Below are 144,179 nucleotides of genomic sequence, written 5' to 3'. Positions count from 1 at the left end.
TCTCCCTAATGTAAACGTCCCACAGGCACCCAGCCTGCTCACCTCTGTGCCTCCCTGCAAAGTGGTTTCTCTGTTTGAAAGTCTGGCCTTGACACTGTGGGCTGGCCCTTCCTGACCGCACCCTCACTTCCCGCCCCGTCCCATCCCCTCCACTCGGCTGGAGGCGCTGGGAGTGCACAAGCTGCTTTACTTGTGGGAAATCTCCAGGCTCAAGTGACACACGGGCAGGCAATGTACAGTTACTCACACGTTCAGATGCCTCAGGACCCCGTCCTCACTCCTGCCGGTTCCCCGACCCCTTTACGTGCCTGCTTCCCTCCCTAGGCCCAGAGGGCTCTCTCACTCACAGCTCCGGGCCCAGGGGAAGCCAAGTGCCGTTTTCTGGTTCCAAATATAACCCCTGAGTTCAGGTCATAGCTTCTTTTCCCGTAGCCTCTTGGAAAATTAATCCATTTCTCATTCCTCTGACCTGGGTCAAGTTCCCTAGGTTTCTAACACTGTTAACCCTCCGACCCTACTCCACTTGCCCCACACCACTTTCCTCTGAAAGCACTTCCAGCTACGTCACCAGGGGCATCTAAAGTCACAATTCCGGGACTTCTTGGAAGCATGGGATGCTGCTGGCCATCCCTGCTCTTTCCTTTGTTTTCCATGACACCACCTCCCCCCCCGCCCCTGTTTCCTCCCTCTCAGTCACCCCGAAGGCTCCTCCTCTCACCCCTTAAGTGTTGAGTCTCAGATTTGATCACTGGCCCTCTTCTTTCCCATGCCGCCCCCTCCCTGGGCAATCTCGACCAACCCTTAGCTGATGGTCCCAAATCTGCACTTCCAGCATCTTTTCTATCTCCCAAATCCTTGGATTTGTGTAATTATTGCTCACTATCATCTCTCCCTTGGAAATAACCTCAAACCCTGCCTCCCTTCTTCCACTCCCCAAGCTGCATCCCAAGTCCACCTGCACCCAACACTCCATCTTCTCCACACCTGCACCCCAGCAACTGAACAGTCCTGGAGGAAACCACAGAGCCAGGGTGACTACTGGCACTTAAATTTTATAGCCACAAGGTTCAAACAGGCACTCAGCATCACCCTGTATTCGCCCTACAGATCCTGGTAAGGTCATCCCCCTGTGCGCTCAGACTGCGGTTTGATGCCTTTCTTTCCTCTTATCTCAACTCCCCTCAAGACCCTCATCTCGTTGCCTCACCCTGTGGTCCGTTGAGAAAACAAGTAAACAGGAACCCCCTTAATTTCCCGCCACCAAATCTACAGCCTTCCCTCCTCCTGATCTCATATTCTCAGTCATCCCCCCATTTATTCTCCCAGGAGAGGCCAGACTAGCAGTTTTCCAACCCCTCGCCTTCTCGAGCTCTTCATTCTAGAAGGGATCCCCCTCTTTCCTGGATTATCAATTTATGCCCCCCTCACTAGGTCGTTCCCATCACTGTACGCGTGCTCCGCCACCTCCTGTCTTTCAAAGTAAGATGCCCTCCCTGGAACCCACGTCCCCCTCCAGCCGCAGCTCCGCTGATCTGCTCCTCTCACAGCGCACCTTGAAGCACCTCCTGGGCCCGCTCCCCCACTCCCCTCCTCCCGTTCACTCTGTTCACTGCAGCCTGGCTTCCTGTCAAGGTCACCCATGACCGCCATGTTGCCAGATCCTGTGCACACTTCTGTGTTCTTCTTCTGTGTGACCCCTCAGCACCACTGGACACAGCTGGCCTCTCCCGCCTGGGTGCTGTGGCCCCACCCTGCCCTGGCTGGCCTCCTCTCTCTCTGGCCACCCTCTCTCCATGTCCACTGCTGGCCTCTCCACCTCTACCTGACTCTAAGATTGGCAAATGCCAGGGCTCAGTCCTCAGCCCTCCATATCTCTATTTTCTCCCTACATTACTTTTATTTTCTCCTTCGTCACTGGTGACATCCAAATTAACCCTGACCTTCTGCCTGGGCAAGAGACTGATACCCGACTGCCGACCTGTCATCTCCGCTGAGTTGTCTAATTGGCATCTCCAGCGTAATCTGCTCCAAAGAGAAGTCCCAGCCTGTCCCCCCGACCAGCCCAGCACTCCTCAAACCCTGCTCCTAGTCAGCACTGCCAAGGGCCCCACCGTCCTCCCAACCACTCCCAGCCTCCCGGTCCACCCACGCCAGTCTTGTTGATTCTACAGCAGTGACACCACGACTCCGCTGGCATCTGCCCACTCTGCTATGACCCCCCCCAAATTTAAGCCACTTCTCCCGCCTGCACGGCTGCGACGGCCTCTTGGGGGGTCTCCTGGTTCTACTCCAGCCCCTCTGCAGCCCACTCTCTCTCGGCAGCCAGAGAGATCTTTTAAACACATAAATTAGATCCTGCCACTCCTCAGCTCAAAATCCCTTAATAGCTTTTCATTGCACTTGGAACCACATCCAACGCGGGTGACAGAAAACCCAACTCAAACTGGCTTAGATGATAAAAACTAATTCATTGACAGCAAAATGTCTGAAGCTGTTGCAGACCGCCTGTCTTCACCCCTCAGTATCCAGGGGAGCCCTTTCTGCGTGCCATGGCGGGCCACGGCGGGCCACGGAGGCCAGCAGCAGCCGGGCTCTCAGCCGGGGTCCTCAGCGCCCAGGCGCTCCGTCCGCTCACAGGTTGCCCTGCTCTCCCCCCGTTTTGCGGCCTCCTCTCCCGGCTCCTCCTCCGCGCCCACAGCCTCCCTCCTCAGCCTCTGCCCGTGCTGGTCCCAGGCTTCTGCTCTGAGCCCAGCAGCGTTCTGTGGCTCGAAACCTTTCCAGGCTTCGGGTGGGGGTGTTCGCCATGCCTCTCCCATCCCCACTCCAGCCCCACGTCCTTTTAAAAGAACGCAACCTTTAGACACGAAGCTGCAGCTCCCATGAAGGGAACCCTCTTCCTTTGTCACACTTTATGTCTGTCCACAACCACCACGTAACAATACCCCCTGGGGGACATGTTTCTTCTGAAAAGAAAGAGCCAAGAAACAGAGTGTCCCCTGCCCCCGCCCCGCCCCGGTCCCTGGGATGACAGCCGGTGCCGGGCCTGCCTGGGCTGTGCACCCACCCCTGCGTGTCCGACAGGCATTGCACGGTACCAGGTTCCCCCGGGGAGCAGGTGCCCCCGAGCTGAGGTGCTTCCCCGTGCAAAGCACCCTTTCTCCCCTGCAAATCCGCCACTCCTGCTGAGTGACTTGAGGACTCAGCGAGGCTCTCGGGGCTTGGATGTCCTGTCTATAAAATGCAGGGGCCGGGAGAGTGATCTTCGGGCTACTCTGGCTCAAAAATGCAATGCTTCTCTGGTCTAGAATGTTGGTGTGGAGTTATGTTTCCACACAAAAGGCCTGGCCCCGAAGCAAAAAGCTTGCTGGTGCAACACAAAGGGTCTTGGGGCTGGGGGCAGGTGCCCAGGGACACACCTCTGCTCCAGGGTGTCTGTGCCAGAGCCTTGCACAGGTGGCAAGACTCCCCAGCACACACACCTGTCCCACCTGTCCATCCTCCAGTCCTGCCACGGCCAGCACTTACAACACGGCACGATGCGGATTTTCACGCATCAGGGCGCTCCTGGGTGCCAGGCAGGGTACGGGAGGGAGCGTGGGCCTGGAGCCTGGCAGCCTGGGCTACTAGCATCACGCTTAGGTGCCTTCCAGCACCAGGTAACAGGTGATGACTCACGCAAAGGCTTTACTGAGGACGCCTGCGTGGGCATCTCCCCAGTGTCCGTCCCGGACATGGCCCCCCACCGGGGACCCTCGGGACTCACCCTGACATGAGACCAAGCAGCTCTGCCCGCTCTGGCAGGCGCCCGGCAGCGGTAGTTGCAGATCCCCTCGCATCCAGCACACCTGGCCCCCTAATGAGAAGTTTCTCACACTCTCACCAGGCTCCCTCCGTCGGGCAGGTTCAGTAAAAGATTCTCATAAAAAATAAATTCAGCACATTTAACCCAGATTTCAGCACATTAGTGGACCCGTGGGTAGGAGCCTGAAGTTTCCAAATTATCAGGCAGTTGCTGTCTTTTAATTAAAAAATAATGATGATGAACTCATGTAATTTCTGGTCTCTCCCTGAGAAAGGTTTTCTGATTTCGCATGTAAGATACTGCAGTGGAAAAACCGAGTGTTTACGTTGGGACAAAAACCGTGTCTGAGTGGCTGGAAACAGGTAAGTCCTCCCCGCTTGGTCGTGGCAGCTCCAACCTCCCCTCCATCCCCCCCACCCCACCCCACCCCCCACCCCACCCCAGCTCCTTCCGCCTCCACTTATCTGATTGCTGCCCTGAAAGCGTGTGAGGCTGCACGTCTGTGCGGGCGTCTGGCCACCTCTGATGCTTCTGCCTGAGCCCCGCTCAGCAGCTCCACAGTACTCCTCCCTCTGCGTCCCTCCAGCCGTCCAGCCACCTGTTGAGGACACTGCGTGCCAGGAGCCAGACATGCCTGAGGCAAGGTCTCTGACCTGTAGGGTTCACAGTCTAGCTGCAAAGAGAGATCTCAGAATAATTGAGCACAGATGTTCAGGGCCACGGTGGTCACACGCCCAGGGTGTTCCAGGGGCAAGAAGATGCAACTGTTTCTAGGAAAGGCTTCCAGGTGAGGCTTCACGGAGGAGATGACCACTGAGCTGACTCCTGAGGATGAGTGGAGGAGAGAGGGGCGGGCGCTTCAAGTAGATAAGACTGCCGTGCAAAGGGGCGGGGGCACGAGCATATACAGGGAGTGGTGCCAGAGCCCAAGGGCCAGGCTGCCAGGGGAGGCCCCCACAGCTCTGCGGGCAGGAGACTCAAGCTGGACAGTCAGGCAAAGCCACACCCACCCCTCGCTGTTCTGAAGCTGTGCTCGGCCCCAGAGCCTGGGATTAGAGAGAGAACAAAATGGTATTTGGTTCCTCTAGCAAGATTCTGAGTCGTCTCCTTGTATTTCTGATTCATACCCAGTTCACGAAGGCCTGAAGCCCCTGAAATTCCATCCTTATTCCTAATGGCCGCAGAGTGGGGAGGGGACTACGGGAGAGGGGTGGTATTCATGACTCAGAAAGGGGAGTGACACACAGGTACTCAAGCCGAGGCAGGAGGGGACAGGCTGTGCCCAGGCCCCCTCCAGGTGCTGGACTCCCGCCCAGACTGCAGTCCCCTTCCTCTGAGTGCATCTCTGGGGAGAAGGAGTCAGGCTGTTGGAATAGCAGGTGCATAAGCCACAAACGCCCAGCGTGGCAGGAAACAGGCAGGCACGGTCCCCCAGGAAGTTCTCCGCCAGTCCAGAAAGAATCCCTCCAAACTGCTTGGTCTGTTCTCACGTGGCCACCCTTGCCCCACCTCCTCACCCTCCTTGATCACTGCCCTGGACCAGACCTCGTCCTGAGGAATGCGCAAGCAAACCCACATCCACCGGGGTGAACCAAGCGAACAGGAACGGACGGCCATGCCGGGACTGTAAGCGGAGGCTTCCAGTGCGGGGCGCTGCCTGCCAGCACCTCTCTTCTCCTCTGCACGCTGGTTCCCACGGGAGGAAGCTGCCCCAAGGACCCCGTTAGAAGCACAGGACAGCTGTGCCTCGGGGTCGACATCTGGACCCACCTAGGAGGACCAAGGACTCTGGCCGTTGGCCACAGCGGCACCAAGGGGAGAAAGCGAGGGCACCCAGGCCACAGTGTGGACACCAGATCACAAAGCGGAGGCCAGGGGAGCTCAGCCCTGAGCCACGCCCCTTGCCAGGGAGGGAGGAGGCTGCTGTCCTTGGCTCATCTCTGAGCACGCAGCCTCAGCTCAGCAGTTCTCAGCTCCTTCTCTGTCTTCACAAAGCCTGAGTTAAAGAACCACTAGGTGCCATTACCTGAAGATTCCTGAAACTGGTGGTCCCCACCGGGCCACTTTAATCACGATTTCTCGAGTCCCGAGTAGGCAAACCCCAGTAATAAACAGCTTCAACGCCTCCCTTCCCAAACGCATTGCTATTGCTATTTCACACAAGAAAAGAGGGCATTAAGAGCCTGAGCCCTGTGTATATTAAAATCTCATCATTTCCTGGCTGTGTGACCTTTGCCAAGTTACTTCACCTCTCTGAGTCTGTTTTCTTCACACATAACAAAGGGTTAATAATAATAGTGCTTTAAAGCCCTTAGAATAGTGCTCACAACACAGTATTCAGCACAAGTCAGCTATTAGCATTAACATTATTATATGTGGTAGGATTATGGGCGATTCCCCTCCTCTTACGTGTGCCTTACTGTATTTTTAAACTCTCTTCAATGAGCATACATCATTTTATAATAAGAAAAAAATTATCATAGGGGAAAAACCTTCAATTAAATTAATTCAATATAGTTTCAGCCAAAAGAACATTCTAAAGGCTAGCGACAAGGTGGTTTGGAGTGAGCAGAGCTGCATCTCTGGTGTGACTGTGTAACGCACACATGTGCTCTCGGTCCCTTTTTAGCAAACACACCCATGTCTCCTCACAACCGTGGCTGAGGTTTATGCCATTACACCCCGCAGCGTGAGCGGCCGAGGCAGCTGGTCTGGCCACCCCCAGGCCCGGCCCCGACCATCTCTGGTTCGTCGATGCCTCTCTGGCCCCGAGAGCACAGCCACGGGAGACGGCAAAGCCCTGCCTCGCGGCTGGACCCCTGCAGCTGAGTTCTGACCCTGCCACTGACCAGCTGCGTGGTTTCGGCCAGCTGTGCGACCTCCCTGCCTCAGTTTCCCCATCCACAAACGAGAGAAAACAGGAACCTCCAGCAGACGGTTGTTGTGAAGACCCAGTGAGGCGCCTCAGGCACCACGCCAGGCACCAGCCTGGGCGCCTGCGCTGCGCTCCACGCCCTCGGGCCCTCCGTCACCCAGATGCTGCCTGGCTTCCTCTTTCTGGTGCATTTGTGGAATAGGCCACATATGGTTTCCTTGACGACATCTCTAGTGGTTCTCCCCAGCTGTCTGAGTCCAGCCCTGACCCCTCTCCTACTGCAGGACCAGAGCTCTGATGCCCCCGGGAATGGTTCCCTTCCTTGTTTGCCCTGATAACTCAAACGCAGTCAGCTCCAAACCCAAGCGGATATCATCGGCGAGGGACACGGCTTCCTCGTAACAGTTGCAGTTCTTCCAATGTCCAAAGAGTATTTTTCTTGATACCTACCTGTCGTGGCCATTTTGGTTGAAAGGGCTTATTCAACTCAATTTAACAAATCTTATCAATGGTTTACTCAAAAGGTTTACTCAGAAAGGAAGAGGGTCACCCCTGCGCTCAAGAAATGCTTAGTGTTCTGGGTGAAATAAACACAGGAATAAATAGTTTTAATACACTGAGTGGTAGATTCTCTGATAAACCTGCTGAAGGTTTGATGATGGCTCAAAGGAGGGGTCTGTCGGCTCCGCCCAGAGGGGAGGGGTCAGCAAAGGCTTGAGCTGGGCCTTGCAGGATGAGTAGGAGTTTGGCAGGTAGGCAGGGAGGCAAAGATAGAGCAGTGCCGACAAAGGCCCTGGAACGCGAACGAGCAGAGCACGTTCAGGAGGCTGCGCCTAAAGGCCGCGCCTGCTCCCCGGACTGTGGGAGCAGGTGATGGAACACACTAGAGGGCCCCACGCAGGGACATGTGGTGCTTTTTGAGGCCACAGCCCTCTTCAAGAACCTGATGAATGCTACCGACCTTGTGCCTCAGAGGCACAGATTCACAATTTTGCATCCAACTCTGAAGACCTCCCACCAACCCCTGAACCCATTCAAGGACCCCCGTGTTGATGACACCCAGGTTCTGCACCCTGGGCGAGCATCCTCAGGAAGAAACCTGGTAACTAACGTGCTCCGACCCTGCATTCTGCAGCGTGGGTTATTCCTCCCTAAAAGCATCGCGACACACTTCCCCACATTAAAGCTGCCTCGCTTTTTCCCAGTCACCGACCCAGGCCTGCGAGATCTCTGGTGATCTCTCCCCAGAGGCCAGGAAGTGCCTCCGTCACCCTTGGGGTCACCATCACTTCCACAGGTGCCACCAGCCCAAGAGACATTCCATTCTTTGCCTGTCCACCTCACCCTTCACTTTCCATTGCCAGCTTCTCCACCGGTGACAAAGCCACAGCCCCAGCCCCACAGTAACTCAGTTATTTAAAAACTGCAACCTTGAGAAGGCCTTTGGAAGCCAAGCAGGTTAGAGCTGCTGGTGCCCCTTTACCTGGCTGCCTCCTTCCCCCTCAGGGACCCCACTGTCTCATCCCCACTCACATTCCCTGTGCAGAGACTCACCAATGGGATCCCCATGGAGGCATCTGGCTGATGTGTTTGGTGACCCTCCTCAGCTGGGAAAAGCTGACATGGCTTTAAATATTTAACCACTTAAAATACGTAGGTAATGATAGTAACTTTGCTGATGGCAGCTTGAATTAAGCTCCAGATCAAATAAGATTTGTTGAAGCTAAAATACTTCCAATTAAGTCCCCGGCCAGCTTCCCTCACAGCAAACAGCCACAAGAGCACTGGACTTGGAGTCCACCTGCAAAGAGGGGCAGACAATACTCTTTTGCACTGTGTAGTTGTGAAAATCAAATGAGATTGTGTCTGCAAAACCGCTTCCTTTGGGGACCTATTATTAAGTGGATACAAATGTAAGGGATAACTATCACTGATAGTTTAAGTTGCTCCCTACTCGTCTAAAGGGTCCATCCTATGATTTGCCAAACCTCTTAGCCAGAACCTTTTTAAGACAGCAGGGACACAGGCCCCGGGCTGTCCCACAGGCCCCCAGAAGCCACCCCAGCACTGGCACGAGGGCTGTACTCTCCTCCCACAGAAGAGGCTCCATTTCAAGACGTCATCCCCTAGACAGAGCGTTCCGTGCGCTTCCTCTGACCTTGGTTAGACCCTGGGCTGAGTGCCTCTGCCCTGCTCCGGAAGTGGCTCTGGCCTTTCCTTCCCTTGCACAGAGTTCCTCAGGAGAAAAGCAGCCTCTCACCCGACCCCTGGAGCAGTGAGGACCCTGACCTTCCCCCGGATACCTCCCCTGGGAGGACCCCCGCCATCCCGGGATACAGTCAGGGCGCTGAGCCCCAGTGGGCACCAGCGGAGTCGTCCTGCAGGCTTAACTGGATTGCCTTGACCTGACAATGGAGAAACTCAACGCCTTCCCCTCTCTGACTTCTTCCTTCTCTGGGGCGAGCTAAATCATTGAACAGGAGGGCTGCCAGTTTAAAGGTCTCAAGCAGCAAACTCCAGCACCTGGCCCACCTCAGCACTTCAGGAGGAGAAGGGACCCGAGGCAGCCTGCCCAGCCAGCCCGAAGAGGTAAGGAAGCCAAGGATGATGGCTAATGCAATACACACAATTTCATTACTAATGTGAAAACAGATTCTAACTCATGGAGAAAGAAAAGGGAAATCTGCTTGGAATACTAAGTCCCAAGGATTTGGAATGGCTGGATGGGCTTGTCCTGAGAGAGTGGGCCTTTTACAAAACAGACTTCATGGGGAGGGAATCAGATAGACACGTGTCTGGTAGACTGGGGTGGCACTGGAGGTGGGGGGCCGTCACCTGACATTTCCTACTTCCCAGAACAAGCACCCGCCTGTAACTACTGTGCCCCATTCTTTCTTCCCAAGAGGAGCAGCATCTCCAGAAGCACCTCTCCTCCCCACTGGCCTAGTACCAAACCCGTCCTGGAAAGCAGACCCAGAGACGGCTCATGTCTGGGGGGACGTGCGGAGCTTCTGAGACCATGAGCGGTATTGGATACCCAAGCTTCTCCCTATCTCTAAAGACTTCCGCCCTCATTAGAGCGATATGATATATGAACGTCCGTGGCTATGACACCTAAACACACTTTTGTTTATTACGGCTAAATAATTAAGACAAGGGTTTTATTTAAGCATTGGCCTTGGCAGTAAATCACAAGCTTGCTCTTTGGGTTTCCTGGCTATATGATCTATAGATACTGATCCCCGCGCTCCACCCTGGGTCCAACCCCTAACAGGGAAAACTCATTCAAAGGTCTGTTTTTACAAAGAACGAGGGAGTCTGTGTTCCAACCTGTACACAGAAAAGCGCGTGTTTGCTCTGCCGCAGATTCACTCATTCATTATTGAGCATCTACTTTGTGTGTGGCGCGGGGCCAGCACTGAGGTGAAAGCAGGGACGGGCAGCCCTGCGGTGCGGTGGGGAGGAGCTGCAGACGCCCCTTGGTCAGGCACCACGCCAGGCGTGCGGTGAGGCCGGCACGGGGTGCCTGGAGCCCAGAGAAGAAGCAGTGATTAATTCAGCGTCGGGGTCTGGGGACAACCCCCAGGAGGTACCTGCATTTGCCTCCCTCTGTGGGTTTCCGGGTAGGACTCCCATGGGCAGGACAGAGACTGCTCTGGTGAGACCCCACGGATCCCAGTTGTACCCACTCATCCTCGTTCTCCTCGTGCCCTACAAAGAGCAACGTGACAGCCCTGTTCAGGGCAGTGACTTTATTCTGAAGCTTGCTCTGCGGCTGGGACGCTGTGAAGCATTTGGACATAGGAGGTCCCCCACCCCCGACCACAGCCCAGACTTCCTCCTGCCTTCATCCTCTCATTTCCAAAGAAACTGTTGGCCAGGTAAGGAGGGGATGACAGAACTGCAGAAAGGAAGGGACGTGGGGGGAGGGGTCCTGTGTGTCCGCTGATGAGCAAAGAGCAGGGGACAGTGACACAGATAAGTAAAGCTCGCTCTCCTTTAACCGCACCGTAGACCTTCAAACGTTTGACGCAGTCACCCTGAGTCTTCTCTCCCACCTTCCTGCAGCCCCCTGGCCATGTCGCCAGCCCACTCCTGGATGCACTGTGGATTTATTCAATGTGTCTCAGGGTGAGGCACTAAGTCCTCGGTGCCGCGTGCCCCCCAACATGCTCTAATCAGGGTCCTTCCTTTAGCTCGCATCGGGGGCCTCATGGAGTTTGTGTCAGCCCCACCTCCAAGTCCTCTGCCCAAAATGAGGCCAAGGCAGGTCGCCCCATTCTGTGTTCACGTCACTGATATTTTTCAAAAATCTGGACGCGAGACTTCTCATTCACTCGTGGTTAATTCCATCGTGTTGGCTTTGGCCCGTTGTTCTGCCTGCCCATCATCCACAGACTGATTCAAGTCACCCGGTGGAGTAGCTCCTCTCCCTCCCAGCCCGGCAGCATGTGTGCATTTGATAATCTGCCTCCTCGCTCTTCATCCAAGACATCAATAGATATGTCACCCCGGATGGGCCCATGATGACACCGTTGGCACCAGACACCTACAGGAAGGGCTCAGTTAATATTTGTCATGCAAATAAGCAACCAAAGGAGAGCCTAGAAAAGGTGAGTTCTCTCTGGGTCCACCCTGCTCCTTAATCAACGCTCTGGGTCCGACTACAAACCAGCTGTAAATCCACCTGTCTGCACATAAGGGCTGTTTACAGCTTTTCATCTTACTCCTAAGGACACAGTCAAGGCTTAGCTTAAGGCTGCCTGAAGTTAAGACACCCGTGTCTAAGATACTTAAACATGGTAAGCTTTAAAAAAAAAAAAGAGCAGCTGAGGTTGACCTGCTTGCTCTTCGTGAGAGCTGCCGGCCCCGGGGAGCACCCACTTCCCAGAGCTGCAGAACCGTCTGCTCCACGCACTCTTTCCAAATGCTGGAGGAAAACGGCATGACACATAATGCTTTGTAATACTTTTAATCTACTTTTTTCTTCTCTGTGAAAACATCTGCCTGTCTTCAGTCTTCTGGCACCTCCCACCCTCCTCCCTGCGATTTCTCAGCACAGTGCTTCTTCCACTGCACCCCTAAGGATGTTTGTCGTCATCTCACACAGATCCGCAGCTTTGGCCCACCGAGGTATAAACACAGCCCTGTGGTCAGGAGGAGCCAGTCAAGCTGGCCAACACTGTACTCATGTGTATTCATGCCTACTACCGAGACATACAAACTACGCCCGCTGATTGGAGGCGGGTTACAGCATCGCTTCATGCCTCGAGGACCGCTCGTTACGTGCGGCACTGCAAATGTGCACGGACATGTGTGCCAAACAGCACTCAACATTCGGAGTTCCTGCTACAGTAACAATAGTGAGTGTTTATGTCACTTCTCTGCTCAGGTGCTAAGTGCTTCATGTATTTCACTCGCTTAATCGTCACTTAGTCCTGTGAGGTGGGTACTAGTGCTCTCTCCACTTCACAGCTAACAGAAGCACGCCGCGGGAAGCAGTACACCTGTGCCTGGAACCCAGACAAGTCCAAGCCCGAGTTTGGGCTCTCAGCTACTGCTGCCTTTTCTTAGGCATGTTTACATACATCAGCAAGACCCCGTCCCAAGATTCCCACTTCACTTCTTCCAACCCACCAGCACACAGCACATTCTCTACATCTGGCTACTCCCCATTGTTCCCTGAACATCCCATGTACTTTCACACCACACGTGCCTCTGTTCATGCTATTGGCTCTGCCTAGAATCCCCTTTCTCCTCTTTTCTACCTTGAAAACTCCTGTTCATCCTTCAAAGCCCAGTTCAATGTCATCTTTTCAGTGAAGCATGTCCTACTCCCATCCTGGACAGGATGGTTTGTTCCCTCCCTTCCGGTCCAAGAGCAATCTGCTTGCACTGCATAGTATGATAACTGGCTAGAGCAAGGTTTATAAATACTGCAGGGTTCTGGAACAGGGGTGTAGGAGCCAGGTGGCTAACAAAAAAAATAGTAAGAATAAAGCTTGCAGTTTGTTGGGCTTTCACTCACTCACTCATCCGATAAACACTTACTTAACGTCTACTGTGTGCGAGGCTCTGTTCCAGACACCAGGGATAGAGCAGTGAGCAAAACACAGCGATCCCTGCCCTCACGGAGCCTACGTGCTAGCGAGGGGAGACAGGCAATAAGCAAGACACGTAAGTAAACGTACGAGAAGGTAGTAAGTGCCGAGAGGAGGGAAAAATGAGGGGAGGGACAGGGATGTTTTGTCATGGGATCCTGATCTCGGAGACTCATGCTCAGTTGCCACAGAAAGGTTCCAACCAGAATGGCACAGAGAGTGTCCCTTTAACTACGCGCAGAACTTGGCCAGGGCTTCAGAGAACGCGCGGGTCCCTCCACAGTCTCACTTCTACCTCTCGCGGCGGCGATGGGGAGCCAAGGCTGTTCCATTACTTTGAGGAGGCAGATACAGACGAAAAAGACCACCTGACGGCACAGCTGGGACTGACACACCCGGAGCAACCACACCTGACAGTGGCGGAGGGGTGTCCGTACACACAAGTGCGCTGCCAAGCGCTTTACGTGGGTCATTTCCTCACATCCCACAGCTTTAGAAGGCGATGCTGATATCACCCACCTTGGGTAGGTGAAAAAACCGAGGCTTGGAGAGGTTAAGCATCCTGACCGAGGACCCACAGAGGTTAAATGATGGAACTGGGACTCAAACATGGGTCTGACTCCGAGGCCACTACACCACCTCCCCAAGCCCCCAAAGGCATTAGTCTAGAGCTAATCGGCCAGGAGTCTTATTCCTTGGGTCATCCCTAAAACGTGCCCACGAGCAGAGACAAGACACCAGGAGGGAGCAGAGGAGGACTCTCAAAGCCAAGCCTGTTCCAAAGAGGGAGCCTGCATGGTCCTAGGATGACAGCTGGGCTCCTGGAATAAGAATTCGGTTCTGCAGCCAGCGTGAGGGGCTTGGTTGAGGGGATAGGCTCCAAACCCAGGCCCGACCGAGCACATCCCTCCTGGGCTCCCCACACGCCTCTCCTGCCCCCCAGACCCAGCCCCGTGCTGCCGTCACCACACCCCAACCTGCCCTGCACAGGAGGCTGGAGAGGCTTCCCGGGAACCTGCGCCCCTGCCAGGGGCTTCTCCTGCTCTCTCCTCCCTTCTCCCACCAGGCCGCGGAGACCACCTGCCACAAGTCCTGTGTGACACTCCTCCACTGCTGCAGTTACCTGCTTCCCGTCCCCACCCAGGAAGGTCACCAAGGACCCCCGAGGTGCCAGACCCCTCAGCACGGTCTGCGCTCGGCCTGCTTCCCGTGCCTCCCTGCAGCGTTCTGCGCCATGGACTACTCCCCCACTTCTCCCTGGGTTTCTGCGACACCTTTCTCTCCTGGCTGGCCTTCCCCCTCTGGCTGCTTCCCTGGTCCCTCCCGTGGGCTCAGGCCCTCAGTGCAGGTGGCTCCAGGGCCCCGTCATCAGCTCTCCTCTCTTTTCACATTAAACGTTCTTTCAAGGGGCTCTCATCCAAACCCGTGCACCCTGTTTGCTCGGTTACAAAATGTGCATTCCCGGCCTCGGCCTCACTCCTGGGCTCTGGGTGTGGATGTTCAACTGCTGGCTGGACACCTCCACGTGGATGTCCCACAGTCACTTCAAATCAGCTAGTCTAAAACAGAGCTGAGGCCATCACCTGCTACTGCAATCTAGTGCCCCCCTGTACGCCCTGTCTCGGTGAATGGCTCCCAGCTGCCCCAGATGGAGACTCAGTGATCACAAATGCTGGTGACGGTGCGGAGAAGAGGGACCCCTCGTGCACTACTGGTGGGAATGTAAACTGGTGCATGGAGGTTCCTCGAAGCATTAAACATAGAGCCACCATATAATCGGGCAATCCCACTTCTGGGAATATATCCAAAGGAAACGAAAACACTATGTCAAAGAGATATTTGCACCCCCTCATGGTCATAGCAGCCTTATTTACAATAACAAGACGTGGAAACAACCTAAGTGTCCACTGACGGATGACTGGATAAAGAAAACATGGCATATATATACAATGGAGTATTATTCAGCCACTTAAATAAACCAGGGAAATCTTGCTATTTGGGACAACATGGATGGACCCTGAAGGCATTTTGCTAAGTGAAATAGGTCAGACAGAGAAAGACAACATCTGCATGATCTCACTTACAGGTGGAACCTAAAACCCAACAAACCTAATACACAGAAAAAGAGATCAGACTTGTGGTTACCAGAGGTGGGGGGAGGTGTGGTGTTGAAGGAAAACGGTCAAAAACTTCCAGTTACAAGACAGATAAGCATCAGGGATGCAACATACAGCATGGGATGGTTAACTCGCCGTGAGACACACAGGCAAGCTGTGACGAGAATGAATCCTAAGAGTCCTGATCACAAGGAGAAAATTTGTTTTTTGCTTTTTTGTTTTATTTTTGATTTCTCTTTTCATTGTATCTAGATGAGATTATGGATGCCAACTAAACGTACTGCAGTAATCATCTCACAATATATGTAAGACAAACCATTACGCTGTAGCCCTTAAACTCGTACAGTGACGTATGCCAATTCTATCTCAATAAAACTGAAATAACAAAAACCTCTGTCCTATTAGAGTAACTCGTATTAGGAATTCTGTAACTAATGGGCCTTACAGTTACATTAAAAGGGTATGAAGTATCGGAATGCTTTTTTTTTTAATTAAATCACGTTTAGTTAGTTTTAACATTGCATATATCTTCTGTCTTGTAAAACATGCTATTAACTAATTAATGCTAGTGAGTCAATAATACATCAACTTACAGTCTTGAAGTCAAGATTCGAGCCATATCTCAGACTTTGAATCAGCGCGGTGAAGCTGGAAGGGAGTCCATTTCTCACTTCAGGGACCATGAGCGTGTGGTTTTTATAGGGTAAAGATGTTTTTATTGATTTGGGAACTGTAGTATTGTGATTTATACTAAGATATGTATATATATAGTAAGATTTATAAATATATATATATATGTATTTAGTCTACGTCCCCATTTCTGGCACAGAGCTCCTAAAACCCTTGGAATTTCTTAAGCGGTGAGCATGATAAAGTGTCTCGTTATGTTAATGAGGTGACTTTTGGACCCCACCTGAAGACAGAGCTGGTTGCCAGATCTGACCACGTGATTAGAGGGTTCTGGGAGAGGAGAGGGACTGGAGGTCGAATCAATTGCCAATGGCCAAGGATTTAATGAATCACGGCTATGTAGTGAAACCTCCATAAAACTCCCAGAGGACAGAGTTCGGACAGCTACCTGGTTGGTGAACCCGGGGAGTTTTGGGGAGAGCAGTGCCCCCGGAGAAGGCATGGAGCCGCCATGCCCTTTCCCGTACCCTGTCCTCTGCATCTCTTCCATCTGGCTGTTCCCCGGTTACATCCTTTTACCAGTAATCTGGTAAGAAACGTGTTTCCTGAGTTCTGTGAGTCGCTCTAGCAAATTCATCGATCCCGAGGAGGAGGTCGTGGGAGCCTCTGATTTACGGTCCGTCAGTCATCCTGAGTTGGAGGGGGGCGTGGGAACCTCCAATCTGTAGCCAGTGGGTCAGAAGCACAGGGAGCAGCCTGGACTTGCCGCTGGCATCTGAAGTGGGGCGTGGTCTTGCGGGACCGAGCCCGTCACCAGGGGAACCTGATTCTGCCTCCAGGTAGATGGTGTCGGAACCGAGCTGAATTCTTGAACACCCTTTTGGTGTCTGAGGATCGCTCGGTGCTGTGAGGGAAAACCCGTCCCCCACCCATTGGAAATTGGTCTCAGAACACCAAAAGAGGGGCTGTAACAGGTAAGAATTTGCCTTTTGATGAGCCTTCATCCATGTATTTTATAAAAATTAATCTTTGTTAAAAAAAAAAAAAGACTTAAGAATCATCTAAAAACCTGCCTTCACCCACCCTCCCTCAGCCTCATCCAATCAGCCCGGAGATGCCCTGCAGATCCTACCTCCTCTGTGCCTCTGGAACCCCGTGGGCCCCTCTGCACCTCAACTCCCCAACCTTCGCCAGCCCGCAGCCCTCCTGGCAGGGCCACTGGCCGGCTCAGTAGCTCCCTCCGTGCCTCCAGGCTGGATGCTGCAGCTGGAGTGATTATTTCTACAAACAAGCGTGATTTCTCCTTGTAAAATTCCTCAGTGGCTCTCTGTAGCGTTCCAGATAAAGTTAACACTTTCTGATGTACACACATAAGACCCTCCATAATCTGGCTCAGCCAAGGACACCCCAAGGTCCCTGACCCAACCCTTGGTGCAACATCCCTAGGACAGACACAGCCATGAGGCAGCAGGTGCTGAAGGAGCCGGCACTCCTGAACAGACACCTGAGTTCACGGCTCTGGGCCTCCACCAGGACAGGCGGGACCCGGGCTCCGCCACCTTAGCCATCGAGGGAGGTGCCTACGTGTGGCGTTGGTATAAGGACTAAACCAGACGGTCTAAGGAGCGCTTCGACACTGTCCCATGCTCAGTGAGTGCTCAGTGTGGTGGCATTATTGTCATTGCTCTCAGCCCCTAGCCTGACTCCAGGTGCCCTCCCGGCCCAGCCATCATGGATGCTCCCTCTGCCAGGCTAACTCCTCCTTGTCCTTTGAAATGCAGCTCAAGCTGGACTGCAGGCACTGCTCCTCCTCCAGGAAGCCTTTCCTTCTGCCCACATCTGACTTCAGTGTCCCCTGGGTGTCCCCATACCCCGCCCCCCGACCACCACGCCGCACTGTATCACCTGTTCACATCTCCCACAGAGCGCTGGACTCAGGAATCTGTCCCCTGAGGGACACAGGCTGATCACAGGGCCTGGCTTTGACTCTTGCCTCACTGAATGAATGAATGATGCAGCGAAACCAGGGCTGGTCCCCTAAGTCTCCAGGCCACTGCCCTTTCCACTCCCTTCCAGAGAAGGTCTCAAAGCATTTAAATCCCAGAAGAAGTGCACCAGGAAGACTCTGTCCGTCCTGAGTCTCCAGATACTCCACAAAACACCAGCTGAGGAATGAGTTATGGGAATCCACTTGAGAGGGCCCAGGGACCACCGGGAGGCCAGCGCCAGAAAACAGAAGACGCTCATTACGAAGCCAGCGGAATGAAACCCAGGTTGAGGGCGCAGGGAAGGGACCACATTAGAGAAAGAAAAACGAGGGCCAGGCAAGCAAACTACTTAAGCGGTCAGCTGGGACTCAGAAGGGAAAGACAGACTAAATCAAACCCCTGACAGGCAATCGATGGACATTCAGTTAACAGTTACAATATTACTAACTTACACAAAATGCCTGAACAGCACCCATTCCCCTCATTGTGAAGGCCCTGTGTTCAGCGCCTCCCAGCTGTTCAGACATTCCTGCTAACACTGCAGGGCCACCAGGCCACTGTGCCCACGCCCAGGGCAGACCGCAGGGCACTGGGGCAGCCAGATCAAAAGAAGCTGGGGTGAAGGGAGGGCCTCGTGGATGCCCAGGGCTTGGCCTGAGGTTGGGGAAAGGACATCCAGCGCAGCGTGGCCAGGGCGCTTCTGGAGCTGCGGAGACACAACCGACCATTCAAAGGGGCAAAGTCAGAATCAGGCAGTCAGCTCTGCTCTGCGGCCCGGGAGTCCGCGTGCACACGGTCTTTGGATGTCTCTCTCTCCCTCGGTCCACGGCGCTCCGAAGGTCAAATGCCTGCTGAGTGCACTGAGGCCTTTCTTCCTGCTCAGAGCATCCAGAGATGAGGCAGGAGGAGGGTCTCCATTTGGGGGTAAAAGAGAGGAAGGGAGATGGCACCCACTTCCCAGGGACACCCCGAGTCACTGACCCAACCCTTGGCATGGCAGCCTTGGGCCAGAACCTTGAGGCGGCAGGATGCGGAAGGAGCCAGGCAGAGCTCAGTTCTAACAGGACCTCAGGCAGGCCCCTCACTGCTCTAGGCCTCAGCTTCCCGCTTCTGTAAAATCGGGTAATACCGGTGCCCACCTCAAGACTGGCTGAGGATTGGAGAGCATGGGTGCCGAGTGCTGGGTCCGCAGTGCTGGCGATTCTTGGTGACCGAGCACTCATTTGGGCAGCGCGGCAGGGCTGGTGCCCGTGATGGGGGTGGGAGGGCAAAGGGAGGAGGGGGCGGAGGGCAGTGCGGGCCCTCATGCCACCACTGCTGATGGAGGAAATCCGAACGGTGCTGCAGGTACCACCCGCACACAAATCCCAAATCCCTTCACACTTCCTAAGTCCTCCAAAAGCCCAGCTTTAAGCAAAGCCATTTCCCGAGGAAAGCACGAGGGCCGTCTCCAGATAGCTGAAGGGCTGTCATGTCCCTTCTGCTTACACGCCCGTTTTCCCTCTTGATCCTAAGAAGCGGGCCCAGCAGGTCTCATATCCCCATTCTGTGGATGGGGAAATTCACACACAGAGGGGTTAACTGATTCCCTCAGCGTCACACAGTAGCTGGTCTTCTCTTTCTTAAATTATATTTTTTCCAGCCCATGATTCTCTTGGGACGCAGTGGGCAGATGAATTATAGGGACAAAGATGTGTCTCCTGTAGGGGAGAGGGGTGGTGGCTGAGTCCCCTCAGCACCCAGGGCCCTCCCTCTCTCTCCCCCCACTTCCCAGACGTCATGGAGTCTGTGATGCGTCCCTTGGTTTTCTTAGACTCTTCTTAGGTCTCTGCCCTGCCCGGCAGGACCCGGCTTGCTCTGGAGCTCGGGTGTCAGAAACACAGGCACCCACTGCATGGCAGGCATGGGGCCTTGTAGGAATCGACGTTTCAAATTACGCATTTTAAGCACAGGTAATTGAAGCAGACGCTGGAGAGCTATTCCCCCAGCCAAACAGCCACCTCCTCAGCCTGGAGACGCTGCCACCCGCCACCGGCGGCAAATGTGCTTTCAGCAAATTGTAACATGCAGATTAATGACTTCCCAGACTGGACCAGGAACCAGACCAGGAGTGAAGAGCTGCACCCCTCCCCGCCCCAGCCAGATAAGCCCTCCCATCCCGCACCCCAGCAAGGACCCTGCAGTGGCTCAGTCCCCGCTGTCACTCGTCTCCACGAAGTACCCTTCCCCGCATCCCCTCCCCATAGGCCATCGACCAATTCATTTGCTCACCATTATTTTTAAAACTCAAATTTTACTAGCAGTGGAGCATGAGCAATAAAAACTAATGCACTGTTTGCACTTGAATTAGCCCTGCATGTCCTGGGACCACAGGGCTGTTTGTCAAAGCCAGACTTGCTCCTCACCGGCACTTTGCGGTCGGGACACAGGCCTTCCAAGGTCATGGACTCTCAGGTGCCAAGCAAGGACAGGGAGGTGCTCTGAGGACTCACACTTTGGGGCTCCCTGATTTCTAGGCAGGGAATGGAGCTTCCTGGAAGGAAGGGCAGCAATGGTGGGGCTGCAATGCTAAAAAAAAGAACTGGATCCCAGGTCTGCTGCTTATAAGCCAGGTGACGGGGGCACATCCACTTAGCTACTCTGAACTTTCATCTCCTCATCTGTAAAGTGGGCCAATAACACCGACCTCCCATGGTTACCGGGGGGGATTAAATGAGAAACTAGCTATGAAAGCGTCTGAAAGCAAACTTGCACACAGTGGCCACGGGGAGCACGAGGGAGGGAGGCTTCCCTCCACCAGGAGCCCAGGACCCCTGAAACCACTGCCACCCAGTTCCAGCTCCGTGGAAGAATAAAGGATGGGCAGCGCCTTTCCGGGTCACCCCCAGCTCAGTGCCCAGCGTGGCAGATGGAGCAGTGGACAGACAGCTATAGTGCCCGTGGGGAGCACTCAGAAGGGAAGGAGAGCAGGAAGGGGAGGGGCGGGAGCAGCGAGGGGCCCCATTCAGGCTGCAGGAGGCAGCAGGAAAGGGCTTCATGGAAGAGGAACAGATAAGCAAGAGTGATACAAGAGAAGGAAAGGAGATGAAGGAAGGGGTTCCAAGCAGGTGGACAGCGTGTGCAAAGGTCCTGAGGCAGAGTCAACGCTACACTGGGGAACTAGAGCCAGCACTAAAGACTGGCACCTGCTACATGGATGGAATCCCTAAGGGAGGCCCATAGTCCCTGCCCTCAGCCAGCCTCCAGTCAAATAAGGGTGGCAGGGCTGACATACTGGAGATAAACTTAACACAAAAACAATCATAAACAACCATCACTTGCTAATGCACTTCCTCTATTCACAGTGTGTCCATCCTTGCTGAGGGCTGGGAGGTAGCCATCAAGAGCTGAAGGGGTTAATCAGGGCAGGCCTCTCAGAGGAGGTGAGCAGCTCAGCTGGTAAAGAAGCTGGAAAGAAGCTGTCTGGCCTCCAGTACTCTGAATGACGCCACCAGGCCCTCTTTTCCCCAACTGATTGGAAACCTTCGACAACAATAAGGCTTTATCTGCTTTGCCAATTGCATATAAACGCAAACACAATGCCATCTCTCTCCCACTGGACAAGGCCACAGGGCAGAGTTGCTTAGTCTGAGTTCGGCTGACTTGCTTAGCCAAAGAATCAAGGCAACAAAAGTGCCTGGCTTCCCATCTTCCTCCCAGCCCCCAGCCCACCCCGGGAAGATGCAAGCGTGCACCGGGCTTCCCCTGCTGAGCAGTAAGGCCTCTGCGAAGATGCAAATCCCCCAGCACAGGCTCGGAAGCGGTGAGGGAATTCAAGTTATGCATAAAAGCTCCCCCCTCCCCTCGGGTGCTGGGAGGAGAAATACTGCCACATCTCCCTCTCACCAGGCAGAGCTCTGCCCTAGAGGGTTTTAATTGAACCCTGGAGCCTCCACACAGCCTCCTCCCTACCGAGACCCTTGGAGATGCCCTCCTACTCCACCAGCACGGAGCACAGCACGTCTCGCTGCTCTCCAGACAAATGCCTCCCTTCTGGTTCCTGCTTCCCACTTACTCCCATCTTGGAGGCATCTCCAGACTGGGACCCGCAGGGGAGCAGCTGTTCTGCACATTCCACCCCAAGCTGTGAGCCAGCAGGACCCTGGCACAGTCAGGGTTAAAAGACAAGCCAGACCCAGAAAACGCCCCCCAGTTAGCCCAGGAAGGGGTCCGGGCAACATTTAGGTCCTTCATGCTCCACGGAGAATGCAGCTCTGGAGTCAGACCTGCTCTGAACCTACCTCTGCCCCAGGCTAGCTGTGTGACTTTGGGCAACTAATACAACCTCTCTGAGCCTCCGTCTCCCCATTTGTAAAACAGGGGCTGTTGTAAAGATTAAATGAGAAAATGCATGTGAAGGAATTGGCACACTGCCTGAAATATTCCACAGAAAGAAGCTGTTTCTAGTAACGTCATTCCGAGTCTCCTCTTGGACATTCTGTCAAACGATGGCCATTATAACCTGACCATTCTAAGCATTATAAGCACTTTATTAAAAAAATTTTTAATTGAACTATAATGTACATACAGAAAAGTGCACATAGTGTAGAGTTCAGTGAACTGTCCATAGAACCAGCTCTTGGATCAAGAAACAGCATTATCAGTACTCTAGGGCACCCCACCACTCCCGGCCCCCCTTCCAAGGGTAATTCCTTTCCTAATTTCGATTACCGCAGATTACTTTGACTATTCTGGAATCTATATAAAGCCACCCAGTATGTACTGAAAGCACCTTATTTAAGAAGCCCTTCCATAGATGTTAATCGATTTGCTCTTCCCCAAGCCCTAGGAGATAAGCTGTTTTATTGCTGAGCAAAAAGAGGCTTCAGACAAGGTAACAGACTTTCCCAAGGCTGCATAGTAAGTAAAGTGGTGGGGACTCCAACCCCAGGCTGCCCAAGGCCCTCTCCTGTCACCTTTCTACCACTCCAGGCTCCTTTCCACACATCACACCAGACTCCCCTACCCCCACGCTGCAGGGAAACCCCTCCTCCAGGAAGCTTCCCGGGATTGCTCAGAGAGGAGCCGTCAGCCTGTCCTGCTCTGCCCATTTCAGCCTAGACACCGGGTCTCAATACGCTGCTAACCTGGGAACGTCCCTGATGGGCGTGTGTCCACTGCCTGCTGTGGGTCTGCACCATGTCTCTGCCTGTCTCTTCACCTCATGCCTCTTGGGGGTCACAACTCCCAGAGGGCAGGGCCTGCTCCATGGCTCATTCTCTGCTCTGCCCAAGATAGAGGGGCTGGCTGGTCGCCGGGGACAGTGGGGACACTACTGGTGGGCCAGGTAGGGAGCAGTAGAGCAGGGCGCTGGCTCCACTGGTTTGATAAGAGGCTCCTGGAGAGTCCACCTAGTGAGAGGCATGAGACAAGAAAGAACCAGGGGCCAGGGGACCCCATTTCTAATCCTGATGCTGCAAGTCACGTGACCTTGGACAAGTTCCTACCTGAGTCTTCCTTTCCTCACTTGTAAAATGAGATGATTGGACTAAATCTGACCTGACAAATTCATTGCACCCTGTGCCCGCAGCAGACATCCCAAGTCAACCCAGGCCCCGTCCTAGGGACATTCCGCCCCAGGCCCCTCTTAACCCAGCGCTGCAGGTACCCCCGCCAATCAGCAGAAGTGGGCACAGGAGAAAACCTAGCAAACACCACTGACCGTGGCCGGCACCGGGTGGCAGGAGTCACGGGGACTCCGCATCCACGTGCTGCTCCTGACCATAACCCGAGATCCAGGGATGAAAGGTCAAAAGTGTCTCAGCTCATGCCCTGAATCCTGGGGCCCTCCATCCCTACACAAACGCAGTCCTTCCCTAGGTCCTCTGCTCCCACAGTCCCTAAGCCCCGCCCTGCACGCTGCCCTCACATAACTAACTCTTCCCGGGAACAAATGAATTCTGTGGGCACAGGGCCCCTGCTCACACTGCGTGTCTAGAGGAACAACCCTGGGGCTCAGGCCTCTGCTCCCAGGCCTCCTCTGCACTCGTGGGAGCAGCAATGCCCCTCAACCCTGATCGGGAAGTCTGAGCTCTCAGCACACAAGCCACCTCCACTCTCATTGGACAGCCCTGTCTGGTACCCTGGGCCTATAACCCAGCAGGACCCTGGGGGCCTTCCAGGGTCAGGCCCCTCCCCCTTACCCCTGCTGCAGCTCCTCTCTGAAGTACCCAGGTAACAGTATCTCATGTGTATTTCCTGAGTTTTTCAGATGCTAAAACCACCACCAAAGGGAAGAAATTAACTACCTGATGACTGAGAGCACGTGGCCCCAGACCGTCCGGCCCCTAGGGGTTGACAGTGTTGACCGCCCTGTTACCTCGATGTCAACCAGTTAGAGAATTGCGCACGAGCTGATCACGCACCTCGCGACCCGCCTCCCTGACCTGGCCTTTGTGCTCTGCTGAAACCCTTCAGGGAGCTCAGGGTTTTCTGGGGCATGAGCCACCCCGTCCTCCTTGCTTGGCCCTGTAATAATCATCTCTCTGCATCAAACTTCAATGTTTCAGTTTGCCTGGCCTCATGGTGCGGCGGGCACGTGAACTTGCCTTCGGTAACAGGCCCCTGGTGCCGTGCTCAGCTGGGTTCGAGGAGGAGCTGAAGTGCTTGGGGCCAAGGTCCTGTCGGGCCAGGGCTGCCCTCTGTGCTGGGTCAGTTCCATTATGGGCTGCGTTAATCCCACGATCCACCAGGGAAATGTGCTCTGAGATCCACAACGGACCCTCTGATCCAGTAGGTCTGTGAGTTGAAGCAGCCTTTCCGAGCTTTCCGGAGCCGAGGCTCCACCATCCAGGGCCTCGGCGCACAAGGGGCTCCCCAGAGAAGCCACCCATTCAGCAAGTATGTATTGAGCACCTACTACATGCCGGTCCCGTCCTAGCTGTGGGGGCTGCAATGCTGAGAAACGGACACAGACCCCATGCCAGGGGAGCTCGGGTCCTGGGGAGACAGACGATGACCTCTGCTGACCTCCCTGAAGCATCCAAGTGTGGCCTGACCTGTCTGGTCACCAGCCCTTGGCCCTCTTCCAGGTGAGCTGCTTAAGCTTCTCCCGGGCAGGGGCTGGAGGCTGGAGACACCTACTGGCTCCCTGGGGAGGCACTGGCCACCAGGAGAAGCCATGTGTATAGAAAAAAGGAGGCGATGCTATGGTCCAGCCGTGTGACCTCAGGGTGCTCTGGGAGCATCCATTCCCTCCTGGGTCAAATGGAACCAATAGTGCCTACCGTGCAAGGCTGCGGTGAGGATTTGCCAAGACATATGAGGACGGACACTTGAGACGCGACAAGACAGACAGCACTGCTGGCCCAGGAACATGGGACAAAGGTCGGCTCCACTCCAGCTCCTGAGGCCCAAGGTCAAGTCCTGAGCATCCCCCTCTGCTAACCCCCCTCCCCAAAGAGGAGCTCGGGGGAGGGGGTTTGCCCAAGAGCAGCCAGTCTGGCCGGACTCGTGGATAGAAATGCACTTCCTCGGCTGGCTTTCCACTACTCACGTCACCCCACTGCCTTGCTTACTTCTGAGCTGCACCCTACCTGGCAGGTCCACGTTCCAGCCTGTTTACTCTGGCCTCTGCCAGGACCCCTGCTTGTCAAAGGAGAATGGTGGGGTGCTATTTTCAGCCAAATAAACTGGGTGAGCTTTCTCCACCTACTTGCCTACCCTTCGATTTGGGTCATCAGAACTTCCTGGCCCACTGGTGGGGTGTCTGCAGCATCACCCAGTCCCACAGGAGCACGTGGTCACCTCGGTGCTCAGCGCCCTGCCCCCAGGACCTGAGGCCCAATCCATCATCTGACAGACTCAGGAGATACCTGTGCACATATTTACTAAGGGCCCAGCCCTGGGGTGAGCGCACCCCATGCCCTCTGAGGCCACGCCTGGCACCCAAGAGGCACTCAAGAAATGTGTGCCGACCAAGGATCAGGCACCAACCTGCCCAAGAGGCCAGTCCCAGCCTTGCACATTTCCTGGAGTCCCCCCCACCCCTCCAGGCCATCATCTTCCTGCTAGGGCACTCTGGGGAAAAGCGTCCTGGACAGAAACCCAGGTAGGAGGACACCGAATCCTGGCTTTGCTTCTTGCTCACGAGGTATCTTTACATCCCAAGGACGGGAAGGGGAAGAAGGGGCTCCAAGGAGGGTGCGGAACAAGGACCCGTGGGCAGCAGACGTGGCTCATTATAAGGCCTTGACGGACCTGGGACAGCTGGATTTGAACCCCGTGCCACCTGGTCTAGGAGCGGCCACCACCGCCCCACACAGCCCCTGGAGGAGGAACGGAGGTGCCCTGCTCAGGCTGCCTGCCAGGCAGAGAGAAGCAGCGAGCTGTCCCTGGAAGGTGACAGCGACACTTCATCCCCAAACCCAGCCCCCTACTCAGGAGCCCTGCCAGGCCGAAGCGCAGAAACCACGTCAGCTGCCCCGCCCCTGGGATGTACCTCCACCACCCCCGTCGGCCTCTTAAACCTCTCTTTTTTATTAAGTGTGCCTCGTAGCCACATCTTGACCTCCTCTGGGCTGTTCCTTGGAAACGTCACTCAAGTGCACCCCTTCTGCCATCACCTCCAGGTCCTCACCCCTCTTTGGGTGCCTGAGGATGCTGAACGCCTTCTCTTTGGCTCTCAAGGTCCTGTGGACTCAAGTGAGCTCAGCCCCACCCCCGCCCACGCTTCTCCCCTTAGGCAGGACCCTTCCTCACCTGCCCCATCCCTCCTGCCCATCACCCAAGCTTCAGGACACCCCTTGTCCCTGCTCAGCCCGTGCAGCCCCTCCTTGCCGGGAAGCCCTTCCTCCCGGTCCCTGCTAAGTGTAAGGCATACCCTATTTTATGTAACCAAATATTATAATCAAGTCACAACTATTTCTTACATTCCTACTAGGAGCAGGGGCCGATTCATAGGATGCTGAAGGACAGTGCTTGCTCTGCTGGAGGCGACGATGTGAAAGGCACCAGGCAAAGGCGACGCTCGGGGCACTTGTCGGCTGAGTGCGGGAACAAACAGGGACAGGGATTATCCACAGCAGGCAGGAGCTGGGAGCTAAACCACAGAGGCAGCGTGGGAGGAGCCCCCTAGGGGAGGCTCCTCGGGCCCCTCCTGCGCTGCCCATCACAGGGGCAAACCACATTCCCGTCGCACACACATTCATGCCAACAACAACCCTTTGAGGCAGGTGAGATCATCCCCATTTTACAGGTGAGGCAAGTGAGGCTCAGAAAGGTTAAGTGATTTGTTTAAAGTCACTCAGGAAGTGACACCAGGATAGGAACCCAGGTCTGCCTGACACTGAGCAGCTGAAGCTGCCACCATTTCCTGCTGGGACTGAAGGTCGGGGTGTTGGGGGAGGGGGGCTTCCCAGGAAAAGGTGTAGAGGGCCTCGGGCGAGGGTGGGCAAAGAGGGGACAGAGGGTCACATCCAGAGGCATAAAGCTGGGGCCAGCCCATGGATGACATAAACTCCAAGCCACCATCTGGAAACTCCATCCAGGAGCCCCAGGGCCAATGAGCCTCTTGTGACCCGGTCGCATGTTACCTTTGCAGGAAGGCAGGTGTGGCATCAGGGTGCCCAGGGAGGAGGCTGTTACCTTACCCAGGGGTGCACCACTGGAGCCCCAAGTGGGACAGTGATGGGGGAAAAAAGGTCAGGCTGGGCCCCGGCAGTGCCCCAAAGCACCGAGGCTGAAGCGATACGGTGCAGGAGAGTGGGGTGGGGGCGCTGCGTGCCTGGGAGAACCTGGAAGGGGTCCAGAGGAAGTGCCGGTCTGGGGTGGGGGTGGCAGGGCGCCAGTCTAGGGGCAGGGAGAATGCAGAACCAAGGACTGGCCAGACCCCAGACCCAGGGTGGGGGCAGGGAGCCAGCCACCCCCCCACCCAGTGGGAGAAAGTGTTGAGCTGACAGACAGACAGAAGCATGGGATATGACAGAGGGAGGGCTGAACAGCTGAGACTTTAAAAAGCAACAAGTAGGGGCACAAGAGCCCGGGGCTGGGAGTCCGGGGTCCTCACGGGTGGCGGCAGAGCCTTGGACAAGTCACTTGACCTCTCTGAGCCTCAGTTTCCGGGGGATCGATAACCCCTCCCCGCAGGGTGCTGGGACAGACGAAGTGCTTGTCTGGTTCAGATCCAGTGAAGGAATTTTTCTAAAAAGCATTTGGAAAACTGCGGAGCTCGATCCACACATAAGGGATGCGTACTATGCAGAAGCAACAAAAGATGCTCTCTCCGCACGTGTCCCCGGCCACTGCCCGCCCGCACCGGCCACACGGCCACTGGCTCCTCCTCGCTGCTCCTCTGGTTTTCCGAGCGTTTTTCCCGCTCACCCAGGGCAGGTCTTCCTGCCCTTCTTCCTTCCTTTCGTCTCCACTGGGCTGAGACCCACACTGGGGGCGGCTGAGGCTCTCGGGCCTCCTGGACCCAGTGGGCTGAGACCCACACTGGGGGCTGCTGAGGCTCTCGGTCCAGGAGGCCCTGCATCCTGGCAGCTGGGACCTTCTCCCGCGATTCTCTGCCTCTCTCCCACCACGCAAAGTTCCCTCTCCATCCTCAAGCCAGACCAAGAAGCAGACCCGGTCTCTAGGAAGAACTTTTGGTGCTGGGGAGAATGCCAGCCAATGATCAAGACGCCTAGGGGACGGGGAAACATAGAAAACCAAAATCTCCTGTCACCCCCCTACCCCACTAACCCCCTCCAGGCACTCCTCCCCACCAGGCACTCCCAAGAGCTCCAGGGACCAGCCTCCTCTCTGGTCTCCACTGGCAGGCCCAGAGGAGGACAGGCACGGATGGAGCTGGAGAGGCAGGCGGGGGGCTGGCAGGCAAGCCCGGGCCACAGCTCCATGGAAGCCTTGCTCCACAAGAAATGAACAAAACACGGAAAATTAAACTAATCCAGACACTGCAATGTGTGCATATTAGATTGACTCTACAAAGGGTCGTGACCTTGAGGAACACATCCAGCCAGTGAGGAAAATAATAAACCTGATTAATGCCGAGGCATGAGCTGCAGCTTCAGCAAATACAACGAGCCTGACGATGCCCAGCGGAGTTCCCGGGGCTTCCTCCCCGGCGGGGCTGGAGCACAGCTGACCTCTCCAGGCCCTCACACGTGCACAGACGCTCAGCAAGCAAGCAGGACCAGATTTCCCTCTCAGGCACCCGCTGCCAACCCAGACAGCCTCTATCCCAGGGGATGCCATACCCACTGATGGCAGGTGCTCCTGGAAGCGTCACTGTCACCCAGGTGACCCACAGGGAGCTTAGGTGAAGGTAGTTCTCTTTGTTCCTGGCAGGGCTCAGGGCTCCCGGCCAATCCTGGGACCTCCCAGTCTCAGCTTGACAGACGCCTGCTGCCTGGCACAGGGGCCCAGCCAAGCCCGAAGCTGCCTCCTCTCTCCAGACAACCCAGGCCCTTGGGAGACATGCCCAGGAGAGCCACTGGAGGGAGGCAGGGAGGTGGCACCTCGTGGCATCACCAGACAACAGCACCAGGAGGAAGATGGCAGCACAAAGTAGAGATGCCAAGAGCTGAGCAGCCAAAGGTCCGGCGAGGGAGCAGCTCGGCCGCATCACCGGGCCACTGCCAGGCTGGCGGTCCAGAGGGCCCAAGGCCTCCCCCAACCGCCAGCTCCCCCACCCCAAAGGCCCTGCCCACTCTCCCTGGGCTCCAACTCCTCCCCTCTCACTTTCTCCAGCTCAAGGGAGCCAGGGAAAGAGACACAGGTGCTGTCGGTGCCTTGAAACCCCCGTCCCAGCTGTCGCAAGCTGGCCCTCCACCCTGGCCAGGTCTGAGCAGCTCACCGCTCTGGCAGCCCTCACTGGAGAGCTCAGTCAGCTCCCCTCCCCCTTCGCCCGCCCAGCCCCCTCCCCCATCACACGCCCAAATGCAGGTCTCTAGCGTTTCTCCCTCACTTCCCACTCAGGTGAACGAGGGTGGGATGGGTGGGAGCCCCATTAGTCCAGGGAAAGAGGGTCATTTCTGATAGGACGCTGCTCCCCACAAGCCAGACGGCGTGTAGGGGTGGGGGTGGCCGGAGTCCAGGGCAGGGGCCGGGGCAGTCGAGGCAGATGGCAATGAGGCAAGGGGGAGGGGGCTTCGTGGGCTCCAGGGCTGAGCTGGCACGGGGCACTGTAGCCGGGGACTGGGGCGACTGGACAAGCGGAGGGGGACGGAGTGCGGGGGAGAAGCGCCGGGGCGGGGAAGGGGCCGTCATCCCTGCAGGGGGCAGAGGCAGGGCTGGGAGTTGTACGGGGGCGGGGGGAGGACCAGAGCGGGAGGACGGCAAGCCCGAGGAAGGCATGCGGAGAGAGGGAGACCTGGATGGATACTGAAGGAACTATAGGCGCAGAGCGATGGGGGTTTGGAGCCCGATCCGGAGACGCAGGGGCCGAAGTGCAGGGGACAGGCTGGCTGACGGCGGGAGAGGGGAGGAAGGGGGCGGGAGAGGGGAGGAAGGGCGCAGGGGAGGGTGGGGGCGGGGGCCGGGGAAGGGCGCGGGGCGGCGGCTCGGGAGAGCAGGAGAGGCAGAGACGTCAGAAGGAGGGGTACGGGCGCAGGTGGGGGCGCGCGCGGGGGGCGCGGGGGCAGCGCAGGTGCGGGCCGGGGGCGCCGCGGCGGGCCCTGCCCTCACCCGGGCGGCTCCGCACTCCGAGGGCTGCGCTGGGGCCGGGCGCTGCTCCGCCGGCCGCCGGGCTGTTGTTTTCCTTTTTTTCTTCTTCCGCAGCAGCCGCGGCGGCTCCAGCGAGATCCGCCGGCAGCTAAAGGCAGAGTCTGCGTCCGGCGGCGACCGAGCGGGGAGCGGGCAGCGCGGGAGGAGCGCGGCCGAGGCGCGGGGCGCCGCCCGGCGGGCAGCGCGGGAACTGCGGCGGCCCGCGCACACCAGCCCGGGGTCGGGGCGGGGGGCGCCCCTTCGGGGCCCGCGCGCCCAGCGGCCCGCACGCCCTCGCCGCCCGCCCGCCGCCTCGCCCGGCGCGCCCCGTGGCGGAGGCTGGGAGGAGCGCGGCGGCGGCGGCGGCGGCGGCGGCGGCGGCGGCGGCGGCGGCGGCGGCGGCGGCGGCGGCGGCGGGGCCGAGCGGCCGGGGGCAAACTTGCCGCCGCCCCGGGGGGGCCGAGGCCGAGCAGCAGGCGCGGGGCTGGGGACGCGGCGCCGGCAGTGGCACGAGGGGCGCGCGCGGCCGAGTGGCCGCGGGACGAAGTGCCGGCACTGCGGTGGATCGACCTCCGGGGGACCCCGGCGCAGCCCGCACCCTGCACCGCCCTGCGCAAAGGGGCGTCCACCCCGGCCCCGAGGAGTTCGAGCCCGGCCCGCTTCGGCGGGCAAAGGGCGCCTCCTGGTGGGGCTTTGGGGAACAGCGCGAGGGACCAGCGTGCCGCTTACTGGGGACTGTGGCCTCAGTGGCGGCGAGGATGGAGAGCGCGAGGTTTAAGGGAGAGAAAAGAACAAACTGTTCCAGGGGGCTGAAGAGAGACAGCTTGCATTTAGTAGTTCCAGGGAGCTATTTTATGAATACAAACATCTTGGGAGGAGCTGTCATCCGCATGTCACGGATGAGGACCCCGAGGCTAGGAGGGTGAAGGGACCAGCCTAGGATCCCAAGGCTCCACGTGAACGAGGTGGCTAGTGGAGGACCAAGAGGGCAACCAAGCTTTCTAACATGTGGTCATGGCTCATTTTACTACGTCACAGCTGCCCTCAGGAGGATCTGGGGAATTGGGGATCCTGAGGAAGGCGGTCCAAGGACACATGACCTCCTCAGACTTGAGTTCCTCCTTTACCACCCGCATGGTCTCTGCCTTGGGCAAACAACGAACTGATGACAGAGCCCTCCCATCTTCCACGCCTGGGACCCCACACTCAACTATCAGCCCACCCACAACCTCGTCATATTCGCAGCGAAGGGTTGGTTACCAGACATCCTGGGTTGGGTCTTGGGCATGAAAGCATGATACTGGGACTAGAGAATATTATATGACACTGCATTCCCCAGGGAGGGCTAACCACCGGGCTCTCCCACTCCTCTGCCACCCAAGCTGCAGGGAGGAATGTGGGTCCCAAGAGTCCTGGCTTCCCATCCCCCACCTCCATGTGCTGGGCTTGGCGAATGCTCCTTAGGGAAAACATCCTGTGCACCTACTGTGTGCCAGGAGTGCACCTACTGTGTGCCAGCACTATGGCACTTACGCGAATGTGGTTTCCAATAACCTCACACCACCTTTGCAAGGCAGATGTGAAGGTGACACTATCCCCATTTCACAGATGAGGAAGCTTGCTACAGTTTAGGATCCCCCATAAGCCAGCCACACCCTGGGGTGAACAGGCTGCACAGAACTATTTCTAATTCTAGCTGTACTCTCTCATGTGGGACCTCGTTTGCAAAGAGGACAAAAGGCAGCATGGGCCAAGCAGAAAGCACCCTGGAGAGTGAGGGACATCCCTGGGACCCTGGGCAAGTGACTTCATATCCCTCCGTTTCATTGTCCACGTGTATAAAGGTGAGGGAAGCTGACTGAATAATCTCTAAGTTTATTTCAAACTCTGAAATTCTGAGCATGGATCCTGCGCCCTTTTACTGGAAGGATGCAAATTCAGTGGGACCACAGAGGTTTACGTGTTTGGGAAGAAACCCACAATCTATGTGAAGTGCATCATTTTATTCCTTTGCCTAGTGAGCTCCTCCTGTACACCAGGGCGGTGGGAAGTTGCTCTCGGCAAGATCCGAGGGACGGCTGATAGGTCTGGAGGTAGCCGCACTGTGGTCTAGTAAGGACCCCAGCTTCTCCTCTTCTTGCGAGGTGATTCTGACTTTCCCTTCCTTAAGGCCTGTGCCCCTGGAAGCCAGGGGCCCTCTAGCAGTCAGAAGGTGGGCAGCAAGGCCAGACTCACCCAAGTTGTCCCCCACCACCTTCCTGTCTCTTCCTTCTGCTACTAAGTGCAGAGTTCTGAGTACTCCCTGCTTGTGGTCCACTTTCTCTACTTCTGAAACTCAGTGCCATGTGTCAATCAAAATTTAATTCCAGGCAAACTAACTTCCTAAGCTTGACTGCGGGTAGGGCTGGGGCAGGGGAGGTCAGTCCAGACAATTTTGGATTCTTCAGCAAGGCTCTGTCAGAGGGGAATGAGGCCGGCCTGGCTGAGCTATATTTGAGGCTGACACCTTGAATGAAATAGCAGAAGGGTTGGAAATGGGACTCCCTCCCCTAGAACCTCTTGTCTGAAGCATCCCTGACAGCCAGCTGCAGGGCGGTGCTAGGCAGGTTACCATGTGCTTGGGTGTCATGGTTAAATCCAGTGGATTCGAGCTTTGATGGCCGGGTCCACAGGAAGGAGCTTGTTCTCCAGATTTGTCAGCTTCTTCCTTCTTTGTATTTGCTTGAGGTATATCCACGGAGAATCCTTGATCTTAAATTTACCAACCTGCCTTTTCCAAAAGCCCCTCTGAAGGTTCATCACAAGTTCATAATGGACCCATCGCATAAGTGGGGCTGACTCGAGCACACAGTGACTGGGCGCCTTGTCCTCACTTGCTTAGTGGCACATGCCATCCTCATGTCACCATCTCTTAGAAACTGTTCCGACAGTCTTCTAACTGACCTCCCTCCAACACGTCCACAAATGGCTGCCATTTAAGCTACTTCACACCCTGGCTTAAAACCCTTTCACAACCTTGTATGGCCTCTAAGGTAAAAGTGAGTCCCCAGCTCCTTAGCACAGTGCGTAAGTTCTCACTCACTTCTCCTGTCTCACCCACCTCCTGCTACTGCCCATCTCACAGTCCAGCAATATCTAGTGTTTCTTCCCTTGTCCTCCAGTCTCATGCTTCCGTGCCTTTAACACATTGAATTCTGCCTAGAATCCATCTCCCATTCTCACCTCCACCCCTGATACACGCGGATATACAGCTTCCTATTTACCTTTCCAAACCCAGTGTAGGAATCTCTTCCCACTGGAAGTTCCCCTAACCTGCTGTCTGGTCCCTTCCCAACAGAATCACTCACTCCCTTCTGTAGATCTCGCTTGCCCTCAGCAGAGCTTATGCTTCACCAGGTGACCATGAACTTGCTCTCCTGGGTTTATTTTTAGCTTCTTCCTTCTTCAGATTTGCCCCAGGTATAGCCACGAAGACTACGTGATTTTAAGTTTCCGTACCGCTCTTTTCTGAAGGTCCCTGTGAAGGCTGTCACAGGTTCGTGGGGATAGTGTGCTGCGGTATCCGCAGAGTGCCTAGTGCAGTAGACGCTAGTAAAGGCATTCAGTGAACGGAAGGACATGGAGTAGGAATTAGTGGGCCTGCAGTTCCAGCAAGTCAAACTGGCCTCTGTGGACAGTCCAAATGAGTCAGACAAAGTGACCTAACTGGCAATATGAAGTGTTCGTCCTCGCTAAGTTGAAGCCTTCGCAAACCTAAGCTGAAGTTGGGGTTCACATTTGAGAGAATGAGTCTGAAGGAAGCAAGAGCCTGATTGAATATCCTTCTTGCCACACAGTATTCAAATGCAGAAATCCCGCCACAGGACTACACTCAAACTCCAGATTAAATGATAATGTACCTCTGTGTTCTTCTTGCCACCTGGGATGGGCGGTTTGGGGATAAATGGTTCATTCCTAAAGAATGATGTCTAACAGAACCAGTTCAGAAGCGGAATTGAAATTGGAAAGAGAACTGTTTGTGGATTATACTTTGATTTTCGCTTGTGCCTTGAAGGATGCGATGGTTTTGCCTAATGACAAAAATTGCCTAATGATATTAGCAATGGTTTTGCCTAGTGACTTTATGGCCAAGTGTTGGCAAAGAGCAAATACACATGCATGTGGGTTCAGAGGTGCACAGCCTTCAGGCCTCCCAGCGGCACCTTGCTCAGCCTAGCTTGCTGCAGAGACTACGCCTAATGGTAAAAAGCCCCACCGCCACTCGACAACTGCATTATAGCGCAGCTCCCTTCCCTCTATCCCACTCATCTCCGTTTTATTAGTCTGGGCATACAGAATACCACTCCCACAGAAATTAAAACGGAAACTCGGGTCATCCTTAGAAAGACCACAGCCTGCCTCTCTTCCTGCAGCCCTGCCTCCATCCCTCCCGGGGGAGCCGAGTTCATGCCCACCCTGTGTCTCAGCTTCCACTTACCATCCAGCAGAGGAGATGAGCCGCACCAGCAACCAGTGCTTCTTCGAGAAATCGTTGGTGCCTATTATGTGCAGGCGCTGGAGAAAAAATAGGAAACAAGACAATCCAGGGCTTGGCCTTTTGGAGTTCACAGCCAAGTAAAAGCTCCAGTAGAACATTCTCCTCTAACAGTTGGGGTCCATTCTGACATCAGGTATTTTCTGTCTATTTCACACACAACGAACTCAGTTACGTGGTCGTCACCTAGGCTGGCAGACTTGGGGTGGGGGGCAGATCGCAGGGGTGTGTGACTTATGGCAATTTCAGAGTCGGGACTGAGGGCCTTCACACCCTGGCTTGGGTCGGCACCCGGAGCTCAGCCTGGATCCCCTCCAGACCTGCGCTGTGGCTGAAGGCCTGGGGGGACCGGCGTTCACCTGAGCGAGGAAAGGCTTGTAACCAGTACGGACATAGTAGGGGTGCTATGCTCACGTCTAAGAGTGGCATTTGGGTTGATACGGGTTTTCCATGTCCACCTGTCTTCATAGGATCTCACAATAGCCTAGGCAGCTTCCATGAAACCACAGGTTGGATATAAACCACTGTGCAAGGAAGCAGCAAGCCGGGCTAAAACTGGGGGCTTCTGGCCCCAGGAGGGAAGCCAGCTGCGTGAAGGATGCTTTTCAAAGGTCACTGAAGTCAAGGCAGGTGAGACCCTAAGCCAGGACTAAAGAAGCTGCCTTTGAGTTCACCCGCTCACTGTTTTCCTTCTTAGCCTCCAGTAACAAGAGTAGCTGAGGAAGCGTCACGATGGGGCAGGAGGAAGAGGCGGGAGGATGAGGAGTCGGGCCAGCGTCTCCTACCTGGGAGCAAAGCGTAATCACTTTAGCAATGGAAAATGCAGAGAAAAGGGGCTGCCTTCTCCATGCAGCCACCTCAGGGCATGAAAATAAGATGACACTTTTCGTATTACCTCAGGTGTTCGGGATTTACAATTTATCCAGAAAACAGTTTTGCCTGAATAGTGGCATTAAGTCTGCCTATGAATTATTACAAAATGACTTTGGGATATTATAAAAGTGCTTCAAGGTTAAAAAAAATAGTGTATATGTATGTGTATGTATGTATGTCTCTCTCTACATGTATGTATACATGAATACCTATATTGCATATATATCCCAAATACATATATTTCAACATAATGGTGACCAGTCCTTTTTTTCAGCTCAACAGAACAATAATTCATCCAGCAGCTTCCATCTGCCAGGTAGGATATTAAGCACTATAGGGGACAGAACGAAAAATTGAACAGGGTTTCTACTTTCAAAAAGTTTATATTTTGGTGCATTTAATTTTCCCATCTAAAGGAAAACCTTTAAATTTTTCTCTCACAGCAATTTTTAGAAGCGTGTGCCCTCTCAAGGAATTCTGAATAGCCACAGGGACAAGACAGCAGGATTTCTATTCGCCGAGGACAGGTTTCTGACCACTCCTCGCTAAGTGAGCCCTGGGTCATACTCAGGAAGAGGACTGCATGGTGGGCTCTGCCCACGTCTGAGACCCTAGTAGCTGCAACTGCAACAAACATTTTGTATTGGGTGTTGCATAGTATAACATTTACTTCCATTCTCGTTCTTCCAGATTCCAGGCAGAAGTCTTAATTTAGAAGAATCTAGTTTATCTTCCTTTGGGAAGATGTTGTAGCTGTCTTCAAATTCTTAAAAGCCTTCCTGTGTTGCTACATAACCAGGACCCATGGATAGAAGTTAAAGGCTGATTTTAGCTCAAATAAGAAAGAATTTATGTGTTGCTTCGGGCGATAATGAGCTCCCCAGCATTGGAAGTATACAAGCAGATGGATGCCCATCTGCCAGGAATGCCGTGGAAGGTATTTCAGTGTTGGATTAGGGGGCTGAACAAACTACCTTCCATCTCTAAATTCCTGGATTCTCAGTCTGTCTCCGTGGCCCAAGGCTAAAAGAAAATTTCAATCTTTGAAGACGTGCAACATTTATTGTTGAAAGCAAAAAATGTGCCCTATGTATCTGGACCTTTCTCGTTAGATGTGTGGGCGTTATTCTTTAAACACTGGGAAGATACTTTACACTGGAAAATGCAGTAATTACTTAAGTGCTCTCTTGACAAAAGTAATGTTATTGACATACTCAAGTGTTACTAGGAAAATGGCATTAATGGCCTTGTTAAAAAAAAGTAAATCTATTTACATGAAAAGAAGATGGTTCCAAAATAAGGCCAGTCTGAATAGATGAACATCATGCTTGTTTTTTCAAATGACTTCTTGTAACACACACACACACACACACACGCATACACACTCAGGAATGGAACTGGTGAATGGAAATGAAGGAGTATCTCAAATATATCTACTGCTTTCATGCCTCCCAGTCAGACTGTGGCTCCCACTAGAGGAAGGCTGGTTTTCTTCTTGCATTTTCAACTTTAAGCAGTTGGGTGAAGCCCAGCATCAACACACAATAATACCTTGTTCTCCAGAATACAAATGGACTCTGGAGTTACCCTCCCCCCAATAGGATGGAGAGCGCCGCTTTTCAAATGCTAATTAATTAAGCCCACTGTAGAGGTGATGTGGTGGACTTTAAAATTAGACGGGGAAAGAGGAATAGAGAAACTACATATTTATAGCTCAAAGTTTTCCAAAATGTATATGTGGCAGATGATAAACATTGCAAAGAATAAAATTGTGCCTAAATTTTCAAGATCAGAGAAAATACAAATTAGAACAGAAAACCAAGACCAGGAGAGAAACTGTAACATAGGTGTCCAGACCAATAAATACTAGACAAGTGCTAACATGCACTGAGCACAAAATTATCTCTGAGCTTCCTAGCAACCCAAAAGAAAATGGAAAAAGTTTGCTTACAAAATATTCCTTCATCCCCCTCGAGGGAAAAAAAATATCAAATGCTCATAACAAACATATATTTTTCAAGTCACATCACTTCAGTGGTCCAAGCTTTAGCCTCCTCATCTTCATAACTAACAACAACAACAAATACAAATATATATTATCTAACTTTCAGGGCAGACTTTGAAGACTAAGTAGAATGATAGATCTGAAAAAGTTCTTTAGAAATATGATATGCTATGTAAGTGTTACTTATTATTTTATACACTTTAATTTATCCAACAGAGAAGACTTCTCACACTGCTGGATCTTCACTTATTTCTGAACTAAATTGTATTTACCATAGGGACCCCTAGCCGGCCGGGACACTAGTCTCATAATTTACAGGTATGTCGTTACTCCTCCAAATAGTAGACACTACCATTATTCTCCCTCAGATGAAGAAATTAGGGCACAAAGAGCCTTCCTGGTGTTACCCAGCTCAGACTGAGACCCAGAAAGTCGGCCCCGCTTCCAGGCTCGTTCACCATCCCTGCCTGCACGTGCAACTAAGTACAGACTCCTGCTTAATGAGCTTATGTGACTATAAAAAATACCAGCCTGAAAAGAAAAAGGAAAAATATCAACCTATAAAGTGAGTGTGAACCAAGCAATAAAGCCAGAAGCTTTTAGATTCTGAGTCTAGTCTCCTGTGACCGATGGCCCTGCCTCCCTCGTCACCAGCTGCAGTGGGACTTGCTGTCGGGCGGCTGCCAGGCGCTGGGCGAAGGCAACTCCCCGGCGCTTTTCTCCCTGAAGGTTCTGCAAACCGTTTGGTTCCCCAGCCTCCTGTGATGTTACGTGGCCCTCGCTCGGCATAAATGTGTCATTCATATATGAAGTCTGCTTTTGTCCTTTCTCACGAGCTCCCTGGTTAAAACAGAATTGCTCGGTGTTCACTCAGTTCTAAACACAAACACAAGACTAAACATGCAGGAGAACCATTTAGATGATACAGAATACACTTCTATTGCTATTTAAATAAAAATACAAATTTTTTCTCACAGAGAGCTCACTGGCACCAGAATCTCTAGTTTGAGAAATCTCACCACAGAATGTTCTTTTTAAAAAGCAGGAGGAGATGGCTTCTCTGCACATCGATGGGCAACCCTGTCCGGTCTGCTGCCAGACAGGAAGCCCTGGGGGGGCGAGAGGTCTGCAAGTACTGTCCACGTCCCATCAAGGGTCCACTCCTTCCTACACGTGCCCTCATCTCTTTGGGGTGTCTCACGGCGGGCGTCCAGCTGGTGTGAGTCCTACTGGGGTACAGACCACTAGGGAGAGATGAGCAGCAGGAAGAGGTTCGGCTACAATAAATCTCTCCTGATGGTAGCTGTCGCCACAGGCTGGCCCCAGGGACTCAGAGTGACCGAGGGCTCTCTGGGGCTCTTTTGGCCACAGCAAATTCCCAGCATCCTGTCCCACTCAGGCTCCCAAGCCTGCAAGGTCACAGCTCTCTGGTATTGAGGAGCACCACTGAGTATTCCTAAGAAAGCAGATGGCCCGTGACCTCTCTGTAATTATTTCAGCCCCGTCCCAGGTAGTTCAGCCTCAGTCCCTCAACTTCCCAGGGTGAAAGCTGGTCCAGAAGCCCTGCTTCAGGATTGGTTCAAAATAGAAAAGAATTTAGTCTTGCTTCCTATTGTAACTACCCCTCAAATTACGGTTTACAAGCTGAGGTTCCACGCATTGTTTACCAAATACGTATAATGGACCTAGCGAATGGATTTGAAAATACTAACAGCTTAAGATACCTGTTAGTGGATGTTACCTTTCAACACTTCCGTGATGACAATATATTGCAACAGTCACTGCAGAGACGCCCAGCAGTCCATCATGCCAGCTTCTGGCTTAAAATTACCGCAAGACAAAGAGCCAGGAGCACAGATCTTCACCAGCAGTTCTGAGAATGAAGTCTGGACCCTAAAAGAGAGGGACTCTAACTCACTCTCCTGATGACCAAAACCTGATCTTGGCCACATCAGCCTTTTACACCGACTCCTGGACAAGCAATCTCTGTAAAGAATGCGCGGTGAGGATGCACAGACTCACCTGGCATTTCCTTTTGCTCATGAAAGTCAGTAATAGGTGAATGATGTGGAGGTCAAAAATTAAGGCTGGTAATATTGAACTTGTCATATATGTGGTGATAAGTGTCAGCAAACGGTTGCCACCAGGCCGTAGGGTTTTTTTTTTTTAACTTTATATAAAATGATCATATTTCCTAATTTGCCCTGTATGATCCAGCCTTTGTCCCAGTACAGTTATTAACCATCCCATGGTACTTCACGCTCCACCTCCCTCTTCTGACCCTCTTCTCCCTCATCCCTTAGGAATCCTGTATCTTCATTTTTGCCCATTGGCTTTCGTTCCTGGTTATCCAAGTGTTTATGCCCCAAAGATACCTCTCTAGGCAATATTCATTCCCATGTAACTCCATTAATTCAGCTCACACGGTCTTGGGGGGGAAGGGTACATAGCTCAGCGGTAGAGCACATGCTTAGCACAACCAAGGTCCTGGGTTCAACCCTAGTGCTTCCATTAAATAAATAAATAAATCTATTACCTTCCCCCTCCAAAAAATAAAAGAAATAAAATGCTATAGGCATTGGATCTGTAAGTCTACAGATTTGGGTACTGCGGCCATTTTGATAATGTTGATTCTTCCAATCCAAGAGCACAAGATATCTTTCCATTTCTTTGTATCATCTTCAATTTCCTTCATCAGTGTTTTACAGTTTTCCGAGTATAGGTAGCCTTCTTGGTTAAGTTTATTTCTAGGTATTTTGTTGTTTTTGATGCAGTGGAAATGTTTGTGCCAGTTACAAAATTCTGGTTTTTGAAGTGGAAAAAAAAAGTGAATGGAGGGCCGCAAATGTCAAAATATCCTTCTTTCTTATGAGTGAGTTGTATTCCATTGTGTGTATGTGCTGCATTGTCTTTATCCATTCACCTATTGATGTGCACTTAGGGTGCTTCCATATCTTGGCAGTTATAAATAATGTTGCTGTTAATAGTGGGGTGTATGTGTCTTTTTGAATTCTTATCTTGTGGTTGGCTTTATTGCTTTGATAACTATGTAAGTTTAAAAAGCTAAAGCTTTAAACATTCTTAGAAACAATGAACAGTATATATATGTAAATTTTAAAAAATGCACAGTATATTGTGTGTATGTATTTACATGCAATATACTGTGTATGTACAGTCAAATTGTAACAATTCTACCTAATAAAAATGAAAAATGAAAAAAATGCTATAAGTTATTCTAGAACAAATAAAAAAAGAAGATAGACCATTAAAAAAAAAGTGGATTCAGCTCAGCTGGTCTTAGTAAGTGATTAAGAAGCAAGAAAGCAATCTGATTATTTGATTAAGTAATTTATACTTATGATTTTACAAATGATTTAGAACTACAATGAAACAAAGCAGGACCCTGTGGGGTTCTCCCCAGTACATATCCTTCCCAAGGCCCCCATCTCTTGTCTGTAGGAGATAGGCTTCATTCAGCCTCCTTGAGCTCCCCTGATTTCATAGGACAGTTTTAGTCAGTTGCTCTTCAGGGAAGGGAGAAACAAAGGCGGCAGAGGCCCAGTTCTTCCGCAGGAATATACATAACAGTACCTCTGAGTTCTTCTGCTGGAACTGAGGTCCCCACTCTGAAGGACGGCAACTTCAGGCTGATCACAAGAAATTCCTCGGACGCTGCCCTGGTATCTCACCACCAGCCAATCAGAAGAAAATCACACATGCCAAATGGTGCCTATAAAAATTTCTCCCTGAAAACCATCGAGGAGTTCAGGTTCCTCTGAGCACGAGCCACCCATCCTCCTTGCTCGGCCCTGCAGTCAACCTTTCTCTACTCCAAACCCTGACGTTTCACCTTGTTTGGCCTCACTGTGCATCGGGCGTAGGAACTTTAGTTCAGTAACAGTTTAAGGGACAGTTTTCCAATGCCTCTTGCAAAATCTCGGCCCTTTATCAAAGGAGGGTGCAAACGTGTTAATTATGTAATCTTTTCTGTCTGAGTCACTTTTGTGGCTGCTACTCCACACACTTGTTCAGTTATATAATAGGGGTCTCTGACTTGGCACCCTTTATTCTGAAAGTTCGCCAACCCAAAAAGAAGTACAAGGAAAGGCTGTGGAAAGAAAGAGATGGAAAGAAGCAGGACTGCAGGCGGGTAGTGTGGGCTTCAGTACGTGTCTCCGTCCCTTCCAAGTGGCTGGGAACATGTTTACACTACGTTTACCACCTGGGAAAGAAAATAAAAGCAATAGAAGAGAATGCTGTGCAAGAAAAGAGTACAGGTCACTTAGACTAGTACTTATTTTTATCAACAAGAAAATGTGAAAGCCAGATTTGACACTGGATAGTAGTCTGTTGATTACAAAGATATATATTTTTATCTCACATCTGTGCCAAGTAATGCTTCTTTCAATGGTCAAAAGGTTGCAATGAATCATCACACCAGCAATCCAGCTTTGCAAGAACTGCTTGTCTTTTACGAGGCGCACTTATGAGCAAAATAAAGGCCCCCTGCTTCCCACTGGGAGGCCCCGTGAGGTGTTAACCCAGCCAGACAGGAATAAGCTTCGAAAAAGCACATTTTCTGTAAGAGGAGCTGCTTCTGCTCGCCACCTACTCTGAGCACCAGAAGTTCGATGGCAATTGTCAGTTGAGAGCTATTCAGTCCCCAAATGTAACTTATCTCAGTGCCTACAGTATTCTTTAAATGCAATACAATATAGGCAGTAGGATTCATTAAGAATAACTGACTAGATACTAAAATACAATAAACCACCTGTGGAGTTTCCGTCATTAACACCAACCCTCCCTCCTTCCGTGTGAAGGACAGAAGAATTCTTAGCTAGATACAGCTAGAGAAATAATTCACAGTCTGAGCCTATTAAACGCCTCCTCCTTTGTCATCCTGGGCCTGAATGGTTTGCTCTTTTTCTGTTCCAATCATGATTCATATTCCATAACAGTAAGTGGTCTCTCTTGTGCGGAAGCTTTAATGATCTCTTACTAAAAATTCTTGTTTCTCTTCTCTATGATTGTTCAGGCTCATACTTTAATCGAGAGTCTTTACCAATTGTGTGTGTTTCTTTTTAAAAATTTTGTTGGGGGTGGGGTATTTATACGGTTTGTTTATTTATCTTTTAATGGCGGTACTGGGGACTGAGCACAGGGCCTTGTGTGTGAGGAGCACGTGCTGTACCCCTGAGATACACCCGCTCTGTACCTGTGTTTCTATTGCTATTTCTATTCCAGTTCTTCTTTGGCCTCATGAAGCCATGCAGTTCTGACATTTTTAAAGTAAATAAGACTTTTCTTTAAAGTATAGTTGATTTACAATATTATATTCATTTCAGTTGTACAATATAGTGATTCAACATTTTTATAGATTATATTTGATTTAAAGTTATTATAAGATAACAGCTGTATTTCCCAGTGCTGTACAGTGTATCCTTGTTGCTTATTTATTTTATATGTGGTAGCTTGTGTGTCTTAGTCCCCTGTCCCTGCCCTGCCCCTCCCGCTCCCTCTCTGCACTGCTAACCACTGGATTGTTCTCGATATCTGTGTCTTTTTCTCTTCTGTTATATTCATTTATTTAAAACTTTTTTTTTACATTCCACATATACGTGACCTCACACACTATGTCTTTCTCTGTCTGACGATTTCACTAAGCCCGAAGCCCTGTAAGTCCACTACATTGTTGCAAATGGCAGAGTTTCATTCATCTTTATGGCTGAGTGGTATTCCATGTATGTACACACCACAACTTCTTCATTCATCTGTTGGTGGGCACTTAGGTTGCTTCCGTATCTGGCTGCTGTAAATAATGCTGCTATGAACATTGGGGTACAAGTATCTTTTCGAACTAGTGTTTTCATTTTCTTCAAATATATACCCAGGAGTGGAATTGCTGGATCACGTGGTGGTTCTATTTTTAGATTTTTGAAAAACTTCCATACTGTTTTCCATAGTGGCTGTACCAATTTACATTCCCACCAATGGAGTACTAGGGTTCCCTTTTTCCCACATCCTCACCAGTATTTGTTATTTGTAGAGTTTTTGATGATAGCCATTCTGACAGGTGTGAGGTGATATCTTGTTTTGATTTGCATTTCTTTGATGACAAGCAACACTGACATTTTAAGAAGTATGATCTCTGTTGATGTATGATTTTTTTTTCATCACTACCTTCCCATCCCAGGTAGGGTGCGAAGGAGTTCTACACAGTCCAGCCTTTTTTTAATAGCAAAAAGAGTAGCTTTCACATTGGATACTAGAAGAAAAATTGCTCTTGGTTGTGTTTTTACTATGATACTTCCAGTAACATACTACAAAAACACTCCAACCTGGAGTTCTGCTGTTAAGCCATTTCACATCCACTAGGTCCACAATAGGTCAGTTACCACAGAGCCTAGGATTCTGATAAGTCATTTAGGAATAAGAAACGTGAGTGACCCAAGATTTAGGGTTCATAAAATGAAGATGCTTGTTGCTGATGGAGGCATGCATACAGCTGTCAAATAAGAAAAAGAATATTCAGAGAGTGAGTGGTGATGTAATATGTGGTTCTAGAACACTGCACCAGCAGCATGATTACAGGGAAACATATGAATAGAAGAGCATAAGTAGAGGAAACATAAATGAATAGAACCATTTTTTAATGAGAGAAATGGGTAGTTGTCTTAGGCGCTTAGAACAAAGAGATTATTACGGGGGTGGGGTGTAGCTCAGTTTCAGAGTGTGTGCTTAGCACATGGGAGCTCCTGGCTTCGATCCCCAGTACCTCCATTAGGGAAAAAAAATTAAAAAAAAAAAGATTATTGAATATTTTTAAAAAGAATTCCATCTGCCCAGCTCTTTGACAATGTGTATATTCAAATTCTCAAACTCCATCACTGTCATATACTAAAATAGCTTTCCTGAATTGAGATAACATACAATAAAACATATTCAGTGTGCTAATCAAGATACGGCTCAATAATTTTTACATACATGATGTATGTGTACATATATGGCAATGCATTTACATACCTAAATGCATATCTCATATCTGTGTAATTACAATTCAGATTAAGACAGATTTCTTTTTTTTTTAACATTTTTTTATTGAGTTATAGTCATTTTTCAATGTTGTGTCAAATTCCAGTGTAGAGCACAATTTTTCAGTTATACATGAACAAGACAGATTTCTTGTATTCCATAAAGGCCCCCCTCCCCCAGTTCTCTTTCTCAGCCTAGTATTACACAGCAATTAAAAAGAAGCTGAATTTCACAGAGACAATACTTTGAAGATTACTCACACTAATTGTACGAGGAACTGCATTTAGCTGTGAGGAAGAGAGCCCATGAAACAGTGCTTTCAACCAATTATGCTTTCTCTCTTCTCTCGTTAAAAAAAAAAATCCACGTAGTAGGGAGGCTTCGCAGAGAACCTAGCTTTCTCCCTTCTGTTCAGTTACCCTGGACCATGAGCTGTCCCTTGTTGGCAAATTATAGCTCCTGACTCTGCCCAGGTGTGGCGGCCACACCCCCAGCGGGAAGAGGGCGTGGCTGAGGAGCAAAGGGCACCTCGGTTGAGTCAGCCCCTTTTGCAGGCTTTCTTGGAAGCTGTGCCCAATGATCTCTGCTCGAATCTCTCTGCTTAAAACTGTGGGGAGCCCAGGTGTGGGTGGCAAACTCAATATAAAATCCAATTTTATTAGTAAGAAAGGAAGGATAAACAACAAGGACCTCCTGTAGAGCACAGGGAACTATATTCACTTTCTTATAATAACATATAAGGGAAAAGAACCTGAAAAGAAAATATATACGAGTATGTATATGTGTAACTGAATCACTTTGCTGTACACCGGAAACTAACGCTGCAAGTCAACTACATTCTAATTAAAAAAAAAAAAAAAGAAGAAGGGAGGGAGGGAAGGTGGATACTGGTTGGTCAGTGAGCAGTCTTGCCCACACTAATGGTTACAAGCTGCTCCTGGGAATGACCCTTCTTGAAAATGCCACTTCATGCACCCACAACGGATGAAGGTGATCTAAAATCATCCCATGATGGATAAAGAGTTCTGAAGCAAACGCTCATCATCCCTGCTAAAGACATAGTATTAAAACATTTGAATAAGGTACTGCTTTAAAACACTTTGCCAAAAAAGCTGAACTTCCACTTCTCTTAAGAAGGAAAATATGGGGGAAATTGTATTTGCCCAAGACCTCACAAATAACTAAAGAAACTTGTTAATCCAGCAGACCCACAGATGGAAATCTGGCAGTTTCCAAATTGTCACTCTGTGCATAATTATTAGGATTCTAAGTTTTGATTTAAGTTTAAGAATAGTTTTTTAAAAGTAACAACCTGAAAGGGGTTGAAGTCCACAGTTGCACAGTCCTATATCCACAATGACGAATTCTCCCAATCTCTGAAAAGCGAAATCTTCCTCAAAAGTTACTGTATCTGTTTGGTGACAAAAGCTGACCTGAACTAGGTCATAAGTGTGACTGATTATATATTTCATTGCAAAATATGATTGTATTGATTATGGGATGATTGTGATAATACATCACATTAGTATTTTTAAATTATATCTTCCCTGCCCATACAGTTCTGAGCGGGGAAGATCTTAAGAAGCTGCATTATCTAATTGGCTCATAATTTTAATAGTGTAAAGATTCCTATTACTATCAAAGCTCATTCAAGGGATTAGACCTCACTGATTTGGCCTGCTCTTTAAATTTTTCTTAGAGTCTAAGACATTGAACAGATTGTTTCTGCCCATGGAGACATAGGATTTTGTTTGCTAACAACCGGTTAGCAAATTCAAAAAGAATAACTGTTTTTATTCCAGTTATATTAGTTAAATTCTAGCTTTAATCATGCTTTGCCTCATTTGTTTAAAAAAAACTGGTAATTGAGCATTGTTCAACGGGTATGAAATGTGAGTTTTTCTGAATAAAAATATACCAAAATCAACACTACTGAAAAGAAGTACAAAACTGAGGCAGTTGCCTGATTTCTTCCTTCTGATTTTACTGGTAATATGTGTGATCTTAGACATTTGTTTCTTGCTCATATTTATTTATGAACTGAGTCATAATCAATGGTTGTAACAGTGCAGATGAAATGTGGATTTTTAAAAATATAATACCAAAACACTGTGCTGCAGCTATGTAAATTCAAACTTAGCATGGACTTTTTCTCTACTTGCCCACAGCTTCTCTGGATACTGAAACCGCCAAGCTCTCAAATCCCAACGTTTTACTCACTTGTTTAGCTATGGAACTCCTTTCTGTAGCTTACCGATTTCGGCAGGATGTCACTGTTGTGGGTCATAATGCGGGGCCGGTCGGTGAGCCAGTGACATGTGGGTGGTAAAATAATTTACCAGAGACAAAGTATGAGCCCAGGAAAGAGTTTATTGAGGTGCGCTGTCATAGACATTGACGGGCCACACAGACGAGGGGTGCCCGCGTGAGCGCTGAGGGCCGGTTGTTGGGGTCTTTCATAAGGTCGGGCCAGAAGGTGCCTGATTGGCTTGTGCCCAAGTATCTAATTGGCTGTAGGTGAGGAGGTTTAGGGTCCGTGAAGGGCAGTGGGGTTTATGACTCTTAGAAGGTATGCATTATCTGGGGCTAGTAGTTTGTTAGGGGAAACATGCCCAGTAAGAATGTACTTTACCTGTTGAGGGACCACAGGGAGACCTCTGAGAGTCCAGAAATGGGGTTGTTGGGCTTTAAGGACGTCAGTTGGCCCACCAATCACCACATTTCTGATCTCCCCTGTTATCATTGTCCCTTTCTCTCCTGGTGCTGCACGGCCATGGGCCTCATTTTCCTTCTTGGAACACGCCAAGCTCCATTCTGCCTCAGGACCTTTGCACACATTGTAACCACTTCCTGGTAGGCTATTTCTCCTGTATTTTTAAAGTTTGGCTCTTTCTCCTCCTCCTAGCTTCAATGCCATGTGCTTAGAAACAATTTTCCTTACCACCTTCTCTGTGTGTTTCCTTCCTGTTTTTCTGGAAGACTACACTCTGTTTATTCCTTTAGAAGCAATTATAACTTGCAATTATGTATTTGTTTACTTGCTTATTTCTGTCTTCTTCCTAGACTATGAGCTTCACGAAGGAGGAGAAAAACTGCCGGCTTGTTCATTAATGTGTATGTAGCACCGAGCATCCCACCCAGCACTTTCTAAACCCTCAAGAACTATTTGAATAAACAACATGAGAATTATTTATCTTACATCTTTCAGTGATAATTTTTCCAAAACATCTCACACAACATTTTACTTTTACCAAAACCAAAGATGTTCAAATTATGTATATCATGAATATTGTCTAAAAAACTCTGACGAAAATTCTGCCATAGAGAAGTGTATAAACTAGAAATATGCATACTGTGGAAAATGCACAGAATATTCTACCATGTGGATAATAAAAATATATATACACATGTACATCCCTAGCTGTCTTTATGGATGTACACATATAATTATATATGTCTAACTGTATGTATGTAGACATATATGAATGTTCATGTATATATCAGGGTGGGCAAAGGGAGAAAAGAGGAGAGGACACGGCTGGGGTGGGGGAAAGACAAAATGGTACATAGTGAATATGGCACCTAGCAATTTTTTTCTATTAAAAGGAAAACTGCTTAAAAATTTCTCAAGAATTTTAGTCTACTCTCTTCATTACATGACTTCCTAAGCGTGTTGTCCTGATTATAATCACATAAATGTCGTTGAAATTTACTCTCATCAGATAACTACTGTTGAGACTACAAAGTAAAACGTTTACTCTCAGAAATATCCTAGTTTAGACAATAAATTATACAGTCACTGTAGTTAGAGCTCTTTAAGAAAGTCATCTATTAAATGCTAGGGGGGAGGTGGGAAGGGATAAATGTGTAGCTCTAGATTTGCAGATACTAACTAATATATGTAAAACAGATAAACAATAAATTTATACTGTATAACAGGGAACTATAACCTATGATGGAAAATAATATGAAAACAAATATATGTATGTTCCTATGTGATTGGAGCGTTGTGCTGTACACCAGAAATTGACAGAACATTGTACACTGACTGTACTTCAATAAAAATATACATAAGAAAAAACTACAAAAATAAATAAATAAATAAAAATAATAAAAATTAAAAAAAATTCTAAGTGGGGATAGAGCTACCAGACCGTGTGTGTATGGGGGTGTGGGGGAAGGGGTCTGTAGAATATAGGTACCTGCTCACTCCCATTTTTTCAGCCAATTCCCTTAAACTCTCTTCTATCCTTGGCGCCCTAGAAATTTAGCTGGCAAGGAATTTTATACTGAACCTGTTCAATTAACACATATATGCAGTATTTGACACATTTCGATATTTGCTGACTTTTGTGGCTTTGCATTTGCAATCCATCGTCCTGTAGCATTCATTTAACGTTGTTATTATTATTATTAATTTTTATTTGTTTATTTTTCTAAGTTTTCGACTTGGTTTTTATTCAAAAGCCCAGTTGCAACCACCAAAATGCCTGACTCAGCTCCCAACTAGACCCGGAGCATCAAATTTCCCAGCCCACTTAATTTGAAAGCATGACAAGATAGGCGAAAGCCCTTATAAATATGTAAAGCAGGAAGTTCAAATTCAGTCAAGTAAATCTCTCGTGATTGATGTTCTTTTCAAAGCAAAAATTAAAAAAAAAAACCTAATAAAAAGCAGCATATTTCTGAGGCCCCCTTACCGAAGGCTTCCCCAAGAGTCCAGCCTGGACAATGTACTTTTAGTGCTGTATTTATTTTGGATTTTTACCACTTCCTGGAGGCCAGGAGGAGCCACAGTGGGAGGATCCCAAAAAAACTCAGAACCACAGCCATTTTGTTTGTAAGGCAGAATGGTAGGGTTCTGTCAGCTGGTAAAGGCTTCTGGAACAGTTTTTAAGGAGGTGGGGTGGGTGGGGAGTAGAAAAGGATGCCTATTGTTTTTCATTGGCGCGCTAACATCATTATTTGATTTTTATTTTCTGCACAAACAGTAGTACTTACGGCTAACCAAGTCTAAATTTTTCCCCCCCTCTCCTCCCAAGGAGTTACAGCTCCCTAGGCTGAAAACGACGTGCATTCCGTGCACAGCTCTTTCAGGGGCCTTCGCGACGCGCAGGCAAACGTGCTCTGCTGGGAGCCGCTCTGCAGCGGCCGCGGCCGCATGCCGGGCGGGGACCGGGGCGCCGGGCTGGGCGGCGGGCAGGAAGCCCCCGAGTGGGCGCCAGGGGCGGGGTGCGGGCAGGAGGCTCCCCCGGCGCCTGCCCCGAGCCCCGGACCCTTCCCCGCGCGCGCGCGCGCGCGGCGGCCGGGGCGCTATTGTTCTGCAGCGTCACCGCGGGCCGAGCCCGGAGCCCGGCATCCGGCGGCCGCGCTCGGGAGCCCGTGTAAAATGGCCCTCACGCCGCCTTTTCCGGGCTGCGGGGGCGGGAGGGACCGCGGAGACGGGCCTGGCCTGGCAGCCAATCCGCGGCCGCCGCCGCCAGCGCAAAGTTGTTACCCCCGGCCGCCGCCGCCGCCGCCGCCGCCGCCGCCTCCCGGTCATCTCCGGCCGGATCGCTCCGATTTCCCCCAAACGCCCACGGATCCCGGGGAGCTCCCCCTCCAGACCGCGATCATGGAAGAAAGTCGGACTTCTCGTTTGCCACATATTCCGAAGATGTTCGGGGATCCATATGCTGCCTGCAGGCTGCTGCTGGTGGGGACTCAAGTATCCAGTCTATATTGTTACAATTATTTCTCCAGAACTGGCTTCTTTGCCTTCCACTCATGGTAAGTTTGTCATTTTAAACATTTTATGCCCTTAAATCTTTGAACGAGCTCCCGGCTAAAAAGGATTTGCATTGTGTTTCTTCTCGGAAAACCAATCTTTGTATTTTTTTCCTTAGCTTTGATCTCTGCACATTTCCACCTAATCTTGTCTGGTTAATTTTTACCAAAAGAAAAAAAATTAGGTTCCCCCCGCCTCCATGATCAAAGCTAAGTATTTATAATATAAATTATACTTTGATTACTGTGAACTAAGAGGAACTCAGCTATTTCAAGATGGACTTGTTTTGTGCCAGCAATGTTGGTAATGCCAAATATGTGCATATCTTCTTTATAAAAATTGTGTATTACCTAATATGTCCAGGATTAAATGATCAGCTGGCAAACTATGGATGTAGTTTGGTTTGGTTTGGTTTTAAATAGTCCTATTGTGGTTTTCCTGATGGATTACTTGGATACAAACTACAGAAAAGCTGCCCTTGGTATAATGAAGGCGGAGATTGACATAACCGGGTTTATATTAAGTTATGGCTGTTACTAAATAGTGGGTCTTTTATTTGCTGATCAGATCTAAACTTGTGTTCCATGGTAGTAATTCCCTCAAGCTCCTCATCGGATAGTCTTTGCAGAGCTATCTTGTTTTTCTCGGAGGTACATTGGGGAGACATTTTGTAATTTTTGGCATTTTTCTAATTTTTTTTTTCTTTTTGCACACGGTGGGAGATCTTTTTTGTTTTGCATTGATCTGTGTTGGTGGCGCTGTGGTTCTCTTCAACAATTTATGTCAGTTTCACTAAAAGAAAAAGGAGAAAAAAAGAGGTGGGGCAAGACTTGATCTATTATCTTATCTTTTTCTTTCCTTAAAGAAAGTTGATTTTGGTCAGAGGAGATTATTCAGTTGTATTATTTTGATGTTTGCTGTGAACTGTGAACTGTGGCTGAGAGCAGATGTGTCGTCACCCCAGCCCAGGGGGCATCAGGGAGGAGCATGCGTTTGCAGTTGTGTTTGATCTGATCTGATTATCTCTAGATCCGAATTTCTTCGATAATAGGCTGTCGGCTTACCCTCTCTTTCCTCAGTAACATTTTGCATTTTCCTTATATCGGAATATCATACGTGCCAGTGTCTTCGATTGAACAAAACGTTGGAGTTTTAGTTCACTGAACATTGTAAAAGTTAAATTTCGTTTTGAACCTAGGGATTCCTTAAATAACTATTCCAAGTTTCTCTGGGGAATTTTCTAGTAGTTGGACATATAGCAGTGTCTACATTATTGTTTGTTTTATTTTGAAGTGATATTTCGGTTGAATTTATGTGTATCCTTGTTCAAAAAAGAGCAAGTATCTTGGAATAAGATAATTTTTAAGAATATATATACAGCTGCTTTTAACTTAAAAAATATTGGTATTCGTATACCTAAATGCAGGATAAACCTCTTCCATCTTTGTTCTCACTGGAAGTTAGCTGACTGGAGAATACTGAATTTAGGCCCAAAGCCTCCGTATTATGCTGTGACATAGTTTTTACTAGTCTGTGAACATTTTAGTTGTTTGTGAAGATAGTAAGTGTGTCCTTAATTGAAAAAGAAAGTAGGAGAAATCAGTGATTGCACCTAAAAACATGTTATTTTGCCAAATAAAAACAACTGAAATAGTATCCTAGACCCCCTTTTCATATAATTGAATAGACTATTTCTTGAGAGAGTAAAAAATTTTGGAGTTATTATTGAGTGTTTTTATTCACTTTGAAATGTGTAAATGCCCATTTTACTAATTATTTAAAATTCTGAAGTAGAAAAAAGTGTGAAAATACCTAGGTATAGTATTTCTGATTTTTGTGTCCCTGTAATTTGTCTGTGTAAGACCCTTTCCTTCAACTTCAAAAATAATTATGTATTATGCCTATAATTTGTTTATATTCTGCTATAAAAATGTGAAAATGTTCACTGTAACATTTTATCTCTTCATAAAATTTAAATGCCCCCATCAAGACTAGATTTGACATTATAGATTATTTATGGAATGAAATACTGCAGGTGTAAATATATTATCTAATCCTCTGTGCTGTAGAGTTTAGTTCTCTGAAGTTAATCAGCTGAATAAAATATACTTTCCTATGGGTTTGTTGCTAAAACGTTCTGTTACTCAGCTGGTAATTTTTTTTGTTTTAATTTGTGGAAACTAAAAATGCTTATACAGTGTAGCCCCCCTTTTAAAAACAAACTGATGCTGTGAAGTCCATATGTAGCTATGCAACGTTCTTTGTTCTCCTACATCATCGACTATTACATCATTGATTATGAGTAACCATTATAGTTACATCTCGACTCTTAAAAATCATCATGGATATTTATGTTAAAGATATTCTATCTGTGGCTCTTACATCACTAAGTAAGGAGGTTTAAATCTACGAGGCAAAAACAATTCATTGTTTTACATTATTCTCCATTTTTAAATCCACCTTGTGCTTCCTTTTAGCTCTTGATTCTTTGGAGGTTCCTTTTTTCCTTAATTGACAACATTTCATAGGCATTTAGTTCGTGAGTTTGGTGAGATTAGGATTAGAATTATTAAAATAAGCTATGTTTTATCATGAAAAAGTCTTTATTGAATGGAGTATAGAGAGAACTCAGTTTTTCATAGTAACAGTTGCTAGCTCATGAACAATAAAGAATTTTTTTTAACTCTTGAAATGTCATTTTAATCAACAATTACACACTTATTTTTTCCTCGCACACTTTTTTTTATCGGAGATAGTAGCAAGTAGCAACGTTGACTATGTTAGAATATCATTATTATTTTTTTCATCCTGCCCATCCCTCTTGGAGGGGAGGGGTCAACAAGTAGTGACATGGCCAAAAAAACAGTTTGCAGAAAGAGGAAATAAATGATGCCAAAAACATGGAGGATCTGTAAATCAGATTCCAAACAATGAACCTCAGACAAATGAACTTGAAATTATGAGCTTGGTCAATAACAGAAATAAACTGAAAATTTTATTAAGACTTAATGTAGTGAACCTACATAATTTCCTGATTTGTTAGTTTGTATTCATTAGTATTGCTAAAGATTGGGGAAATTTTCAGGTTAGACAACCTTATTAGGAAAGATGAAGAAAAAAAGGAAGAAACATTTACATTGATATTAAGATGACCTCTCATAAAATGCTGAAAATATTAGCCATGATCTATCTTACATACCTTAGAATAAACTTTTTTAGGAGAAGTAAAAAGAGCTAAAAATGTTGCCCTCTGAAAACCAAATTCAGTACAGATTTGGAATTGAGTATATGTTTCTAATTCCATCCTCTTTTCGTGCATACATATCCATGCTATTTCTTGGACAGATCATTACATGTTTGCAAAGGAACAGATGGGAAAGAAAATGAGAGACCAAATGGGTGTTTGTGTTATGACTTTGTTTTTTTATCTTTCCAAAAAAATTCCCTAATGGAGACTCTGAAGGGGAAGTAAGGCAAAGATGATGATTTCCTTAAGGAAAAGATGAAAGGAATGGCCTGTATACTTGATTTATTCACCATTTATTTTTATCTATGGGTTTGTTTATTCCAGATTTTCCTCTTATTATGTGCTATTATGCCAAATGCTGGGGTGCAATATTCAGAAGAAGAGGCAAGGATCCCTGCTCTCATGGAGGTTACAGTCCAATATGGTTCAGTATTTTAAAGATATTTCAGTGGGGAGGGTACAGCTCAGTGGTAGAGCACATGCTTAGCATGTATAAGGTCCTGGGTTCAATCCCCAGTACCTCTATTTAAATAAATAAGCAAATAAATCACCTAAATACCCCCCCACACACACACACACAAAGGAAAAGACACTTTAAATCTAAGGTCTTAGATACGGGAGGTTCTCTTTGGGAATGAAGGCGTAATAAGATTTCTGGGGTAAAACCTTTTTAAAAAATTAAATCTGTTTTTATAGGATTTAAAGGGTCATTCTATTGAAGGACCATTATCTGTGACGCATTGAGGGAGAAATAGCCCTCAGATTTTAGATCTAGCCCAAACAGATGCTGCATAGATGGTTACCTAACGCAAATTCCTATTGCAAAGTGAGAAATAAAACATTAACCAAATAAGTTAAGAAGAGATGAGGAGGGGGTCACTCTGGTGGAAGGAATTTTGTGTGTGTTCTTGTGATGTCCATTTAATAAAAACTTTTTTAAGGTGGTAGAGCCTCATTTTGTACATTTTGTTCACATTGTCATGAGAGAAATGTCAATGTAAATAAAAATTGTAAAATGAAGCAGGGAAATACAATTACAGTGTTAAAGGATTATATCAGAATTAAAATATTTATTTTTATTTTAAAATCTTCTGAAAGAATTTTCAATGATTTTTTATATAACAGAAATTGTTATAATAAACATTTTAACTTATGAAGAGAATATAATTAGACATTTAGCTAATGGTTACTTCGTTAAGCACATCAGATATGGAGCAGGGAAGTGAGACTGCTGTTACATGCAAATGAATTGGACGAGAAGGACCTATTCGTTAAGAATCCTCTATGTGTGGTTTAAGATGACCTCCAGAACAAAGTGACCAAGTTACTTTGTCATAGAGCCAATTAAGATACTAACTAAATGTGTTACGTCATTTAGTTTGCTTTTGTACTAACGTAGACTCCTTCTGATAATGGCATAAAAAATAAGGACATTTATTATTTCAACTAAATTAATAATTAATAGGCAAGCCAGTTCTAGGTTTGGTTCAATAGCTCAGCAATGTTATCAGGTTTCCTAGTAGGTTCTATTCTTTTACATTGCAGTCATGTCAGCAATGTCTTTCCTCATAGTCACAAGATGGCTGCTGCAGCTCCAAGCATCATATCCTGATACTGCAGCTTCCAAAGGGAAGAGAGTTTCTCTTACGCATCTTTTCAGAAGGGAAGAGATTCCGTCCCAGAGGCCCACAGCATACTGCTTCTTACAGCTCTTTGGCCAGGTTTGTAGGACATGCTCATTTCTAAACCCTGTCACTAACAGGGAGATTGAAATTACCTTAATTGGTTTGGCTAGGGAAGGACTCTTGAAAGTGTGAACACCTGCTGAGTATCCAGTGCTCAGTGTGGCCAGCTCCTATTTGCTTTGTATAAACTTTAACTGCTTTGTAAAAACATTCTTGAATGATACAACATGAATATCTGCTTTCATAGAGGTGAACTGTTCACTGATGCAGCTACTTCAGAAAAACTAAAAATAAACATTTAATTAGAGCTTACAATGTTCCAGCCTCTAAGCTAAATGCTACCTTTATTAAATATCTGCTTAAATCCTCACACAAACTTTGGAGATAGGACAATTATTATACCCACTGTACAAATGAGGAAACTGAGGCTTGGAGAGGTTTGGTCAAGTTACACAGTAAATGAGAAAGCTGGAGTTTGAACCTGGGAAGTCTGGAATCAGAGCCTGTGTACCTACTCCTCTTCTGGACCGTGACATTGGGTATTTGTACACTTACGTTCTGTAACTTGGCATATGCATTGTATGATATCCCTGTTTAAATGAATCCTCTACTGAATAGTTTCATAAATTGAATCATCTCTTCTTAAAACGAGTGATGCCGCTAATTTATCTGTTGTATAGAGCTGAATTTTTGTGCATTGAATTTGCTGAAGGCACACATACTGCATCTCATCTCTTCAGGAACATCTCATGAAATTCCTTTATAGGCTGAATTTTTCATAGGGAAGAAAAAAGATCACAGACTAGAGACTCAGTGAGGCTTTGTGGAAGTAGATAAATTCATGATTCATAACATGAGGTTGAAATAGAATATTGACTTGTGTTTCACAACTTACAAGGTCAATTTTATGTACAGAATGTTCCCATCTCTACCATTGGCGGGATGTAGGGAAGTTCCCCCTTGGGACGTTTTTGGGGAAGTCAGTGGATCTCAAACTTCATTGTGCACCAGAATCACCTAAAACACCGACACCCGGCCCACACTGAGAGGTCCTGGTTCAGTTGGTCCAGGGTGGGGTCTGAGAAGTTGCAGGTTCCCAGATGTGCTGTTGCTGCTGGTCCAGGGACCACCCTTTGAGACACTGCACTAGAGAATTGAATGGTACCTGCCATGGTAAATATGCCGGACTTTAAAGGATGGCATTTCATAATTGGCAAATATATGAATAAATAAATACATATGCAGAATTGAAAAGGTGGTCAGAATGAGCTCACTGACAAACTCATCAATGACTTGAAGGAGGATCCTTTTTATGCCTCAGAGTGGGCATCACATTTGAGATTTCTTTTTCCAGAAGTTCCTATAGGTGTGCATTTTAAACTTTTTTTTTTTAAAATAGTAATCCATAATTTACAAATTATTTTTTAAAAGTAAAAATAGAACTTAGTTGTGTTCAATAGCAAGTTACATCTGAAATAGAGTTCTGTTTCTGTGGCATTTTGCTGGTTCTTGTCGAGATTTTATCCCACCAACCACTAATGCCCCACATTCATTAAAAGGACGTGGTTTCGATGAGACTGAGAAAGGAGGCTGTCATGCCAATGACCTATATTTAGCTCTGAAACTCAGGCCACTGCCTGAGTCCGCTGGAAACTCTCCATCCTCCCAAGACAGAGATCACGACCTCCAGTTGAAAAACACTAGCACATGCCAAGGAGTGAAGAGGACCTTTCCAAGAGTTTAATTCCTTCACTGCTTTGAGACTTAAGGAATATTTAGTTCTGAAGGCTTTAGCTCATTTTTCACTGAAGTATAAAGTCCAAGAAACAAACGTCCAACATAAGCAGATAAAAAACAATCAGCAAAGTCCATGTCCTGAACATTTCCAGAAGCCTGGATAAGCTTTGGGCTGGCCTTCCATCCACTAGAGGCCTCGTCAGGAAGCTGGGATGAAATACCCCGAAGAGGCAAGTTTGAACTGGTCACAGCAACGGCAAGTGTCACTGAGCACCTCTGTAATTACAGACTCTGATCATTTTAAATGGCCTGAAGTTGCCAGAACTGTGCTGCCCAGTACAGTAGTCACTAGCCACATGTGACCATGTACATTTAAATTTGAATTAATAAAAATTAAACATTAGGAGAAAAACAAGTTTATACTGCACAGCACAGGGAACTATATTCGATATCTTGTAGTAGCTCATGGTGAAAAAGAATATGAAAATGAATACATGTATATTCATTGTGCTGTACACTAGAAATTGACAGAACATTGTAAACTGATTGTACTTCAATAAGAAAATAAATAAAATAAAAATAGGAGTAAAAGATAAAATGTAAGAAGTAAAAAAAAAAATTAAATGTTCGGTAGTTACACCTGGCTAATGATTACCATATTGGACAGCAGATTTATGGGACATTCCTGTCTCCGTTGTTCGGGCTACTGTAACAGAATACCACGAACTGGAGGGGCTTACATACAACAGAAATTTATTTCTCACAGTTCTGGAGTCTGGAAGTCCAAGATCAAGGTGCTGGCAAATCCTGTGTCTGTGAGAGTCCTCTTCCTGGTTCGTAGATGTGTCCTTGCATTGTGGAAGGGATGAGGGGCTCTCTGGGGTCTCTCTTACAAGGGCACTAATCTCATTCCTGGGGCTTCACCCTCATGACCTAATCACCTCCCAAAAGCCCCACCTCCAAACACTGGGGGCTAGGATTTCAATATGTGACTTTGGGGTGGGAGGTACATGGACATTCTGTCTACAGTAATGTCCGTAATTGCAGAAAGTTCTGTTGGACAGTACCAGTCCCTTCGACCACAGTGGGCTCACACTGTGGACCAGCGGCCCTCAACTCTGCCTGCACTGAGTAGCTCTCAGCTCTGCCCAGAAACTTAAAAACAAAATACCGCATCCTCAGAGAGTCTAGTTGGTCCGGATGGGTTCTGCGCATAAGTAGTTTCCAAAAGCTGTCCAAGGGACTTGGATACGCAGCTGGGGTTGAGAATTGCTAAGTGACACTGTGGAAGAAAGCCACTAAACCCGAAATTGGGGAGGTCGGTGGACAATGTTGCTTCTCTCATCTCAATGTTTCAAAAGCTGCCGTCCACCTGCTAGGAACTGAGGAAGGTTCAAACTGAAAGACTAACTGCGCAGTCAGACCAGTTCTGCCAATGAATGCTGCCTGCCCAGTGAGCACCAACTTAGCTGGAAGAACTCAGTCACTACTGTTCAGTTCCAAGTTGCCTGATGCCCTCAAGAGCGAGTCTTGGATACTGAAAGGCCATTCTGAAGTTAATTTGAGTTTTCAAAAAATAATATGAAACGTATTAAATTTACATACCCAAAGGTATGTTTTTAAACTTAGCTTACAAATCTTTTCATATTTATAAATTTAGCAAATTTTAGAAATCATGGTCCCTTAAAATTTGGTCTCATTTAAAGCATTATTCAATTAAACACCTCGTGATTTTTTTATAGACATGTATAAAGTTGCTACATTCGATTGCCTCCTTTGGTACTTAAGCAAACATTTTCAAGAAGTTAAAGTCTTAGCAATCTAATAAATTTAACGTCTAAATTTGGTGATTCTTAAGTTCTCTTAATGTTTCAACACTATGTCTAAGTTAGTAGAAGTTCTACGTAAAAGTGCAATAGGCTGTTACTCCATTAGGTCAAATGTTCTTAAACAGAATGATTACTTACACTAAGAAGCATTTCTGTACGTTTAAATCTTTCTGAAAAAAGACTCTTACTCCCAGAAGAGTTACGTCCTACCAAACAATTTGGGATATTGCCTTCTCAAGTTTATTTTTTTCTGCCCTCTCCACTTATTGAAGTTTCTTGTTTTGCTTTGTTTTGTTTTTCCTTTGGGCGGGGGGGGGTAGGTATTTAGTTATTTTAATGGAGGCACTGAGGATTGAACCCAGGACCTCCTGCATGCTAAGCACGCGCTTTACCACTGAGCTATGCCCTCCCTGTACCTTGAAGTTTCTTGATGAGCAGAGGTTTTGGTTAGAACACAACTAGAGCCTTGTCTGGGACACAGATGTGATGTCATGAGCCTTATTTATGTTCATTGTATCCAAAAAAGGGACATATTCTTAAGGTCTACTTTCCTGAGATACTGGGTCATATCTTTATATTTTTCAAGTCAAGTTAGAAATAGAAATTTAAATCGTTGGTCCCCACACAAGTGGCTGCATCAACTGACAAGTATTTGGATTTTTCATTTCTTAATCTTTTAAAATATATAACTGTCCTTTAGAGACCTTTGAACTTGGCGGAATCCTACATTCCTTCAAGTTCTGTCTTGTAGGACAATCAGCTCTTGCGGACATTTACAGTTACTGAATTGACACTGAGTGTCTCTCACAGGCTCTGTCTGAGTCTCTGGTCACAATTTCCAAGGCTATTCTATTGACGAAGTTTTTTTTAACTTCCAGAAAGCTGAGTAGAAGCCTCTTCATATACATTTCTCTTGAAGACATTACGAGAACACTTTAAATACACAGCTTTGACCGATCTGAGTTCCTCAGTCTGTCCTTTACTACATGGATAACCTTTGGCCAATTTAACTGTCTAGACCCCCAGTCTCCTCTTCTGTGGAACAAAGTGATACTATCTGCTCACCTGGCTGCTGGGAGAGCTCAGTGGGTTCTCGCATTTAAAGCACCTAGAATAGTGCCCCACATGACAGAAGCACTCAGTATGTGCTTTGAGTTCATTTCTTCGTAGATGCTTCTGATTTCAGGGATCCAAATAGGGCTTACACAGTGTGATGGGGATTAAAAACATCATCCCATTCAGGTGTTAGGTTGTTGCCATGTTACAGAGCCTCCCATTATCCTCTCTGGGTCTTCTGCTAACAGTCGATAAGTCACTTAGCCTTTCTAAGAATCAGGGTTTTGTGGGGGGAAGAGTGTAGCTCAGTGGTAAAGTGGTAGAGTGCGTGTTTAGCATGCAAGAGGTCCTGGGTTCAATCCCCAGTACCTCCATTAAAAATAAATAAATAAACCCAGCCCCCCCAATCGTAAGCATCAAGATTTCTTCGCTAACTGCTCTTTACTCATTAAATAAATCCTTATTGAGCTTCTACTAAGTTGTGCAGAGCTTAAAGGATTAAAGGGAGGGGAAGGAGCTTTTGACCAGAACCTTGGAAGACTGGTAGGCTTCCAACATAGAGAAACCAAGTCAGGCAGAGAAAGCAGTGTGAGACTAAGCAGGGAGCAGAGAAAACGCACAGTACCTGGGAATACCCGCTAGGACCCCGGGGCGGGTAGAGATCCAACTGTGAAGCCTGGGGGCTAGGGACTGGGAGAGACAGACTCGTACTGGTAGCTTGGAAACAGCACCGAAAGGATTTGGAACGCCAAGCTTGGGAACCTGGATGTCGGTCATTGCCCACAGAACGTCAGTCCAAATGCTTACAACTGGTCAGAAAATGGTGATGGGATAAATACAGGCGAGCTACCTCTTTCTTAGAGTAACTTGCTTACCCAATAGCCTGGTAGAGGAAAACTCCAGTGGTCTGGGTCTCTGGCCAGATAAGTTTTGATGGGAAGAGTAAAGAGAAATAAATGTGAAAGGTTGAAAGTTTGGGACAATTTTCGGTGAAGTGTGGCCACTGGGCAGCAGGGGGCAGCATGGGGGTACTGAAACGTTGAATGATGCATAAGAGATTTTTTTGCTTATGTTTACTATTTCTTGATAGTACGAGTTTGTCTATAAGGCTACTTATACTGAAAATAACTTAGTATTCTCCCCCCCCCACACCAAATGAATAGAAATTTAAAGAGAAAAGAAGAAAAATAACAGATTGGTTCATGGCAGAATGACAGTGCTGTTCACTTGAGAGCATAAACATAGACAGTTTTCTATGTGTGATTTCCTTTCAAATGCATAGGAACTCAGATTTCATATACATTTGAAAAGTGCATTTCAATTAGAAACACCTCTTTATATGACTTAAGATTTTGCAATTTTTTTTTTGCAAGTACACTTGTTCAACACTGTGTTGAAGGAACTAATGAAAGAGTGGAGAAAAACTTGAAAATGAAATTTTAGTTAAATAAGAAATAGAAGTTTTAATATACATTCTATTTTACATGCCAGATGTATGGGATTTCAAATTTGGGGGGTTTTATGATTATAAAATTTTATTTAAGACCTTTTTTTCTTTATATCTAAAATTCAAGACTATCTGCCCTACATTTCATCAGATTTTTTCTGGTTCAGTTCACCTCTCACTAAGGTTCTTAAAAGTTTGGATGGTCAGGGATGTTGAGTGGAAAATTGGAAATTTCCAGGTAGATTCATTGTAGCTCTGGAATTTACCATTGCAAATGCTACATCACACCCACCAGAAAACCTCTCTCTCTCAAATGTTTGAGGAAGATGGTATCAGACTGCGTCACACACTGCTCACATAGGGAGAAAAATTTTTTTCTTTCAATACATTTCAAAATCTCTTTTTGAAATTGAAGTATAGTCAGTTTACAATGTTGTATCGATTTCTAGTGTACAGCACAGTGTTTCAATCATACATGTACATATGTGATTCATTTTTGTATTCTTTCTCATCATAGGTTACCACCAGATATTGAATATGCTTTAGGGAGGAACTTTCCTTTTCTCTCTGTGTTGATACATGATGATACACATGGTACACGTGACCCCAGGGCGGGTCCTTCACGAACTCCCTTTGGCTCCCTCATTTCACCTTGTTGTGTATGTGTCTTTCCATGTCTGGCCATAACACCCTACGCTTGTCACTTTCAATAGCCACTTGACTTGATGGCTGACTCATCCGTGATTGTTGAATATTGATTTCCAGCTTCATTAAGCAAAGTCTGAAATGGTGAATAAACTTTTGGTTTAAGATAGTTAACCTGAAAGTTCATTTTTCCCCCCCGATTGAAATAACAGTATGTTAAAGTGTGTCAATTTCTGGTGTACAGCACAATATCCCAGTCATGCATATATATACATATATTCATTTTCATATTCTTTTTCATTAAAGGTTATTATAAGTTATTGAATATAGTTCCCTGTGCTATACAGAAGAAATTTGGTTTTTATCTGTTTTTATGTATAGTGGTTAACATTTGCAAATCTCAAACTCCCAAATGTATCCCTTCCCCCGCCCTTTCCCGGATAACCGAAAGATCGTTTGCGATATCTGCAAATCTGTTTCTTTTGTAGATGAGTTCATTAGTGTCCTCTTTTTTCTTGAAAGTTAGTTCTTAAATATCATGAAGATAGATGAAAATAAACTACTTTGTAAAGTAAATTTATGAAATATTTCCTATACATTTTACTTCAGTCATTTGTAAATCTGAAAATATAAAAATATCAAATTATTTTAAATGTTCCTTTCAGGCCAGGATGGTCCAGAATATACGCACAGGACACACCCTATTTGTTTTTACAGGAATTAAGTTCACTAAGGGCTGTAACACCTTTTTATTTTGTGTCTCCCATGGTTCGTAACACAATGCTTGCACAGAGATGAGGCCCAATAAATGAAACAATGTTAGGAGAACTTACTAAAGTATATAAAACATAACCTAGTTTTTTTTAAATATATATTTTTATTGAAGTATAGTCAGTTTATAATTTGTGTCAGTTTCTGGTGTACAGCACAATGCTTCAGTCATACATGAACATACTTAGATTTGTTTTCATATTCTTTTCACCATAGGTTACTACAAGATAGTGAATAGAGTTCCCTGTGCTGTACAATATGGACTTGTTTATCTATTTTCTATATAGTAGCCAGTATCTGCAAATCTCGAACTCCCAGTTTATCCCTTCCCACCCCCTTCCCCACCCCCTTCCCTGCCCCCAGTAAGCGTAAGTTTGAAGAACCTAGTTTTTTGATGTCTGGCTTAGATACACTTTTACTGCTTTCATCACACTTTTCAAATTGCTAAATTGGTTGTTACTATTGTTATTGTTGCTGTGTGTTGTTTTTTCCTCAGTGCACAATAATATTGGACAATAGTATTTTGTTAATTTCTTAACTTATTACATAGACAGTCTCTGCACTTTTCCAGTGAGAATATAAGACTGATTGCAGGTCTTTTACTACCAGACAATTATTTTGACCATTTCTGCTTCAGCTTTTGTTTCAAAGTTTGTATCTTTTTCATATGAGTTCTGAATCTTTATTTTCCAATTTTAATGATATATTTGTAAGCTTCCATAGATTTCTCAGATTACATTTTTTAAATTTTATTTCTGTATTTATTTTACAATATCGTATTTTTAAATTGAAGTATAGTTGATGTACAATATTATATGTTACAGGGATACAATATGGTAATTCACAATTTTTACAGGTTATGCTCCATTTATAGTTACTGTAAAATATTGGCTGTATTCCCCGTGTGGTACAATACAGCCTTGTAGCTTATTTTATACCTGACAGTTTGCACCTCTTAATCCTTGGATCACATTTGACCACACTTACGGCAAGGCTACTTCTGCTAAGCATCCTGTAAGATCCTTTTGTTTAAGCATCAAGTGATACTAATTAACACAGTATAAAACATCTTTGAGCCACTTGTTGAAATTGCTCTCCCTAAGGCATGTCTTCCAGGACTTTATTTGCTTTTCATACACTTCTTTGGGGTTAATATATAGTTGGGAAACGTTAAAAGTGTCGTTTCTATAAAAACCACGTATCTCAAATTTAATTTTCTTTTCATAGCTTCTTACACTTAGAAAATTTCACATATCCCTATTTTTTTCTCCCAACTATAGAAAATGGGGGGATAATCATAAAATTTATGAGCTGGAAGCATTGGGAGGGACCATCAAGTCTTAGTCCCTCTTTTCAAGGTCAAGAGACTGAGGTCCAGGCTGATGAAGGTTAAGATCACACAGCTAGTTGGTGCAAAGCCAGGATCAGAACCCACATCTTTTAAAATACAAAACAGAAACAGACTCATAGACATAGAATACAAACTTGTGGTTGCCAAAGTTGGGGGAGGTGGGAAGGGACAGACTGGGAGTTCAAAATTTGTAGATACTGACAGACATATGTAGAATAGATAAACAAGATTATACTGTATAGCACAGGGAAATATATACAAGATCTTGTGGCAGCTCACAGCGAAAAAAATGTGACAATGAATGTATGTACGTTCGTGTATAACTGAAAAATTGTGCTCTACACTGGAATTTGACACAACATTGTAAAATGACTAACTCAATAAAAAAAATTTTTTTTTAAAAAGAACCCACATCTTTTAAAATAAAATGCTCATAAATAACAATTTAATACACATGAGCTAGCCTAGCATGAGTTATTTTTTTAATTCACTGATGACTCAATTATTAAAAAAAAATGTAACAGGGCCTGAAAAGCCCTTTGCTTTTAAAAAATAGTCTTAGAAACTCACATATTGGAGGCGATATTGTTAGAAAATTAGCCTGTTTTCTCAGTACTTAAAATTGTTTTGTTTTTTTATTCCCATGAAGAACTAAGAAAGACCATTATACAGAACATTGTTAAAAATGAATGCTGAAAAATGAATGCTTTTCAAGCAGAGCATGAAAGCTTAATTATTTGGAAAGAGCACAGATGATGGAACAACCCAACAAAATAAAGGCGAAGAGAATTCTGTTAAGATGGAAGACGGGTAACTAGATGCTGGAGGGACACACAACCGAGTCCCGCACGAGCCTTCTGTGAGGAGTGTGTGGACATGGTGGTTTTTGTGAATGGAAAGAAACAGGAAAACTATTCAAGAGGGAACCCTTTTTTATTCAGGTAGTATTTCTTCTTCAGGTTTAGGTTTTGAGTGTTTTTCTTCAAGAGGAAGGAGGACTGAACCACCAGTGTAAACCCAGTGTAGCGTTTATGTTAAAATGAAGGGAGTTAGGACCTGGGTCACTCCTCTTGGGCAACCATTTTCCACCCTACACTGGAAACTATTCCTTAATCCTTAAGAAAAATGCTCAGGTTTTGTGTGTGTGTGTGTGTGTAATAATATTTAATACATCGAAATCTTTAATGACAGGCACTGAAGCTATTTTGTAGAGATTAAATGAGATAATGCAAGAAAAATATCCAGCAAAGTACCAACCCAGTCAGTTTGGTTATGTGGCTTATTTACCTATTCCAAACAGTACTTGGAGGTAGGCATCATCCCCATGTTAGAGGCGGAAGTGGAAACTCATAGATGTTATGACTTTTATTCAGGTTTACAGAGCTAGGAAAGAGCAGAGTTTGAGATTCAAACCCAGATCATGTCTGACTCTGAAACCAGTGCCTTTCATCAGCATATTACATTCTATCTTACAGCGATTTTTCTTAAAGCTCCTGTGTATCATCTGCTAGAAACCTTGAATGCTGCTCTTATTTATCTATTTATTTTTATATTTTATTATTTTTTGAATGGCTTGAACCCAGGACCTTGTGCATACTAAGCACACACTCTACCATTGAGCTACACCCACCCCCTAAATGATGCTTTAAGGGTAAATTAGTGAGCAAAATTCAAGAAAACATTTTTACTGATTTCCTGTTCTAAATGGAGGTTTAGATAAGGAAAATTTTGAGAAAACTATAAAAAATTATAACTGTAAAAATGGTAATATAGGTACATAGCTTATCTCAAAATAATTCAGACTTACAGATTTCCTAGATTTTTATATTGTGTTGGACAGTCTAGATTAATTGAAAAAATATGGCAAGATAAATATAAAGGGGTAAAAAAAAGACTATTGAAAAAATAAATAAAAAGGATGAATTTTGGTATTATCTTAAAGATTTCTTATTTAAGGAAACGGCTGAAGGGCCCTAGACTAGCAATCAAGTCTGCGATCAACTTCCTGTTTCAGTGTGTCAATTTGGGGCAATATACATATGCCTTTCCTAACCACTATGGAGAAATTGAAGTAAAAGGATTCATTCTTCCTTGTATTTGTAGGGCACTTTGGAGTTGGCAAAGAGTTTTCACCATATTATCTTATTTGTTCTTTGTAATGGTCTAAGAGGGGGAAGAAAAAGTATTCTTTAGACCCAGCATACAAGATGCTTAAGTATCAGAGATTAAATCGTTTCTCTAGGCTCATGCTGCTGGTAAACAGTAAACATTAGATTAGCATCTGCGTCTTCAAACATGGAAGACAGTGTTCCTCCCAGTACATAACCTGTGTCTCACTGCACGAATGCAAAATGTTACTTATCATTTGACTCTTTTTACACAAAGTGTTCACCTTGAGGGAAACAGGAGCAATCTGTGCAGAGAGGCCCTGACCCCATGGGGAGCTGGCTTGACCAGATTTGGAGATTACGCAGGCACTGGGCAATGCCAGGTCAATCTTTTGGCAGTGGGGGTGGGGGTGGAGGGAGGCGAGGAGGACAGCAGAGCACCATGTAGATTTAAACATAGGAATGATACAAAGCTACTCACTGGAAACAAAAAGATTCTAGAAGATGAGTATAATATTTATATATAAATTAGTTTATATGTGTATCTTGGTCTCTGGTTTCATTTGAGGATTCCTTAGTTTTGTTTTGTTTCCTTAGCTAAGAATTTTGAAGCCTTTACAACCAGGGTTATGTTTTATACTGTATGTACAAAAATAAAGCTCAGAAAAATAAAATGATCTATTCAAAAGAATGTAATTTTAAAAATCCTTAAAAAATAGCTCATGTTGATTGAGCATGACTTTTGTGTCCGGTCCAAGCTAAATTTTCTGTGTTAATGGTTTCATTGAGTCAATGTAACAACCTATGTGACAGATTGTGCTATGGTTTCTATTTTATGGATGGAGAAACTGCAGCTAGAAGAGCTTAAGTCAGTATGAAAAATCTGAGGCAAAGTTCAGCATGCACCTTTTATTTTAGTGGAGAAACTTGGACAAAGAAATGTAGCGAAACATCTTAATTAATTTGTTATTAAACATCAGATTTATTGCCAAAGCATAGCTACCTTCTTAATTCTAGTGCTTGTTAGAATTCTATCCAGTTTTGTTGCTAAGTGTCTTATTTGCACTGTTTTTAGCGGATAAAAATCTGAAGAAGTGGTAATAAAGATAGTACTTTACATTTATAAAAACTTTATGCTTTTTCAAAGTTCACAGGTCAGACTTCTTAAGTAATTAAATAGATAATTTGCTCAGGAAAACTTCTGTTTCCTTAAATTGCCTGGGTAACAATTTCTCAGAGTGTGATTTTATAAAACAAATGTAGTAATGGATAGCACATGGTAAGGGGTTGCATGGTGAGATAAATTAGGAAAATACTTTTCTAAGTATCAGTAAATAGATTTCTTTCCTGCAGGACTTGTCTGAGCCTATACGGATTTTAAACAGGAAGAAATAATAGGCAGTTTTTCCCTAACTTACTGGGCTTTTTAAAAATTAGGTTTTTATTTGTTTGTTTATTTCTATAGTGGAGGTACTAGGGATTGAACCCAGGACCTCATGCATGCTAGACACACACTCTACCACTGAGCTATACCCCCACACCTTAACTTACTGATTTTATATGTAACTCTTTATAGAACTCTCATCTCAGAACGTAACTTCTGAGATTAGCGTTTTATGGGACATAATTTTGAAAAGTGCTAAGCTAACATCTGGGAAGAATGCTTAATGAGGTGAGAATTACACTGAGAAGTGTGGACCACAACAAAATAATACACAGTACTATTCCAGTGTCGTAAGACAAGCAAATGAAAAACAGAAACAAAGCCAGAAAAGACTGGAAAGGAATAAAAACACCAAATAGTTAACCTGATTATGAATAAGTCTATTAAAACCAAAATATATATCCAAATGTATGTGCCACCACGGTGTCCTTGTTTTGTCTTGTGGTTTATGAGTCTAGAGTTTGGGAAACCTAATTCAGAAGAAATTTTAGATCTGGATGTGGCCTCTGCCCTTGTCAGTAACTCAAACAAGTCAGGCTGGTCTTTTGTTTACTAGTTTCTGCAGTTTTAAAGATGAAAGATACGTTTTACTTCCTCCAGACCAGGATTTTGTGAAGCCTGAAGAATTAACGCAATACATTCACTTCTGATGTCTGACGTGGGAGGTACTCATGATGTGCCCCTGGTTGTGTCCTGAAGCTAAGCCTATTTTTTTTTGTCCTCGGGGTGCTTTCCTATGAGGAAGGGCCTAGGAAAGCATCCAAGGAGGGCCCTTCAAAATTTCACCTGGCTCGTCTTGCCTGGTACATGATGAATTAGCATGTTCCAGGCTCCATGCAGCCTGCTCCTCCAGCCCATGCCTCAGCTCACCAGATTGTATTTTTTGCTCTCACCGTCCTGTAGAAATCAGGGTTGCTGTGTCTCCAGGGACCTCCTCATTCTTTTTGTTTCTTCTCATTGATCACCTCCTGAAAGTAGTCACCTGGCGGCTCCCAGCCTCCTCTGTTCGTTTCCCGGCCCTTCTCCCTCTGCTGTCCCCCAGGTGTGCGGGTTCCCCTGGGCTCCGTTCCCCAGCCCCTTCTCCGCTCCCTCCACCAGTCATTCTCCACACCTATAACCTCACTCCTCAGGTTTGAAAAAACTCAGTCACTTTCCCTTCCCTGCTCTGGAAGCCCGAGTTTCGGGACCCAGAGTGCCATCTAAGCCGTCAGGACGATCTGTGTTACTCAAAGTATCGTAATGAAGAATAATACATAGAGTGAAAGTAAAACTCTTATTTCACTAATCATAACTTACTAGATAATAAAAAAAGAGACTTCTGTGCCCCAAGTCTCTGAAGAAGATAGAGGTAACTCCCTTCTTTGGGTCACAGGAGCAGCGGCGGTTCCTAGCAGCCCCTCTCTGGGATGCCCTCTTTCCTAGCAGCGTGTATCCATCGCCTGCTTGTAGCTTTGACTTAAACCTTCTAACAGGGTTGGGGGGGAAATGGCTCAGTGGTGGAGCATGTGCTTACTGGTGTGCACAAGGTCCTGGCTTCAATCCCCAGCATCTCCATTAAAATAAATAATTTAAGCTATTAATTATTATTAATAAATAAACAATTTAATTATTTTAAATAAATAAACAATAAATAAAACCCCAATTACCTCCACCATCCCCCCAAAGAAACAAAACTAAAAAAAAAAAAAAACAACTTTCCACTCAAATTTCTACTTCATGAACAGTTTTTTTCTCTTGTTCCTGTTTCATCTCTAACTCCTCTTGTACCATTTGTACCACACTGATTAGTGTAACACAAGTAGTATGTTTTATGTGTTCAAGACTGTAAGGCACCTAAAGGTTCCCACCTCCCCCTCTCTCCTCCCTCTCCCTCATTTTTATCCTTCTGTCCTTTGCAACCTTGGACCAACACCTAGGCTACAAATCGTGCCTGCCAGTAGGTGCCAGTCACTAGATTAAATAAGGTAACAGTAGTTTACCTGTTTAGGTAAATGGAAGTAAATTTACCTGAAAATCCAGTTTAGATATATACTACCAAATGTATTCCTTTAATACATATGTTTTAATTTTTAAATTTTTCTCATTTTCTAAGATGGACTTCTATTCTGGAAAACTCATTGTTGGAATATATGATGTGTGTATATATATGATGTATGTATGGAATTGTTATTGTTCAAGTTCCAAACAGTTTCCTATTTATGCCTTGCACCTCTCCCCCAGCTGCTTCTAGAAGTGTCGTGGGGGTCCCATCACCTGCCCACCAGGATGGTGAGGAAAAGATCACATGATTTACGGGACCTCGGAATTAAGAAAAGCAAGTCCTTCAAGTGGTCAGACTTAACCAATCACCTTTTTTCCCCCCAAGAGGGATGGCGATCTAAATTTTGGCCAAATCCTTGCTGTGCTCAGAGTAGATATTCTATAAATTTAGGATTTTACCTTACACAATAAGATGTATCATGTTTCATTATATTTTTGTGTGTTTTTTTAAATCCCAACACTGCTGGAACTATTTTTAACTCATTCTTAGACAGACCTGATTGGTTTTAGTCATGTATATTGGAGACACAGTTGAACTGAAATAATTTTGAGTCTGTCCTGCTACAGTTTTCTAGGATTCATAATTTTCCCTTTATTTATTTATTTTTAACTGAAATATAGTCAGCGTACAATGCTGTGTCAGTTTCTGGTGTCCAGCATCATATTTCAGTCATACATGTACATACATATATTCGTTTTCATATTCTTTTTCACTATAAGTTACTATAAGATACTGGCTTTATTCTTTTAAAGTAGAGATAGACTATTTCTGGATATATGCCGAACTATCTTATTTTGTATAAAACATAGTTCTTAAATACTATGCACAGAATTCCATGCATAAATCAACTCTAGAGAAATCAGTTCAGGTATTGTTTCTTGTGGTATCCTATTAAATAAGCTGTGACACAATTGCAACGTTTACTTTCCAACATACAACACATCATAAAGGGCTTCCAGTTTTTATTTTCCTAAATGTTGTGTACTTGATGTCATTTCTTTATCTAGCTTATTATGAAAAGAAAAAGAAAGTGACGGCAAATGATTACTGCTGGTGAAAATATTCGGTATTTAGTACTTTTGCACAATGCTCTCAATTAGAGCACTGTATCATTTCTTAATGTTGAGATCATTGTGTACTCACATTTTGTAAAGACATTAATTTCACATTTTCCCAATTAAATACAAACACAGCCTCTGACTTTATTCTTAGCTCTGGAAGGCCACGGGGACTTGCTTATCATAGTTCTGCACAAATGGCCTTGCCCAGGTCTGTAAACATCCAGGAGATATTTGTTGAATGCTTGGAGAAAGGCAGAATCTGGACTCCTGCTGCCTAAATTAGTACTATGTGTTTTGTTTGTTTGTTTGGTTTTTAATCTTATTGTTCCCATCACTGAGGATTTAACTTCTTTGAATCACTTGTACCATTCTTGCCTTCCCTCCTGCAGAGGAAGCCGGTCCTAAACTTAATCCATTTACAGGATTCTCTGCTTTTAGCGAACAAACTTGCCCACATCTCTCCCACCTTCAAAAACAACAAAACTGGTGACCTGAATGGCTTCCTCCCCCTCTGCCTCTCCCTTCACCCTCCGCTCATTGCCAAGCCTCTCGGAAGGGGAGGGGCAGCCTCCCTCTCTCAGCTCACTGCCAGTTCACCCCTCATTTCACTCCGTCATCTGGGGTCGCGGCTCCACTCTGGACCTGGGGATTCCAGCCTCAGCATTGTCTCTCCCCTGCTCTGTGACCAGAGGCAGGACTTGCAACTGCTCTAATAGGACACACCTCATAGACAGGGCGGTCATGAAAATTAAATGAGCTAATGCATTTAAAATGTACTTTTGCACTGCCTGGCATATAGTAAATGTTCGATAAATTTATTTTTATTTATTATTTAAAAAAATCTTAGGGGAGCAGGTAATTAGGTTTATTTGTTTATTTTTAGAGGTGGTATTGGAGATTGAACCCAGGACCTCAAGCATGCTAAGTATGTGCTCTACCACTCGAGCTATACCCTCCCCCTTATTTTTATTTATTTATTTTTAATTGAAGTAGAGTTGATTTACAATGTTGTGTTAGTTTCTGGTGTACAGCCTAGTGATCCAGATAGATAGATAGATAGACTACTTTTCCTGTGCTTTTTCATTCTAGGCGATTACAAGGTATTGACTATAGTTCCCTGTGCTCTACAGTAGGAATAAACTTATTTTTGTTTTTGAAAGTAAAGTTATTGTTCTTACTGATGGAAAGTGTAACAGGAGTTCAGAGATGAGGAAGAGTGCGGTAGGGGTAGGCTTAAGGATTATTTTGAATTCACCCAACGCATTCTTCAGATTAGAAAATGAGGCCCCAGAGAAATTAAGTCATCGAAGTGTCACGAAGGAGGTGATATCTGAGTTGGGTTTTGAAGAGTAAGAACAAGAGCTTACAACTATTGAAAGTTTGCTGTGGGCCGCAGACCATGGGGATGCTTGACATGGTTGGCTTTATTTAATCTTCAAAACGTTCCTGTGAAGTAGCACTTCAGTAGCTAGAAGGAGAGATCTGAAGCTGGACAGGGAGAGGAGAGAGACGGAAAGAAAGAATAGGGAGAGGAATAGCTCAGGGAAGAGTGCAGTGCTTAGCATGCATGAGGTCCTGGTACCGCCACTAAAAATGACGATAATAAATAAATGAATACATAAGCCTAATGACACCCCCCCAACTTTTCTTTTAAAAAGAAAGGAAAGAGGAAGCAGGAAAGGCTTGCTAATTTCTAAAGATGGTGGTGAAACTCACCTGTCTGTAGTGCAGGGCTTGGGTTGTTTGCCATAAGCAATAAAGGAGAAATGATGTTGGATAAGGTGAAGGCAAAATTATGAGGCCCTGACAATCATGCCAAAAAAAAAATTGACTCTATGTCATGAACAGAATGAAGAGCAGCTGTAAATAATGACTTGGGGGAGAGAGGATACACATGAAAGTGGGGTTCAGGCACATTGACCTGGGGAAGCCCTGACACCCCCGGGACCCACATCCCTGACCAGCCACTGCTGGCTCCCACCAGCCACTATCGGGGAAGACCCAGCACAGTGTCCTGTGAAGTGGGAGCTTCCTAAAGGCTTGTTGAGGGAACGAGTGAACCGAGGACGACCTGGGCTAGCGGGTGTTTCTATGTGGGAAGTGACGAGAGCTGGGACGATGGTTGAGACAGGGAGGATGGAAATTAGGAGGCAAATCCTAGAAACAACTGCAAAGTAACAATAGGACTTGGGCTCATACTGGGCACGCGGAGCTGTATTTCAGGTACATTACGCACAGGAGACTGCACTGTCAGAACCAGTGCATTTGGCGCATTCTTTGTTGTTGTTTAAGCGGACGTTCTGTATTTGAAACCAATGAATCACATTTCAGGATAGTGATATTGTAAGTGATTATTATTACCATTAAAACTTACGTCTCTGTGCTTTCTAGTCTGACTCCCTCCACCCAAGTTCTTCTCAGTTTTGTCATACCTCAATTGTTGTCCTCTCCTACTGAACTCTGGACAAGTAAACCTCATCTTCAGACACATAGCAGGTGACTCTTCCCCATTTTATGTCCCTCAGGTTGCCCTCTCCCATGAAGACCCAATTCTTCTACCATCTCATCCCCGTTACCAGTTGGAACATCAGTCGTCCTCAGAGCCATATCACATGCCGTCTCCCCATCAAGTCTGATCCACCCACCTGGAGCTGACTGCTTTCTTTCTCAACTCCGAGCAGGCATGTCACCATCCTGCCTTGTCCTGGTCACTTTATTAACTGGGGATTCCTTTATCGGTATTTTATTTGTATCCCCTACAATGATGCTCCTGCGTGTTGCCTAGTTATTCAGTAACTGTGACATGAATCAAAACTATTTGAAATACTGCTGGTCCCATCCCAACCAAAAGTTTCCCTTTGAGGAAAGGTGTGCAGCTTTACACACTGAGAATTTCACGTCACCCTGGTTGGGGATACTTAGGAAAAAGAGGGAACTTTAAGTTGGGAAAAGAAAAAGTGAAAGACGGTGCAGGATTAACCATTTTTGCAAGGGGCCTGAGGGAAGCTCAACTGGAGCCTTCATTGCTACACTTCTGCCCCACAGGAGGGAGGGACGTGAACTGAATGTAAGAGGCTTGGGACTCCAGCCTTCGCATCTTTGGGAAGCAAATAGGACCTGCAGGTCAGAAATCCAGGGCACTGAGATGGATGGGGAACCAGTGCAGAAAGGAAGTATCTCCTGGCAGGTACCTCACCTGCAAAAGGCAAGCTTAATGTGTAAGCATCTCTCTGAACCCGCCATGGAGGGTGAGTCTAGAATTTCTGGAAAACAAGGAACCTGGTTGTATAGTGCCCATTCTTACTAGTATGGGATATGGAAAACATTATCTGTAGGCTGTTATTTTAATGAAGGCTTAAGAAAATATATATATATATATTCATTTTCTTGGTGGTTCCCTCATGACCTAAGACTGAATTTTAGTTTGTAGGCTCTTCAATCAACCAAATTCTACTACTAGGATTTTCAGAAATCTAATGCAGTAGGCTGGGGAGGACTGTTGTACTAAAGTTCATCCCGTATTTTCAGAACTGTTACACTTGGCTAAGCAGATGTCACGGTCCACAGTGTGGTGGTCATTCTTGAGGATCTCGGAATATGAGACACTGTCAGGGGTCTGAGCCTTTGCACACGCTGCTTCTCTGGCCCAAGATACGTTTCTTCCCTTTATCGTTGGCAAGGTTAACCCGTATTTACCCTGTGTGGCTTTTACTCCGATATCATCTCCTCCAAAAAGCCTTCCCTGAGTGCTTTCATTAGAGCCACTCCCCACGGATCAGGTGCCACTCCTGCGTGGTCCCAAATAGCCCTGAGCTTTCAGTTACCACCCACGGGTCCTGCTCCCACTGTGTCAGCTCCTCCAGGAGTGCCCCTGGGTGCTAAGTAATTAACATTCTTAGAGGGCTCTGAGGTCTCAATGAATGTTTGCTCACTGAATGAACAAATGCATCATCGCCCTGATACGGGAGACATAGATGACAGTCCATCTGCCCCACAGAGGGGCGTTGTCACTGTGAAGTTTCAGGATCGTTCTGGAGAACTGCAGTCCGTGTTCTCCTTGTCTCCTCTCCACCCGGTAGAGTGGTAGCCAAACCAGCCTGAAAGATAGCAGTTGGCCTCTATGCCTTCAGCTAATAACAGTTCCTGTCCAACCCAGTATTTAAGAATAGTGATTATTTTTACTATGTATTCCCCACGGAGAAAAGCAGACGTACAAAACGTTTGTATCTTGGCGAATGTTTGAAATTTTGCTGCCAAATCTGTTAAACCCACCCCAACAAGTCTGATTTTTAAAATATTTTACTGGAAAGAGCTCTCTGGATACTCATTTTTGTGTGTAATATAAACCAAATGTCAACAATCACATCCATCAACATCTCTTCTAACGATACAGATTTTCGCTTAAAAAAATTCTTTTGGTTTGGCAGGAGCACTATGGGTCTTCATAAAATTCAGTTTCATAGTCTTCCGTAGAACAAATGATAAATGTCAACCCTTGGCTGCGTTGAAGTAGCATTTCCTTCCAGTGCAGAAAAACCATGAGCTACATATAAAGACCTGGCTCCAACATTGTGAAGTAGGTCTTGCTTTAAATTTTTTTCCCTTAAGGTTGCACTGTCCGATGAGTCCCTTTGCTTCAATTACAATGAAAGAGCGAGTATGGGTAGGTAAACGCCAAGCCCTCCTCTGGAGCCGCGGAGGATGCGCGGGTTTACACTGAGCCTGGTGGGTGCGGAGCGCGTCAGACGCAGCCCGGAGTTCGACTGAAAGTAATGGCCGGGAAAGTTCAGCCCGAGCAGCGTCTCGGTGCGGGCCCGGGCGCCGCGCCCCGGGGCCGCCGGCCGTGACAGGTGCCCGCGCCGCCCGCCGCCGGCCCCGCTCTCCGTCCGTCAGCGGCCGCGCCGGGCGCCGGGCGCGAGCGCGGGCCGGCGGGCTCGCGGGGCGGGCGGCCGGCCTGCAGCGGCCCCCGGCGTCCGAGCGCCCCGCGCGGGCCCCTGCGGCCGGGGCTAGGGGCCGAGCGGCCCGGGCGCGGGGCCGGGCGCCGGGGGTTGGCGGGACGCGCGCTCCGTGCCGGCGCCCGGCCCCGAGCCCGCGCCCCCCCCCCCCCCGCGTGCCCGCGCCGCTGCGCGATGCAGTGTGGGGAATGGCTGGGGTTGGCTGAAGAGCGCACAGTGGAGTTTTAATGTCCGCCATGTTGGCCATGGCGTATTGAGGAGAGCGAGCGAGCGAGGAGCGGAGCGGCGCGGCCTCCCACCTCCCGGCTGCTCCGAGCGCCCGGACGGCGGGCTCCGCGCTCCGCCCCTCCAGTCCCCGGCAGCGGCGGGCGAGTGGGGACCGAACCCCCGGTTCTCCATGATCCCGCTGGCCGGGGCCGTTTCCCCAGAGCGGAGAGGTATCTGCTGCGCCTGAGATGAGTAAACTGTCGTTTCGGGCGCGGGCGCTAGACGCCTCGAAGCCGCTGCCGGTTTTCCGCTGTGAGGATCTGCCCGACCTGCACGAATACGCCTCGATAAACCGGGCCGTGCCGCAGATGCCCACCGGAATGGAGAAGGAAGAGGAGTCGGTACGTGTTAACTCCCCTGTCCGACCCGCCGCCAGGCCCGCTCCCTCCGCTGCCCGCGGCGGAGCACAGACCCTCACAAAATGGCCGCCATCTTCTCTCCGCCGCCGACTCCCGGCGCCGGCCGGGCCTGTCCCCGCCGCCCCGGCCGCGGCCCCCGGCCGCCGCGGCCCGGCGGGGCCTCCTCTCGGGCCACCCGCCGACCCTGGCCACTTGGACCCGGGCCCCGCCGAGTTCGGGCGCCCGAAAAGCACAAAGGGGTCACGTGACGAGGCTGCCGGCAGCCATTTTGTGGTCGTAGAGCTTGGGCTGGGCCTTGTGCATCCGGAGAGGGGAGCGGGCCGGGCGGGGAGCGGCGCCGCCGAGGACCCGCCTGCAAGCCTCTCGGCGGGCCGCTGGGTGGCGCTCCGGGGCCGGCTCGGCCTCCGCGCGCCGCCGCCGGCGGGAGCGCAGGTTCCGGGCGCGCGGGGCTCGCCGCGCCGCGCTGCGGGCGGCGCGGGGCCGGGGGGCGGGGGCCGGGGGGGCGCGTGCTCGCCCGCGGCGGGCTGGCCTCGGCGCCGGGTCCCGGGGCTCGCGCGTCCCTTCCCCGGCTCTGCGGACGCGGAGGGCGGCGGAGCGCGCTGTCCTGACTGTTTCTTTGGTCCTTGAGGAGACGCTGCAGGTTTGGGGGGCGCACGTGGCTCTTCTGAAGCCTGTAACTTTCTTAATTGCAGTCCCCCCCGCCCCCCGTAAAACCTGTGTGGCCTGATCGCTGGTTTCTCAACCTAGGGGACGAGAGACCCAGTTTGAGTAGATGTTACAGGTGTACGTTCAGAAGGAGGGCTCTCGCTCCTGCATCCCCGAGCTCGGTGAAGTGACCGCCTCCGCAGAAGTCTCACCGCCTTACTGAATTGTGGGGGGTTCAGTGTTGACCGCGCGCCGGCGCTTCGCCGCCGCCGTGGCCGCGCCTGACGCGGAGGTCGGGTCGGACGCCGGGTGACGGAGCCCCCCGACTCTCGTGAGCCGCGCACCTTGGTTTTCAGGTGCGGCCTGAAACAGGGCGCAGTGGTGACAGTTCGAGGAGGTCGAGGAGTCGCTGGATTTGGGCTACGGTTTTGTGGAAACTTGGACTGTTAAGAAATTTAAATGTAGCAATTATGCTCTGTAATGTTGATTTTTGAAAATAAAGTTCTTTAAACTGTTCGGGCTGTTTAACCTTTTAAAGTCAGAGTGTGACAGATGGATGTCACTTCGGAGAGTGGTGTCCTGACTGTGACTTCGCAGATAGTAAGCTCAGCGATCAGCGCGCGGCCGGGGGTGTGCGGCCTGGTGCCCGCTGTGACACCGACCCTCCTGATTCCGTTCACCTGTATCGGCTTTAGAGCAGAATGGTGCCACTTGTTTATTTTCAAGTAAGTGATTTGTTTTAACAATTAAAGCACTTGTGACTGCAGAATCTTGTCTTTTGGTTTTATTTTTGTTTCTGCTTATAAGTTTTACCGATAATACTTTAAAGTTGGGGTGTTGATGTTAACACTGCCCTGGAAATTAACTTGTGGCTCTGGTTTTGCAGCCACGGAAGGGGGGAGCCTTGATAAAACACACTACCGGCATTAGAAATTCTGAAGTCTCGCTTCTGTGGACACCTTGGAAAGCGGAGCTGAGCTCAAGTATCAGTGCCTATTAAATTTGGCAGATAATTTTTGTTCACTGAAATAATTTTGATGTTTTATAGTGCAGTGGATGTCGTTTGTTTGTAACATGTCGAGTCCCTAATTTGTGGCATTTTTTTCCCCTTTCAGACTACGTTTTCCCATCATTTGTTTAGAGTTTGTTTCACTTCACACCCAACCAAAGCTAAGACCAGTGAAGCGTGGACCTCAGGGGTGGGTACTGAACTTAATAGAAGGACGTTAGCACCCCCACCTGTGGTTGATCCTGGTGGGAGGGGGAGGCCGTGCAGATCACGGTCCTGCAGGGAGCACATTAACGTTGAAAATGTGTGCTGAGCACAAGTAGAGGAAATTGAATCCTGAGTTAACCTTAGGAAAACAAACTTGATGATAATTGGCTGACCAGTGATAACACTGCTTAGAAAGACGAAAGGTTTGACGCATTGGGTAGGCTCAGGAGTGACCTAGAACCTGAACTGAGTGACTGGTTTAGACGAAGTCTAACTGATGCTCGTGAAGGAGGGGGCAGTTTTGGATAGGACAGTTGAGGACTTCACCTTATTAAGAAGGCGTTTCATGATCACATGTATCTGAAGAATTGTCATGTGAACTACCTGATAATTGTTACCATATTTTGTTTCTGTGGTAAAGGACAGAAATGCTGAATCTAAACACTGGGAAAATAACACTAATATATTCTCATTTAACTTATTTTAGCATTATAAGCTGAACACAATGCCCTAATTAATTAGGAATGCCTCTTAATTTTTAAGAAACAACTTAATAGAAATTCCCTCACCCCGCCCCTCAACATGAATTTTACTCAACTTTAGAACAGTTAATCGTTTTTTCATGATTTAGTAGGATTGAGAAATAACTCCAGGTTTTAATAAATGAAAGGGCTTGACTGTGTAATGCATTGTAACTTGATAAATCAAAAAGTAACAGTTTTTGATTTAAAAGTAAAGACTTTGATTTAATGATTTACAGAGGTAATTTTCAAATCAGGAAATCAATAGACTATCAGCTGTAAATATGAAATAAATGAGTCCCTTAGGGGTGTAAAAATGGCCAAAAATTTAAGCAAATGGAGGCACAGTGGTTGCACCATTATAATTTTTTAACATTTTAATTTTAAGATGGTAATCTTAACTTTAAAATTAGAAATGTTAAAATACTTAGTGCCTCGGCTTCACCTTTAATTGAAAGGATAGTTTTTCCAAGATAGCAGTACTATCAGATGTTTTCATTGAAATTGATTTATTTTGGTTAAAATTGGAGCTTTATGTTAAGGTATAATTCTCCTTTAGGGATGGTTCTCACTTCAGGAAAGTGGGTTTTAAAGTGATACGTAGCCAAATGGAGCTGCTAGGTTCCTGTCGCAGTTAACTTTTTCATTGGGATGCCGGGGTGTGTGACTCAGTTTGTTGTAAGGGGTGGGGCTTACCCTCTTTCCTGTCACTGAGACCGTTTAGGATTGGACGAGTGATGTAATTAAGATGTTTATGATGGCACTGCATTGATACTGCCCTGCACAGCCACCTTTGGGACTGTTAGAAGTAGGGTCTAGCCATCACGACCCAACACCTGATTTTAATAGGGCTCTCTGAACAGACAAAATAGTCTTGTACACCTGTCTTTTCTCTAAAACTATATCCTTCGTTGCTGACCCAGTACCAGTGTCATTAAAAGCAAGTTCACAAAGTAGACAGGTTGGTGTTTTTCATTTTTAATTGGGAAGTTGGAAATATGTACATATCTCTGTTAAAAAATAAGTACTATGCTTTTAAAACTTGATAAAAATCTAGTTTTTCTGTTTTATAAAAAAGCTTAAGTCACTTTCAATGATGAATTTAAGTTTGACTTCTTATTTTTTTTAAGAAACCAAGAATTTTTTATTTAAAATTTTGTAAACCAAGATTTTTTTAGTCCTTAATGTAGATTCCTGCATTCTGTCCACTGCATTGGAAGTGAAAAGAGATACGTGAAATGTCAGTTGTCCTAGAAGCAAAGTTCAATTTTTACAGATAGTTTGAATTAGAGAGGAATTGAGAATATTTGGAGTTTTTCCATTAAGTAGCAAATAGCATAGTTAAAATCAAAGATAATTGAGAAGCAATAATAAAGTCTAGTTTCAAGTTTCTACCCTACCCAAGGTATCATTGAGTTTCTAAGCTGGGGATCTGAGAGTTACGTGGAAATGATGCTGGAAGTAGCGAATCCCATGATACGCCTATAAAATTGTGTGATGATGATATTTCTGTGGGGAGAAAATTGGTATTTGTCACCAATCTCTCAAGATTTTGATAATTTTGATAAGAAAGCTCAAGGTTAAGATTTCAAACTGAGTCATTTTGGTTTCATTAGTATGGAAGTTATGACATCGACTTAAGAAAAATTAAAGGCTGTAGGCAATTCAGGAAGACTGAGGAGACTTGAAAACGTGCGTCAGGCACCTGAAGTCTCCATGTTAGCTCTCGTTTCAGCGTCCTTTTGACAGTTAAGATTTTGGGTTAGTACCATTTGAACTTAGACTTCATTTTCTTATAAAACAATCGTGGAAATGAGTGGGCTCTTGTAGCTAGTGGTGTTTTGTGGGTGCTCACGGTCTGTAATGGGATTTGTGCAGAACTGCCTTTCCTTTCTCTTAACAGGGCTTCAGTAAAAGTGCCGTCGAAGTGAGGGTGTCTTCAAGTTGTGAGCCAGGGGCAGTGACCTGTGCTTACAGCTTCATGAGTCTCTGGCTGGGATTAAATATTAGACCAGCCATTCCTAGTATCTTGTCTTATAAACAGACAAGGTTTTGGTGGTGTCTGTATTCTGCATTCTGCGACACCGCGGTCTGTGGTGAGGAAACAGATGGGAGATGTGTGTCCACGTGCGTGCATGACGGCAAGAGCTCTGTTTGTAGATGTGAAGGTGTGGGTTCTATTTGTGATTCAGTTTTCCTGAAAAAGTACGGGTACTTGTTATCAGCAGTTGTTTAAAGCGTACTTTTAAACCAGTGGGTAGCATTTTAAAAGGAGCAGTAACACCATGAAGTGATGCTATGGTTTGTGATTCTGTTTCTTGGAAGAAGACAACCCACAAGGAAATGAGAATTTCATATTGTAATTCGGGAATAAGATGAATTGTGAGTCTCTTAAGTGCAAAAGCAGTCTGAGGTTATGAAATATTTAGGCAGAACTAGATTTTGTGTCTTTTTACTTTGAAAGTAAGTTTTGAACCTTTATATGTGTAATTTAAGTATACATATATACATGCAAGTATGTATGTAATGTAAGTGTGATTATATTACAGTAATTTCCCTGTGAGAGTAAATCAATTCATGGGGGAGATCAACAAGAAAACAAGTGATTCAAATGTTTTAAACAACTTGCTAGAACTACTTTCAGTAACTACTTGAAGCTGACTTGTCTTCTTCCCGTTGGTAAGTGTGGCAAGTGTTTCTTAATCAAGGTGATTAAAGGCCTCTGATTATAGGTAGCGGTTTTGAGCATTTTCAGTATTTTGGACATAGTGGATACCTAGCTTTACACCTTTAAGTATATGAATTGAATGTCATCCACCAGCCCCAGTATAGGTGGATGAAAACCAAAAACAAACTTGTAGACAGGGCACGCAGGTCATTGCCTGGGTTGTAGCTTGGATGAATGGGGGTATAATGGGCCCTTTAAAAGGCGGAGCTTTTCCTCAGTTATTTGTTGTTACCAAGGTTATCTTTTAAAAGTTGGTTGAGTTTCGGATATGCGTGGTGACAATTTGCAGAATTTTGCAACAGGTAATTAAAGCAAATCATTTTGGTTGAATTTCCTTCAGTATAGCAAGTACTGCCTGAAGAAGTATGTTGTAGCCTTAGTAAATTCAGGGGCAGAGATGACCTGAGGCTTAAAATGTCCTGTGCATAATTTAACACAGGCTCAAATCTTTTTATATATTGGGATGAATTATTTTGATTATCCTGGAATCAAAAGTAGCCGTTGTATTTCCTCTGAGAAAAATGTACTTTGGTGTTTGTGGCCTTTGACAAGTCGGTGAACCTTACTTGAATGAACTTCAGTGTCTTTTCACCGGCCGTATGAGGGGGCTCTGAGATGTAGGCAAGAGTGCTGTGCACATGAATTTCTTCATTACCAAGTACTAATTGAGGGTTAGAATCACCTCGCTTTTTGTTGCCATTCAAAACTGTTTACATTTATACAACCCCTTGTGTTTAGGACTATCTGGTATAAATGTGTCAGATGTGTTCTCTGTCCTTAAAGAATTGTATGATGTAGTTGTGAAAACTCATGTCTTTAAATGTAGGTGATTATTAGGTGGGAAGAACATCAATCTGGGAGTCCTCAGACCTAAGGCCTCCTCCAGCTTCTGTGTGTGTTTTCTTGACTGCAAGATGTGGTAGGGCTGTGTTGCTTTCTTGGAGTAATGGTTGTATTACGTCACCAGTGTATTTATATTTAGGTCTGTTTTCATACGTGTTCTGTGTGTTTGTAGAATAATCACTAAGTCTTTAGCTGGCGGCTTCATTTGCATGTTACCGAAGCATAATTTACACAGGAGTGAAAGTGGTCTGGCGCCTGGGTAGCGGGTTCCAGCTTACTCTGGGAGGGTTCCCGTTCTGAAGGACTTGAATGTAAATGGGTGTGGTGGTCACAGAATGCTGTGACTGTTATGAGAATGTGAAATTAGAGCCAGAAGTGTATAGTGATGGTTGCAAATTCGTGCTTTACCTATAAGGTGGTAGAGTCTGAAGGGGAAACTGCATATAAACACGGCTGTTTTGAAGTCTACAGCAAGAATTGAATCATTGCTCTAGTAGCTGAGAGGAAGCTTTTGAGATATATTGTACAAAGACTAAGAAAATAGAGATAAATGTGTTTCCATTCATTTTTGTGGCAAATATCCATCGTACCTTCCCAGTGAGTAAGGACTGTTGCTGGCCCGCCTGCGCGGCCGTGAACAAGCAGCCCCCTCCTCGTGGCCTGGGGGCCTGGCTGTGCCGGGGGGCGGGGCTTGTTTGCCTCCCTGACTGCTGTGCTTACAGCACCCGACAGGCTGGCATGCAGTCGGTGTTCAGTGTCTGTTTCATTGGATGACTGAATTCTAATGAGAAAACACAGACAAGAAGCAAATAAATAAAAGTTAAAAAGTAACAACTTTTATATGGCAGTGGAACAGGACAGGACAGAATTTCAGGTGGAAGGAGAAGGGCGGGAATTTCTTTGCATAGTCAGTCGAGGAACATTGGATGTGAAGCTTGAGTGGTGGGAGGAGCCAGCCCTGTGAAGACCTGGGTGCGGAGCATCCAAGGCAGAGAGCCCCCAGCTGCAGAGAGGCTGAGGCAGGAGCAGAGAGAAGGCCCGGTGGCTGGAGCAGAGTGGCAGAGGGCCGTGTGGTATGAGCGGAAGGCCTGGAGGAAGTCAGGGGTCTGTATCTGGGGAGGTAATGTCGGCTGTACAAGGAGTGGGTGGCTGTGAGATGAAGTAAGCCTGTAGAGACGTTCAGGCAAGGGACTGACATAATCTGAATTGTTTTTTTCAAGATTCTTCTCACTACCATGTGGAGAAAGTCATATGGGGCAGGAGTGAGTTGATGATGCTTTAATCAGGGTGGCAGCAGCAGCAGCGAAGAAGAGAATGGTTGGATTGCAGGTAGGACCAACAGGGTGTGGCTGACAGATTTGGATGTATTAGATGGAGACAAGGAATCAGAGATAACCCCTGACTTTTGCCCTGAGCAGCTGGGTGGATGGATGGTTAAGAGGGGGAACCGGAGGAGGGAGGGGTATAAAGGATGGGCTTAGTGTGAAGGGCCTCTTAGCCATTTGTATTTAATTGTGTGTGCAGGAACGTAATGCATTAGAGCAGTTTGCACTAGAATAGTGTGAGATTTAGAAGCCATGGGCTGGTACCATAAATTTGAGAGTCTTTGGGATGTAGGTGGTTTTTAAAGCTGTGCCTTGAGGCTCAAGTAGAGGAGGAGCTATTGGAGAAGTAGGAGGCAAATGAGGAGAAAGGTGTCTCCAGAAGGAAGGACAGTGGTTAACTACGTCCACTGAGAATATGAGGAGGGGAAGTGACCGCTTATTCTGATCAGATGCGTGCTGCTGTCCTATTTGTGGTGGGAAGGAAAATGCAGTTGGGAAAGAAGAAATACCGAAAGATAAACGAAGGGTCGTAGCAAACATAGACTCTTTGAAAGAGTTCCGCTACCAAGAGGAGCAGAAGAAAAAGGCCGACAGCTGGAGGGGTTGAGGGGATCTGCACATGATTTCTTCTAAGAATGAGTCACAGAGTTGCCGCAGACGGGCTGGGAGAGCAGAGCCGAGCCGCCATTGCCCCGGTCACCACCTAAGAGTTTCCAGGCTACAAGCACAGGTGACTCCTTGAGTTGAAAAGACAGAATTCCGAGTGGGGAGGTGGAAGTGGGTTCAGAGCAAGGTACCAGAGATGCACAGGGATCTGCAGAGAGGTCTCTTGAGTCTTTGGCTGAAAACTGACGTGATGATCTGAGCCTGTCTATGGGGAGGCTTCTGAGACTGGGGGGAAAGCCGCTGGCAAGAAGTAGGAGAAGCATTTCTGGGAGCTCGCGTGAGGCTGGGAGTGTGCTGTGTCCTCACTGGGGTGGAAAGACCCCCTAACACAGAGGGCATCAGATTAGAGCTCTCCGAAGGGTTACTTCCTTAGTAGTGGGGACAGATCAGCTCTAGCCTAAATGAGCCTGGACTCGCCCTAATAAAGACTGAGCATTAGCCTCAGAGGGTGCAACGCATTCAGGTAACAGTCCCAGAGTAAAGCCCCCAGGCGCTGAAATAAATACTAACAGGTCGTGGAGTATGAAACTTAGTGTTTGGCATCCAGTGAAAAAATTACCAGGTGTGCTTTTAGGTTTGATTAGCTCCCATTTATTTTTGCTTTTATTTCTACTACTCCAGGAGCTGGTTCAAAAAATACATTGCTGTGATGTATGTCCAAGAGTGTTCTGGCAGTGTTTTCCTCTAGGAGTTTTGTAGTGTCTGGTCTTACATTTAGGTCTGTAATCCATTTTGAGTTTATTTTTGTATATGGTGTTAGAAAATGGACAGGTAGCTGTCCAGTTCTCCCAGCACCACTTACTGAAGAGACTGTCTTTTCTCCATCGTATATTCTTGCCTCCTTTGTCATAGATTAATTGACTATAAGTGCATGGGTTTATTTCTGGACTTTCTATCCTGTTTCATTGATCTATGTGTTTGTTTTTGTGCCAGTACCGTACTGCTTTGAGTACTGTAGCTTTGCACAGCCAAGGATACCATCAACAAAATGAAAAGACAACCTACAGAATGGGAGGAAATATTTGCAAATGATGCAGTTGACAAAGGACTAATTTCCAGAACATACAGACAGCTCATACACCTTAATAACAAGTAACCCAGTCAAAAATTGGGCTGAAGAACTAAATTGACATTTCTCCAAAGAAGGTATCCAGGTGGTCAACAAGGACGTGAAAAGATGCTCAACGTCACTAATTGTTAGAGAAATGCAAATGAAAACTACAATGAGATATGACCTCACACCAATTGGAACGGCCGTCATTAAAAAGTCTGCAAACGATAAAGACTGGAGAGTGTGGAGAAAAGGGAACCCTCCTTCACTGTTGGTGGGAATGCAAATTGGTGCAGCCACTATGGAGAACAGCATGGAGGTTCCTTAAAAAACTAAAAATAGACTTACTGTATGATCCATCAATCCCACTCCCGTGCATATACCTGGAGAAAAATATAATTCAAAAAGATACATGCATCCCAGTGTTCACAGCAGCACTGTTTACAATAGCCAACACATGGAAACAACCCCAGTGTCCATTGACAAATGACTGGGTAAAGATGTGGTATATTTATACGATGGAATACTTCTTAGCCATAAAAAAGAAAAAATGCCATTTGCAACAATGTGGATGGACCTGGAGATCGCCATTCTAAGTGAAGTAAGCCAGAAAGAGAAAGAAAAATGCCATATGATACTGCTTATGTGTGGAATCTTGGGGGGGAGAAAAGGACACAAATAAACTTGTCTACAAAACAGAAACAGACTCATAGACATAAGAGAACAAACTTACGGTTACCGGTGGGTAAAGGGGGTGGGAAGGGATAAATTGGGAATTCAAAAATTGCACCTTTTGGGGGAGGGATGGAAATGTCAGCTCTCCTGATTGTGTCTGTGGTGATTTCACAGGTGTGTACATCTATCATAATGAATCAAACTGTACATCTGAAACGTGTAGTTTACTGTACAGGAACCAGACCACCATAAAGGTGTTTTAAAAAAATTACCAGGTGTGCAAAGAAGCTTTAAAATCTAACCAGTAACTGAGGAAAAGTTAAAACAGAAAGACACACAGAAGTAACCCAGGTAATGTAGAATTAGTAGACAAAAATGTTAAAATAGCAGTTATAAATAAATAAGAGTTACTAGAACTAGTGTAATAATTTGAATGATGTCATTAAACAGAATAAAGTAATCCTATTTCCTATTCTGCTCAAGGACTTTGTTCCTAAAACTATTTTCTGTCTTTTCCTAGATCAGTTTCATCAAGGGCTTGGTCACTGATAAGAGCAGAAACACATTTTCCTTTTTAAAAGAAAGGGCGGCTATGGTCTGATGGGTTGACAGAGGCGGCAGTGGGAGGATGGGTCACTTGTCATGATTCTATTTTCTCTGTGAAGTAGGAGGTGAGGTCATTACCTGAGACTGGGAGGGCCTCAGACAGAGGTGTGTGTGGGAACCTGACTTACTGGAGAATGCAGTGGGATTCATGGACTGGCTGGGGCTCGGTATTGGTGACTGTTTTTTTGTTTTTTAACGTTTTTTATTGATTTATAATCATTTTACAATGTATCAAATTCCAGTGTAGAGCACAATTTTTCAGTTATACATGAACATATATATATTCATTGTCCCACTTTTTTCTCTGTGAGCTACCACAAGATCTTGTATCTATTTCCCTGTGCTACACAGTATAATCTTGTTTATCTTGGTGACTGTTTAAAGTTAGAACAGCCTGCTCACGTGGGCAGTGGAGTGCAAGCATTCAGCTCGAGTTCAAGAATAAAGTAGGTCTATAATGACATGTTTCTAGGGTTGAGGTTTGCCTGGCAAGGACCAAGGAGGAAGAGAGGGATGACGGTCAACTCACCGTGTTTGTGAGGTAGAGCATCGGGACATACCGCGGGTCTAGACACCCAGGAAGAAGACAGCAGGGTGCTGGTGAGGAGTGGGGCGCGGGTGCGGCTCGCTGGAGGAGGTTTGTGAGAAGGGAGACTGAGTCGCAAGGGTGGTGGTTAAAGAGGGAGATGCTTGGATTGAGGTTTCAGAGGTGACACAGTTATTGGTGACATCCTGGTGCAGGGGTGGAGGCCGACGTGGGTGAGAAGGTGGCAGTGGTGGATGCGTCTGCTGTGTGGGTGTCATCACTGAGGGTGATGCCGGAGGAGCAGGGCGGTTGGGAAGGAGGCCGGGAACTCCGCGACTGACCTAGAGAATGGATGTGGCGGCTCTGGGGAGGGAGAGGGACAGTATGACTATCTGAGGGGGTGACAACTTTGACAGACAGCAGAGAGGAAATGGTACGGGACCAGCAGCCAGAGGCAGGGAGGACACTTTGCTGTCCGAGTGTGTGGAACGTGGGAAAATAAACAGCTGCTCTTGGGAGGGCTGAGGGAGGACTGATGTTGGGAGCTCTGCCAGGCTCCGAATAGGGCAGGAAGATGAGGGCGCGCTGAAGGAAGCTGCCACTGTAGAGAGGAGTGGTGTTGAGACTGGAGGATAGTGGAAGGGGGGGGGTGGAAAATGGGGTCATATCTGGGGTGTTAGATCGGAATGGTGATAAGCGCTAGCCAGGGTAATGCTGGGCGGTGCCGTCGGGTCTTGACCTCTGCTGGTAAAGGAGCCGAAGAATCACGGGATTCATCCGGCCAGCCGCAGATGCACAGATAGTTCAACAAGTGTCCTGCTAGAGATTCTGGATGCTCGGGACCCTTCCTGCAGCTAGAGATGGTGGGATAAGCTAGAGGGAGGGCCACCCCACGAGGTAGAGCCTGGTGGCTCTAGGTAAACTCCCAGGCACGCCTGTCACTCCTGCTGCGTGGCCGTGTGAGAATCTTCCTGAGAAGGGCTTTGCACAGCACCCTGTTTCAGGACCCAGAAGTGGGGCCTTTGGGTGGGGCATCTGACAGCTGCCCTCCTGTGCAGTGCTCCCCTCGCCCTCAGGACATTCTGGGAGATTGTCAGGTGCTTTTTGATTGTGACAGGTCAGGGGAGGAGCTGCTGGAGCCAGGGGCGGTGTAAGTTCCATCATGCAGAAGGTAGTCTTGCAAAACAAAGAATTGCCCGTTTGACTTTTTAACTGTCTCACAGGCTGTCCCAGCTGGTGAAATTTCCATGTATAAATTAAGAGTCTAGAATCTGATTCTGTTTCACAAATTTTGTATAATTTTGATATTAAATTTTCCAGGACTGCAACTAGTATATAAAATAAGGGGATGTTCTACTTTATTTTGTTTAGAACTTGTGCAGGAATTGTTACCATTTTGCAAATAACTTCATCAACACCGTTAGTGGTATTTGAGTCAACAGTAGCACAGATCTGCAAAAAAGTCTGTTTTTTTAGCTCTTACATTCACGATTCTTTGTAGACACATAAGCTTCATTTTGTCTTCCTCCGTATACAACCCCAGTTATTTACATGTTGAAATACATAACATTTTATTATAAGTTACTTTAATTTCTCTTTTGTTTTGCAATTAGATCCTTGGGTTGATTTTTTGAAAAACTTAAGTAGAATAGTGGAGTAATTTGAAAAGAGGGTGCATTGGGTCTGATGGGGATGAAAACAGCTGGGTTCAAAACACAAGCTGTGGAGTGAGGTTACAGCTGAGGTGCTCTTACAGTCGCTCTGCGTCCCTGCGTGTGGTGTGAGAACGGAGCAACCTGGGAAAAGCATACAGCTTCCGTATAGTAAGTGCTCAGATCTTTTCTCCTTGTTATTTTGGTTTAATTTTTGTCCTTGAAGGATGGAAATGTGTTTTTTAGGTAGGATTTTAAAATTTCAACTGATTTCCATCGCAGCAAATGATTTTTGTTACGGGGAGTTTTGACAGTGAGTGGATGCTGATTTTTGTACAGAATATCTAGTTGTACTTACGACAGAATGTGGCATAACAGGCAGAGTACCAAGAAACCATGGCCTGAAGTCGGTCGTGTGGAGGGTGTCAACCCACACGGATTATTTTCTCAACTTAAATACATGCTTGGTTTCCCAGCCTCTGGTGTATAAAATGCTTCTTGAAGAACTTGTCAGCTGGAAAAAAAAAAGTTTTCTGTGCTTTTTGACAGGTTCTGTGCGTTTTGGTGACTTGCAGTTCTTGAGGCCGCTCCTCCACACACGCCTGTGCGTTTGGATCTCAGAGTTTCTGACGCAAGGTTGGAGCGCTCTCTAATTGTGACAGGCTTGTCGCTGCTTTTTAGCTGGCCTCCTGCCTCTCGCTTTCTAGTTTACAACGCCTCAAAGTCATCAGGGTGATGTTTTAAAAATACGAGTCTGGTGGCTATTTTGCTGTCTAAAACTGTGAGAGTGCTCCTTTCGCAGATAGAACAACGTGCAGAAACCTTTCAGTAGCGTTTACTGGGCCCTGCGCGCTCTGGCCTCTGTCTTTTCCCTTCCCCTCCGTAAGCTCTGCATTAGTTGTTTTTTTCTGCGTAACAGATTACTCCCAAACTTAACAGCTTAAAACAACAGACACTTAGTATCGCACACCATTTCTGAGGGTTAGGGATCGTAGGAGCGGTTTATCTGGGTGATACTGGCTCAGGGTCTTTCACAGAGTCCCAGTAACGCCATTGGTTAGGGCTTCAGTGGGCTTCCCCCAGAGGGGGTGACCCCACAGAGAGAGTGCACAGTCTTCTGTGACCTAATTTTTGGAAATTACCATCACTTCTGTCACATGCTGCTGGTGACACAAACCAGCCCTGGGCAGGGGCTGCACAAGTCTGTGCGCCTGCAAATGCAGGTCGTTGGAGGCCGGTCGCCACAGCTGACCGCAGGCAGGATGTTCTCACTGCCGCCCGAAGCCCCCCGAAGGCTCCTCTCCTTGCAGCGTGAGGGTTCCATCCTCACGGGGTTCAGGTACAGCTGAGGCTTCTCACGTGTAGTTCCTTAAGTGCAGCTTCTCGCGTACGAATCCCTTTCCACCATGAGGCCACAGAGAGGCATCTGCTCCCCGGCCAGTACACAGTATTGGGCCAGGCCTGGAGTAACCACCATGAAACGTTCCTATTCAAAGGAAGACAGAGGGTGGGGTGGGAGGCAGTCCGTAGCACTCTGGAATCCAGTCAGGCAAATGATGGTGACTCCTTGGTTGAACGTCAGTCCCTGGGCACAGGTCACCCCAGCTGTCAGCTTTGCCCATTGGACATTTAGGTCACCCTTCCTTTTTCATGAAGGTAGAACATGTTTGCTTCTGGGTTTTCTTAACTTGCTCCCTGCCAAAATTTAGGCCTCTGAAGTCCTCTTTTCATTTTGTACTGTCTTGTCTCCATCAGTTCACGGTAGTATTTCTAAATATATAATTCTTTTAAAAACTTTGTGGGTCTTCTGTGAATTCTATTGGAGTCTGTTCCATTAGTTGAGAGCCACTCCCATGAGCATCTTGGAGGTAAGTCTTTTACTAGCTTGAGCTTCTACCTAGAGACCATACCCGTCAGCTTCCTGACAGCCTTACTGTTTGATTGAGAGAATCTTTGAAGCACGTGGTTCTGTTTGGCCTTTTGTCTGGCTGAAGAGTACTCTGAGGCGTCATCTTTGATCTTTCTGAGGTCGTAACAAAAGGTTTTGCAGTCACTCGGCTTAGTTTTTAGGCCCTGTTTTTTCTCTCAGTGTCCTGGATTCGATCTTGGCTCAGAATCCATTTCTGAATGTTAGCACCGTTTGCAGTCTGGTGAGACTGCAAATTGTCAAAACCATTGAGTCCTGGCTCCTTTCGAATGGCTCTTCATTTAGTTTATTTCTTTTCATTTTTTACCATATATAGCAGAATAACAAGGTGGCACTTTCAACTCTCTGGTTGAAAATCTCCTTAGGTAGTTCTCCAGTTATTAGGTAAATTTTCTGCTTTGCACACAACAGAGGTGACGGTGTTACTAAACTTTCTGCTTCCTAACCCTTCCTCTAGTTTCCAGTGGTCATAGCCCTCACTTTTCTGCCCTCACCTCTCTCATGAAACACCATGAGGCTTTTATTAACGGCTTCTTCATTAATACCGTCCTCCAAGACTGTGGTCTGGTGTCGAAGCCATTCCAACAATTTAGGTTTCTTTTATGCATCGAAGACTCTTGGTACCAGTGTCTGTTATCTGTTGCTGCATAACTGATCCCAGTAAACACGGGTGGTTCTGGTTCAGGGTCTGCAGAAAGCAGGGCAGTGTTGGAGTCATCACATGGCCTCTCTGTGACTAATTGTGTGTCCTCACAACCTGACACCTGGCTCCCCCAGAGCAAATGATCAAAGAAAAAGTGTGTGGAAGTGAGTGAGAGTGCTTAAGACGGGAGCTGCCATCTTCCATAACCTTGTCCTGGAAGGGCTGGCCGCCCCTTGTGCCGTGTGCTGTTGGTCACACTGGGCCAGCACTGGCACCAGCGGGGGAGGGCCTGCCCCAGGGGGCGGATCCAAGGGGTCGGGCCCCTGGGGGGCCGCCTGGAGTCTGCTCCATAAGCTGAACCCTGTGCCGGACCTAATGTGCTCTGGGTTCCTCTCGTCTGCCTTTGCTTACACTGCCCCTCTGGGTGTCTTTCCTTCCCTGAGCTCGACCAACGTCTGTGAAGCCCTCCTTGAATTACCCTTTCCAAGTGATATTACTTGGAGTTTTGGAAAACACATTCATTTATATGATTGTTTCTTTCACTGTACTTCAAGCCCATTGAAAGCAGAAACAGTGGCTTCTTAAAAACTTAAAATTGTTCTGGTGTAAATGTTTCTTTAATGTTTAAGTATTATGAAAAAATCTAGGTACTTTATGATTATTTGTATTCTACAGTGGTGGTCAGGGACCTGTTTTCACTGCCTTCGGACTTTCGGAGTGAGGCTAGTCAGTAGGATTTAGGCTGTGGTCTTGCGTGTTTTTCCTCTAAGATTGGGAAGGATGTGAGACATTCCAATAATCCAAAATTTTAAGCCAGAGAAAATGTCATGACCTTTCCCTAAACTACTAAAAGTGCTTATTTTATATTGTGTTGTTTTATCAAATATTTGTAAACTTACACTTACAAAGTATAATGCTAAATATTATGGGTCCACAGATGTATCTTTTCCTTTAAGGAGCTTATAGTTCACATTGTAAATAAGCCATAATCTGAGGCAGTCTTCCAAGTCCCTGTTGTAAAGATCAGAAACACCTACTTTTACATTGAGTAGCTTGTACGTTATCACTCAGAGTCTAATAAAACCATGTCAGCCACCTTCTCACGTTGAGTTTCTGAAAAGTCATCTCTTTTCTTCCTCCCATTTGAAGGTAAAATCATGCAAAATCAAAATCAATTATTTCACTCTAAAGTTTTTACATTAAAATTCTCTCTGATCTGAAAATGTCTTGGAAACCAAGATTTTGGTTGCAGTGATCTTTTTATTACCTTCTTTGAAGTTTCTTTTTCATCTGTCACAGTAGCATCTTGACACTGTATGTGAAAATTCTGTATGAATGTTTTTCCCATGGTGAATTCTTCCTCTGTAATGCACTTCTAGTAAAATAAAAGCAGTCTTTTTGTTCTTTATACCAGGGAAATATCTCAGAATCAATTCCATAAAAATACACTCTTTGATTCCTTTGTCTTGGTTTTTCTGTACACTGTTCAAAAACATCTGTTGAGTTCTTTTTATCTTTTCTGCACTTTTACACTGTGATTTTGTAGAATACGCTTCAGAAATTCTTATCTTTTTGTAGTGATGAAACAGTTTTGTTGATTATGGACAGAATACAGAAATGCTTGCGATAGGATTAACATTTTTTCTGGTCTTTCTATTTTTAGAACTGGGCTTTTTCCATGTAAAACTTTTCAATTGAACCTTAATTCTTACTCATATCTGAAATTCTTATTTCTCAAGGATGCCTTATACTTTATATCACTAGCAAGAAAACAATTTAAAACTGTAATGTCTCTTTATTTCTGGGCCCATCCATTTTAAATCCTTTCTGAAATAAATCTTAAGTGTGAATTAAAAATCTGATTTCTAAGATTCCAGCCTAGGAGTTTTCACTAAGCACCCTGCCTAATCACTTGGGAAGTGATGGAATATGAGTGTTGCTGGGCCTGAAGGAGAGGCATCATTGTGATACGAATGTTACGCTGTCCTTTGAGTGTAATGTATTCAGGTTTGCTGTGAATCACAGTGGAGAAAGTGGAGAACCAGGGTGAGAGTTCCCATAGGCTGGCGAGAGTTGAAAATACCCTGAATACAAATTCCAGTTTGCAGTGTAGTGATGTTTAATTTCCTGATGAGTTCAGACGTGATCGTCTTCATTGCCACCTCCCTAATTCAGGGCGCCGTCTTCTCTTAACTGGATTTCAGTGCCTTCCTAACAGATTTTCCCGAGACTGCAACTGCTGCCTTTCTTGGTATTCTCAACACAGCCAGTGGTCCTTTGAAAACTGAAACCATTGTGTCGCTTCCTGCTAACGACCTGTACAGGGTTCCTGTTGCTTTTCAAGTGGCTTACATAGGAGGCCTCATGGAATCTGGCCCTGCCTGCTTTCTGTTCCTCCAAAGCCTTCGGGCTCCCTCCAGCCACAGGGTCCTCTCTCCTTTACTCCTGGTACTGAACCGTGACTCCTCTGTGGGTTGGTCTGGGAGTCTCCCACTGATCCCGAGGCCACGTCGTTAGATGCCTGCCCGCTGGGGTAGGTCTGTTGTGTGCTCCCGCAATAGCTCATCTGTCTTGGCAGTTACTGTTGTGAACTTCCATTCCACTTGTGTAGTCACTTGATGAGTCTTCACATGGCCGAGCTCCAGGCAGCTTTGGCTTTGGAGCTTCGTGCCTCCATTACTTGTTGAATGACTGAGTTGGCCTACTGCTAATTTATTCATATGTTTTTAGTTCATTCTGTCCCAGAGCTGTTTAGAGATTAGGAACATAACTCTCTTTGTAATTTAGAATTACATGAGGATAACGATTCCTCCATCAGATTCTCCCTCTGTGTGATTACTGTGTGAGCAGAAACATCACCTAACCGTAGACCTCGTGTTTATCGTCTGTGGAAGGAATCTGATCTATACACTTCCCTCTGACTCAGTTGTTCAGTGGTGTTACTGGTTTCCCTCCATTTATCAGGATAGGCAAGGCCGTAATGTCAACATACAGTCCTGAAATCTTGTGGCTTTATAACAGAAACGGACTTCTAACACGACCTTATCCCCTGGGTGGATTCGGGGGCTCTGTTCTACATGACCTCACTCCAGGGTCCAACCAACAGGAGCCTCCATCCTGAACACTGCTGGATGAGGAAAGCGCTCTGGGAGAGCTCGTGTCTTGTGCCAGTTACTCAGATGCTCTGGCCGGAAGCCAGGCAGGAGGTTCTGTATCATCTCAACTCACAACTAATTGGCCAGAACAAGTTGCATGGGTCCACCTAAACATCTGGTTGACCAGGGGATACAATCCTACCATAAGACCAGAAGGCGAAGAACAAAAATTCTGGGCAAAGAACAGTAATGACAGGTCAGCCCTTCTGGTCACCCGAAGACATGGCTCACTCTCCTTCCCACAGACAGAATGTACTCATCTCCCCGTGGTCCCAGCTGGACAGCACAAGCCTGAAGTATTGGGATTTCCAGGTGATACACGTAGCTCTCTGCCTCAGGTTTGGGTGTGCCTCCTCTTGTGATCTGGAGATCCGTGGATGAAAGTATCTGCACCCTCGTACCCACACACATCCCGGCATACGTCGGAACACGCTGGAGGCGTGGTGACCACAGTCAGCGCTCCCTTTTGGGTGATGGAAACCCAGCAGCCGCTAATCCACAGCAACTCAAAAGTCCCACCAGGCCGGCTTTATAAGGTCCCCTCCCCCTGGATGTGGGGAATATTCTTGTTTAGGTGCCGAGTGCACACTCCTGGAGGGGCTGTGTTCCGTGTCTCTGGCATTGACAGCTCAGAGACTCCTTTCCATCACCTCCCTCGCCTCATCTGAAGTGCGTTTTGGACAGTAAGCCCTTTGAGGGCCAGGCGTGTCACAGCCTGCTTCCTGCCTGTGGGAGGCGGGAGACCTGTGCACTTTTACGTCAACCTGATTTCAGTCTGGGCTCTTGCTTTCTGTCTGTCTGTTGGCAGCACAACTCTAGGCCTCTAATGTGTTTCTGTGTAGCTCAGTGTGCGAGATTGCCTGCGCTCTGCTCTTTGCCTGGGTGGCTGGCTGTCTCCTGGACGCCCATACCGTAGCCTATTCACTTTTGCTGGAAGAGCTGCACCCTAGTGTCTCTGTCTCTGCTTCCTCTGAGCATTTTGTTCAACTGAAAGCATTTGCTGGGTGTTCAGTTTTAAGTGGGTCTCTGCTCTGAGACTAATCCATTCAGATGTTCTAACTGTGGGTATCACGGTCATACCTTGGTTTGAACCTTACCCCCTGCTTTTGTTAGTCAGAGGCCTTCTTGATTTTTTAATTTATGGTTTAAGTTGAGAAGCACTCTTCAGACACTGCAAGGCTTCAGATCTTTGAACTCTTTTCCTTCATTCCTGCTTACAGACTGGTCAGTTTTAAAAATTTGTTTCTTTCCTTTAACACCAAGCACAGCGCAACCAGCACAGCATTTTAAAATCCAGGTGCTTAGCCTCTTCTCCTGGGGCTTCAAGTTCATGATCTGCTTTCCAAGCCACTGTAACTGACTTTCACCAGATACTTCATGCTGCCTATATGGAATGTCAGCCTGGCAGCCTCTGGGAAGTCTCCCTGCTGCCTGACCCCCAGGCTAATGGCAGATACTTAAATCTTTGTGTGACAACAGTCCCCCACTCCTGGGACCACTTTATGTCAGCCAGGATAACTGGGTTACGATATGTGATTGCAAACAACCTCAGAAGTTTAGTTCTTGTTTATGTCACATTTTATCGTGGGTCAGCTGGGAACCCAGGCTGATGCAGCAGACGGCTCAGATGTGGTGACAGGTTACATCCTCTACCAGCAGTTAAATACGCTGGTCCAGAAGTAACAGAAGTCACTTTGGATCACAACTCATTGGCCAGACTTAGTCACCTGGCCTCGGCAACTGCAGGAAGGCCGAGAAGCACCGTCTTACTGTGTTCCTGGGAGGCAGCCAGGAACAGTTTAATGAGCAAAACTGAAGACTGTCTGTTCCACTTCCAGTGTTCATCTCTGTGTACTGAGGGGGAGGGCGAGGGAAAGAGGATGTTCACTGTAGATTACATCCTACAACTCCTTGCATTTTGGGCAGTGTTTAGAAGATATTTGTGAAGACAGATCAGAAGTGTATGTTCAGTAGAGCATACTTTATCTCTTCTGAGCTTAAGGTCTAATCTGTCTTTCACTCTATTAAAAAGTCAGTTTTGCATTCTGACCATGGTTTGGTCAGATTAGAATACAAGTATCTCACTCGAAGGCGTATTTTGGTTGTCACGATCAGATCGAAATAAACAAATTCCTAATTAAGTTCGGGGTCCTCTGCTGCTGTTTATCACTGGCAAGTTCTTTGCCTTTATAGTGTTTAAAAAAAAAAATAAGAGCTAACTTGCGGTGTCTGCCACAGTTTGCTTCTTTGGAATGAGATCGGGAAAGCATGCTGCATGTTCTTGTGTAGGTGTGGGAGAACCAGCCTTTCGTTCTGACCAAGCTTAATATAACTCTGAAGGTGATACAGACTTTTAACACAGTTTACTTAATATTTTTGGAGGAAATTTGTCTTAAGTATTATTATCTGGAAGCTTTAGTTATTTCTGCTATGAAATAAGAGAATTTGTGATGTTTATATGAGCACTAAAACCTTTTGCAAGAAAATATAGTTTCCTTTCTCTTATGGCTATAAATACTAACTAAAGATAAAGAGATAATAATTTAATGTATTAGGATTAGACCTGAAACTGCTAAAGTATATTCAGCGTTTGCAACCATTTACCCTTCCTCCTCGAATAAAAGTTGTTATGCATTTTTCTTACATTTCCATAGGAAAAAGGAAACCAGATTTGTTTCACGTAACATTAAAAGTTTTAAAATGTTCCAGTGAGTTAGCTCATACCAACTGTGCGATGAAGTGTGTAGCATAGGTAGTCTTTGAGATGAATTACTGCCATTGATTTAACTTGATCAGGAAAGCTCTAAGAACAAGGCTTCCTCATAGATTGCAATGTACTTTTTTCTTTGTTTTGTACTTTGAAGTATGTAGCAAGATCTCATTCTTTCATAAAAGCTGCAGAAGTGGCTGGAGTATGATGGTCGCTGGAGTACGATACCTGAATTTGTTATATAAAGTCCTTAAGTTCTGCAGTGAGGTTGATTAACTTCAGAGGTGAGGGTTGTTAACAGAGTGCCATTAAAAACTAATTGGAGATTTAAAATGCCTTTTTGTAGGATTAATGGGAGAAAGGATTTCTTTTAAGAAAACACAAGATAAGTTTGGAATTAGTCTTCTTACTAATTTATTGACTCATGTATATAGCGACAGTAAAATAATCTTCATAAACAATTTAAATTTCTTATTATAATTTGCCTGTTACAATAATAACACCCCGAGGCTTTGTGGACGTAACTTCACTTAATCCTCAGTCCAGCCTAATGAGTCAGGTAGTGTGTTCTGCCCTTTGCTGGTAGGAAAAGGCTACACTGGTTTCACTGTAGTTCGAAAAGCTAGTAAGTGTGTGCTGGGTGCTGTGCTGACAGGTGCACCCACACTTCTCACTTCATCTTATCCTCGTAGTGACTGTTAGCTCATCTCACTGGTAAGGAGAGGAAAGTTAGAGGTGTTACGTCACAGCTGGTAAGTGGTAGAAATGGGGTTCTAACTCAGGTTGATTCTAATCCAGGTTCTGACATGTAAAAATGTGTGCTCTGAAAATACTGTGTGATATCACTTACACGTGGAATGTAAAAAAATTGACACAAATGAACTTATATGCAAAACAGACTAACAGACATATAAAACAAAAAACAGTGTACTCTTAAATAGTATGCCTTTTTGTATGTCTCCCTATGTGATAGAGTATTCTAATAGTCAAAAATTTTATTTCTGTACATTGTGTTTTATATAAGAAAATATAATACCAGATACCATTAATTAGTTATGAAATATTATTTTCATCTACCAGTGTGTTTGTTCCTTTAAATAAAGGAGTCAGTTTAAGTGTGGGGAACAAACATAATGAAAAAAGTTTTCAGACTATCAGAGCCCCTTCTGTTTTTTAGCTACTACCTAAGACACCACTTGAGAAGTTACATGGGGAGTTTTATGGTTTTGGTGAGACCAGTTTGGTGAGACTTGGTTTAATTTAAGATAGGAAGACAATTTTGTAAGATTAGTTTTAGTTTTGGTCCAAAGTGAATACTAAGTACAATGTATGAACTAGCACTTCTTCCCACACTAACGTGTGACAGCGTTTCCCATGGTTACCGTCAACAGGCACGAATCTTTGCGTTCATACAGGCCCTAAAGTTTTGTTTTTGATGAGTAAAACAAAGCATTAATAAAAGCACCGACTGAGTCTTGATTGCTGCGTTGACTGGTAGGAAGTACGGTAGATAGCTCTGTTATTTGTGAGGGAAGTGCAGGGGACGGCCACATTCCGTCTAAGTCTGTGACTGTTTCAACCCTCTCACCAGTTCCTCACGTGGGGTCTTTAGCTCTCTGGGTGGTAAATCATTTAGCATCCTCTGAAAATTGTACTAGGTTATATAATAGTACCTAAATAAAGTACTTCTGAAGCCAAGTGGGTTCCTTCAGAATCTCCTTTTAATTAAAAGCTGATTTCCTTGTTTGAGGGAAACTCATTACTAATTATTTCTGTACAAAGAAGGTGACTTTGTCTCCACATCTGGTAAATGTGGTGTCAAAGATACAGTAAGCAAAGTGTTGGAAGCCCAGGGGGAGAAGTAGCAAATTTTGATTTTTTTTGTTGCGCATTCAGGGAGATAAAACAATACTTACGAAAGAAGAACACGCTTTACCTTTACTGTGAGCTGTACAAGGGGGTGACTAGAGTGGGTAGTTCTGCAGGGAAGCGTGTGTGCCCGCATGGGCTCGGCCGTGACAGTCTTTCCAGCTCTGGCCTGCAGACCCGGGTGCCTGGGCCTTGCTGGCAGGTGAGCTGTAGGAGCTCCAGTCTGGTGAAGTGCTCGGGGGAGAATCCGAATCCTGTGGGAGCAGTGAGGACATCGGCCCGCCCCTCCTCACCTCCCCTGGTCATAGCCTCCCAGCCATCCTGCACCCATGACGCTGTCTCCCGTCTCTTCCGCTGTTCAAGTCCTTTCTGCTTCTCTCCGTGTTCTGAGGCCTTCCCTGGGCACCAGCCAGGACTCGCCCCCCACGGGGAAGGCAAAGACGACAAGAAGGGGGTTAAGGTACAGTAGAGAGACCATGGGGTTCTGAGTCAGACCTCGGTCCAGATGCCGTCGCTTCGGGGAGTGACTGACCTTCCTGAGCAGCAGGCATGATGGGACGTCCTCAGAGTGGACACTGTGCCCAGTGAGGTGGTTGTGGTTTTACCTGGCGCACTTCCTCTGCCGTCATTTTCACCTTGTAGGTAGTAAGCGGGCTGCGGTGCGCACCGGGGCCCACCCTGCCCCAGCCAGATGCCGGGTCTCAGAAAGTTAACAGCGCGTAACGGCCCTGCCGGGAGTCTGCTCCCCTTGTGCAGAGAGGCCGAGGGTATTTGAGGCTTTGCAGGCCTTGCAGTCTCTGCGACGGCTGCTCTGCGGTTGCGGAGCAAAAGCGGCCGCGGACGGTAGGAGAGGAGCCAGTGTGGCTGTCTTTTAATACAGCTGTTTCCAGAGCAGGCGGACCGGGTCTGTCCCCTTGGGCTACGGTCCGCCAGCACCTGATCCGCTTTATTGTCTGTGCACGGGTGTCTGTTGTCCGAGCTTTCATAGTCTTAATGTTCCCCTCCTTTTTAAAAATAAACTTAGTGAAAAGAAAATACCTCACTGTGAGTTGAACAGTGGAGTCAGGAGGTTATGTTTACCCAGACTGATAAGATATTATTGTAGAAGAGAATGGTTTTTATCTGTCACAGTTTAACGTTATAGCTTTATTTTAATGCTTACCTTTTTAATACTGAAAATTAAAGACTTGGCCCACCAAACATTTATATAAACCGCACTAACAGTGGTCAGTGCATAATTGGGAAATGCTGACTTGTGTGTTGTTCATTTGGGAAATCACTGTGTGTTTTGGCAAATGTGAGATTGCTGAGGATATTGTAAGGAAACTGCCCAGCGTTGTCTGTTACTGCCTCTTCATTCCCTAAAATGATGTAATCACGGAACCCCTCACATAACACCTAATTATGCCCCTAGAACTACTGCTCAGTAGAAGGTATTCTGAGGCTGTCTGCTTTAGATGAGGAGATTAAGAACCAGAACTTTCCCTGGCTTGTGGAGATGGCGGGAACTTGGCAGCAATCCTGGAAGAAGAGCGTCCATCTCTTCCTCTTGCTTACGGAGTCTACTTGTTTTTCCCTTCAATTTCCTTTAGCTTTAAAATATATATATATATATATATATATATATATATATATATATATATATATATATATATATATATATTGCAGTTGACCCTTGAACAACACAGGTTTGAGCTGTGTGGGCCCACTCACACTCGGATTTTTTTCTGTAAAAACCACAGCGCTGCGGCTCTGCGGTCAGTTGAATCCGTAGGTGCAGAACCACAGGTGAAGAGAGCCCACTGTCAGCTTACACCTGGACTTTCGACTGATGGGGCTCAGTGCTCCTAACTGCTGCTTTGTTCGAGGGTCAGCTGTATTTAGAAATAATTTCAAACTTACAGAAAAGTTGCAAGAAAAAGAGGAGTACACCCTTCCGTACACTCAGTGTTAACATTGTGTCCCGTTTGCTTTGTTTTTCCACACACCCTTCCTGTCCTGCACACGCATGGGTTTTTTCTAAACCATTTGAGATTAAGTTCCCTGTATCATGGCCCTTTACACCCAGATATTTCAGTGAGTGTTTGATCTTTTATGGTATAGACATTTTTGAAGATTAGAGTCCCTTTAATTTTTCTTTTTTAAGTAGGGTGATCCCATTTTGGGTTTGTCTGGTGTTTTCTCGGTTAGATTCAGGTGTTGCATTCCCGGCTAACACATTCCCCCGGCTAACACATTCCGTGAGGTGTTGCATTCTCGTGGCATCACATCTAGAGGCATGCGTATCTGTCTGCCCCTCATTGGAAGTGTTCATTCCGATCACCCAGTCAAGCTGGGGCCCAGTCCCTCCACCGTAGAGTTGCTGGTTTTCCCCTGATAAGCAATCTGGGGGTCTACACCCTTTTGAGAGTTGATATAGTGGCTTATACTCAAGTCACAGCTGAGTTTGAATCCAGCTGCCTGTATGAACCTAGGCAAGTTTACTAACTGTGAAGTAGAGAATACACATGTATGTGGGCTTTAAAGGAAATAATGGAATAAGGTGTGAAGCTCAGCCCTGGCATGAAATAAATATTTGCTTAGCATGTGTTAGCTATTATTTTAGTTCTGGAAATATGAATTAATAAGCTTACCAATAAGGTCTACGACTTTATAAAGCTAAAAAAGACTTCACAGGATCATTTCTTCCAAGGAGATGCTTTGTCCAAGGTGAGTGCGTTTTGGAGAGCCTCCTCAGGGAGCCTGCTCTCTCTCTGGGTGTTCTTCCCTGCCCCTTCTGGTGTGTGCGAGGCAGGTGGCTTAGGGGTGAACCCCCATCAGGAGGCCTTTTTTTGAGTTTGGAGTTGCTCGATTTCACAAAGAGCTTAACTGAATCTGTGTGAGATAGACATTGTAAAAGCCACCTGTACCTGTTTCCTGTACCTGTTTTCGGTGTTGCTGTGGTGAGTGTTACATAACTGGTGAGACTTTTAAAAAGAGGGGCGGACATCCTAGTGGAATTATAAATCACATGTAGAGCGTTTCGTGTAGGGGTTTCTAGAAAGCTCTGTTGGATGCTCCCTGCGGCTGGGGTGTGGAATCGGCATGGTGAGGTGTGGACCGGCAGAGTTAGCTAGAGCTGGATCACTGAGGGGCCTGCTGGCCGCGCCCAGAAGTCTGCACATCATCACGAAGGCAGGGGGAGCCAGGGCGGAGTGGGAGTGTTGGGACCACCCTCTTGTAGAAGGACCACTGGCAGGAGCTGTCGAAGGGAATGGAGGGAAGGAGGCTGTCACAGCCTGAACCGTAATAGCGGGTGGGAAGGCTCCGAGTACCTCCTAGACTGAACGTGAGTAACATCTAAAGGCCTGGTGCCTGATCTGGAAATGGGAGAGTAGGAAGCAGAAGCGAGCGGGAAAGTCAGGGCTTCTGACCCGGTGACCTGGATGTGCGGTGTCGTGGTTCCTGAAATCAACGCTGCGTGAGGAGGGAGGCTGACGTCTTGCATGTCAGGGGGACGTGCAGGAAGAGGTCTTTACACGTGTGCCTGACGTTAGCAGAAATCTGGGCGAGAGAGGAAGATGGAGTCTCGTCGTCAGCATACAGGTGGTGGTGGAGGTGGTGACGTCGCAGGAGTGAGTACATAAAAGGACCCAATGACCAAGCGCTGGTATTCGATCACATAAACGTGCTTAGTTTTAGACAAGTTGGAACTAGATGTTCAGCGTATTCGCTGCTGTTGCTTTAGGGTGCTGACCCCCAGAAGGAGAGCCGTCATTTGCATTTTAAGTGACTGCATGGGTTACAAGGCACCAGGCGATGGCAGACAGCCCGCTCCTGGGGGTGCACTGGCGGTGGGGAGATGCTCAGCTGGAGACGGCAGACGGAAGTGAGGGCTTGTTGAGCGTTTTAGGTTTAATTTTTAGGGAAATATTCTGATCAGATTGTATCTTCTGTGAAGGAAGAAAGAAACTAATTTTAGTCCCTCCCCCATGGTGCTGCCTGGCTCTCAAAAATGCGGCCCCAGCAGCCCCGGCTCCAGGATGTGGGGGCACTGACCCAGGGCGGGCGGAGGCAGGGCTCAAAGTAGATGCTGTTTAGCTGACGGCTGCCTTCCCCGTGCGGCTTAGTAACTTGCGGTCCTGAATATTTTATAAGGAAAAGTACTGAAGTGACAAATACTTCACACTGAAGAGAAATAACAAGGCTGGACTGTTTGAACTCTACCTTAGCAAAGGACTTCCTTTACTGTTTCACACTCTGGAAATAAGACTTCAGAGCACCGAGTTAAGTGGGAGGAGTAGAAGGCCACAGAGAGACTTTTCTACCATTTATTTCATGTAGAAAATCTAAGTATCGAATTGCTCTTTTTCTTGCCAAATAGTCTAATCAGTCTTCAGCTGTTCACCCTTAGTGTTTTAAATACAAAAGCAAAATGTATTTGTGTTAAATTTTTTTTTGCTTTTATGAAATTTAATCTTACTTTTTAATGACGTCTCTTCCAAGCCAGAACAATTTGTGGACCTCAAATAACTGGTAAAATTTCACTGGCTCATTCAACAAGTATTTACTGGATACTTGTATGTGTTAAGCACAATTCTAGACCTGGAGTAAACAAAGCAAAAAACAAATTCCTACATTCATAAATCTCATATTCTGGGGAGAAGAGCCAGACAATGAATAAAGCGATGAAGAAATTCAGTAGTCTGCCCAGCAAAATGAAGCAGGGTACAGGATAGAGTGGGGTCGAGGGGGAGAGATTCCATATTTTTTGCAACATTTTATTATGAAAAATATCAAATGTACAGTGAGGTCAGGAGTTTTGCGGTGATCTGCCGTGTAGCCAGGAGCCAGATCGAACCGTTATTGTCCTCCACCTGCCTTGTCACACGAGTCCACCTGTCTGTCTGTCAGCCCCTCACCTGTCAGTCCGTCTTCATTTCCGATGCGTTTCAAAGTGAACTACAAGTATCAGGGCATGCTTCCCTAAGTACTTCAGTGTACGTATCATTAACTAGAGTGTAGTATTTGTTTACTGGTTTTTTTTTCTTTTCAGGTAAAATTTACATGCAACGGAATTCGCAAATATTTAGTACATATTAGCTGAATTTTGACAACTTCGTGTACTTGTATAACCCAACCCCCACTGAGGTAGTGAACATGATTACGCCACCCCAGAAAATTCCCCCATTCCCCTCCCAGCCATCCTTGCCCCTCCTGCAAGACAGCTACTGTTCTGGTTTTTTTTTCTTACCATAGATGAATTTGCTTGTTTTGAAACTTCACATTAATGGACTCAAAGAGTGTGGACTCTCGTGCAGAGCTGTTTTTCCTCACCCCAGGGTTTTTTGCTGTTTGCTTGTGTGTATAGATCGCTGGCTCCTTTTTGCCGCTGAGTAGTATTCCCTCGTGTCACTAAACTGGTTTGCTCATCCGACCTGATGATGGACATTTGGTTGTTTCCTCTCTGGGGCTGATTTGACTGGAACTATGTGAACATTCTTGTCCAAATCTCTCTATGGGCCTGTGTTTTCATCTCTCTTGGATAGCTGCCTCGGAGCGGGGTTGCCAGGCCACGTGGATGTGCGCGTTTTCCGGGAAGACCTGCCGCTCCTCTTCCTCCCTGACCGTGTGTTCGGGTCCTTACCGCCGTACCCCATTGTAGCCGCTCATTGTAGTTTGTCTGCAAAGGTGACTTGTACACGAGGACTTGAAGAAGGTGACAGTGTGACAAAGAACACGGACTCTAGTGTGAGCAGAGCAGAGGGGTGGAGAGGAGAGGAAATGACACAGGAGAGGAAGCAAGGAAAGGAGGGGGCCTTGTGAGCAGCTTTAAGAACTTTGCTTTTATTCTGGTGAGGTGGGAGGTGACTGGAGTCCTCTGAATGGAAGGATGGCATGGTCTGACTTGTGTATCAACAGATGACCAGGCTGCTCCATGCAGAGACAGGAGTGGGAGCAGGGCAGCCAGCTGGGGGGCTGCAGTGATGAGCCGGGTGAAGGTGGGGGTCTACAAGAGAGCTTGGGGTGCGTGTGGAGCGGTGTTCTGAACAGGCATCGACGCTCGGTTCTTAGAAATGCCGTTAGAAAGAGGAGAGGAAGTCGTTCACTCATCCCTTTGTTCCCGTGGCAGTGGAGTCAAGCCCTACGTGCATCAATCATCAGGGCTTAAACTGCTTAAGTAGCTTTTTACAAATTAGGCATCACTGAAGTAATCTTAAACAATATGGTTGCTTTTAATGAGCTGTTTTTAATTCTAAATGTGGTCTTAGTTGTTATGGCTAAGTGTTAAGGTCAGTATTTGCTTAAATAAATATTTAATGAATAAGTGAATATAATTTAATCTTTGTCTAGGAGTTTGCACAATGTTACCTTGAATAGCTCTTTCTGCCTTGGTAATATTTATTAGAACTTACTATAGAGCAGGTGGAAGTACATTCTTCATTTTTTTCACGCGTTTTGTTTAGACTTATCCTTCTCATTTTTCTATAGTGATACTTGATAAGATACTGAGTATCTGCCATATAGTACCAGATGTGGGGTAGATTACAAAGATAATCTTTAGTCCTCATCCTTAAAAGAATCTGGAGTCCCCTGATAACTACGAGAGAATTCATCTTTTAAAGGAAAAGATACAAAAGTTAGTTAGATGTAGCATCTAATTTTAAGGAGCTCACATTTTGGAGATGAATGTGTAAACAAACACACGAGTACAGCAAAGCTGAAGCAGAGACTAAACGCACAGGTGACGGGGCAGCGCTGCTTGGCGGCGGGGGAAGGGGTGGCGGGACGATCATCTCAAACCAGACTTTGAAGAACAAGTAGAAACTTGGAGGGGCAGGTGGGAGGCGCATGGTGAGTGGTGCCCCCCCCCCCCGTGAACAGAGGCACAGAACAGGTGTTTAAGACACACAGAACTGTCCCTTCAGGTGGGTCTCACCTACAGATAGGCGTGTCACTCTTAATCAAGAAAACTGTATTTCTGACTGCCCAAGTATAAGTGATATGCCCTGTTTATAACCAGTTAACCAATTTGCATTAACTACTAATACATTTAAAATTAACTACCGATACATTTAGCAAAGAGACCAGTGAAAGCCATCTGAAAAGGCAAAAATTTTTCTAGGGGTAAGCAAAAATTAAAAAGAGGAAAGTAAAAGAAAGAAGATTAACTGCTGGAGAGATGAAAAGGAAAGATGGGTAAGAAGAAAGATATAAGTATATATGTATCACAAATAATAAAAATAAGCAGCACAGTGACTTGCGAGACTTCTGCTCTGATGAGGAAGCTGAGATTCTTACTTGGTCCTCTGTCTCCAAAGCCCCTGCTCTTCCGACGCAAGAGGCAAGCTGAGGTGACGGGAGTGAACGTTCCGGGCCCAGGGCCACGACCGCAGGGCTCACGGAGACGTGAAAGTGTGCCTCTCAACTTTCTGGAGGTCACTCTTCAGTCTTGTCTTTTATATACTTGCTTTTGTTTTTGTTTTTTGGCCGGGAGGGGGGAGGTAATTAGGTTTATTTATTTGCTTAGTTTTAGAAGGGGTACCGGGATTGAACCCAGACCTTGTGCATGGTAAGCATGTGCTCTACCACTTGAGCTATATACCCTCCCCCCTTCTTCAGTCTTTTCTGATCCCCTTTTTTACTGTTTACATTGCTGTGTATAGAGAACATCATCTATAATTACTTGTAGTGCAAGAGGCTTTTAAAAGTTATTTGCATAGTCATGTCATGGTTCATCTGATCCCATTTTAATGTAAGATTGAACATTAAAGAATTCTTTATTTAATTTTATTTACTTTGTTTCCTGTAAGATCAGATTTATTTGAGAGGGTGTGCCTCTGTTATTTTATAAAAAAGTGGAATTCTTTGTGGTGTTTTGGTGATTAACTCTTAAATTGCAACTGGGCCTAATTATTATAAATACTGTACAGTATAAAGAAACTTTACCCACCCTAGATGTCAGACTGGCCAGTGGTCTTCAAACATAGCCCTTCCCTTTTCTTAAAATAATCTTCTAACTCCCATTCCTGCAGCTCTTAGTTTAAAGGTCACTGTGCTAGTGAGAGCGATGCTGTCCCTGCAGTCAACCCCTCGCCGGTGAATATTTCCTGTAACACATTGTCCTTTTCCTTTATAGCACTATCACACTTCACAGTTTATTTTTAGGACAGGTTTTATTAGTGTCCGTCCTCCCTGCTGCAGTGGCAGGAAGCAGGCTTGTGGCAGTTACCGTCGTGTTCCCAGGCCAGGCCCGCGGTCGGCACTCGGTAACCACGGGCAGCGTTCGCTAGTGAGCAGACTCGAGCCCCGTGTCCTGCTCTGTATCTCCAGTTGTTCTCCACCAGCATCTCCCAAACCATGTTACAGAAGTCCTCCGTGAGCTCTTACTAGACATTTTCTGAAAAAAGGATTCTGTGGTCACAGGTTTGGAATGACTGTACCCTCCCTTAAGAGCAACCACAGTTTACATTAATATGTCAGACGCTTTCAGTCCTTAAGTTTAAAATCCAGAGTTCTCTCTCTCTCTGTTTTTGTTTTAACTGTCAAACTCAGTATTGGACTACCTGTTGATAATTTGAAGTGAAGTATTTCAGTGACAAAGGTTGGGAAGGCTGGCTTACTCAGTGCTGCAAGTAGGTTTATTTAAAGATTTCATTGACAGCTATTATCTTCAGGGAACAGCTAACTTTTTGTATAATTGTAATGTAAGGTTGGATCATCTTAGCCATTTAGTTAAGGCATTCAGTAAATAATTACTGAATTTAATTCATAGCTCATCTTATTCTAATTTGTTTCATGTATTAACTTGGCTTCATCATTTTACATCTCTACTCAAAGCAGAGGCCTCATTATCATTTATAACTTAACGCTCTGCTTCTTAGAAATAGATTTATATAGTTTGGGGTTTACCTGGAAAGCTGCAAGCATGTTTTACTCTTGAACTGACTTAAATGGGAAGGGTTTTACTGAACTAAATAAACAGTGTCTTTTAGAAATTACCTTTATTTTAGGAAATCACTTAGTGAAATGCACTCATATTTTTTGTCAAAAAACTGCAACTACGTTTTAGAAACTAAGGGAAATAAAGAAAATTATAGAAGAGCATTTCAAAATTGTACCACTGGAGGTGATCTGTTAACTGGTGTACAGACTTTGAAACTTGATGCATTTTGTGCTCTCTGTGTGTGTGTACGCGTACATACACAGATACATGCATATAGATCCACTTATTCCACAGGTATTTAAGGACTAAGCTTTGTGCCCAGCACTGTTTTCCAGTGGCTATTTATTTAGCAGTGAACAAAACAGACAGAAATCTCTGCCCTCACGATGCTTAGATTGGGGTGGGGAGGAAGAGGTGACAACAGGAAACAAACAAGTGTTGACAAGACGGGGAATGAATGAACAGGGAAGGAATGAAGGAGTGTAGAGGGAAGGACTGTGACTCATGTGGTCAGCTTCTTGCAGACTTTTTCCTGTCTATGCGTATGCTCAATTATGTCTTTCTCTTTTAAAAAAACATTAAAACACAAGTATCTTGAACATACAGTTTTCAGATCTTCCTACCTAATAAGATGATTTTTTTCGCATTTCATTAAATATTATTCTGAACCATTTAAAGGCTATGCATATTCCATTTTGTAGAATGTGGTCCATTTTCTACACAGCAACCAGGGTGATCTTTCACTCTTCGGCGCTATTACTGTTAGTACCAGGACAGCTCCTTCACATGCCCTGTGACTGTGTGATTTGGTTCTGACCCCAGGTCCCCTCACCAGCAGGTTCCAGCTGCCCTGGCTCCTCTGGGCGCTCTCCTTCCACCTCTGAGTCCTTGTCTGGAAGAGGGGAGACGGTAAATAGGACCCTGTACGGTTACAGTTACACACTAGTTACTGAGGAATGATTTTTAAGACTTTAGAAGAACTTAACCACATTTGCTGTATATTACATACATCTTGGGTCCTTAGTTTCAATATGAGGAAATTGTGTCAAATATTTAATGAAACAAAAAGCCCACACATAAGACCACACGTAAGATTTTTTTTAAGCAGTAAGTATTTACTGCAATATTGATGGACAAAAATTTGATTTCACAATTATGGGAAAATGGATATAAACATAAGGGAAAATCATTCTGCAGAGCAGTGTTAAAACACTGCAGGAAATGTGTTTGGTACCAAGCACGTGGAGAGCTCTGCAGAGGCTCTGATGATGAGAGGTGCACGTTTGCTACCATGTTTTCAGTAGTTAGTGTGTCTCGGGCACTTTATCTTAACCACGGTTCCACGTGGTAGGTACACGATGCACGTTTATAGGTAACAAAACATACTGATGTAAATATCTTGTCCCAAATCATAGAGCTGGTAAATCGTGGAGCCAGCATTCAGATCCGGAGCCCTCCTGGTTACAGATCCATGTTCTTAACCACATTCTGGTATCTGTAAGAATCAAAACATGTCACACCCAGAAAGTAGTTTTCATTGTGGTTCGTCTAGAAGAATAAATGAGATGGCCAGGAAATTTCTGAAGAATTGTAGGAGTGAATTTAGTATCTGGTAAGCACCAGACAATAAAATGTAGTATGAGGCTGTGCTTTTAAAAACACATTAAATACTCGCGTAGGAGGCAGTTGAGTGGGATAGGGAAAAAGAGCTTGGAAGTACTCCTAAGTGTAACTTACGATAAAGGCACGTTTTTACTCATTAAGGGAATAGGTGATTTTATACGTGACATTAGGACAGGTGACTTGCTATCTCTGCTTATACAAAAAAATAAAAAGATAAGCCGTCTCTCACATATACACCTACACAGAGACATGCTAATAGGTTAAGAACAAAATGCAAGTGGAGGCTAATGTGCAGCTTCCCCACCCCCTCCTTGAGTTTCCTGTAAGCAGGAGGCATAGGTCCCAGGAAACCTCCTTTGATGTTAGAGGGTATCTGAGAGTAGAAGAGGACACCTGGGGCTGAGGCCCAGCCAGGCTCAGCAGCGCCTTGGGTCAGGGCACTAAGGGACCGTCCACTGGATGACAGACCATGCTGAAGGGGGAGCAGACACAGCCTCAGCCGTCCTCCCAGGAGCCACTGAGCAGCCTGAGTCAGAGATCAAACTGAGTTCTCAAAGTGGAAGGTTTGTTTACACACCCTATCTGTGACTATACAGCTTACACCTGTTACTAAGGATGACAGAACCATAGAGGGAAAGATTAATAACTCACCAACAGAACTTTCCTGCATGGAACAAATATTCTAAACAAAGATCAGAAGTCAAACTGCAGGAAGATATTTGTAAGAATTTATTACATGGGTGTTAATTTCCTTAATGTTAAAGAGGAAATAATCCACATATTTAAACATCAGTTAGAAAAAGGAAAGCAGTACTTTTGAGGATGAGCAGACAGTGAAGAAAAACTAATTTTAAAGAAATTAACCTAAAATAACAAGATGGGCGATTTTACAATTGAAGAGAGAAGTTTTCGCAAGGAATGGTGGCAATATGTGTTGTGACCTCGTAGGCCTCTTGAGCACTGCCATCTGCAGGTGCCTTCATGGGCGTGTGATAGGACAGGACTGGTTTTCGCAGCATTTAGGGAAAAGGTTAGGCATTTAGGTTGTTGGCAGGGTTCTTTCTCCTGTCAATTAGTGTCTGCTTAAATAAGTTATGGTACATCTGTGTAGTAGAATACAACTAAAGAATATATATAATACATATAAAATTACAGGCTACTTCTGAAGACCGGAATGTTTTGTTTTCATACTGTTGAAATGTTTCCTTGAACTTGTATTTTATATAGTATTTTAAAAATTAGTTTAGGGGGAGGGTATAGCTAAGTGGCACAGCACATGCTCAGCATGCATGAGGTCCTGGGTTCAGTCCCCAGTGCCTCCATTAGAAACTAAATAAATAAACCTCATAAAAAATAGTTTAAATTTAATGAAATGTTTACCAAAATTCAGTGACGACAGGGCTGAGTGAGAACAGGTATTTTTAAGGCAGCTGGTGGTAGTACAAACTGGTAAAATCTGTGTGGCAGCTAAACCAAAGCTTATGTTGAGCACCTGCTGTATGCCAGGCGTTACGCTAAACATGTGGTGCACATTTATCTCACTTAAGTCTCCAACCAAGCCTGTAAAGTAGGTTCTGTTTTCCTCCTACTGGATGAATCAGATCAGAAGAGTGAAGTGTCTTGCCAGGAGCCACAAACTCTGAAGGCTGTGCTTTCAATCCTGTGCTTTACTTCTCTGGAAATTCATAAGGAAGGTTATTGCTCAAGACAGAAGACCAAGTTTGAATCTGTGTCAGTTTCACCAACTGAAAATGGAGATAGTAGTCTCTACCCTTCTTTGAAAAGGTGGCACTGGTTGTATGGCATTTATGCAGCATTGTATGAATGAGCAATCAGGATCAACAAAATCGCCCACTTTCTTCATACAATAAGTTCAAATGTTTTAACTCTGTTTTTAAGTCCCATCTGTAAAATGCAAACTTCAATAACAGTTTTAGTGAACTTTGGGGGATCTTTTGTATAATTTAACTCTCAATTTCTGTGAGTACCTTTTCCTAAATTGAGGAAATATACAGTGTACTAACAATCTTCTTGTTTCTACTTAAAATGTCTTTATCACCAATTATATTGTTAGTATCCTTGCAAGACGATTAAACTCCCTCTGTTTTAAAGCCTAATGAACAGAAACCTTTCCATAAGGCTATGTGTTCTGTTTGTTAGTTTTTTAATACATGAACTCATCTCTTCTCCCCTCTTTCCAGGAGCACCATCTTCAGCGGGCTATTTCAGCACAGCAGGTGTATGGTGAGAAGAGGGATAACATGGTTATACCAGTCCCGGAGGCGGAGAGCAACATTGCTTACTACGAGTCCATATATCCCGGGGAATTTAAGATGCCAAAGCAGCTCATTCACATACAGCGTAAGTAATCCCTCTTCTGACAACCATGTCGTGTGTTACCGTCTTGTGTAACTTGACAGATTTTGATCTGTTCAAGGCCATTTTCAGAACCCATTTTATTGACCAGCATCAGCTTGAGTTATTAGCCCATTTTCATGTTTTAAAATTGTGCTTGAGATTTCTGCTTGACAGAAAAAGTATTTTCACCCTGGACTTTTAGCTTCATCTCAGCATGGAGTCCCACGCTGCTTTAGACAAGCAGGATGAAGTGTGTGGTAGTGACAGGCCCTCCACTGGAAGTAACCCTCTGGTAGCTAATCACGCTTCATGGTGAACAGCTGAGAGCTTGTGGATTTCTGAGAATAGATTTCGTTCACTCACCCCAAGTAGCTGGCAGCTTAGAACCATGCCTGGGGGCTACGGAGGTGAGATTGCTGCGGCTGCCGTGGCCGTCTCAGCCTGGGTGGTCAGGAGGCTTTTCCAGGGGCCTGTGTGGCTCTTCCCAGGGCAACATAAATCCATTTGGTTTTTGTTGTTCTTTTTAAGGACATAGAGAGACTAGCTTTAACTAGTTTCTAACCTGTTAACTACTTTTCTAACTCATTTAACCTTCTATCCATGTGATCTATTTCTGTCCTGGATTCTAAGTGTTTATGTTATTGTTTCCTGAATGTGAAAACCAAAAGTAAACATAATGCCCATCCTGGCTTTTACCAGTTCTGTGTTGGCATTTGGTGTTTTTAACTTGTGATATTTTTTATCTTTACCCTCTAACTTGTACCTAACCTGACTGACTTCCTTTACAAAAAAAAAAACAAAATTCTTGCAATTTATTAAAGGCTACTTTGAAGTGAACCAAACAAGTGGCTTGTGTTTTCTTGCCCAACTCACATTTTTAATTACATGTGAGACACACACAGACATTCTAAACGAATTTGATCAATGTTGAGACCCAAAAATTAATTCTCTGGAAAATTATATCCATGTGAAAGTTACGAGCTGATCCTTCCTATTTATATGTGTTAACTAGAGCCACGTCATTTTCCACGGCCACAGGCTGTGTCATCTTACATCTCGTGCGCGTAAGAAACATGCTTTGGGGGAAGGGTGTAGCTCAGGGATAGAGCCCGTGCTTAGCATGCAGGAGGTCCTGAGTTCAATCCCCAGTGCCCCCTCTAAAAATAAATAAATAAACCTAATTATCTCCCCTCCCCCCAAAAGTAAAATAAATAATTTTTTAAAAATACATGCTTTTAAGTTAAAGCAGGATTGAGCAAGATAAAATTACATTAATCAATTTACATTATCATTACTATAAAAAATTTCTGAATGCAGGTTTTACAAATAACTGCTTATTGATGACCAAAATCCACACACACATTTTTGGGTGGTGGGGGGGTGGTAATTAGGCCTGTATGTATTTATTTTAATGGGGGTACTGGGACACAGATCACATTTTATTGGTAACGAGTAGATTAAATTATGGTCAGAAAAGTCGAAGGGTGCTGTATCGGAAGAGGAATTGAGTTTGCTGACATTGTAATCTAATAGTAATAAAATGGAAACAATTATAAATTATTTGGGAAAAAATTTTTAATCAGTACACATTTGAAAAGATAGACATTTGGAAAAATCGGAATATTAATAAAGACAGTAAGCTAAATTAGTGTTAGCTGCCTTTGAATTTCTTTTAACATTTTGTTTTGAATGATTGTAGATTCACAGAACAATATGTGAAGCCTTGTATAAGCACTGCTGTGACTGAGACACTCAGTTGTACCATCACGAGACACCACCTTGCTGCTCCTTTAAGCCCATCCCTAGCCCCTGGCAGCCGCTGATCTGTTCTCCATCTCTGTAGCTGTTAGCTGATGATCCTAACGTGAAGGCAGTCATGCAGTGCCTGTGCTTCTGAGGTGGGATTTCTCTCCCTTCACGTGACGCCCTCAGTGTTCATCCAGGCTGTCTCGTGTCGGCAGATCCTCCCTTCCTGTTGCTGAGTGGTCCTCCCGTAGTGCCTGTGCCTCACAGTGTTGCACCGTTCACCCACTGGAAGGCCTTTGGGTAGTTTCCAGGTTCTAACCATTACAAATACAGCCGCTGTGAACACCCATGCGCAGAGTTTTGTGTGAGCATAAGTTTTATTTCTCTGGGACAGAGTCCTGTGAGTGTAGTTGCTGGGTCATCCGTTTCCAGTTTGACAAGAACTTGTGCGTGAAGCCTGAGAGCAGCTGTGCCGTCTCACGTTAGCAGCAGCAGTGTGTGTGTGATCCAGCTTCTCTCTGTGCCCTGGCCAGCGTCTGAGACTGTCACTCGTTTTAGCCATTCTCATCAGGTGTGCAGCGATACCTCATTGTGCTTTAAGTTTGTGTTTCTCTAAATGGCTGATAGGTTAACCGTCCTTTTGTGTGTTTGCCATCTCTGTATCCTCTTTGGTGAAATGACTGCACATGTCTTTTGCCCATTTTCCAATTAGATTGTTTTAATGTTGAGTGCTAAGCATTTTGTTTTGTTTGCATATTCTAGACACAAGTCTTTGTCATATATATGATGTGAAAATACTTTCTCCCAGGCTGTAATTTGTCTTGATTCTCTTAGCAGAGCCTTTCACAGAGCAGAGGTTGTTTTTAATTTTGATGAGATCTACTTACCAGTGTTCGTCTTATGAGTCATGAGTTTGCTGTCAACTCTAAGAATACTCTTTGTTTTGCTCTGGGTGTCAAGACTTTCTCCTATGACCTGTTCTAGAAATGTCACAGTTTTACACTTTACACTTAAGTGTATGGTCATTTTGAGTGTGAGGTTTAGGTCATGGTGTTTCTCGCCCCCCGCCCCGCACCCCTACCCCCGATACCTGATTACTCCAGCGCCATTTATTGAAAAAGTGATCCCTCCTCCGTTGAATTGCTTTTGCTTCTCCGCCAAACATTAATTAGGGATATTGGTGTGAACCTGGTTCTGGGTTCTGCTCCATTCACCTCTGAGTCCTGGACGGTGCCGCTGCCGTGACCCCTGCAGCTGTGTGATGGCCCTGCCGTCAGGGAGAGGGCCTCCTCCTTCATTTTCCTCCTTCAAAGTTGCTTTGGGTGCTTGAGGGCTTCTCCCTGTAAGTATTAGAATAAGTTCATCTGCATGTGCAGAGAATTTGCCGAGATTTTGATGGGGATTGCATGAAACTTACAGGTCACCGTAGGGAAAACTGGCATCTTTGCTATGTTGAGTCTCCCAATCCGTGACCACTGTGTGACTTTCCAGGTGTTCAGATCTGCTCTGACTTCTTTCGTTGACACTTTATAATTTTCATCATCCAGATCCATATCTTTTTCGTACTTTTTAGAAGACTTATACCTGTTTTATGCATTTGGAACAATTGAAAATGGTATTGCACTTTCGATTTTGGTTTCCACTTGTTCACTGACAGAAATGCAGTTGAATTGTGTATTGAGCTTATGTCCTGTGGCCTTAACTGAAATTACATATTACGTCTAGAAGATGTTTGCAAATTCTTTGGAATTTTCTATATAGAAAGTCATGTTGTAGTCTGCAAGTAGAGATAGTTTTATTTTTTCTTTTCCAACTTGTATGTCTTTAATTTATCTTTCTTGCCTTAGTATCGTGGTTAGAACTTGAATATGATGTTAAAATAAGAGTGTTAAGAACCTACATCCTTGCCTTGTCCCTGGTCCTGGAGGGAAAGAATTCAGCCTTCCACCACTAAGTGTCATGCCGCCTGTAGGTTTTTTTGTGTTGCTTTTCCCCTCTATTCCTAGTATGCTGAGAGTTTTTATCATGACTGTTGAGTTTGTCAAATGCTTTTCTGCATCAGTTGATAAGGTCATGTGATTATTTTTCTTTAGCCTGTTGATACGGTAGGTTGCATTGGTTGGGTTTGAATAGTGAACCAGCCTTGCATACCTGGAATAAATCCCACTTGGCTGTCGTGTGTATTTTTTTGATATGTTGTTGGCTGGGATCTTACTGAGTTTTACATCTGAGTTCATGAAAAATACTGGTGGTAGTCTGTTTTGTGTGTGTGCTCAGTCTTGTCAGATTTTGGTATCAAAGTAATATTGTCCTCAAAAACCAGGTTGGAAGTGTTCCCTTTTACTCTGGTTTCTGGAAGAGATTGTGTAAAACTGATGTTAATTCTTTAAAAATTGATACTGGCTTTTTAATATACTATAATACACAGAAAAGCTAGTTATACTGTAAATTTCTGTGAAGTTAAAATTGAATCTTGACTGCCAGGTGGTCTAAGAAATTGCTTATGATGGGTAATTGCCTCGAATTATATATATATAGACTGGTTCATTTCAATTCTCCTAATTTCAATTTTATAAAACTCTTAAGCTAATGTTACACAAACTTCCATGGAATTTCTAGGATGGTAATTAGTATTGCCTAAAAAAGTCATGATTAAACACGTTTGAGAATTATTGCATATAAATTCCCTTTCCACTCCCAGAGTTGTAACGCATATTACTATGTTTATGGGCTCTGGGAATCTTGCAGTTAAAAAAAAAAGTTTATTTTAACCCAGCAGTTTTCAAATGTATTCATTACATGTATCTGTTAACATTTCATTGAACATTTGTTTGGAAAATCTCGACTTTATTTTTGTCTTCAGCCAGCTTAGGAAAGAGATCATAATTTTCTCTCTTTTATCCCAGTCAGAGCTGTGCAGGAAGAAACCTGTATTAAAACCATTATTGCCGCCTTTAGTTCCAGACTGTGGGTACTTTCCAAAATATCTCAGGGTGCTATTCAGCATCTCCTGATCCAGAGGGTCTTACTGTGGTTTCTTTTTGATGGGTGATCCATAAGGCTTCAGGTTATACAGCTGGGACTTCCCCTTTTCCTCTTCCTTCTGGAAGAAAGGACAGAGCAGTTCTCTCTCCCTTCCCCTTGAACTTGGTTCTCAAGGTTTTCTCCTGTTAATCCTCAAAGGAAGCCTTCTTTAAAGGAGCAGTCTTGGTGTGCATTTGTGTAAGTACGTGCGTGTACAGATACAGACACGTGCATTTCCAGTTCTGTCCACTGGTTGGGCCAAGAAGCAAAAGTGTTGAGTAGCAGTGTGCATACCTAGTGCCTGCTCTCTGACCTGTTCCCCACTAAAGAAGGCCAGGACTATGCGGAGAAATGGCCAATTCCAGGGCTGGGGCAGGGTAAGTAAGTACAGGATAACCTGCAACATCTTGTGCCAGAAATTAAGCACTTAAAAAATGGCAGAGGCCTGTCCACTGGCTGATTCTGGGACATCCTGAGAAGCGGAGTAATTATGCACAGTGACAAACCATAAACCGCAGGAAGTGGGAGTTCCTGAGTCCGTCCTGGTACTAAGCAGTCACGTGGTTCTGCAGCGGAGGACTCCTGTAGCCGGGTGGTGTGGTGTGGAGAGAAGAGAGGCTGGGCTCACAGCCTTCACGGTCGGGGTGCAGTCACACAAGAGACTCCAGCGTGTGCTCAGTATGGGAGGAGGTTCTGCTGAGAGCAGGGTACTTGCACGGCCTTAACTCTCCCCACAAACTGCTTATCTGTTACAGGCGGCATGGGACAGCAGGGACATAATGGGGTGACTGGGTAGTTCCTTGTCTCATGATCAAAATTACCACCACTGATGAGGAACAGATGAACACTGTGTGCCTCTAGGTCGGAGACCCTGAGAAGGACTAAGAAGTTGAATGTTCACTGTGCCAGGAAAATCAGACCCACGGAGTGAAGAATGTGCTGCTAGCAACACCTGAAACTAACAGAACGCAGTCTGTCAGCAGTACTTCACCTAAACAAACAAACATAAAATCCTGGGGAGAGGGATGTGTCCTTCAGGAAACATCTTAAAGACAGAGGCTATGGAGATGTTACAAATTAAAGGAGGCTAAAGAGACAAGAAGGAGAGTGGAGAGTAAGCCCTGGTCCCTGGCTGGTCCTGTGCTGGAGTGGGGACCTGCGAACGGCCGGCTCGGCTGGCAGGATGGGAACGGAAAGCTGATGTCTGCTGCTGCTGCGCGAAAGGCCCTCTGTCTTAGGAAACACACTCTGAAGTGTGGCGGCAGAGGCGCTAGGGAGGCAGTTTACTCTGCGACGGTTCAGAAGATGTGTGTGCGGGTGTCTACGCGCGTGTGTGTGTGTGGGGGGGACACACATGCAAATAATAAAGTGGAATAAAATTTCAACAGCAGGTGATTCTGGGTAAAGGATATGCAGGTGTTCCTTGTACTATATTTTGAAGCTTTTATAAGTTTGAATTTATTTCTGAATAAAAATATTTTTAAAAATAGATCCTTGTAGAACCTACTTTTTTACTACCTCTCAGAGCAGACACAGCCTGTGTGCCCTGGTTCTGAAAGGCTCCTTTTTCTCCTTCCTTCTGCCTGCCTCCACTTCCCCCCAGCGTTCTTCTGGTTCTGCTTTCTCACAGACAGCACCCATAGCATCAAACACTGCTGTATCACAAAGGACTTCACAGCTGGGATCTCAGGTCCTTCACGTCGGGGCTTCTCCATTTGCTCTCCCTGAGTACGACCTTGAAGTGACTCCAAGCTCTGTTGTTTATAAATGTGAACAAGCTGAAGAGTTTCATGATCTGGCTAGCCAGTGATGCTTTGTCTGCTTAGGTCTAAGCAAAGAGGTCAGATACCTACCACCCCGCACTAAGTGCCACCTTTATGACAGTCTTTTCTGCTGCCCAGAATGTGCCTCCTGGGCTTGGCGAATCGGTATTACCGGTCACTGAGTTGGCACTTGAACTGACACCTTCTGCCATCCCCGCTGGGCGAGGTTTCTCCTCCGCCTTGACGCATGCGCCTTCTTTCCAGTCAGGAGTTACATCCTGTTCCTAATACACATTTTGTGCTGTTTCACAGACTCAAATGCCCTTTCATTATTTGCTTCCTGTAGTTTAAAAATGCTGTTCGGAGGGGAGGGTGTAGCTCAGTGGTAGAGTGCATATGCACAAGGTCCTGGGTTCAAACCCCAGGGCTGCCATCACAATAAATAGGTAAATAAACTTAGCCCCCCCCAAACAAACACACAAACACTGCCAAAAAATAAACAAAAGTGCTGTTTGGCGCTATGGGCGTCCCACCCACGTGCACTTGGCCTGAGCCGTAAGGAGGCGTCTGTTACGTGGACGTTTACATACATTTCACCAGCGGTCTCACCTCTTTGTGTCTCCTTTAAACAGTCGGCCGCTATGTGCTGCTGTGTTCCTTCTGCTTAGGCTTTTTTCCTGTGTGGAGTGCTGTGTTTTGTTTGGCTGTGCACGTACCTGGGTTTATCCCTATCCGGGCATTCTTGAAGGAGTCAGCCTCTCCAGTACGGCTCCTGTTGTTCACCAGTTACTGGCCGGGTGGGTCTCACGTGCAATGGCAGAGCTTAATTAGAAGAGGCGACTCCTTTCCCTTTCTCTTCAGACCCTCTTCTCCACTCAGTAACACGGCCCAGGGAATTTGAAGATGCTCCTGCTTCTAGGACCACTCGCTGTAAGTGTGTTGCAGCTGTGGTTGAGCTGTCAGTTTGGAAGCTTCAGGTTTGGCTGAAGCCAAATTGCACTTTAATCACCGGCTGTGGGTTTTTGGGCGGATGAAATCCTAAAGTGAATTTTTACATGGTAGCTTTTCTCTAGGGCTGTGATATTTTATATCTGAACAAGATTTGGTTCTCCTCATATTTTAAGATCTTAGATGTGTTTGCACTAACTAAAGAAAAGCTTGGGCTCAATCCCCAGTACCTCCATTAAAACAGAAAACAGAATTAAGAAAAGCTTGCAGAGGCAAGAGCAGTCTGACCCCCAGGTGCGTGTCGACTTCGGTGGGAAAGACACAGAGGTCTCCAGGGTGGGAGCCTTCCTTTCCTGTCTGGATTCCATTCCCTGGTTGGTCGGCTGTGGCTTGTCATTGGTGATACAGTGTATGCTGGAAGTATCTCAGATGTGCACATGATACCTAAAAACATATAAAATGCACCCTTAAGAAGGAGGAACTTTGATGGCTGGTCCCTGTCAGTTTGGCTTTCTGGAGTATCTGGGTCACCGTTATTTAGTAGAACTTTCAGTGATAATGGAAATGTTTTAATAATCTGTAGTGTCTGCTACAGCACTGGCCACTAGCACATGTACTAATTAACACTTGAAATGTGACTGCTGTAACCAGGGGACTGAATTTTTGATTTCATTAAGTTAATTTAAATGTAGTTACATGTGGCTAGTGTGACTGTTGAACAACAGAGATACGAATTTTTTTGGTTAAGGACAGAAAAACAACTGTGTTTAATCCAACAGAGTTTTAATCCACTTTGAAATCTCCAAATACTGCTATAGCAGTAACAGAATTAGATGATGGAAAATCATTGGAGGGCCTGTGGTTGCAAGAAACATGAGTACAGAGATGTTAATACAGAGGTTTTTATGAAGGAATGTGAATATTCATTCAGTTAGGGATGTTACAGAAGTGTGATACAGGTCAAAATGAAAATGAAACAGTGGTACAGTGTGTTCAGTTCTACAAATGTGTACTGGATTCATGTGGTCCAGATACTGTGTTAAACTTGAGTCAGGGATGGCAGATTTGGGGTGCCAGACAGCCCCCTCTTGTCCCAGCGGATTTTTTTCAGGTTTTTTCCCCGCTTGAATAGAGTCAATCCAAATGCTTTTCACTGGAGGACTGCGAGCAGAGTGGGCGTTATGATGAATTTACTGTCTCTGCACTGGCGGTACAGAGAGAAACAAAAATAAGACAAAGTGCCTCCTCTCAAGGACATCGAGCACATTCGAATGCTTAACAAGCAGGCTATAAAGTATGTGCGAAAAACAGTACAAAAGGAGGAGGGTGATCTAGAACAGGATTTTTCACCTTGGTGCCACAAGCTTTTAGGGACGTCTGAATTGCTTGTAATTTGTGCTGAGTGTTGTGTGCTTGTGCTGTTTTTCTGGGGAGAGGGTTCATAGCTTCTACAAAAGATGAATGTGGTACGGAACCGCTCACTGGGTGGAGGGTGGTCAGACTTCACTGGACTAGCTGTCAGGCTGGTTTCTGAGAAGATTTGAATAGTCCTTTGCTAGGTGGACAGGTGGAAAGTAGCCAATGGAAAGGCCTGAAGGCATGAAGGAGCCTGCTGTTTGAAATACATGAAATTTGCTGAGGAGCCTGGGTCAGAAGGGGGCTCCTACGATTCCAAGGATTTGGATTTGAAGGAGATGGGGAATTAGGAGGGAGGAGTTAAAGCAGGGAAAGGTGTGAGACAGACTTTGATATCAAGCTTCTTAATGTTTTACTTATTATCAAACTAGTTTAGTTTTGGTAAGGAATTGAATGACATTTGGTGGAATAGTATGAAGCAGTGGTTCTTGCCCTTTTCTTCAACTCTTGGCAAGTCTAAGGAACACCCCACGTTTCACCATGAGAGCAATTCTCACCAGGGGACGATTCTCACCAGCGGATGCGCCTCCGTGGCGGGAACGCACTCTCCCGCAGACAGCTCTGCGCGCTGTTGGCAATGGCTTCTGATGTGTCAGCTTTAAATGCCACTCCCTGAGCTTTTGGTAAAGTCGTTAAGTGATCTATAAAGCAGGACCTAAATATTCTAGGAACGATCTTGCTTAGAGAGCCTCTCCTTTCATCATTGTGTCAGATTACATGGAATTACTGATACTGCCTCATTTCTGAGCTACATAATTTTTCACACAGTTCAGCCCAGGACATTTAACAGTCTCCTTATGTTCTTAATGGGCTTCTAGTTTCTTTGGGGCGTGGGGGAGGGGTCACACCCATATTGTGCATTACTTTTATCTTAACAGTAAAGATGATCTTCTTTCTTAAACTTTAAATGTGGGAAGTTTACGTTGTGAGTCTGAAAACAAAATCTTAAAAAACGTCTTTCTTATTCCTTTAGAAATTATCCAGACACCTGTGGGAGGCCTTGGTCAGTGCGTTCACGTAGTAAATGTTGGCTATGGTTTCTTTTGTCAGCTTTTAGCCTGGATGCCGAACAGCCCGACTATGATTTGGATTCTGAAGATGAAGTGTTTGTGAATAAACTGAAGAAGAAAATGGACATCTGCCCATTGCAATTTGAGGAAATGATTGACCGTCTAGAAAAAGGCAGTGGTCAGCAGGTAGATCTTCACTGTATATATAGTAAGAGTGTGTGTGTGTATAAATCTTTATGTGGAAACAGCATAACACTGGGGAGAGGGCACACGGGCAGGCTCCGGACAAGCATGAGTTCATAGGCTGTCTCTGTCCGTTACTAACCTGTAGCACCTCAGCAATATGTTTAAATTTCTCTGCCTCAGCTTCCCCATCTGTGAGATAGAGAGGAGAAGCATTACAGGGTTCGTTGTGAAAATTAAAACAATTGAAATGAAGCATCTAGCTCACTGTCTGACATGTATAAGGTTCTCAGCATGCTTGCTATTGTTAATGTTGTTCTGATTATTATTTAAATTTAGAAGTACTTTTGAACCCTCTATTTATATTATGTGAAAATGACATAATGATTTTGCATTTAGCCAGTCAGTCTGCAGGAAGCCAAACTACTGCTAAAAGAAGATGATGAATTAATCAGAGAAGTTTATGAATACTGGATTAAAAAGAGGAAAAGCTGTCGAGGGCCGTCTCTCATCCCATCAGTGAAACAGGAGAAACGAGACGGCTCCAGCACAAATGACCCCTATGTGGCTTTTAGAAGACGCACCGAAAAAATGCAGACTCGAAAAGTAAGAGACCCTGGGGACATTTCTTTGTAATTTTTTTTTTGATGTAAGAAAATGTGTCTATGATTATGAATATCTTAGTATCTGAAGGCTGTGTTTTAATTGGTGTTTAGACAGACTTTCTATCCAATATAATGAAAAAGTATCAGTTTAAAGTGAGTCGACCTTAAGATTCATTACAGAGCTATTAATGATTATATTTTAAGGTTAATCCATTTAAAAACCATTTTCATAGTTGATTTCCTGGTGATCCATGTTCCTTTTCAGTGTCTTTAAGTTCTAATCTAACCCTTCAAATATATGTATTCTTCTATATCAGCAGCTGTACTCAGAATGCCACTAGTTAGACATGCTTATGGACATTAAACAAGCAAATTCATATTTGCAGAATCGCAAAAATGATGAAGCCTCTTACGAAAAAATGCTTAAGCTGCGTCGAGATCTCAGTCGGGCTGTTACTATTCTAGAGATGATAAAAAGAAGAGAAAAGAGTAAAAGGGAGCTATTGCACTTAACACTGGAAATTATGGAAAAGAGGTAAAATATTTTAATAGCATTAGAAGTATGGTACCATTAGTGTTTTGTGTAGACTTATTTCCTAAGCACTTGTGTGTAACTTCAGAAATACATTCTTGTCATAATAATCAGAGACCGTTGAGATGTGTAGGATGACACACTGTGTAATTTTATGTGAATTCCTGTCTTTATTTCCTTTGAAAGTGACTGGGTTGAGTAAGTGAAACATGCCAGGTATTTCCATTTTGAAATCATGTTCTTTTGCCCTTACTTGAGTTGTGTGCAGGGCTGTGAAGGAGAGAACACTTGCCACTTTTAAAGTTTTTATTTTATTCACTAGATGGCACTGAATTTTATGTTAAACACTTACTGACTTTCTTTAACAGAGAAGGAGATAGAGAGGGGGAGGGGAAAGGCCCATGATGTACACCTAACCCTCAGATGACCCTTCAGCAGGGAGGGCCTCTCTCCCCTGTTTCCTAGTCCTTGTTCCCAGGGAAAACCACTGTTAAATTTCCTGCAGTTCATTTCAGGAAAATTAGTTTTATAGCACAGGCAACTGAATTTAGCAGTAAGTCCCTCAGCGCCATTTGAGGCATGAATTTGAACATCTCCACCACATCTTTGACCAGAATTGTTATGTTAAAATTTAAAGCTTTGTTTTTTCCCCACAGTTGTCTATTAATGGTGCCGAGATAAAGCTATAAGCCAAAAAGTAAAAGAAAGAGACAGTAGGAATTACATAGTCTTTAGTTTTAATGAGCATTCAGCGAGCAGCCCGGGGGGAGCTGCGGTCTCATCGCACGCTCACCGCCGTCAGTGTTCGTCACTGTGTCTCAGTTAGTTGTTGGCAGTCGCGAGGATGAGTGCTTAGGGAACGAACTTCTCAGGCTGCGTTTCCGGTGACGCAGGTATAACTTGGGCGACTACAGCGGCGAGATCGTGTCCGAGGTTTTGGCGCAGAGACAGCCCGGGAAGCCCGCGTACGCCGCGCCCGCCGCCCCCATCGCCAACAGCGCCCAGTACCGACACCAGGAAGCGGTGGACGCCAAGGAGTTCAAAGGCAGCAAGGTGAGAAGGGCTCTGCGGTGACAGTAGCTCATAGCGTGGGCGTGGTGTCTTGTCACGGAATCAGGGAAACAGGAAAGCACGTGTAAGCCCAGGAAGGACGCGCAAAGCGCGCTTCTGATTTCAGGCTGGCCCGTCGGCGCGGCAGGAGCAGCTGTGGAGAGAGCGACCTTCTAGTGTCATCATCGACTTTTCTTTAAGGACCGGAAGGCCCTAAACTGCAGAGAACTTGACACACAGTTAGCATATTTACACAACCGTGATACCTGCTGTGATCTTTTTCTATTTACACAACCGTGATACCTGCTGTGATCTTTTTCTTCCCGACAAACATTTTTGCCTCTGCTCTTTTCCTGCCTGTTGGCCTCGCATGGGACGCACCTCTCCCGGCCTCTGCCCCCCCTGCCTGCACGGTTCTGACCTCCCTGTGTTCGTCGCTCCGTCCCTCCTGCCTTTGTATTTTATCCGTGCGTCCATTGAGTGATATCATATCTTTACCTGTCCAACTGCTCAAAATCCACCGCTCCAAAGGGCCTTCGTTGTTCAGCCAGCAAGTCCTTACTGCTCTGTATTTTTTCAGTACCTTAGCATTATGGATTTATCTTTCACTGTGTTAATGCTTATCTGAAGTTTGCTGTATATGCATAAAATCGTTTTCATTATTACCTTCCCAGTACTGATTTGTTAATTCTTTGGAATAAAGGTTAGACGTCCCATTTTTAAATTCTCTCCTAGAATTTTCATAGAAAATTAAGAAAAAAGATACAGAAGCCCGCAGTGAATACCAATTGCAATTACAGGATTTCAGAAGCTGGAGAACTTCTCTTCTTTTACTTTAATTAAAACAGAATACTGCTGATTATGTGTAGGTTGTAGGAGCACCCTCATGTTTTCAGAGACCGACCTCTAAGACTTTACCGTGTAAGATGACTGAATGTAAGGGTCTTGTCTCTTGAGTGCGCATGCCTGCATGTTAGCAGTAAACTTATTTTTAGAACTTCTCCAAAACTTTGTTGAACATGGTTTCTCATGTTTGATTCCTACCCGCGCTGCAGCAAGATAAAGCCGATCTCATCCGACCCAAGCGTAAATATGAAAAGAAGCCCAAAGTCTTCCCGCCGGCCGCGGCTGCCGCGCCCCCGCAGGCCGGCCCCGCCGCGCTGCCCGGCTTCAACGCGAAAGATCTGAACCAGTACGACTTCCCCAGCTCGGACGAGGAGCCCCTGTCCCAGGTGAGCGCGGGGGCGCGGGTGGGGGGCAGAGACAGGGGCTGCGGGGTCAGACGGGGGCTGCGGGTCAGAGACGGGGGCTGCGGGGGCAGAGACGGGGGCTGGGGGGCAGAGACGGGGGCTGCGGGGTCAGACGGGGGCTGCGGGTCAGAGACGGGGGCTGCGGGGGCAGAGACGGGGGCTGTGTGGGCAGAGACGGGGGCTGGGGGTCAGAGACGGGGGCTGCGGGGGCAGAGACGGGGGCTGTGTGGGCAGAGACGGGGGCTGGGGGGCAGAGACGGGGGCTGCGGGGGCAGAGACGGGGGCTGCGGGGTCAGAGACGGGGGCTGGGGGGCAGAGACGGGACTGCGGGGGCAGAGACGGGGGCTGCGGGGTCAGAGACGGGGGCTGTGGGGGCAGAGACGGGGCTGCGGGGTCAGACGGGGGCTCGGGGGCAGAGACGGGGGCTGCAGGGTCAGAGACGGGGGCTGGGGGGCAGAGACGGGACTGCGGGGGCAGAGACGGGGGCTGTGGGGGCAGAGGCAGGGCTGGGAGGGCCTGTGCCTGACTCCATCTTTCTGTTGAAAGGTGTTGTCTGGCTCCTCGGAAGCGGAGGAAGAGAACGACCCCGACGGCCCCTTTGCTTTCCGCAGGAAGGCAGGCTGTCAGTACTACGCTGTAAGTTTACGTTTCTCTTTCTAAGCACAGACTGTTGGTTTTTGCCTGGCAAAACGAAATAATTGGGATTTTTCTTTTTAAGCCTCACTTAGACCAAACTGGCAACTGGCCTTGGACGAGCCCTGCAGATGGGGGCCTCGGGGACGCGCGTTACCGATACTGCCTGACGACCCTGACCGTGCCCCGCAGGTGCATCGGCTTCGCACGTAGGCGGCTGGGGCGCGGAGGGAGGTAAGGCGCTTCTGCGCTCCTGGTGCAGGGGGTTCGGGTGGGGCAACCATCTGACATTTAAGGTGAGGTAGTCCTTCTGAGCAGCTCACTTGTTCCCGCCTGCTGTTCGCTGAGTTTCTTGACTGAAACACTTTGCCACTTTGCTGTTGCTTACACAAGAGCTTTTTGTGCGTAACTAAGAGTTCCCTAGTGGGTCTGCTTTTCTTCCCAAGACTGGAAACCTCAGATATCTATCCTCAGAGGTAGAATTCTGAGAAAAGGCAGCAGATGAAGGCAAGGGTTAAACATGACTGTATAAATTAAGTTGAAAAAACCACACAGAATTGTTTTAGGAGTTCTGGGGGGAGAGGATAAAATAGGCCAAGAAACGTCATATAAATACTGAGCTGTTTAACTCATCCGTGGAAAGGCTGCGGGACCTGATCTTGACATCCAGTTTGCCAGCACTTCCTTCGTTTAAACCTGGTGGAAGTCCTTCGTGCTCCAGGTGTCTTTCTGTGAAGGTGTAGGGCAGAGAAGAAATCTCAGAACACAGAAAAGCAAAGAAAAAGAAAGACACCCATGTATAATGTCAAAAAAAAATCAAAAAAAAAAATCAAAGGCAAAAGAGACAATATCAAGGTGCTTTCAGGAAGAAGCCTAAGGATATAATTTATGGTAAATTAATGGCTTATGCATACATTACTTTCGTTTTTGAATTTTAATTGTAATTTTTAATCACTTAATCCTTAGTTTAGAATTATCCAGGCACTAAGACATTTTATAGAACACTTCCAGTCCCATCATTATGCTGACATCAGTAGTAGTGAAAATTCTCTGTTGGCTATATTTTATTCTTACTAGCATTAATCAGCATTATTATTCTAAGATGGAGTCATTTATAAAGTTTACATACATACGTAACACGAAAATATATCCTCGAGAGTAAGTAGTGGCTGAGTTATTTTGTCTGCAAGAAATTTTAATGATGTGAAATATCCATGGAATGCATACCTCTTACTGCTTTTCTCCTACCTACCCCCCCTAAAAAAAAAATTAAGTTTTTGCTTAAATGAAGAACAGATAGGTTAGCAATATTTCATGAAGTGTTTTGGTGCTTTGTAATGGAAGTGAAAAATCAAATTCTCCTGTACAGTGTCAGTGACACACTGTTAGGCCAACCTGTAGAAGGGTTAGGAGACTTGCTGCTTGTTGTAAAATGGACACCTTATTTTCTAAGGTGATTACTTCCTTCTTTAGTCGGATCATTATAAAGTCAAAGAACCTTTATCAGAAATTGAGACTGGGGAAATGAGAGTGTAGCTCAGTGGTAGAGCGTGTGCTTAGCATGCACCAGGCCCCGGGTTCAATCCCCAGTACCTGTATTAAAAAAAAAGAAAGAAAAGAAAAAGAAATTGAGATTTTAGCCCATAGAACCAAATACTGAAATAACCAAATTTAAAGCTTTTAAATATTCAGTATGAGATGGCTTTTTGGGAGTTGGGGAGAGAAAGAGAAGCGTTGTTTGTATGATTTTTGAACAGCTGTTTTACACGTGTGTTTCTGCATTACTTTGATAGGGTCTTGCTGGACAGAGCTCACTCAGACTATGACAGTGTGTTTCGCCATCTGGACTTGGAAATGCTTTCCTCTCCACAGCGTTCTCCAGTCAATCAGTTTGCCAATACCTCAGAAACAAATACCTCGGACACATCTTTCTCTAAAGACCTCAGTCAGATACTAGTCAATATCAAATCATGTAGATGGCGACACTTCAGGCCTCGGACACTGTCCCTACATGACAGTGACAATGATGAACTCTCCTGTAGAAAACTGTATAGGAGTGTGAACCGAATAGGAACAGCACCGCCCGGGACCCAGACATGCAGTACCTCCACGCAGAGTAAGAGCGGCGGCGGCGCGGCTCACTTCGGTATGTTCGTTCATTACGAGGTGTGTTTCCGTGGCAGCGCCCGGTTCATCAAGGTTTTGAGTGTGTGGCCTCTTATACTTAGCGCTAGAAGTCCCTTTCTCTTAGTAGTAGTTTTTTTAAATCTATGTTTAAGTATTTATTTGAGTCCTGATTGTACACGTGTCTTCATTTAAACATGCCCACATGTGTAGGGTGTTCACTGTTATTTAATGTAGGAGGTTTGTTTCCTGGATACCCTTTGAGAACCACAAAATTCAACTCTTTACAAGTAATGTGAAAAGACAGTGGACCATAAACTGATACTGCATTATGTTTGGACACTTTTCTGGTCTTTTCCTTAGGTTGCTTAAAAGTAGACCAGCAAGTCGATAGACGTGCAAAGCCTTATCTGATGACACAGTAATTCAAAATAATTTGTAAGAGGGAAATTGATTTTTCAGAGAAAAACATTTAAATTAAAAGATTATTTTAATTAATTTGGGGACATTTTCAGGTAATACCTACTTCAGCATTATGGCTACATGGTGAAATGTGTCTAAAATAAATGCTGTCTCCTTAAAGTATTCTCAAATTTTAGTTTTCTATCTTAAAGCTGTTGTTTGAGGCATGTAGGTTATAGAAATTCACTATTAAAATTATGTTACTACAGATTTTTATAAAAATAATTCAAGTATAGATTTTGAAAGGGCTGTAATAGTATTTATCTGTCCCTCTGTCTGCTAAGGCTACAGTTAAACCTAGTAAATATGAAAATATGCTTCTTCTTCTTAAAGACCTCCAGGAAAGTTTCCATAGACTTAATGTACTTTGTGGTTAGAAATAAAGTATTTCTATGAAATGGAAGTCTTTGGCCTCATAAGAAAGATCATCACGTTTCAGAAATCAAGTTGAAGATAACCTAAATTATTCTGAAATCTAGCAAATTATTTATAATCCCATTAGTTACAGAGTCTGTTTCATGAAGAGTGTTTCTCTCTGCTTTTATAGTCTTAAGATTCAAAATGAAGAACTTCTCAGTATGAAGGAGGAGTTATGTATGGTGTGAGTGCAGAGATTTTAGTATAAACTTGTAATGTGTTCCCCTGATAAATATTTTCCAGTTTTTTAAAGTTCTTTGCGACCACACGTAGAAAATTGGCTTGTTCTATCCATTTCTTGCCTTTGCTACCTCTTAAAGCTGAATTGTGTAAATATTCTAAGGATTTGTCGTGATCCGTGTATGAAAATTGTTCAGCAATACGTAGACCTAAGCTTGGATATTGTAAAACTGACTTGATTTGTATTTGCCAGAGAATACTGAAAGGTGAACATCATACAGTAGTATTACCAAAAGTTTAGCTGAAAAAACTCTTTAATAACACTAATTTTTTTTAGTCATTTCCTTCCCCTATATATATAATACTGTTTTTACATGGGTTTATCAGTTTTTTTCCTGCTTCATTTCATTGTTTTCAATTTTTCCCTTAAATTTTACTAGATCTTCTTACAGAATGGAAACCTGCAGATTGCTCTAGGGTAACGCTCTATTCTTCATGTTTGTGAATGTTCCAGAAACCTAAAGCTCTCTCTTCGTGCTCTATATAAAGTATTGAGCAGTCGATTCATACTGTATATACCTTTAACTTAAGTGAATTCAACTGTAGGCCTGTGGAGAAAAAATTAGAATTTTAGCAGTTCAGACGTTAGACAAGCCTGTGAACACAGCTGTCCTGAACGAGCGGGCCTCCACGGGGCCCGTCCCCCTTGCGGCACCGCTGCCTGCGCTGTTGCTTCGCGCTGCTGCCATCTTGCCTCCATCCATGTCACTGTAGTTCTTCTAAAGATAGGTTTTCTCATGTAGCGTAGCCCCCAAATACGAACCTGGTATTCAGCCGCAGACACTCCGATCTAGTCTGCTATCAGAGGAAGGTGGGCTGTGTGGGCTTGGAAGGAGGTGGGTCTCTCACGGACACGCTGACGGAGTCTTTAGGGCTTAGTTTTCTATTGTGCCGACTTCAGAACTTAGCCGTTACATGCCCTGCAGGTCAGCTGGGGAACTTGCCTGCTGCTCTGGCCAGATATGTGGGTTTTGATTCAGCCATTTTTGATTATTCTGTAATTGTTTTAAATGCTAGTGTTTACATGTGTGCCGTTGACATAGTGGTGCCCTCTGGACTGATTTTTCCTTTTCTGAATAATCCTCCATAAGGGCCGGTTCTCACGTTCAAGTAGGAGATTCTAAATGAGGGTATTGTGAGCCCATCATTTTTGGTGAAGGGCACGAGTTGAGCACACCAGCTTTTGTCACCTCTGATCGAGCTGCTCTGAGTCTGTCTGCTGCCTTCCCAGTCTTGTCCGTTTTGCATGGTTGTGCGGCCGAGTGGAGGCCTGGTTAGTCTGGCGCTGCAGTGCTCGGTCCTCTGGATGCTGCGCGGCAGAATGACACAGCGTTAAAATCTCTAGGGCTGCTTTCTAGTACTTAAGGGTAAATTGTGTATTTTGAATAGTCTTTAATTAATACGTGATTTGGACAGTTTCCAAATACATTTTTTTGATGTTGTTTAATCTACAAAAACACCTTTGAAAACTTAGTGTTTGTTCAGCAACTAATATTCATTTGCATGTGTTTGAGTTTGGGGGGTATCAGATTCAGAATTCATACCTTTTTTCCATAATTAGAATGTACTCTGTAACTCAGAAAGACTAAAAACAGAAAAATGATTTTTAAATGACCCTAATATGTTCAGGATTTGAATTCCCAGTGAAATTTCATCAGCACTTTCAGTCACTTTTCTAAGTGCTGTGGGACAGGAACTCTAGATTTGAACGTTGAATATTCTCATTGTTAGACTTTGTCATTCTGTGGGACCTTAATCCTTAACCAGATGTGTTTCAGAATGAGAATCACACGTTCAGCAGAGTCTGGAGCAGCGCCCGTAGTCAGATACAGTCATGCTTTTACAGCTATGTGATGTGCAGCAGTGTCCACACTGAGCGGAAAGTTGACCACAGATAATCTCATGTTCAAATCACTTGCAGTCAAATGATACAGACTTGGCCATAATTTGCTATCAAATGAATTGTAATAAAGATTTGTTTTCACAGATTGGTTTTTTAGGTAACTTATAAGCACTTATGAACCTCCAAATTGTCAATTCAAGCTGATTAGGGGGTCACATTACTGTCTGCAGTCATTTCAGTTTATATTTCTTTAAAGGTACCCTTTTTTTTGTATTAAGATAGTTTTCTCCCTGTGTACTGCTCAAAGGAACTTCTAATTGTGGAGCATCTTTTGAAATAGGGGTTTGGGTTTGTTGGGTTTTGTTTTTGTTTTTATAAGAAATACACATTTTAGTAATCTAGAATCCATCTTCTGAAACTGAGTTTTCAAATAGTTTGTTTTAGTGGGCCCACCCCGTCCACTCCTGCTTCGGGAACGTGACTTAAAGGGCAGCAGCCTGAACTCAGGCTGTTGCAGGTGCTGGTGTCCCGCATACTGGGTCCTTGCATAAGAAGTGGACTCGTGAAGTCGTAGATTATTTCATCTAAATTCCTACCCCAGAGAATTGTTAGAAGCTCCCAAAGCAACAGTAGTATCTGACCTCTGCCTAGACACCTCCGGGGCAAATTAAAATCCAGCAACTTCCTAGATCAGGTTGTTCTCCAGCTGGGAATCTCGTTTAGAAAGTTTGTCCGTCGAACAAAAGCTGCCTCCTTAAACGTGTAAACGCACAGGTCCTGTGTGTCCCGGAGGCACACTGTTGGGTTTCCTGAGCTCCATCATCGTAGTGGCCTCCACATGCCTGAAGTCCTGGCCCGCCCTTCCCTGTTCTCAGCTTGTCACCTTGTCCATGCCCTCCTCCCTCAGCCCCTGGCTCTTCTCCCTCCCGGAGTCCTGCCTGTCAGGTGGTCTGGGCCTGAGATTCCTGTGAAAGCACTTGATGCATACTGTTGACACGTAAAAAGTTTGATTATTTTTTGTGAACAGTATTAAATCTCAAACAAACTTTTGTCTATTTTTTATATATATATTTAAAATCTCATTGGTTTGGGGGAGGGTTTGTTCCAAACCCTTTTCACTACTCAGTATCTTCGTGACCTCGGATGACAGGTTCTTCATCTCGAGTGTGAGGTGGTAGGAAGAAATCGCCAAGCATCCCTCCTGATCTGAAGTTTTTTGGTTCTGTGAAATGATTCTGATTCTAGGCTTGGTGATCTGTCCACAGAATCAGCCTGCCCGTCTTTGTGTAAATTGCAAACCTGACTACTACGCCCCATCTGGAGATAGACATACGACCTAAAAACTTTCTGCCGTGATAGAAATTTAGGGGAATATGGTCATCTTTGTTTATTCCCATTTAGCATTTCGTTGGACTTCGAAGTACAGTCATATCCAAGGTCGTCTCCTTTTCAGCTTCTTACAGCTTAAGGGCTTTCATGATCAGCTATTTTAATCTCTCTTGTATTTTGGAATGAACGTACTGAGCCCCAAAAGATTATTATGTCACTTGCTCACGTTTGCTCTGCTGGTCATGACAGAGCTGAGAACTTAGAAAAAATCAGGCTCTCTTGGCCCCGAGACCTATGGTTTTATTACCATCGCTTCTAGCTTACACATTGCTCTGTGTGTTTCTTCTGGAACATTTATCAGAAATGTTCAGGGGAGTTTTCATAACCAGGCTCTGGAGCATAGAGAGAGGTAAGAAATAGTCTGACTTGGGGATCTAAAATCTGATGAGTGTTCAGGATCTAAAAAGTCAGTTGCATTTTTATTTCTAAATCTGTATTAGGAGGAAGTTAACAGTTGTTCAAAAAGTGAAATTTATAAAACCTTCAGAGACTGAGGATTAAAATGTTGATTTAAATAGAGCAAAAATATTTGGAACCTTTATTCAAATTGATTTCCAATTTAATATTGCTGTTTTTTTATTAGAACACACTGACCCAGGCAAAATTAGATGAAAGAATATTTTCACTTATATAAATGGAGTTTTGTATATAGATTTTTATAGTGAATGCTAAATTATTTTCTAGGTGTATAATGATACGACCTTCCAGAAACAGTCCTTTTTTTGTTTTTAAAAGTTTACTAAGCATCTCAAGAGGAAATTCAAGATTTAAGTAACTCACTCAAACTTAGAAAATTAAAGTATAAATTTCAAAAATATATTAGCTGAACTAGTAAGTTAAAGATCTGTAGTTTTAAACAACTGCTTTTCATAGATTTTTTAAAATATAAAGATAAATATTATGTTGATTATAAACACTCTTTCAGAGCAGCAGCATTTTTTAAATTTAATTTTCTTCAAGTTCTGATTTAACACATTTCTGTTACGTGGAAATGGTCGTGTTGACAAAGTTACTTTAATGTCAATATTTAGGGACTATCCTATTATCAATAAAAGTCTTCCTGTAGAATTCAGATCCAAGGATTACAAACATGGTAGGAAAAGAAACTCATCAAAGGACAGATATCAACTAAACAGATTTGTAACACCCAAAATAAGAAGATGAATAATAGAATTTCTCCAACAACTTATTTTTTGCCTTTTTAGCCCAAGAAATTAGTTCAGCTCAAGAATAAGAGCCTGTGTGAATACTGATAACACCTGGAGTTTTCTTAAATGTTATTTCACAGTTTTCTGATCCATTCAGAATATATTAGAATTTCTACCTAACATCTGTCTGAACATTCTGCAATTGTCCTAGGCAGAAGCCGTATCCTGGAAGAGAAAGATTCTTCGTGAGCGCTAAATGAAAATTATAAAACTTGGTGAAGTAATGTTCTAACTAAATTATCAAAATGCAATTAAAGACAGTAACAAATTAGCTGACAGTATTTTGAAAGCATTAAACGTTAGATGGAGCAAATATGCATGATTTGTAGATTCCCTAATACCCAGGGGTGCATGATAACCCTTTTTTTTTAATTGTTTTGAAATAATTCTTACCCAAACGTCACAGGCTTCTTAAAGAAGCCTGTAAAGTCATGTTGTGATTGTATGTGCTCTTTTTTTTGCTTTTTTTTAAATTGGCAAAGAAAAAAAAAAGAAAAAAGGTTTCCTTTTTTAAAAACTGCACACACTTTTTTGGGGGGTAATAAATGAACATTTTTTTGTTTGTTTTTTTTAGAACTGAGCTCTCCATAGACAAACATAAGTAGCATAACACAGTGTCTTTCCTCAGACATCATTCTGTACAGTAACCAACATAAACCACTCCGTTCTTATTGACTGGATTTTTTCCAGGTGGGTTAATTGGGTGGGGAAATTAATTAACCTTTGGATCCTCTTTTCTTCCTGTTAAACTTAAAGGATGGGTTCTTTTAATTAGAAAAGAAAAAGGTAATAACCCAACAACTTTGTGTTTCATATAAAGGAAATGTTTGTAATGACTGAAGTCAGGAAGTGTGTCGAGCAGTTACGTATTTATGCAGAGAACAGCTAGGGATCGTCTGAACCACTGGGACAGTAAGATGAGCGAACTAGAAACCAGATGGTAATTGTCAGGTTTCTTCTCAAGCTCAGTGCCAAGTTGAATTTCAGTTACGTGGATTAAAAAAAAGCTGGTATTACCTTTTACGCAAGCCAGCCCGAGGGTCACAGCTTACAAAGATAATGGTTTTGAATCGTGGGAAGTGAGCACCTCTCTTTCCTATGTGTAACTCAGAAAGTTTAATTTTGTTTTTCTTTAAACTCAAGCCACTCTTGTTAAGTGTGGTTATAAAACTGCTGAAATTTTCATTTGAAAGTGATCTTTATAAAGCAGAATGCTAAAATGCTTTAATTTTGCACACGTATTTTTTTAAATGCTGATCTGTTTCAGTGTATTGCAAGATGTGTGTGATGGCTGTGCGTTTTTGTAAAGCGTTTTCTCTTCTGTGTTCAGCGTTTACAGCCGAGCAGTACCAGCACCATCAGCAGCAGCTGGCACTGATGCAGAAGCAGCAGCTCGCACAGATTCAGCAGCAGCAAGCCAGCAGCAGCTCCGCTGCCAGCACTCCACAGGTGAGCAGCTGTCTGTCTTGGCGGTTACCCCTCGTTGTTTCCCACCGGAATTCATCTCTGATCACCAGCCTTCGTCACAGAGCCTGCATCTAACCAGCAGGAACGTGGCCTTCGCCTGAATCTCCATTATAGCCATTCTGTGCAGGGTTTAAAAAGAGCACGACAGGTGAGCATGGGAGGTGTGCTCCCGGGTTTAACACGTGAAACTGAAAAGCACGGTCACGGCAGGCGGAGCCCCATCCTGCAGTCTGGGCTGCAGTCTGTAAAGGTACCTCTTTCCTCAACAACCCCACCCAGCTCATTATATGGGGAACCTTAATTATTTTAAATGTCACACTAAAATAGCCTCTTTGACTAATAAAAGAAATCACTTTTAAACCTAAAGCATGATAAATGTTTGCCATTTTTAAGCATATTTAAGGCTTACTTAAGGCTGAGATTTGCGCCTCTAAGCATCTCAAAGGAAAAAAATCCTTTAAAAAAATTCAAGGGGCTTCTTAATTTCTAGGCTGAGTTAGGATGTGATGTGTGTAACTTCTGTTCTAAAAGGATGGTTATCTTACTGTCCCAAAGGTGCCTTTGGTTCTGTGTGTATGTGGGTGTAGGTCAGGTGAACGAAGTTTACGTACTCATTTATTCATTATGTGCATTTTTTCATTCATTGATTCATCGCAAATCACCGAAATGTTTTGCCTAGCATGTTTCTTCTCCAGTACTTTGCATTGGAGGTTCACTGTTTCCATGTTATAAAAGGTTTATGTGTGTTATCACATAAGAAGATCAGAATTCGTAATCCTTGAGTTACAAGGTTGCTTGGACACCGATCAGGTTTATGACTGTCAGAGGGATGAAGATACTCCAGTGGTCTGTCACTCTGACTTACAGTCAGACTGGTTTTGGTAGACCTGTGTGGCTTTAACATCAGTTTGAGGCTGACTGATGCTGATGAGATTGGTTTTGTTTTCTTTGCAGGGTTTTGTCTCCAAGACTTTGGATTCTGCTAGTGCTCAGTTCGCCGCTTCTGCTTTGGTGACGTCAGAGCAGCTGATGGGATTCAAGATGAAGGATGACGTGGTGCTTGGAATTGGGGTGAACGGCGTCCTTCCAGCCTCAGGTGAGGACAGGGGCGCTCACAGTGGTTTGCTGAGATTTGTAACCCGCGTCTGAGGCAAACCAGAGAGTTGTCCTTTCTTCCCCGCAGGCGTGTACAAGGGCCTACACCTCGGCAGTGCGGCGCCTGCAGCGCTTGTCCACACGAGCCCGTCGACGGCGGCCTCGGCGTTGTTGCAGCCGGCAAGCCTGACCCAGACTCCAGGGCCCCACAGCGCGCCGAGTCACCAGGTGACTGCTGCCAACTCTGCACCAACTCAGGTTCTGATTGGGAACAACATTCGATTGACTGTACCTTCATCAGTTGCCACTGTAAACTCTATTGCCCCTATAAATGCACGACATATACCCAGGACTTTAAGTGCTGTGCCATCGTCTGCCTTAAAGCTGGCTGCCGCAGCAAACTGTCAAGTTTCCAAGGTCCCGTCCTCACCCTCCGTAGATTCGGTCCCACGGTGAGTAGTCACGGAGGCCTAGGGTGATCAGAAAGCAGGAGGCCTGACTCAGACTCTCTGGCCTTCATCTCTACTTATTTCTTGGTGTTTGTGCTCTTTTCTTTACATACATTAAACATGTCTAGATGAGACTTCCTTAGTTAAGATCTAAACAGATAAATGTTGTAATTCAGTGTTGCTGAGAATTTGAGCTGAGCGCGCAGAGTGGGTACTCACACACAATTTGGCGCCACTTTCTCAGTATAAGCGAGAGCTTGCACTGCTCTGGCTTCCCTTCCACCTTTGCGTGGAGGGCGCCCTCTTTAGCCTGTCTCTCTATCTGCAGTTCCGTCGCGGCTCCTCATGTGGGCAGAGTGGACCAAAGCCCCCGCGGCCAGTGAGCCAAGCCGCTGCTGCGGTCACGTGCAGGGCCTGGTGTTCGTGCCGGTCAGCATTTCATCAAGCCGTTACTGGTTATGCTGACTTGTCTTCTTAGGTTTCAAAAGATGGGTTAGAATGGTTCCTCAGGCTCTGTTCTGTTTTAAATACTAATGATAGTTAAAATCCTACTGTCTACAAGTTGTTTGGGGGGAACCAGGGAAAGACAAGGAGTTCTCAGTTCAGCGAGCAGACAAGCATGAAAAGGTAAACAATATTAATTGTAACGGGTGAAAACTGTCCTAGAGGCATCAGAGTATTACGTACTTGTCAAATTAGTTGTGTGGATTATGGCTCTTATTTCAAAATGAGGAGAAATAGTCTCACTCCGGGGTGTACCTGGGACTGTCCTACAGAATGAGATCAGGTTTCATCTTGGTTGGACAGAGGAGGAGAGAGAGTGGGGGGAGTGTCAGTGTGCTCAGAGGTTAAAAGGTAAGCTGGTGTCGGAGTGACAGGAGGGAGTGGACTTGGGGGCTTCTTGGATGCCGGCCTGACGCGCAGGCTTCCTCAGCCCGCAGCGCCCAGAGCAGGGAGCAGGGTTTGTACCGCGGACTGCAGCACGCGTCCCCGACTGCGTCTGAACCGACGTCGTGTCTGCTCGGCACTGACGCTGACCTGCTGCGTCAGTGTTCTGGGCCTGTTCGTAGCTAAGTGGCCAGTTACAGCTCTTACTTAAGTACATAATACTGTGGTTTTCACCGCTGTGAAGTTAGAGAACCGCGGGGCACTCAGTCTGTGGGAGCTTCTGTATGCCTTGTTTCAGGCCCTTTGTTCTAAGGATGAGGAAACTGAGGCCCAGAGAAGGTGGCTGGCTTCCCCAGGCACAGCAGCGGGTCGGGTCTCCGGCGGCCCCACTCCGCACGCAGAAGGAACCCTGACTGAAAGTCCTGGCCTTAGTGAACCTGTCACGTGCTTCCTTTTAAAACCCTTAGGAAAGGTTTAATGAGGGAATTGAGACTAAACCAAAGCTCAGAAATTATGTGTTTTTAGGCACCTCGATTGCTTGGGTGCTGCTACAGTTTTCTTGGTGCCACATCGGCCACCGAGTTTATGGTGACATGAGCCTGACTTCAGGGGTGTTTCCTGATAACAAACTGCAAAGGCTCATGTTCCTCATCTGCTGCCTTGTCCCGGAAGAGTCAGGTCTCCTTCTGTTATTAAAAATGTTTCAGCTTTTTACTGGGAAGGTCATCTTGATTGGTTCAGCTTACAGCAAATAAGTGATCTGTTGAACCGTATTTCCACAGGGAAAATCACGAATCGGAAAAGCCAGCCCTGAACAACATCGCAGACAACACAGTAGCGATGGAGGTGACGTAGCCGCCCCGGAGGGGCCGCCACCCGCGGACGTGGTTAGGTGCTATGCATCGTCGCGTTGGATGCAGGGGATGATGGAATGCAGCTCGTGCGTTTCCGTGGCAGCTGTGAGGAGTTGACAGCAGTGCTCATCTCTCACGCTTGTTTTTCTTTTCTTACTGTTAATAGGAAAAAAAAATCAACACCTGTAAATTAAGAATACAGCAATTATCTGTACAGTACTGCTATTTGTAATACCCTTGTATATATGTTCCTTGAATACGGAAGTGTTCATTTGTGATGCTTTGCACTGGGGGTGGGGGTGGGCGGGAGATAAATTGCAACAAAGAGTGTGAGATGTGAGGTTGTGTCGAGATGCAGTCTCATCACACGCGCATGGTGTGGAGCCTGCTGTTTTATCTATTTATTGTGCCGTGTTTACAGTTTTGTACACTGTACCTTCACTGGTTCCTGTGCTGTAGTAAATGTGTTAGGTAGCTGTGGACTCCTTGGTGTTTTGTAAATGGTAGAACATAACCTGGTTCCCCTCTGGGTCCATGAGTTTTCTGTGTATCATGTGAAAAAAATGGTGACATACATACAGAATTTTACAAAAAAAAAAGGCATCAATTTTTTAAAAAACGGGGAATGTACTGTTAAATGGGGATCTTCCTGGTCTGACATCATTAGGCCAAGTAACAAGCTAAAAATGAAGTCTCTTGACCCTTCCCGTCCCCGCCTGCCCGCAGCGCCGCGGGCCCCTCCGGTACTCACAGCACTAACGTTACGTCGCTGCTCTGCACACGGCCCGCAGCCCCTTTCCTCCCACGCCGAACGCGTTCAGTCAGGGCTGCAGACGGAGTCCTTACAACTGGAGTTTATGTTGTCTTGCCCTTTTTTTAGCACAAGAGGAAAATTGTACTTTTTATTGTCGAGTTGTTTAAAAGACTTCATTCTTTCCTTGTTCTTAGGAAAAGGATATAAGGGAGAAGAACGCAGTAATTGCTGTACGTGTATCATCATTCCAGTTTCTAAAAACAGCCAGCCAGCTTTTTTCCTTTTGAGATTCTCCAGAAGGCTGCAAGGCCAGAACCACAACTATCGGGTGCCTTCCTTTGGAAATACATGACTTCTCTTCTGTGAAGAGAGTGGTACTTAACAGACTACTACCAGAGCTTCGCCAGCACCGAAGTCTGAATGCCCAGGCCGTTGGCACACGTTATCCTTAAGGTTTTTAATCCCACCTGGAAAAATTGTGATAGAGTTCTCACAAAATAAACCCAGGGCATTACATGTTGACAAACTAATGTGTAGTGGTCTTTTGCTTTTATTTTCAGTCCAAGAACTTTGGAGTGACTTTCATTAAAATCATCAGTAAGGCGGGGGTGGGGGGGAGTGGGACAGGGGAACGGAATTGATGTCCACCTTTACAACCAGTGTTTACTGCACAGTTACTTCCTGCGCTTGGGGGTCTTTTGGCTCCTACAACAGTGAAAAATTCCTACCCTCCTGGAATTTAGTCTCACTGGGTGATAAAAACAAAATGAGTAAGTAAAATTTAAATTGTGTTGTGTGGAGTATTGGGGCCGGGGGGCAGGGAGTACAGCAAGGGAGGGGGAGAAGCAGCACCAGGATGGGGTGGGGGTTGTGTCCAGCGGGTCGGGCAGGGAGGGGCCCGCACAGAGCCGGGGGGGTGGCGGAGAGGTGCACACTAGGACCTGGGAGGGGAAGCGGGTGCCTGGTCTGCGGGAGGAGCTGCGGTGCGGCTGGGGCACAGGCAGGAGAGGAGAGCAGGCAGCTCAGAGGGCAGTGGGGGCCCCCTCGAAGGACTCTGGCTTCTCCTCCCCTCAAGAGGATTTCGGAGCAGAGGAGTGATGCGATCAGAACAGGGTCACTCTGGCTTTGGGGTTCAGAATCGACTAAAAGGGGAGCCCAGTTAGGAAGCAGATTGCAATCGTCCAAGTGAGAGATGGCAGTGACAAGGACAGTGGTGAGAAGTAGTTGGATTCTAGGTTTTGGGGTTTTTGTTTTGGTATATACATGTTTTATTGAAGTACAGTCAGTTTACAATGCCAGTTTCTGTGTACAGCACAATGCTTCAGTCATACATGAACATACGTATGTTTGTTTTCATATTCTTTTTCACCATAAGTTACTATAAGATAATGGATTCTGGTTTTATTTCAAAGGTCAACTCAGTAAAATTTGCTCACTGGACAGACTGAGGTACATGAGAGGAGGGAGATTAAATGAAAACTCCAAAGTATTTGGCCTGAATAACTGGCCCCAGCTGGAAAGCATTGTGGGCGGGGTGGGGTTTGGGAGAAGCTCGATCTGGGACAGTTTGAGTTGTCCATTAGACATCCAGTCAGCTGTCCAGTAGGCGGTGGGAGAGGCCTGGGCTGGAGACCAGGACTTGATGGACAGGATCACCGAGAGAGTGGTTTCACATCTTGATGCAATCAGTTCAGCTGCCACTGATGGGGGGTGAGAGGCCTTCACGCCTGTCTCAGAGGGATGGATCTCCACTTCGGGTAGCTGCTTTGTGTTCTGTGCTGCATGCTGTCAGGAGAAATGACAAAAGCTGCCTTGCAAGGTTCTCGTGGCTAAGCAGTGTGATTAAAATTCAAGCTGCTGGTTTAAATGTATTGAAGAGTAATTCGGATTTGGATAAAAATTTCTACGTGAAACCTAGCAGATGGAACAAGGCCAGGGCTGCCCAGTTTCCCTCCTTCCCAGCAGGAAGCTCACAAGTGATGGGAAAAGGAACTGAGTCCTCCCCGAGCCCACCCAGGTGGGACTTTGAGCCGAGTCTCGTGCTGCTCGGCCTAGAGAAGGAGCAGGTGGTGGTGGGCGGTCAGCACTCCTACTTGACCACCAGCCACAGGATGCAGAGACCGTACCAACTGGTATCATTCGCTCTTTAAGGAAATTCACACAAAACTGAGTCTTTGGCCTCTAAATATCTTGCCGTATTTGCAAATATTCCGCTACCAATGTTGTAGTAGCCTGAAGTGAAGGACTTAAAAGAGGAATTTAAGCATACATCTTAGGGAAAGGGAGAAGCAAGTCACCAAGGGAACTTTGACATCTAGTCTAGTTACTGACCCCCGCTCCCTGAGTGTGTCCTCAGAGTAACCCGTTAGAGCAGGTGGTAGGGTCGAGATGTGACCGTGTTCTAAGTGAGATTCACTGGAGGTTCTCCAGTGATGGACAGACCAGGACTTTTATTTTCTTAACTGAAGTACAGTCAGTTACAATGTGTCAGTGTCTGGTGTACAGCAGTGTCCCAGTCATGCATGTACATACATATATTCATTTCCATATTCTTTTTCATTATAGGTTACCACAAGATATTGAATATAGTTCCCTGTGCTATACGGAAGAAATTTGTTTTTTCATCTATTTTATATGGAGTTATTAATATTTGGAAATCTCAAACTCCCAGTTTATCCCTTCCCACCCCCTTTCCTGCCAGTAACCATAAGTTTGTTTACTATGTCTGAGTCTGTTTCTGTTTGTAGATGAGTTCAATAGTGTCTTCCTTTTCTTTCTTTTTTTTTTTTTGATTCCACATGTAAGTGATATAATATGGTATTCTTTCTTTCTCACTTCACTTAGAATGACAATCTCCAGGTCCATCTATTGCTGCAAATGGCATTATTTTATTTTTTATGGCTGAATAGTATTCCATTGTATAAATATACCACAGCTTCTTTATCCAGTCATCTACTGATGGACATTTAGGTTGCTTCTATGTCTTGGCTATTGTAAATAGTGCTGCTATGAACACTGGGGTGCATGTATCTTTTCATGTTAGAGTTCTGGACTAGGATTTGAACTCATCTGCTGGATCCCAAAGCTACTGCTGTCTGCCTGTCCCTGCTTTTTGGATAACCCTGGAAGCAGGTTTCTATTCTAACTTCTTAATAACTTTTGTTCTGGTTGTGTTTCCAAAGAAATCGGTTTTGTTACTTCTGTTACTCTGGTCCATTTCATGAGCAGGAGCCAAAAAAATCTCCCAAACCGTGACTTTTTACCCTAGATTATAAACTTCATTTTTCCAAAAAGACTATATGAACAGTATTTTCCAACTTTAGTGGGTGTTTTTCAAGCATATTATGGCAGTGTAAAATACGCTACAGTACTATGCAATATGTTACAGGCGAGCAGGACTTCACACTTGCTCATACATGGAACAGACCTGCTTTCATATATTGGCATTCTAGGGGGAGGGGACAGCTCAGTGATAGAGTGTGTGCTTAGCATGCCGAGGTCCTGAGTTCAACCCCCAGCACCTCCATTAAAAATAAATAAACAAACCTAATTACCACCCTCCCCCCAAAAAACCCAAAAACAAAAGTCAGCCATATATTGATGTTCTGTATGAATTCCTTCAACATAAGGATTCTACTGTTTTTTTTTTTTTAAGTTTGAAAACAATAGCAAAGAGGAGCAATAGGCAAAGAGCACACTGGTTCAACAAAGACTATGCCAGGCAGTCGGTCATGATGGTGTTGGGATCTCAGCAGTGGTCCAAGTCCCTGCCGTCGCGCAGCTGGCGTTCCAGGAGAACGTGCACTGAGCAAAAAAGCTGAGCACTGGTAAACATGAGGTTAACATTAGAATTAACATTAGATAAAATGTCTAATGGATTTATCTTAAAAATCTAATGGAGACTTAAGAAAAGAGACGTAACATTTATCCAGCTTTGGAAACTATCTGTGGAATACAGATGATAGTTCCAGCATTTTCTCACCAGGGTATATTCTGAACAAATTAGGTATAAAAGTGGGAAAAAAAAGTTTTCATACAGGCAAGTGTAAAACTATGTTGAAAGAAAATGCCGTCTTAGAACGATCTGCCCTGCTCTTGTAGTTAAAGGAAACACAAAGGGGCTCGTGCTCAGGACCATCGTTGGTGTTGCAGAACATTGGTCTTTCCTTGAGGCTTCGTTTCCAACCACGTGCGTTGGTTTCCAGTGGCTGCAGTAATAAACTATCACAAATGACTGCTTAAAGCAACAGAAGTTTATTCTCAGAGTTCTGGAAGGCGAGAAGCCCAAAATAAGTCTCCCTGAGCTGATATCAAGGTGTCAGCAGGCGCGCGCTCCCCTCGCTGGCTCTAGGGGAGAGTCTGTTTCTTACTTTTTCCGGCTTCTGCGGGCTGCACGGCTGTCCTTGGTGTACGGTGGTGTCACTCCAAGCTACCTGTCTTCACGTTGCCCTCTCCACTGAGTGTGTCTGAAAACCCCCTCTGCCTTTCTCAGACAAGGATGCATAGGATTGCATCTAAGGCCTGCCCAGAAAGTCCACGACAAACCCTTCGAGATCCGTGACTGAACCACATTTTTTGCCATGCATGGGGATGTTCACAAATTCTGGGGGTTAGGACTTGACTTACTGAGGAGGGGAGGTAGTTAGGTTTGTTTTTTCTTTAATGGTGGCACCGGGGACTGACCCCGAGACCTCATGCATGCTAAGCTCGCGTCTGCCACTGAGCTGTGCCCTGCCCACCTGGCACTTAGTTT

The 144,179-nt window shown here is 45.7% G+C and overlaps 1 protein-coding gene and 1 long non-coding RNA gene across 11 annotated transcripts; both read left to right on the top strand.

Moving 5' to 3' along the window:
- Nucleotides 1-30,961: 30,961 nt before the first annotated feature.
- LOC140691521 (uncharacterized) lies at nt 30,962-35,659 on the top strand. The gene is made up of 3 exons (XR_012067230.1): nt 30,962-31,448; nt 31,894-32,041; nt 33,711-35,659. It is a non-coding gene; the product is annotated as an uncharacterized lncRNA (long non-coding RNA).
- A 14,289-nt stretch (nt 35,660-49,948) lies between these two features.
- Nucleotides 49,949-139,956, top strand: EPC1 (enhancer of polycomb homolog 1). 10 transcript variants are annotated; one of them, XM_072955442.1, is made up of 15 exons: nt 49,949-50,410; nt 73,356-73,511; nt 111,920-112,079; nt 122,024-122,169; nt 122,566-122,772; nt 123,158-123,306; nt 124,197-124,356; nt 125,409-125,585; nt 126,150-126,239; nt 126,322-126,470; nt 128,030-128,382; nt 135,250-135,368; nt 136,341-136,482; nt 136,570-136,933; nt 138,601-139,956. In XM_072955442.1, the coding sequence occupies exons 3-15, from the start codon at nt 111,980-111,982 to the stop codon at nt 138,671-138,673; spliced, it is 2,229 nt and encodes a 742-aa protein (XP_072811543.1). In that variant the 5' UTR covers nt 49,949-50,410; nt 73,356-73,511; nt 111,920-111,979; the 3' UTR covers nt 138,674-139,956. The 10 variants fall into 10 exon arrangements, 9 of the variants coding, with proteins under 9 accessions (XP_072811543.1, XP_072811540.1, XP_072811545.1 ...); XM_072955444.1 differs by lacking the exons at nt 49,949-50,410; nt 73,356-73,511 and adding exons at nt 75,985-76,393; nt 135,451-135,534; XM_072955438.1 differs by lacking the exons at nt 49,949-50,410; nt 73,356-73,511 and adding exons at nt 79,603-79,754; nt 83,585-83,693.
- Nucleotides 139,957-144,179: the final 4,223 nt, after the last annotated feature.

This window comes from Vicugna pacos, chromosome 35 (assembly GCF_048564905.1).
Source record: "Vicugna pacos chromosome 35, VicPac4, whole genome shotgun sequence".
Lineage (NCBI taxonomy): Eukaryota > Metazoa > Chordata > Mammalia > Artiodactyla > Camelidae > Vicugna > Vicugna pacos.
This window is presented reverse-complemented; position numbering and strand designations above follow the sequence as displayed.

What these genes read in the sequence shown, in the direction of transcription:
- EPC1 (XM_072955444.1), top strand. Translation starts at nt 76,241, where the DNA reads ATGAGTAAACTGTCGTTTCGGGCGCGGGCGCTAGACGCCTCGAAGCCG. An exon ending in AAAAAGGCAGTGGTCAGCAG is followed by an intron (nt 122,170 to 122,565) that starts GTAGATCTTCAC and finishes TTTTGCATTTAG; the next exon opens with CCAGTCAGTCTGCAGGAAGC. An exon ending in CCGCTGCCAGCACTCCACAG is followed by an intron (nt 135,369 to 135,450) that starts GTGAGCAGCTGT and finishes TTCGTCACAGAG; the next exon opens with CCTGCATCTAACCAGCAGGA.